At 35.4% G+C, this 142,291-nt stretch overlaps 6 protein-coding genes, 1 non-coding gene and 1 pseudogene across 10 annotated transcripts; 4 read left to right on the forward strand and 4 right to left on the reverse strand.

Annotated features, from left to right (window-relative positions):
• Positions 1-11,408: 11,408 nt before the first annotated feature.
• On the forward strand, positions 11,409-11,481 carry TRNAM-CAU (transfer RNA methionine (anticodon CAU)). Its single transcript has one exon. It is a non-coding gene; the product is annotated as a tRNA-Met (tRNA).
• Positions 11,482-14,921: 3,440 nt separating this feature from the next.
• LOC135153320 (macrophage mannose receptor 1-like) lies at positions 14,922-22,353 on the forward strand. The gene is made up of 5 exons (XM_064095865.1): positions 14,922-16,581; positions 18,097-18,498; positions 18,664-18,828; positions 21,198-21,431; positions 21,914-22,353. The coding sequence occupies exons 1-5, from the start codon at positions 16,533-16,535 to the stop codon at positions 22,165-22,167; spliced, it is 1,104 nt and encodes a 367-aa protein (XP_063951935.1). The 5' UTR covers positions 14,922-16,532; the 3' UTR covers positions 22,168-22,353.
• Positions 22,354-31,252: 8,899 nt separating this feature from the next.
• LOC129253933 (uncharacterized) lies at positions 31,253-49,344 on the reverse strand. 3 transcript variants are annotated; one of them, XM_064095222.1, is made up of 10 exons: positions 49,330-49,344; positions 41,201-41,393; positions 40,642-40,691; positions 39,629-39,690; positions 38,978-39,202; positions 37,427-37,549; positions 36,211-36,249; positions 34,266-34,371; positions 32,763-33,508; positions 31,253-32,375 (listed from the first exon to the last, which is right to left on the reverse strand). In XM_064095222.1, exons 2-9 carry the CDS (start codon positions 41,356-41,358, stop codon positions 33,099-33,101), a joined length of 1,173 nt encoding a protein of 390 aa, XP_063951292.1. In that variant the 5' UTR covers positions 41,359-41,393; positions 49,330-49,344; the 3' UTR covers positions 31,253-32,375; positions 32,763-33,098. The 3 variants fall into 3 exon arrangements, with proteins under 3 accessions (XP_063951292.1, XP_063951291.1, XP_063951290.1); XM_064095221.1 differs by lacking the exon at positions 49,330-49,344 and adding an exon at positions 45,831-46,019 and having other exon boundaries at positions 41,201-41,383; XM_064095220.1 differs by lacking the exon at positions 49,330-49,344 and adding an exon at positions 45,831-45,990.
• LOC129253932 (ras-related protein Rab-6B-like) lies at positions 47,858-49,872 on the forward strand. The gene is made up of 2 exons (XM_054892371.2): positions 47,858-48,132; positions 49,283-49,872. The coding sequence occupies exons 1-2, from the start codon at positions 47,941-47,943 to the stop codon at positions 49,778-49,780; spliced, it is 690 nt and encodes a 229-aa protein (XP_054748346.2). The 5' UTR covers positions 47,858-47,940; the 3' UTR covers positions 49,781-49,872.
• A 6,797-nt stretch (positions 49,873-56,669) lies between these two features.
• On the forward strand, positions 56,670-82,269 carry LOC129277386 (uncharacterized; annotated as a pseudogene).
• A 1,260-nt stretch (positions 82,270-83,529) lies between these two features.
• LOC135153246 (wnt inhibitory factor 1-like) lies at positions 83,530-93,073 on the reverse strand. The gene is made up of 7 exons (XM_064095700.1): positions 92,980-93,073; positions 92,242-92,331; positions 91,847-91,876; positions 90,540-90,629; positions 88,409-88,525; positions 86,490-86,517; positions 83,530-85,600 (listed from the first exon to the last, which is right to left on the reverse strand). The coding sequence occupies exons 1-6, from the start codon at positions 93,071-93,073 to the stop codon at positions 86,498-86,500; spliced, it is 441 nt and encodes a 146-aa protein (XP_063951770.1). The 3' UTR covers positions 83,530-85,600; positions 86,490-86,497.
• A 15,292-nt stretch (positions 93,074-108,365) lies between these two features.
• LOC135153321 (peptidase inhibitor 16-like) lies at positions 108,366-113,441 on the reverse strand. The gene is made up of 3 exons (XM_064095866.1): positions 113,025-113,441; positions 109,733-109,981; positions 108,366-109,298 (listed from the first exon to the last, which is right to left on the reverse strand). The coding sequence occupies exons 1-3, from the start codon at positions 113,250-113,252 to the stop codon at positions 109,176-109,178; spliced, it is 600 nt and encodes a 199-aa protein (XP_063951936.1). The 5' UTR covers positions 113,253-113,441; the 3' UTR covers positions 108,366-109,175.
• Positions 113,442-123,149: 9,708 nt separating this feature from the next.
• LOC129253930 (uncharacterized) lies at positions 123,150-141,580 on the reverse strand. Of its 2 annotated transcripts, XM_054892370.2 has the most exons (16): positions 140,607-141,580; positions 137,439-137,669; positions 136,108-136,214; positions 135,481-135,572; positions 134,892-134,921; positions 134,508-134,597; positions 134,067-134,183; positions 133,440-133,466; positions 132,948-133,163; positions 132,279-132,337; positions 131,366-131,475; positions 130,905-131,131; positions 130,144-130,369; positions 129,502-129,560; positions 129,025-129,062; positions 123,150-125,457 (listed from the first exon to the last, which is right to left on the reverse strand). In XM_054892370.2, exons 1-15 carry the CDS (start codon positions 140,967-140,969, stop codon positions 129,037-129,039), a joined length of 1,980 nt encoding a protein of 659 aa, XP_054748345.2. In that variant the 5' UTR covers positions 140,970-141,580; the 3' UTR covers positions 123,150-125,457; positions 129,025-129,036. The 2 variants fall into 2 exon arrangements, with proteins under 2 accessions (XP_054748345.2, XP_054748344.2); XM_054892369.2 differs by lacking the exon at positions 129,025-129,062 and having other exon boundaries at positions 125,097-125,457; positions 140,607-141,356.
• Positions 141,581-142,291: the final 711 nt, after the last annotated feature.

Below are 142,291 nucleotides of genomic sequence, written 5' to 3' on the forward strand. Positions count from 1 at the left end.
TTTATCAATGACATGTTAGGTGTACTGCCTAAACGTGGCTCTTCAAGCCTCGATTCAATTTCATCGAACTTTCAAAGAACATTCAATCAACTTTCTTTTAGTTTGATGAGGACAAACAAGTTACGGTCGACTCTGAGTTCAATTATTTCCACGCTGCCATGAAAAGTGTCAAGAGAGTGCATTTATCCTGGGCTGTTTTACTGGAGTGATTTAGTCGTATCCATGGCAATATAATGTAAACATTGGAGGTGGTGTAATGCATGTCTAGTTATTAAGGAAGCATCGATATCTCAGACGGGATGGATAATAGTTGGCACTAGAAATATCGTTAGAATGAAAATGTTAGCTTAGTCCAGGATAGGCCCCATAGAAAATTGACTAAATCTTGTTTTTTTTTCATATATACAATATTTTTGATGGTTTCTTGTCAATTCGAGGTGCTGATTACAAATCTGAATGATGACACTCGTGTAACCTTCAGCATTTTCCGGAAATTGGCAAAATCCAATATGGCCGCCAAAATATGAAAATTACCCATGAAAATCATACAATTCCCCGCAAATTGGCTATAAAATGCATTAAATTGTGTGGCAGGAGTGAAATACTCTTTGAAAAAATATTTTTTGACAAAATGTTTATTTTCTTGATGGCCGCCATATAGGCTCCTGTACACTTTATTATGTACAATATGATAGGGGAAAACTAATTCTCACAAAAATCAGCCTTTATGTTAGCTGCAGAGCATTGAGACGTGACATTCAACCACCCACGACAATTTTTCACTCAATACCGGTGCCCTTAGTTGCCTATTTATTTTTTATTTACTGTTCTTTCTTTTTTGTTGCCATGTGCACTACCATGACTCAAGTCCAAATTTCAGGGGCAGATTTAGCCTTTTTTTCCAAGGGTGGGGTTTGACTAAGAAATCTGACGAGCAAAAAAATAGAGAAAAAAAAGGTTTTACTACCAACTGAAGCTAATTTGGGTCCCGAAAAAATGAAAAGTACAAAAAGGGATTGGCTAAAAAATGTAGGTCATTCTTTTACCCCCCCCCGTAGATCCGCCACTGAATTTACATTTGTTCTGATTATCTTTGCAAGGTCGAATGGAGTTAAACCTTTATCGCGTACTGATTTTATTTTAATCTATCTTTTTGTGTGTATTTGCAATTTAATTAATTTTTATATGAATCATTGTACAAGCATAATGTTCTTCAACCTTTGGCTGCTAGGAATGTTCTAAAGTATCAATAAAGACCATTATTATTATCATCAATATATCAAAATTAAGGATTTCATAGATAATTGTCAGAGCTGATAGCTAAACTGAAATGCCCCTTCCCCTTGAAGTGAGAAATGTATTTTGACAATTACATGGGCAATTTTCACACGAGGGTTCCTCACATACACTCACAAAGTTTTAAAGCCAAGAAAAAAAATTAATGTGAAGGGAAAATGGGGAAATATGATATTGTTTTTCAGGATATTATGTTGAAGAAACGATCACAAAATACAATTTTTTATTAAAAGGTCAAGATTTTGCACGCTCGATTTGCTCATTCACAGTTTTCAAGAAAAACAAATGATTAATTTGATTTGATTTGATTTGATTTTATTTCAGCATTTTTCCAACAGAAATAATTAACAAACATAATGTACAACATAAAGAAAAAAATAGTCATACATTTCTTTTTACAAAAAAAAATACAAATAATCATTCATTTGCAAAAATGTATATAGATAGTATTAGTTTGCAATATTATAAGTTGTACTTTGTTGAGTAGACAAAAAAAAATGCTGGAGACCGCTACCATAAGCAGTGCTTGACTAGGGTAGCGGCCTCAAAACGTATTAGCGAAATAGACAAAAAAGAACGAAGTACAAATCAAGCATTGACTTAAATTAATTATAAACAGATATTATTAATACGATATTTACATGCAAGAACCTTGTATGCCTGATATTATGTGCACATTTGACGTATTTGCATGTGTTTGTGCATGTGCAAACGTGTGCGCGTGTGCAAATGTATATTTAAAATTGTATGTGTATGTATAAGTATGTGTGTGTGTTGAGAGTGGGGTGCGTGTATGTGTGTCGGTATATGAGGGTGTGGGGTAGTATTAATTAGGAATTATTGAATGGTTCCAGGATACAGCTTGAAATGATAGAAAAGTTTGATACTATGACTTAACTTTTTTCATTTTCTGATGTAACAGTTTATGAGATCAGATAGAAATTAAAAATTTACCAAGAAAATTGAAAATTGACCAAGACCCGTAGAACTCTTTTTATATATATGCATAAATTATTCAGAATTGTATTTGCGTGTCATAAATGTTTTAAAGGATGATTTGAATGAGTTAAGAGAGGGACATTGTTTTAAGTATTGTGGTAAGGAATTCCAGGTATCTGGTCCATGATGGCGAACTGATTTTTGAGCAAGAATAAGTTTGGGGTTGTGTAGATGATAATCAGAAGAGTGGCGAGTTGGATATGCATGTATATTTGAATTTAAATTGAATAGATTTTGGAATAATGATGGAAGATTATTGTAAGTGTATCTAAACATAAATATACCTGTTTGTAGAGTGTGAATATCCTGTATTTTAAGTGCATTTAAACGCTGAAATAGAGGTTCTGTGTGGGAAATATAATGCGAATGAGTAACGTTACGAATTGCTCGTTTTTGGAGAAGTAGAAGAGAGTTTATTTTCGTTATACTACAGTTACCCCATACAATATTGCAATACATCATATGTGAAAGTACTAGGGAGTTGTATAGAACCAATAATGATTTTTCAGAAAGAAAGTCTTTTAATTTGTAAATTATTCCTATGTTTCTTGATAAAGATGTATGTACATTGTGTATGTGTTCATTCCACGTTAGATTGGAGTCAATTGTTACTCCCAAGAATTTGGTAGAGTGCTTTTCAGTAAGAGGTAAACCGTCAATTGATAAATTGGGAGCTGGTAAGTGTGGATTAGCGTCTCGAAAGTGTATAAAATTGGTTTTGCTTATGTTAAGTGAAAGTTTGTTTGTTTTAAACCATTGGGATATTTTAGAGAGTTCTGAATTAAGAATATGAGTTAGAGTATCTAAATTAGCATGGGAATAGAAAATACTGGTATCGTCGGCAAAAATTATGAAATTTAGAATTGGGGATGAATTTATTAATGTGAATATCCACCGAAGTTTTTTCATTCTTTTTGGATACTTCTTGGTAGAATACATTCATATCGGCCTACTCAATTGCATCATAGTGTTGGGTGGATGAAATAAATAAAATAAATAGTTGAAAGACATCCATCCCGATCTCAAAGTTATTTGAATAGATTAAACTTTAAAAAGAAATAATATGAAAAATTCATCAAATTTAGATGTAAATTACATTTTTTTGTCATTTTTAAACCTTACTTGCTTTAGGAAACAGTGCTATGCATACCATGACCAGTTTGCGAGTGAGTAAGCAAAATGATGTAGTCATGCAATGGATATAGTCAATGAAATGTGGACATAGGGGTAATCCAGTATCATTGCCCATCTTGCACAAGTCTTAGGTCACTTGATCAAGGCTTAAATGCCATTTAGGGTCAATGAACGTAAAATTATATTAATAGTGTTTTGTATGAATAATCATTTAGAGTCATTTTCAAAGTCAGCACTGCTGCTTTATCAAGTTTATATCAGTGTGTGCCCAAACCCGCCATCTGCCTCCTCACCGCCAGTATGACGTCATCACTGGTACCCCGATACCAGACTGAAATGAATAAACTAATCTGAAATACAACTATTCAATCTATTCAATAAAAGTTCTGTTTAACATTATGTAGTACTGAAAAGTCATCAGTCAGGAAACAGAAATATATTCAGTCATACAGAGTATAAAATAGTATACAAATGAGCTTTTCGAAAGGCCATATCCAGTTACTTACACAACAGAGTGGGAGAAACGAAAGTTTCATATCAGCCATATTTGAAAAAAAAAATTAAAATTGGGATTGGTTAGCATTGCCTTAATCATATTAATCGCGACTCGGTTGAGAAATGCATGGTATAAGGGGTACGAAAAGGTCTCATTTAAGCTCAGGAGCATGTTCTTTCATTTTATTCAACAATCTGTTAATATTAGCCAACAAAATTCAGATTAATTTTTTGTACAATACTGTACACACTAAGAAAATTAGGTTCAACTTTGTATCTTTATAGGTGCAGACCAGATGTCACACTGGGCGCACCTTTAAGGAGCAGTTTTGTACCTTTTTGGAAAGGTGCAACTTTGCACCTCTCTGAAAGGTGCAAATTAAGGAAAGAGTTCCATATGTACCCCACAAAAATAACAAAAGATTGTCGAGACTTACCGTTTGTTCACTTCAAAATTTTCTATGGATTTTTAAGTGTTGCTTATCTTGCTTGGGACTCGAACTCACCTCGTTGTAATTGTAGTCAAGACAGTCAAGACCTCTTCCCGCTATGCTATAGGAAGAAACGCTGTACTATGAGGCGCCGAATGTACCAATATTATATAGAACAATTATTTGTTATATAATCATTATTTATTAAATAATAACTATTATTTATATATAATTTACATTTTATTTGTAAATAACTACTATTATATAAAATATCATTTCTAATTATTTATATATAATTCCAAGTAATACTTCATTATTTGTAAATAATAATAGTTCGACATTCCATTATTTATAAATAATGATTATTTGTTTTTCATTATTTATAAATAATGATTATTTGTTTTTCATTATTTATAAATAATGATTAAATAATGATTATTTGTTTTTCATTATTTACAAATAATGATTATTTGTTTTTCATTATTTATAAATAATGATTATTTGTTTTTCATTATTTATAAATAATGATTATTTGTTTTTCATTATTTACAAATAATGATTATTTGTTTTTCATTATTTATAAATAAGGATTATTTGTTTTTCATTATTTATAAATAATGATAATTGGTTTTTCATTATTTATAAATAATGATTATTTGTTTTTCATTATTTACAAATAATGATTATTTGTTTTTCATTATTTATAAATAATGATTATTTGTTTTTCATTATTTATAAATAATTTGTTGAGTTTTCCATTATTTATAAATAATGATTATTTGTTAAATAATGAAAACGTCTACTTCATTATTTATAAATAATTTTTTCGAGTGCACCATTATTCTCATTATTTATAAATAATCATTATTTAATGTTCGAGTTTTCCATTATTTATAAATAAAGATTATTTGTTAAATAATGAAATATCTACTTCATTATTTATAAATAATAATTTTGTTTCAATATCCCATTAATCATTATTTATAAACAATTTTTACAGTTTGCCATTATATACAAATAATCATTATTTATATACAAATAACCATTATTTATTAAATAATGCCATTATTTATTAAATAATGATATTATTTATTAAATAATGCCATTATTTATTAAATAATGGAAAACTCGCTATAACATGCAAATGTGGGACCGCCCATGATATGAATATTCATGATGCGATTTCCTTTTTCGTGATTTTTCTTCACAAATTTTTGTCCATTTCCTCTTCATAATGACATTTCTTGAAGCAATTTTCTAGGGATATGGTCTGATTGTAATATTCTTCATTTTCTATATAACTTCGTCTTCGTAGAAATATCAAAAAGTGTAATTTTATACGATTTTTCCTACAGTTCACAATCCCCATAGGCGCGCGTGTACGGTAGGGACAACCGGTGAATCGACGGAGTGCTCTTCATCGAAATACTACGTTGGTTGGTCCCCGGAAGTGGCGGGCGGAATTTAGCCCGAATCCTCGATGGAAGTCGATCAAGTGCATATGAGCTGAGAGAGTGAAATATCAGTGTACTTGTACAGGCCCTTCTACTTTTTATAAATATTTCTTGTTGCTTTTTTTGTTAAGTTAATTTTTCCTGGTGTAGAGATAAGTTTCAGTTCTAATAATGCACTTCAAATACATTTTGGAGTGTCTGTTTGAGGCGTTTGGCCGGGGGCGATTTCACCCTGGCCCCAAAATGCTCGCAACGACAATACGGGGGCATGATGACCCCTAAATTTTTAAAAACTTATTTTTCTATTGAAAATTATCACAAAATTCACCAAAAGTGTGCACGAAAGCCTTCGTATTTCACTTTTAAAACTCCAAAAAGTGCCCAAATGACAAGCTTGGTCGCTTCGCTGTGTCGTTTTCAACTTGAGAACCCAGGACCAAAATCCAATTGAAACCAGTTGGATTTCCAACTGGTTTCAATTGGTTTCAATTGGTTTCAACTGGTTTCAATTGGTTTTAAATGGAATATAACAATTTCCAGTTGAAACCAATTGAAACCAGTTGGGCAACTGGAAATCCTAACTGGAACCAGTTGGGTAACTGGAAATGACTTCCAACTGGAAATGATTTCTAACTGGAACCAGTTGGGTAACTGGAAATCCTAACTGGAACCAGTTGGGTAGCTGGAAATGACTTCTAACTGGAAATTATTTCTAACTGGAACCAGTTGGGTAACTGGAAATGACTTCCAACTGGAAATGATTTCTAACTGGAACCAGTTGGGTAACTGGAAATGACTTCTAACTGGAAATGATTTCTAACTGGAACCATGCAGTTGGGTAACTGGAATCCTAACTGGAACCAGTTGGGTAACTGGAAATGACTTCCAACTGGAAAGGATTTCTAACTGGAACCAGTTGGGTAACTGGAAATCCTAACTGGAACCAGTTGGGTAACTGGAAATGACTCCTAACTGGAAATGACTTCTAACTGGAAATGATTTCTAACTGGAACCAGTTGGGTAACTGGAAATCCTAACTGGAACCAATTGGGTAACTGGAAATGACTTCCAACTGGAAAGGATTTCTAACTGGAACCAGTTGGGTAACTGGAAATCCTAACTGGAACCAGTTGGGTAACTGGAAATGACTTCTAACTGGAAATGATTTCTAACTGGAACCAGTTGGGTAACTGGAAATCCTAACTGGAACCAATTGGGTAACTGGAAATGACTTCCAACTGGAAATGATTTCTAATTGGAACCAGTTGGGTAACTGGAAATCCTAACTGGAACCAATTGGGTAACTGGAGATGACTTCTAACTGGAAAGGTGATTAACTGGAAATTAATTCTAATTGGAACATGTTGGGTAACTGGAAATCCTAACTGGATCCAGTTGGGTAACTGGAAATGACTTCCAATTGGTTTCCAATTGGAAATTTTCCAGTTACCCAACTGGTTCCAATTGAAACCAGTTAATTTGCATATTATCTGACAGTGTGCACAGATTAATGTTTTATGTGATTCATCATCATTTAAAATGTATCTATTTAATTATTTTCTAATTCAAGTACCATACTTGTTTCAGATAAGTGTTTAGAATGCTTAGCAGTGAAAACCATGTTCATAAATGTTATAGATTATAATTAAAACAGATTACAAGATAATTAGTACACCACAAACTGTTACCAAATTACATCAAATACAAATACATATATTTGAAGATCTTTCATATAAATATATATACATGAAGAAAGTCTATTTTATCAATGCCCTTTACATTGGTATTAATAAACACATAGCACTGCTTCTTTGTTGGCATGAGCAATAATTAGTGCAAATTCTAATTAATTTGTCATTAATTAAGTCATTCCAACTGGAATTTCCAATTGGATCCAGTTGGAAACCAATTAGTTTCAACTGGATCCAGTTGAAACCAGTTGCCTCCAATTGGTTTCAACTGGAACCAATTGAAACCAGTTGCCTCCAATTGGATTCAACTGGTTTTAATAGGGAAATTGGAACAACTGGAACCAATTGAAACCAGTTGCCAACTGGTTGCTTACACATGGTTTCAACTGGAACCAATTGAAACCAATTGCCAACTGGTTCCAGTTGCCCAATTGGTTTTAACTGGAACCAGTTGGCAACTGGTTTCAATTGGTTCCAGTTGTTCCAATTTCCCTATTGAAACCAGTTGGCCAACTGGTTTCAATTGGTTTTGCTCTAATTGGTTTCAACTGGATTTTGGTCCTGGGAAAGTTTACGCGTCTGCTTCCCCCCCCCCCCTCCTCCGAAAGAAATTATGTATACGGCCATGCTCTAAAGAGCCTGGCACATTGATTTATGTATACTTCATTTTCATTATTTTTATCTCATTATCATCATGGCCTTACGCATAATTTTTTCCGGGGGGGGGGGGGGGGGTGGGGGGAGCAGGACGCGCGTAAACTTTCTCATAAAAATCTTGAAAAAGCGAAGCGACCAAGCTTGTCATTTGAGCTTGGTCGCGTCGCTGTCTCGCTTTCAAGATTTTTTTGAGAAACTTTACGCGCGTCCTAGCTGCTCCCCCCCCCCCCGGTAAAAATTCTGTGTAAGGCCATGATGATAATGTGATAAAAATAATGAAAATGAAAAGTACATATGAATCAATGTGCCATATGCTCTTTTGAGCAAGGCCGTTCACAGAATTTATTTCGGGGGGTGGGGGCAGACGCGCGTAAACGTTCTCAAGTTGAAAGCGAGACAGCGAAGCGACCAAGCTTGTCATTTGGGCTTGGTCCCGTGGCTGTCTTGCTTTCAAGATTTTTTTGAGAAAGTTTACGCGCGTCATGCTCCGGCCCCGGCCCCCCTGGAAAAAATTCTGCGTAAGGCCATGTTGATAATGAGATAAAAATAATGAAAATGAAAGTATACATAAATCAATGTGCCAGGCTCTTTAGAGCATGGCCGTATACATAATTTCTTTCGGAGGAGGGGGGGGGGAAGCAGACGCGTAAACTTTCTCAAGTTGAAAGCGACACAGCGAAGCGACCAAGCTTGTCATTTGGGCACTTTTTGGAGTTTTAAAAGTGAAATACGAAGGCTTTCGTGCACACTTTTGGTGAATTTTGTGATAATTTTCAATAGAAAAATAAGTTTTTAAAAATTTAGGGGTCATCATGCCCCCGTATTGTCGTTGCGAGCATTTTGGGGCCAGGGTGAAATCGCCCCAAACGCCTCAAACAGACACTCCAAAATGTATTTGAAGTGCATTATTAGAACTGAAACTTATCTCTACACCAGGAAAAATTAACTTAACAAAAAAAGCAACAAGAAATATTTATAAAAAGTAGAAGGGCCTGTACAAGTACACTGATATTTCACTCTCTCAGCTCATATGCACTTGATCGACTTCCATCGAGGATTCGGGCTAAATTCCGCCCGCCACTTCCGGGGACCAACCAACGTAGTATTTCGATGAAGAGCACTCCGTCGATTCACCGGTTGTCCCTACCGTACACGCGCGCCTATGGGGATTGTGAACTGTAGGAAAAATCGTATAAAATTACACTTTTTGATATTTCTACGAAGACGAAGTTATATAGAAAATGAAGAATATTACAATCAGACCATATCCCTAGAAAATTGCTTCAAGAAATGTCATTATGAAGAGGAAATGGACAAAAATTTGTGAAGAAAAATCACGAAAAAGGAAATCGCATCATGAATATTCATATCATGGGCGGTCCCACATTTGCATGTTATAGCGAGTTTTCCATTATTTAATAAATAATGGCATTATTTAATAAATAATGGCATTATTTAATAAATAATGGCATTATTTAATAAATAATGGTTATTTGTATATAAATAATGATTATTTGTATATAATGGCAAACTGTAAAAATTGTTTATAAATAATGATTAATGGGATATTGAAACAAAATTATTATTTATGAATAATGAAGTAGATATTTCATTATTTAACAAATAATCTTTATTTATAAATAATGGAAAACTCGAACATTAAATAATGATTATTTATAAATAATGAGAATAATGGTGCACTCGAAAAAATTATTTATAAATAATGAAGTAGACGTTTTCATTATTTAACAAATAATCATTATTTATAAATAATGGAAAACTCAACAAATTATTTATAAATAATGAAAAACAAATAATCATTATTTATAAATAATGAAAAACAAATAATCATTATTTGTAAATAATGAAAAACAAATAATCATTATTTATAAATAATGAAAAACCAATTATCATTATTTATAAATAATGAAAAACAAATAATCATTATTTATAAATAATGAAAAACAAATAATCATTATTTGTAAATAATGAAAAACAAATAATCATTATTTATAAATAATGAAAAACAAATAATCATTATTTATAAATAATGAAAAACAAATAATCATTATTTGTAAATAATGAAAAACAAATAATCATTATTTATAAATAATGAAAAACCAATTATCATTATTTATAAATAATGAAAAACAAATAATCATTATTTATAAATAATGGAATGTCGAACTATTATTATTTACAAATAATGAAGTATTACTTGGAATTATATATAAATAATTAGAAATGATATTTTATATAATAGTAGTTATTTACAAATAAAATGTAAATTATATATAAATAATAGTTATTATTTAATAAATAATGATTATATAACAAATAATTGTTCTATATAATATTGGTACATTCGGCGCCTCATACTGTACTACAATTTTTTTTGCGATTATGTGCTAGTCTAGACTTTCAGACCCTTAACTGACTAAATAAAACGATGTCTAAGGACAATTACACGCACTCGATCCTGCTCGAGAAATTTGACGGAATACAGCCATATTTTGGTATGTATTCCAATTCTTCCATTATGTATACGTTCTATTTCAGGGCTAGATATATTATTTGAACATTCTCCACATTTTTATTTTCAATTTTAGTGGGGGGGGGGGGTACATCTCAAACTCGTCCCCAAATGAGCACCTATAAGGTTCTCCATATTTTTAAGGATTTCTAAAAAGTTTGATAAAACAGTTACCGAATTATAATCTTTGCCAACAACCCGATTTAAACAATTTTTTGCAATTAATTTCCCCCAAACAATCATGACAACCATAACATGTTCATAAAACAGGCAAATTGTGCTTTTTTTAAATTCACTAGCCCCTGAACACTTACGATTTCTACGTATTCTATGTTCCCAGACCCTAAAGGTCTCTGCGACATTATTTAGGCTCAATTTTGCAATACAATTGAAAATACAATTTTACTGTCATTACACGTATACAAGATGCACATTGGTACGCACACGCAAACAATTTTTTTGTCTTTTCCACTGCCGGGCAGGTTGAACTTTGCGATCATGTTGATGAGGATGAAGTCAAACTTGCACCCTGCCGCCAGCCGCGGTGGCGTAAGTTGCAACAGTGCTCGATTAGTTGCTCTGCAACTTTTCCCCGCAAAGTTGCACCTTTCCTCCACCCATATTTCTTATAGTGTGTATGGATTTCATAGTAAAATATGACGAGTGAAGATAAATTTATTTATTTCCAAATGACTGAAAGTTTTTACTACATTCAGCGGCCTCGTTAGCGCAGTAGGCAGCGCGTCAGTCTCATAATCTGAAGGTCGTGAGTTCGATCCTCACACGGGGCAGGCTGCTTACATTTTTATAAATTATTTTTGGTCAGTCACCCTGGTAGAGTACCAAGATTCGGTGCAGAGGTGATTGAATTATGTATTCACAGACATGGACCTGGGAAGCGGGGGTGCTGGGGGTGCCAAAGCACCCCCAGAAATTATTATGGGGGTGTTGCGTGTATTATTTTCCATAGGCAGCACCCCCACGAAATCAGGTTCCCCCTGTATTTTTTAAAATATGTTATATTGTACATAATTATCACAAATCCGACAATCGCAAATCATTTACATATTTTTTTCACATATTCCAATAACATCCCTCCTATAACGCAACTCAATCAAGCTCCAGCGGGGCAGCACTCCAATACAGACGTGGTCGCGCGCAGTACGTGATAACCATACACACTCTTCGATAGCAGGGAGGATTTGAAACTTCCAGGTTTTATGTCGAACCAAGTGAGCGCGCGCCCGACCGCCCGTGTATTGTATACAAAAATTACAAGTCAGACAATAGAAATCAAATTTCACTGACTTTTTCGCCCTGCCCCATGGCCCTGGGAAGCGGGGTGCTGGGGTGAAGCGTGTTATTTCCATAGGCAGCGCACCTCCTGGAAATCTAGTGGTAGGTATGATAAATGACAGAAATGTAATGAATATGAACAACGTTTTGTTGACCCCCCCCCCCCACTTCAGAATTTTCCGACACATTACTTGAAATAGTGTTTAAATTCACCCTCTTTCAGATCGGAATATCAAATATTTTCTGCTCGCGCTCGCATTATTGATTTTTATAATTAAAAAATGTATTTAGAATGCCCAGATACTATGTCTAACTCTAAATACGCACACGCATGTTTATTCAGCTCCGCAGCTTGATTTTGGGGGGTGGTACTCCGGGCTGAAAATATTTATATCAAATATATTTTATCAAAATGAATAAATTTTATCAAAATCTGATAACGATTGGTTAAGTTATTTAATTCTAAAAATTAGCAATATTTTATGAAAATGGTGATATGCATGTCGTCATGAATATTTAATAGGTGGGCTGATGCTGTCACATCCCCACTATCCTGTTTCTTGTATTACTACATGGAATCAAAATTGTTTGATTTTTTTTCATACCAGAGTGAATGATATGTCTCCCTTATAATGAAATAAGTTGCAGCAAAGAATATCTAATGAACTAAATCAGTTGTCAATTCAACTGTTTTGGTTCTTGAAAGGAAAATATTGAATAAACCTAATTTTATATAATAAAATACAAAAGAACAAGTGGGGATATGACATCATCAGTTTGCTCATTGAATATTAATGAAGACATGCCTAAAACTGTTTCACTTGAATAATGCTAATCTTTAAAATGCAATAACTGTGATATTCCTTGTCTGATTTTGATCAAATCTTTATTCTAATGTTCGTCTGAGTTTAACGTTTACATTCAGTGTGGAGTTTCAGATCAGAATATCAAAAAAAATTTGCTCGCGCTTCGCGCTCACATTATTAATTTAAGAATATATCCAATTACCCATCATTTTCTTGATTTACAAAACATCAATAGAATGTCCCGTTTTCAGGTCTGAAATCTCAATTTTGTTTCCGCTCGCGCTTTGCGCTCGCATCAATTGTATAGTTTTAAACCTATCCTCATCATGATTAGAAAAGTGCTTAGAATCTCTCGTTTTTTGGTCTGAAACCTCAATTTTGTTTCCGCTCGCGCTTCGCGCTCGCATCAATTGTATAGTTATAAACATGTACCTATCCTGTTCATAATTACAATAAAGGCTTAGAATGTCCAGACAGGGTAGCAGCAACTCCCATATTTTTTACGTCTTTTGGTTTGACGCGGCCGGGATTTGAACCCCCGTCCTCCCGGTTGCGAGACGGACGCTCTATATCCTGAGCCAACTGTACACTGGTGTTAGGTCCAATAATATTTCTAGATCGCTGAATTAATAATTTTTCTTCCCCCAATAAAAAAAAATCATTATTAATCGTAGCAATAATTTTAAGGACTTGACCTTTTACTTCTAATGTATTGCTTTGTACATAACTTTGATATATCACATATGTCTGCATTATAGACCTAGTACTTACCCCCCCCCCCCCCTTTCCCGTTCCCTTCTGTCTTTCTTGCTGTAATTCATAATTACTTTGAACAACATTATTTTATTCACTTTCGAACATTGAAGATACAGGTCATGTGTTGTCAAGTATGGCAATGGAGCAAAATCATCGTCAACTTGAAGAACTTTGAAAGATGGAAATATGCTTTTGATTTGAAAAAGAAAATATATGTGGAGGCCATCAGAGTCGCGGCAAGGCTTGAAAGTTGCTTCATGTGAGAGAAGACGCAATGGGGAGAAGGAAAAAGAGGAATATAATTATAAAACGCTGTTCATATAAAAAAAAATGCAAGTAAACTCCAATTACTCTAATTTTATGGAACTTTTTGTTGGGGGACTATACTAAGAGAGGCATTACATACCCTACAATAGTGCATGACTCCTTTGGAACATATTCACATAATTATGACTGATGCTTTTGCATTCATGCTTATCATACAAATTGGTTAAGAAGTCCCAAGGACTTCTTATTCACATCTGATTATAGTAATGCCCATTTCAATGTCATGCTGATCGCTTCGAATTTCACTTTGAAACCTGGTACATTATTGCAACTCATTATTAATCAGTTAATTTGCAATTTATGTCTCACTTTATAGATATACATTAGAAATTTAACTACAGTATTCATGAGGCAAAATGAAGTTTAAAATGGGATTGCACTGAAACCAGAATTACTCAGTTAATAATACAATTAATGAATTAATTTATAGAATTACATTAAAAATTAAACTACAGTATTAATGCGGCAAATGGAGTTAAAAATGAGGATTGTACTCAAGCCATTAACTTTATTAGAATTTACCGTGGAGTACCAATCAATAGACAAATGTTCGACACCATACATTCTCTCGCGATAAATGATATTACCATTTAAATGGACGCATGGATGATTTTATGTTGAAGAATTAGCTCCACACACCTGGAAACCTATAATTGCCGAATCATCTGCCAATTATGCGAAATGTCGTGAAATAAATTCACGGCCTTGTATCAGAAAGTTTATTGTATTCAATAATTGAAATGGGTCAGACATTAATTCGATGAAAAATCAGATCATTTATGCTTATATACTGTATCCATGTCTATAGGCCTACTTATATTAGATGGGGGAGGGGAGTCGGAGGAAGTCCTGGAGAGCGTTTTCACCCGCTAGTTTCCATAGGAACTGTGCTCTGTAGCCAATCAAAATCAAGGAAAGACGGCAAATATTCAAGAAATTAATGCACTCGAGGTTCACGCCTCATTTTCGCCAAATCTTGAAGCTTTTCTCCCTAGGACATTATATATCAGAGTGATCCGGATTAACACGACGCTTTAATGAATATACAGATAACACATTATATCATTTTGTCATGTTAGAAGACTAGAGTGATAATCTTAGACTTGCTGGTGTTGACAAGCTCTCAGGAACTGTCAACTTGTGATGACGTCTCCTTCAAATATTTATGTTTTATAGGCCTTACGCCAATATGCGTTTAAAATCCCGCGACGGGGAGAGTATTTTATTAGCAACGACATAAATATCATTGGTGATCAATAAACCTACATCGCTTTTAATCATTTTCATGGAAGTGTGATATTCATACTCAATTTAATTCTCTCGGGGTGCTGTTATGCGTTTCGCTGGAAGATCGCGTTATCATAAATTTCGATGACCCGTAACTATATGAATCACAGAGACAGACATTATACATATTTTCTTCTTTGAACTATTGGATTTAAACCGAAAGATGCTTGTTACTTGGGTGACATATGTAAGTATATTAATTTAATCCTATTTATAGCTCTTTTTCAATATAAAGTTGGGCCTACATGATTAGTTTTTGTTTATCACCATCGATTTGGTAATAATTTCTACCAGATACATGAATTCAAATTCTTAGTTTTTAAGAAGTGTTTGCGATTAAAAAAAGAGAAAATTAATCCTGTTTCTATAACCCCATCATTTTTTATATAGGCTAATCAATTTGTAATCAATAAGGTTCATAAAAATGATCAAGCGCATCGTTATATGCTTTTATGGAGATTTATCTGCAGAAGGCCCTTATAATTTAACAATATACATGTATTTAATTTATGCTTTATCATGTTCAAATGTGTTAAATTGTGCATGGAGAAAAATCTAAACCCTAAAACCAATCTTCTCAGATTTTAACTAAATACTTTAGTAGATGAAAATTCTATTTCAAAATGAAATAAAATTGTAAAAAAATACCAATTGACATTTAAACGAATACATTCGCATTTTGGAAGCGTCTTGGTGTAGCGGTTCTGACTCTCGCCTTGCAATCAGAGGGTCGCGTGTTCGAATCCCACCATGGCCTAGCGTCCTTTTACAAGGCGCTAATCCACACTTTGTCACTCTCCACCCAGGTGTTAAATGGGTACCCGGTATGATGCGAAAGCCTATGTATAGTATGCCTAGCAATTGAGTCTTGGAACTCTTATTGGAATGTCCACCAGGGAGTGGAGAAAGTGCATACATTGTGTGCGGGCATGTCAGGGCATATTTTTCCATAGATTATTTGTAGAGTATGCTATTTGACTTACGAAAGCAATCCTTTTGAAAACAACCAAACAAAATATAGGCCAACACATATTTTAGTGAACCTTGGTTTTTTTTTCGTTTTCTTGTTGGTTAGTGCAGTCCACTGACTGGTGTCATCTCATTCTAATTTAGATAGACAGGTGCAAACTAAATTTATGTATGGTTGCACCCCCTCCCCTTCCCTATATACCAAAATATAATTGTCTGTATCTCCTGCGAGCAAATTCGGATCTTGATATTTTATCTAATTTGCCCTCCTTCATGAGATCGAGAATCAACATTATCATTACAAACAGGCATGAAAATATATTATATGCGGAATTCTGCATCATTACTGTTATCTATTAAAAATATGATTTTCCCTTTTTCTTAAGGGAGGTATCTTGCTTATGTTTTCGGCATTTGCTGCAGGTCAGACCAATCGAAATCCAAGCAAGAGTAAGTACATATCATCATCATGTCAAGCTTGTTTATCGTTACCATAAGTTCATTTATTGATGTTAACACAAATAAAAAGGAAAACTTAAAAGACCCAGAATGGAGCTAAAAGTGAAAATTCTCAGCCGGTACCTAATGAATACGCACAAACCTTTGCATTGCTGTGTTTAGTAGCTTATAAGTTTTCAATTGGTATATGATTTGTCAAATTTACTTATTTGGTCCAGGCTGTGTCTTTAAAATCAATAGAACTTTTATTGTTTGGAAGAGAATACGTTGTAAGAGTCTAATAGGAGGCATTACATACACGTAGACCTACAGACGAACATGTCCAAATTGGAAGTACACTGATCACCGCGTTAAATCATTTCAATAGTTATCAGGGGGTGCATGCTCCTTTTAGCTTATAAATAAGTTGTTTTTGGCATCTCTGCCATCAATAGTGGACGGTTAAGACATGTTGTTAACGAATCAAGCTTAAATTTGATATACAAATCCGCCATTTTGCCACATTTTGATTACGCTAACGTCATTTGGTATTCCGCTCCACAAGGTTCTCTGTCAGCCCTTCAAAAACACCAGAATAGAGCTGGCCGTATAATTATGAAAATAAATCCCTACTCTTTTGTCTCCAATCAACATATTCATGAGACTTTAAATTGGGAATTTTTTGAATGCCGCTATAAAAAGCATATGTGTACAATGATTTATAAAATATTGCACAATCTTTTTCCAAACTATATGTCTGATAACATTTCTAGAAGAACTTTAAATTATTCGCTTCGTTCGAACCAAAACCTTAATTTACCCAAACCAAATTCTAACAATTGTAAAAAGACATTTTTCTATAGGGGCATATCAATTTATAATCAATTGCCCAATGAAATTCGTAATGCACCAACTTTAAGTTCCGTTCATACTCTATTATATGATTATTTAGATTGAGCATTTGTATTTCTTTTTTCTTTTTGTCTTAGTAATTTTTTTTTTTTTTCTGTCAATGTATTTTACTCTGAAATGTTTTTTTTTTTTTTTAAGTATTTTTATGGTGTATATTACTTTGTATGGTAAATGTAGGACCCCAAGGAAGAACAGCAGTATTTTGAAAATACAGCTGAATTGGGTGATCCTCCGTTATTGTATGTATCTCTCTTGTATATTGTGTATTTTTTATCTGATTCGGAAATAAAAACAAACAAACAAACAATAGTAATTACCATGTTTACATTGCTCGGTTGACAATTGAATTTAAGGTTTGCCTGCAAGCTATCTCAGTTAGGCCCAATGCGGATAATTGAGTGCTATATTGCGTTGACCACAATGACCAGAAGCTATCCACTATAATCCTAAAGTGTAATGAGCATGAATCAAACGCTAGGAAAATGGATATGGATCTTTAGAAAATAGTTATTAAAATGAATGATGATTTTCAAATATGAACATCCTTATTTCTCCTTTCTCTTTTCCTAATTGTTGTTCCAATCATATCCTTTTTATTGATATCTTAATCTTTAGAACTGTGCCCTTCTGGTTTCCAGCACTGGAACTCATCATGTTATCACATAGAATCATCATATCTGAAAACGCGTGATGATGCTCAGATCATGTGTTCAAATCTCGATTCCCAATTGGTCGAAATCACATCAATCGAAGAAGGTGAATTCATCAGTTCACTCTCGCTCGCTGAGAATCCAACTACTAGTATCCCTTATTGGATTGGCTTGGAAGATAAGAATAAGGTCTGGCATTGGATGGACGGATCACCCTTGACGTTTACCAATTGGGATTCCGTCGAAAATGGCGTCCATGATTATGGTGCAGACTGTATTCTATTGAGACCTAGAGGATCAGGGTATCGCTGGGAAGATAACAAATGCGATAGTGATTATTTGGCTCTGTGTGAAGGAAGAGAAACAGGTAACTATGGGCGTGTCCCTTCCCATTTTCTGTTTTGAACCTTTCCTCCTCTTTTACAGCCAATCAAAGTAAGACTCATTGGGCAATTTTGGGGTAAGAAGCACCAATTATAATGTAAAATGAATTAATCTCGTATAAATTACCACGTTTTATCTTTATCTACAGATAGTGTCTGCTCCGATCTTGATTTGTTTAACTCTTCTTGTTATTATGTGAGTGATATCGAGCATCATCGAGACCAAGCCCAGGATTATTGCCAAAAAGATGGAGCACATCTGGTTTATATAGAGACAGGAGACGAGAATGATTTTATTTTCGATTTTATCATGAGTGAGTTAATATATAATGGCTTAATGAGAGACGAGCGACAACGATTTATAAATAAGTTAGATCACGATATTACCTGCATATTATATAATATATTCCAACTGAAGTTATTCAGACGCGTTGTGTAGGCCAAAAAAGGGGTCGAACCTTTTTTCATAAAATAGTTAAAATTCAATAGCTACCAAGCAGGGGCGTCGGAAGGTATTTTCGTTTGGGGGCAAAGCCAAAAAAGGGCACTTATTTATCAAAATGGGAATTTTGATGCAAACGGATATTTTAACCATGAGATTATCATCTGCGTTAAGTAGCTGTGTGTTGTGTAGTAATAAAGTTGAGCAAAATCCTTTTGGAAAAGATTTCTGATTGATTAAAAATATATATTTAGGCTTTGGGAGTGAGCAGTTTGGAAATCTGAAGTTGTGAAACTTTTTTTTTGGTCAATTATCGCGCAAATTAGCTGTTAAAAAGGCATCCTTGCGAGCGCAAATCGCAAGCTCAAACTTTTGTGGACATTTTATGGTACTAATAAGACTGAAAATCAAACATTCTGAGCAGTTTTTGTTATCATGAAAAAGATGTGTATCTAACTAAAGAATTGACGCGAGCGCGAAGCGCGAGCTGAAATTTTTATTAAACTGACCAGGAAAGGGAGCTAGTAAGGACTGCAGTAACTGATGAAGAGGACATATATCTCACCAATCGAATTATTCGAGCGTGAAGCGCGAGCTGAAAATTTTTGATATTCAAACATGAAAACTGGACATTCTAATTTTGATTTTGTATCACTTTATTTCAATATTCATAAAGGATCAGATGACATATGAAATGAAATAATTACATAGTAGTATACAAACACAATTAACAAAGGAACTAAAAGTAGCCCAGGTCCTGGCTTATTACTGCCGAGGCAGGACATGCAGTATAGAACATCATACAAGATAGAAGATAGATCATATACAGCAAAGATCTTGGTTGCGATTAATCTCGTAATAAATTCTTATATTCTATAGTCAAAATAAATAAATCATGTAAACAGGTAAACATATGAACAAGCGAGTTACTCTATATAGTTATTAATTTTATTGGTATTATACATGCATTTGGTCTTTATCATCGTCGTCATTGATATTGTTTATTTGTACAACTGCTTTTATTGATATTTTTACTACATCATTATTATTGTTATTATTGTTTTATTTTTTATTTTGTTATTATCATATTTTTGTCATTATTATTATATTTATTATAAATGTTATCATCATTGTCACATATATTATTACTATTAATAACAGTACTTTATATGTAACAAGAACATAATGAATACCTTACTAAACAATGATCATGGTGATTGATGCGAGCGCGAGCTGAAAATTTGTGATATCCCAACCTGAAAACTGGACATTCTAAGCAATTTTTGTAACCAAAAACAGAAACAATAATTGATGCGAGCGTGAAGCGCGAGTCCCCCCACAAAAAAAATTGTAATTTTCTAAGCTGAAATGTATTATGTTATACTTCAAAAAAAGGTATTTTATTCTGTAAAAGGGCACATATCATTTTGAAAAAAGGGCACATATCATTTTGAAAAAAGGGCACTTTTCATTTTGAAAAAAAAGGGTATTTATTCCTATTAGGATTTTTTTTTTGGGGGGGGGGGCAAATGCCCCCTGCCCCCCCCCCCCCGGTTCCGCCGCCCCTGTTACCAGGTTTTCTCATTAGATATGGTGAGTTCCTTTCAGTCCTAAAAAAGGTGCCTCTGCTGATACATACGGATTCCTTTTTTTCATAGATTGAATAAGTTTTGAAAGGCAGATATTTTATCAGTTGTGCTCAAAATTGAGTGAAACCCTTCACAAAATGCTCTCCTTCATGCTAAGTGCTGAATGTAAACGACAACACTACTATCACTATAGACTTCACGATTAAATATCTTAAACCTGACAGAAATTGAATACAATAAATATGTTCATTTTCTGGTGGGATTCATTAACTTTTGAGCACCACTGTAAAAGCCTATTGCATTTTCGATAGATGTATAAATATTACATTTCTATGATTGCTGGAGAGTTTATGAGCATAATGAAGAAAAAAAGAGTCAGGGATTTTTTGTAATGATTATACCTTGATTGTGATTTACAGCTTAGCATTGTTACCATGGTAAATAGTAATACCATTATGTTGCCATTATGCTTTATGCATATAAAAATGAATAATAAAATCAGAGATAATTAAGTAGAGAGAACTTTATCAAAGTAGACCTGCGTAAAATTAAATGACAAATAGACCACATATGACGTACAAACGACCCTTTAAAATGTTTTTCTTTTTTAATAAAAAAATGATTTCAATTATATGAAATATTTTCGCTGCAGACCGTACAGCAATTTACGGGTTCAAACAATTCTTCTGGATCGGTTTGACGCGACGTCTTGCCGGCAGCGCCCAAGATAATTTCGCCTGGATGAGTGGAGAGCCACTGATATATTATAGCTTTGGTGATCTAAGCTCCGGTAGTGGATGCCTTCAGATAAAGAAGTATAGTGAGTACAACAACTGGATTGATGGAAGGTGCCAAAATGACAAAGGATATATATGCGAAAGGAAAGGTATAGTGCAGAAAACTCCTCATATCATATATATCAATGTGATCACAAAGTATTTAAATATTTCGAACAGAAAAATTTCAAATTGTGACATTCTGTTTAATTGACCAAATTCACTTGCTTTTATAAAAAGCCAAGTGGACTTTTCAATTTCAAAGAAAGGAGAATAGATAGATAGCTAATTATCAATGGGAAACTTATTAGATGTCTTTAAAAAGAAACGACAGATTCTGTTTAATAATTGAAATATAAAAAATATAATTTTTTTTTTCAAATTTGAAAAAACAAAACAATAAATACAACTACTTCTAGGCCTACTACTACTACTACTACTACTACTACTACTACTACTACCTCTTACTACTGCTGCTACTACTACTATTACTACTACTACTTACTGCTCCTACAGATATTGAAAATAATAATCCTGGTAATGATGGATGCTAAAAATAATATGAATCTAACCCAATTTTACATATTTGCAGAGCTTTCGAGACATCGGCACCAAAAACTTGAAAAACGGTTCACGATAAAACGAGGAAACAGCGTACCAATTCCGGAATCTATCATCGCTGACGTCACAACAGCAAGTACCATAGGATGTGCATCTCTATGTACATATCATCAAGAGTGTGTATCATTTGCCTACAATCATATGAATAGGAGATGCATCGTATCTAATAAAGCAACTGGGACTAGTTCTGGAGGGCAAGAATTTTACCAGTACACCTCTGTTTGAACATGCACTTGGTTCTCATTGCCGAACTGATCCCACCCAGACCCGATCAAACCCGATCAATATATTTTCGACCAGATCGCTCAGCAAGGATATCGGGAATGCACTTTAGTTTGCCTTGATCCCTTTGTTTGATCCACATCGCTCAGGTGAGCGTTTCATTAAAGGACTTATAAGAAAAAAAGTTACAAAAAAGAGAACCGAAAAAAATACAAAGTAAGCGTACAATTCATCCGAGAGTTACCATACCTGTAAGAATTTGTGTTTCTCTGGCAATTAAAAGTAAGGAAGATCTGGCATCTCGTCGGATGAAAAATGTTCATAAGTTCAATTTTTGTAGTCCATGTTCATTATTAACATAAATAATGTTGATGAACATGTCTAACAGGTTATACCTTCTCGAATATTTTTAGAAATGTCTGATGTATTGGAGTGGCGAGCCAGAACGTGGTTATCGATCACCCCGATCAAGTTATAATATTATATAGATCAACATGCTGAGTGAGCGAGGACAAACTGGCCGATCGGATAATTTCTGGACCGGGTTTGATGGAGCTGTTCAGTTCGGCAGTTGCAAACCTAGCAATTGGCTGCACAGTCATACCGACAAAACCTTCTCCAAACCGAGCCGGTCCGACCGACAGTCTAGCTGTCATTAGTAGTATATCGTAGTAGATTTTGTCGGTCTCGAGTCGGTTTCGTCTGTGTGACATGAGCGTTAAACGTATTCTTAAATGGATGGTCCGGGCTGATATTATATATCTAAATAAACAGAGTAAAATTCACAAAGCAAAATGCTGAAAATTTCATCAAAATCGGATAGTTATTGAATTTTAAAGTTTATTAATATGTTTTTGAAAACAGTTACATGCACATCATCATGAATATTCATTAGATGGGCTGATTATGTCACATCCCAACTTTCTTTTTTCTTATGTTATTACATAAAATCATAAATGTTTCATTTTTTTTTATACATGTGTAAATGATTTGTCTCCATTATGATAACTCCAATAAATAACTAATGCACTTAATCAGTTGTCAATCCAATTGTTTTAGTTCTTGGTAGAAAAATTTGAATAAACCTAATTTCATGCAATAAAATACAAAAGAACAAATGGGGATATGACATCATAAACCAACCCAATGAAAAATTATGAAGACATGCCTAAAACTGTTTCACCGGAATAATTCAACTTTTTTTAAATTCAATAACTTGTTATTTGTCATCCGATTTTGATAAAATTTTCAGCATTTTGCTCTGTGAAGCCTTACTCTATTTATTGAGATATAAATATTTTCAGCCTGGACCATCCCTTTAAGCCAGGTTTAACTTAGACCACGGTCTAACTCTATGCTAAAATTATGGGGAGCCAAAAATTCAAAAATTATGTTTATGTTTAATATGTTTACTTTTTTTATTCCTTTTGCTTTCATTATAACAAAAAATCCTTCAAAATACTTAAGTTATCATTCCTAGACAACTATGAACAATTTGGGTGTCAAATGAGTTAATGAATTGAATGTCTACTGTTGGGGATTTGCCCCCTAATTGGCTCTCCATAGTTAAACTACAACTGGAAACCAAGGTTTAATTTAAATCCGAGTTCAGAAAACGGGACATAAAGTTGACAACCTCGGTTGTTGATTGGGTTTATAACAATAAACTAAAAAAAACCTGATTTGCAATCTGTTGCTAATCAAAACATTTAAAAACTTGATACTGTTTGTATAAAAGGCTTATGGTGATTCGCACAATAATTGAATCCCAAGAAACAGTCAATAAGAACACATCTACATCTTAAAAGATCGGCGCGACCAAAGGAGTAACTCCGAATGTCAAAATGATGTTTATAAAGACAAAAAAAAAATGAGTGGCGAAATCCACAATAGAGTTATGAATTCATAAGTGGTAACTTCGCCACGCGTAAGCAGAGCAATAACATTATTTATGTTAACCTTTTAATGTAAACTTCTTAATAATCAGGTATACACTTTCTTGCCGGTCTCCTTCTTTCTTATTGCTTGTAATTTTTAGAATGTGCTTTCCTTTGTTATGTTAAAAACCCAAATGTACGGAGCCTTTAAAGTGCCATCGACTTGATGACTTGGCGAGATACTTTATCTTGCCATGTCGACAACCTTATTATGTCGACTTGGCGAGATACGTTATCTTGCCAATTCGACTTATAAAAAGTGATATGTCAACATAGCGATATATTTTATATTGCCAAGTTGACTTATAAAACGTTATATGTCAACATAGCGAGATATTTTATCTTGCCAAGTCGACTTATAAAACATTATATGTCGACATGGCAAGATATGAAGTGTCCAAGGCCCGGCGAGAGTCCACATATCTCGCCAAGTTGACATGCAACTTTTTATAAGTCGACTTGGCAAGATAAAATATCTCGCCATGTTGACATATAACTTTTTATAAGTCAACTTGGCAAGATAACGTATCTCGCCATGTCGACATATGACCTTTTATAAGTCGATTTGGCGAGATAACGTATCTCGCCATGTCGACATAATAAGGTTATTATGTCGTCGACATGGCAAGAAAAAGTATCTCACCAAATCGTCAAGTCGATGGCACTTTAAAGGCTCCGTACAAATGCATTTGCAATTCGTAATAACTATATGGTCATTTATGTATTTCCTTTGAATCTATACCATTCCGTTGATTTCTTTTTAATATAACACCTTACAGCCACACTCATTAATTAGTAATGAATCATCTAATACTTGATCTATGATTAGATTTATTATGACCTCCTGAATATATTTTTTGTTGTTTTGCCAGTTGATTTGATTATGCATTCTTGCTATCTATCTATGCAATATTTGATTAATGCGATTTATAATTCACTTACACTCAGAACTCCTTTATGTAATTTGATCCGTTATAATGAAAATATTTTTGTAATCTGATCTATTTTAATGAATTTCTTTGTGTAATCCTTTTGTGTAATTTATGTATTGATTGCTTATCATTTTTTTTTTATTTATCTACTCATTTCCCAGACATACAATTTACTTTCAGTTAGTATTCCTTTCTAGAATTCCACAACACAAGTAGTTTCAATACCATACTTTATCCGTTTTATTTATTTTGTAATTATCTTTGGTATTTTTTGAACATTTTTGTGTCGTTATTACCTTGTTAATTACATCAAAATTCGGCCTTAGCCGCGATCAAATGTCTTGATTTTTATCAATAAACCATTTATCTATCTATCTACTTATTGTATAATATCTTTGTATGTTCTTACATATTAAATACATCGCAATTCGGCCTTGATTTTTATTAATAAACCATTTATCTATCTATCTAATAATTGTATAATATCTGTGTATGTTCTTATCACGTCACGTTATATTTCAGTCCGCACTGGCTGCCAATCATGTATTGCCAATAAACCATTATTATACAACTCCCAAGAATGTTCTGTAATCTGATTGGTCCAAATCGGATCACATGATATTCAGCGAATTGCACTTTTGCATCCAAAATGCACTATCCTGCACTCTGACGTCATACCAAAAGTACTATCCTGCACTCTGACGTCAGAGTGCAGGATAGTGCGAGGTCTGGAATTATCAAGAATTATCTAGAATTTAGATCAAATGTAGCATTCGGGGCAACTCAGTAACAGGGGGAGGAGGGGGTTGTATAAAACAAACAATGCACGTAAGCGCGTGCATGCAGGGCCAGGCCAAATAATGAACGATGTGCGAGAAGAGCCAATGGATATACAGCACCGAGGTCCGGAAGACCGAGTGCGGTATATCCATCCCGGATATCCATTTGGCGAGTCGAGCACAGAGTTCATTATTTAGGTCCTCTGTGCAAAATAAACCATTACTAATAAACCATAACTATTCTACCATTCTATTTTGTATATAATAATGAATACATTAAGGCGACCGCACACCTTACGACTAGTCTGCGACCCGATTTAGGAACAAATCGCATTTTGCTCATTTTCTAAAGATGTGAATGGAACATATCATTTTATTTGAGGTTGAAATTAATTGAAATAATAATATTATAACAATTTTGAAAGATTGCAAGCCCTTATTTTGGAGTAAAGTCCAAATAAGGTTCAAATCGTAGCCAATCGTAAGACTATTATGACGTCATTACGACTAGATATTAAATTCGCTTTTATTCTAAGAAGGATGATAGCATAGTCACAAATTTGAACATAGGTATTCGTACGATGATTTCGAACATTACACAGTAAGATATTCCAAGTCTCAATATTAGCATCAAATTATATTACTCTGAAATTATATTATTCTGAAATCGGGTCGCAGACCAGTCGTAAGGTGTGCGGTGGCCTTTATCTGCACAGTAGCAGATATACGTAATTATACTCATATAAAAGTAAGGTTATCATTATAGGGTATCATCTATCTATTGTAGTATAGGAAGTCGATATGTTTTCTTTTATAACTCTTCCTTCGAATGTTTGTATCATTTCCCCACTCACACTAATAAGTGAACTAATAAACCAGCAATAGAAAGGTTAGAGGAGCTAATGATAACCTTTTCCAAATGTTCCATCCAATTAAAACTGAATCCGACAATTCACGTTTTGGGTTGAACCATGCATTTCAAGTGGTAAATGCAACAATGAGCAAGGGTTGACACTCCTCTAACCTTTCAATCGCTGATTTAACATTTTAGTTTTTAGAAAGCTTTTAAATACATGCACGTTGTTGTCACCAAGAATAAAAAGTGAAATTTGAGAAATATGAATAGAATGAGAACTTAATGCATCATGTATTTCATATGCATCATTCAAGTTTATTAATGGCATGTTAGGTGTATACAGCCTAGACGTGGCTCTTCAAAAGCCTCGATTCAATTTCATCAAACTTTCAAAGAACATTCAATCAACTTTCTTTTAGTTTGATGAGGACAAACAGTCACGATCGACTCTGAGTCCAATTATTTCCAAGCTGCATGGGAAGTGTCAACAGTGTATTTATCCTGGGCTATTATACTCGAGTGATTTAGTCGTATCCATGGCAACATATTGTAAACATTGGAGGTGGTGTAATGCATGTCTAGTTATTAAGGAAACATCGATATCTCAGACGGGATGGATAATAGTTGGCACAAGAAATATTGTTAGAATGAAAATGTTAACTGCCTCGATTGGCGGCGCGACGGTAATTAAGCACGGAATACGACGTCCCATATATGCAAACTATAGATTATTTTACATGCCCAACTCTCATTTCGTTCCGCTCTTTTCCTTCTGCATTCATTCTATCTGGAAATAAAAAATAATAATAGGGAGGAGGTTGTCGCGACTTTTCACTCAATACACGTGCCCTTAGTTGCCTATTTTTTAAAATAATTTACTGTTCATCCTTTTGTGTTGCTATGTGTCACTACCATGACTCACATATTCAAAATATCAGGGGCAGATCTAGCTTTTTCCAAGAATGTGGTTTGACTGAGAAATTTGACAAGCAAAAAATAAGAAGAAAAAAATAGGTTTCACTACCAATTGAAGGTAACTTGGGTCCCGAAAAAATGAAAAGCACAAAATGGATTGGCTCCAAAATGTAGGTATTTTTTTTTTACTAAGTAGCCCAAGAGGAGGTGGGTTAAACCCCTTAACCCTCCCGTAGATCCGCAACTGAATTTACATTTTTTTCCCCCGATTATCTTTGCAAGGTCGAATGGAGTTACACCTTCATCGCGTTCTGATTTTCTTTTTTATCTACTTTTTGTGTGTATTTGCAATTTAATCAATTTTTATGTGAATCATTGTACAAGCATAATGTTCTTCAACCTTTGGCTACAAGGAATGTTCTAAAGTATCGATAAAGACCATTATTATTATCATCAATATATCAAAATTAAGGACTTCTCAGAAATTGTCAGAGCTGATAGCTTAACTTAAATGCCCGGTTACACTTCGTTATTCCGAAGGTTCGTTAATCCGAAAACGAAAAAGGTTTCGTTAATTCGAACATTTGTGGCGTTATTCCGAAAGTCCGTCAGTCCGAAAACGAAATAAGGTTCGTTATTCCTCATTTTGTTTTTGGACTAACAAACCTTCGGAATTACGAACCTCATTTCGTTTTCGGACTAACGAACCTTCGGAATTACGAACTTTATTTCGTTTTCGGACTAACAAACCTTCGGAAAATTCGAACCTTCGGAATAACGAAGCGTTGGAAGTACGAATGTATACGAATTTCGAAATGCCCCTCCCCCTTGAAGTGAGAAATGTATTTTGACTATTACATGAGCAATTTTCACACTAGGTATCTCATATACACTGGCGTACATATTGGGGGGGGGGGGGGAGTCCCCCCACCCCAACAAGAAAAAAAAAAGAAAAACTAGATATGAAAGGAAAATGGGGAAATATGATATTACTTTTCAGGATATGAAGAAACTATCCCAAAATACAATTTTTGTATTTAAAAGGTCGAGATTTTGCATGCTCGATTTGCTGATTCACAGATTTCAAGAAATTTCGTCCCCCAAATTATATCTGACCCCTTAAACTTCTTGATCATCACATAATGATTGCATATTAGAGAGAGGGTGAACGATTTGTTTTGACAAAGATGGAAGAATGCAAAGCCTTATGTGCTGACTGTAAACAGTTAGTTTGCCTATGGCAGACTGAGTGCATTATAATTGAGTCCATGTATATAAATAATAAGAATAACTCAAGTCCATGATTTATTTTTTTGAGTACATCAAGAAAAACAAATGATTATTGTGAATATCCACCGAAGATTTTAGTAAGTTTTTCGTTCTTTTTGACATTTCTTGGTATAATACATTCATACACTAAATTAAAGTGTTGGGTGGATTAAAACATATCTAAAAGATAAAGAAAAAATATAAAGTTTGGAAATCTGACTTTGAACGATAATCCCTCCTTGGTTTTAGTAAATATCAATGTGTAATCAATAGCAATAGATAGATCATTACTTTAATTCTCTTTAAAATGATACCCTGTACATGATATGATTATGGTTCACATGGAGGTGCAGTGCCTTGAAATGTGAGGCAAATCAAAATTCAAAAGTTGCAAAATGACACAATATTGAAAGTCACTGTCCTTTTTTCCGTGGTGATGAGTTTCTCAGCGGTTTCTTTTGTTTTCATGCACCTTAACATCAACATTAACATTGAATCAAACACATCTCTGCACAAGCAAACACATTACAAACAAACATGCATGGGTATTTCAACCACGACTCAAACCATGTTATCTCACAGAACCATCACTACATAAACCACAACATAAAACATGAAGAAGCAGGGGCTTGATTTGAATGGATTTTCATCTCTATTGACACAGACAAAATGACCCTTCATGGCTATTTCTGCTCGTTTTGCAGCTTTTCAATTCAGACCTCATCCAAAACTTTTGAATCCTGCTCTTTCCGTGATGGCATGCTCATAACAAGCATGGCATCATTTTAAAGAGAATTTAATGATCTTTTGAATATCAAATATGCATTGTGTAAAATTGGAAGTTGGGAGAAATTAATGGCCAAACTCAGATTTCCAAACTTTTTTTTGCTCGTTTTGCAGCTTTTCAATTCAGACCTCATCCAAAACTTTTGAATCCTGCTCTTTCCGTAATGGCATGATCATAACAAGCACGGTATAATTTTAAAGAGAATTAAATGATCTTTTGAATGTCAAATATGCATTGTGTAACATTGGGAGTTGGGAGAAATTAATGGCCAAACTCAGATTTCCAAACTTTTTTTGAGGGGTTTATATAGTTGAAAGACGTCCACCCTGATCTCAAAGTAATTTGAATAGACTTTTTAAAAATTAACATGAAAATTTCATCCAATTCAGATGTACATGTAAATGAAAAAGTTTTGGCATTTTTAAGCTTTACTTGCTTAAAAAAAAACAGTACTATGCCTACCATGACCAGTATGCAAGTGAGTAAGCAAAATGATGTCAAACACCAAGAGTCAGATATTTATAAATTTATACCCATGTTCTGTGATAATAACAAAGCTACCCTCTTCCTTATGATATTAAATGTTTCAACGACATTTAAACATCTCGAGCTGACCCTCCTCTCTGTTCTTCTGTGGGAGCCTCTACATGGAAAGACAAAGAGGTGGAGACCAAGGAGAACATATATTGACTCTCTGCGTACACATATTAAGTGGAAGCGTCGTGGTGTAGCGGTTCTGACTCTCGCCTTGTAATCAGAGGGTCGTGTGATCGAATCCCACCATGACCTAGCGTCCTTTGGCAAGGCGTTAATCCACACTTTGCCACTCTCCACCCAGGTGTTAAATGGATACCCGGTAGGATGTGAAAGCCTATTATGTAGTATGCCTAGCAATTGAGTCTTGGAACTCTTGTTGGAATGCTCCCCAGGGAGTGGAGAAGGTGCATACATTTGTATGCGGGCATGCAAGGATCCGATGACCGGGGTAATAATGTCTGTAAAGCGCTTAGAGACGTCGTTCCGATGTATTAAGCGCTATATAAATGCGGAATATTATTATTATATTGATCCTTATGTGATCTTTGTGGGGATGGATGTGGGTGTGCGTGTGGGAGGGTGCATATATGAGTGTTTGTAAATAGTTTTCCATTCTAGTTAAGCATCTTAACCTTAATATATATATTTTTTCTCTCTTTTTTTTGTATTTTGTAGATTAGTATATTCTATATTTTATATTATTAATCATGTTAAGTATTCCAGGGCCCCGCTCACAAGCCTTGCTTTTAAAGGGGTCCTAAACCAATTCGTCTATGCTATAATCTAATTAATACGTTTGTACTCATCTGCAATGTATGTATATTTATTTTGATGATGTGATATTTTTGGTTTTAAATAAATAAACTTGAATTTGAACTTCATGAAATACAAGAAATAATTAATTAATGAAGGAATGTTGTACAATAAAAAAATTAAGTTCATTAATTTTTTCATGAATTTTTATGAATGAAGATGAAACCTAGCATTCCATAGAGGTGTGCATGATAAAATACCATCAAATATGTTTGATAATACAAATAAATAATGTATACATACTATTAAAGTGGCTTGAAATCTGAAGGATTAAAGCTTATACATTTATTTTAGTATCATACACCTGGAAAAACAATTGTTGGAGTAAAGAATATCAAAATTGCACAAAATTTCCAACATCATTCAAAATATCAGCAAATAAACTGCATTTGATAAACACCTATAATTGGTTCAAAACCCAATGCATCATGAACATGCTGCATATATATATACATGTACATTTAGTCAAAGTAGACTGTACAAAGTCAAAAAGAGAAACGCATAAGCATTTTTTTGTCACTAAAATGATTCATCTCATTCTATTTTACTAAACTTTCTGACTAGAGCTAGGAAAAAACAGGTACATTTCTGCATAAATATGAAGGCAATTTTCAATAAATGAAGGAAGATACAGCAACAGGCTTCACATAAGTATAATGCTTTTCAAATATAAATATCAAATTAATTTTAACAGTTAAGCCTATGACTTCGAAGGTAAATTAGACAAACCCACAAATGGTAAATTTTTCCCTGAAAAATATGAATTTAAATGCTTAAGTTTCCTTATGAAAATTTGTTAAAATTAATGTGAATGGTATTATGAAAGCACTTTAAAAAAAATATGACTTCCTCTTTGAAGGAAAGAAAGTCTTCAATGTTTTAATTACAACCATTATACCATCTATATGACTGCTTTCATTAGATCATTAGCAGGTCAATTAAAGAAATAAAATATCAACTTTTCCAGATTTCTAAGAAAACACATTCAAATAATCATGCTTGAAAAATTTAATCAATAAATAAAGGCTGTACTTCATACACTCAGATTGACATATGGCTTGCAGAACTCTGATCAAAGGATGAGCTTAATTTGCTATGTGAATAAAGTCCAGCAAGGCCCGACTTACAAAGAGTTTCAATAGACTCTCATCAAACTCAAATTGCAATTGATTTAAAATTCATATCACTTAGGGTGTGTTCAATGTCAATTTCCAAATTTAAACAACATAGATCATGATCAAAAACACAGAATGCAAACACGATCATGGGTGCACTGTTCAGTGTAAAATATATAAAGCTGATGATACGTCGATCATCTTTAAATTTCCCGCTCTCATTTAGCGCAGCTTACTGCGCAGTTTGACCCATTCACAAGAAAGGTCAATTCTGACATGTGCTTTTGCAGGTTTCCACGGCGAGAACAAATATAAAGACATTTCACAACTCAATGTGTTCAATGTTGCATTCAAAATGCTGAAGGCTGTAAAATCTGAGCTGATCGCATTTCGAAACGCAGCTTTTGCGGCAAATAAATTTTCCTCCAAATCACCATCTGAAAGATGTTTACTCTTACGAGCGGGAATGGAGAACATTGAACAAACTATTTGTTTCTCATTATATCCGTATTTTGTAACAGCATTTTCCATCAAGATTCATGCTGAGTAGAAGAAATAACCAGTTGTCTCACGATGTATCAAACGTAGTTCTACGTTTGATACATTGTGAGACAACTGGTTATTTAGAAATAACCAGTTGTCTCACGATATATCAAACGTAGTTCTACGTTTGATACATTGTGAGACAACTGGTTATTTCTTCTACTCAATCCTTCACCACGATGAACCACTTCCACATCATAAACCGACATTGAACACACCCTTAGCTACACAAACTTTAGCTCTTGAAATCAAACTTTGAGTTTGATTTGAATCCATCACATCTCTTTGTAAGACAAACCCCAAGATATAAAAGACATAAACTCACATGAATTTGTTCAAAAAGTTGAATACTTAAACAGATCTGTCAAAAGAAATATAACACAATTTCTTCAGGATAAAATGAGAAGCCCTTATTCCTCAGCATTCAATAGCAATCAAACACAATTAATCTTCACACAACTCCATTTGAAATACCAAGCCTCTGCTGCAACATGGTAGCTGTCTTTCTAAAGTCTTCCTCCATGAGTTCAATCTTCTTAAGATCATTGGTCACTCCATCCCTGAAAGGACTCACATGACCCATGTCTTCAGCATGCTCACGGTTGTCATAGTAACCATCTTCCTGTCCGGTGGGTGTGGGGGCGGGGTACCTGCGCTCATTGTTGTGGAGGGCTCTTGAGTTGAGACCAATGTATGCCTTGGCACTCTTGGCACGAGGCTTTCTGGCTAGACTGTTGTTCATGTTTGAGGATGGGTTGGAGGAGATGTCAGTCAGGAAAGTTGTGCTTGTGGTCTTGGCAGATACTGGACGAGTTGTCTCGTACTTGAGTGGCCTGTCTCCTTTAACAGTTACAGTTTTAACTGAAAAAAAATATCATTTTTATCAAATAGATGAAATATATTCAGCATGTAAAAGTTTGAAGTCTACATGTCCACAAACCAGCAATAAATGATTAAGATGAGAAATATGAAGATTAATTTACATCATTATGCTTCAGTGCATATCACTTTCAAGGTTAATAGTTTCCCATATGTTTAGCCATTAATGTACATGTACTTTGCTAAAGATAATATCAAAGGATCGAAGCAAGAATTTTATTAGTGAGAGCCCAGAAAAAGGGATGTTTTTGGTACCAAACTGGTTTTTTTTTAAGGCAACAATCCAGTCAATCTGCCTTTTGTGGGGAAAACTCACAGATGCACATATTTCTATTGTTCTTATCCTGGGGAGTCTTTCATCAACATTTTCATTCAACAAGTTGTCAGATCTGAAATCTTTCTCTGATGTTGATTGGCTGAGAGGTACTGTTACTATGGTAACTGTCGGATAAAATGTGACTTGTCGGATAAAACGTCCGACAAGTCCTTTCATGTAACGCTCCCCTGATCACATTTACAGGCAAATTGGTTACTGAATTTTTGTACAATAACTTTTTTCATAACTTTCCTTACAAATTTACTTCTGTTTGACAAGGTACAAGTTTTTACATATCCAGATCGACTAAGCGTATTTCAAAGAAACACATCATCTTTTGGCAGATATTATTACTGATTTTAAATATGATTTTAATCTCGATGAATTGGGAATGTAATAATAATTGCTTCCATGGCTCCTCACCTGCACTCCGAGCCTTTGCCCTCTGAGAATCAGTCTTACGTTGATGAATAGCACTAACTGGACGCTTAGGTTTCTCTACCACACCACTGCTATCATATAGACCAGGCTATCGATGGACAAGGATCAGAGATATTCAAAGTTAATTATGACAGTTGTTGAAGTGATGGTGATGATGGTTGTAGTGATGGTAATGATGATAATGATGATGATGAGGATGATGATAATGATGATGATGATGATAATGATGATGATGATGAAGATGATGATGATGGTGATTACGATGATGATAATGATGATGATTATGATGATTGCTGTGAGGGTTATCATAGTGGTGGACACTGGAAATGATGATGATAATGATGATGCTTGTTGTGGAGGTGGTAGTCATGGTAGCGATGTTGATGATAATAATACGTGTGATGGCGGAGAGGCATTGATTGTAAATGGCAGTGATGATAATGGCAATGATGATGAAGATAACGATGATGATAATGATTACAATAATACTGATGATGATGGTGATAATGATGACAATACTGATGATGATGACGACGACAATGGTGATTATGATGAAAATACTGATGATGATGAGATGATGAGGATGATAACAACATTCATGGATGTATTGCACAATTTAAATGACAATTGGATAATGTTCTTGGTAACAACATGACATACTACAGTATAATGCACACAAACCTCAAAGAAAAAAGTTTTTATTACTTGAATGAGCATATAAACATGGACCATATTTCCAGTCAGCATCATCATATCCATTCCTTATCGTTTCTCTACAGTGCGTATCAAAAAAAAGTTTACACTTAAACAAAATCCTGTAAAATTATATATTTGTAATATCCTGAACATTTTTCCACATTTTAATATTGGTACAAATCTATTTAAGCAAATGACGATATAACTGTCGAAAAATATTTCCGCTTGAGTGAGCACCACTTACTTTTGAAAATGTAGTGAAAGATGATTTGCGCAGAACTTTGAAATAGTTATGCGAATAAAAGTAGATCTTAATCATGAAGAAAACGTGGAATTTAGCTGGTAAAATTGATTTTAAGATATCTTCTACCTTTTTTAACCTGTTTCCTTGCCAAAAACAATTCGAAGAGTGCATTGCGCCCCACCCCACTCCCCCACACACCGAGGCCATCATGACGATATTTGTTATACACTGAGCTGTGATTTACATGAAATGGCTTAGGCTTGACTTTCATTTTGTTAATCATTGTCAAGCTTGGGAAAAGTGTGGAGAAACAAGTATTAATGAAAAATGAAATGTAAACCCATTTTAAATGATAAAAAATGCTGGAGATATCTGATATAAACTTTTGTTCAGATTCAGTTTATGTCCTCAGATCCAGCTGGCACAAAAAGGGTAAATTTTGTACTTACTAAGTGTTGAAATTTCAATTTGAGTGACAAAATTGTTACAAAATGCTTGGATGTATCTGTTTTATTTCAATTGACCAAAAGTGCAAGGGAAATGTATGAGAAATGTTTCTCAGGGTAAGTTTGATTTCGCCCTTTCCCCTTCACACAGTGTGAAAACGAGCATTTCTGCACAAACAGATTTCTGCGAGCTTTACAAAAATGGACAGTGCTCACTCAAGTGTAACATTATGTCAAAACTTTTACTTTCAATGGATAGATGAGACCCAAACCCAAGGTTATATGTGAAAAAATTACCTACATGTTGTATATTTTTTTATTCCCAGGGCTTTTTCAAAGTGTAAACTTTTTTTTTGATATGCACTGTATAAATTCTTTGATTTGGTCATTCTGTATCATTTTATATTTTTAGACATTTATCTTTAAAAAAGTATTGAATATGTAATTATTTTTGCGTTCTAGAATGCCCCAACCATTGGATCAACATCTAAGTATAAAGAAAGAAGAAAGGACACAGCACTTATTTTGGAATTCAGCTTACCTGTGAATATCTCCTTTGAGTCAATCTATTCTGTTTAGGCTTTTAGTGTAAAGGAAAAGAAAAGAAAAGAAAAAATTGGGAGTAGAAAGATGGATTAGAGAATGAGAGTGAGATGCATTTAATATCCAAATATTCAACTTGATGCTAAATAAATAAAATATAGCTACATATACAGGTGATTTTGCCTAGGTCAAATCTCTTCAGACTTCAGACCAAAAAGCTCTGGATAAATTCAGCTAAGAAGAGGTGGATTCTGGAATGAATAATAATCACTTCAATTTAGGCAATTATTTGAAATTAAAAAAAATCTTGTAATCTCATCAGTAAAAAAAGTTGTTCAGTGTTTGAACCATTTCTGCTGATCAGCAAAATGTATTTGGAATATAATGGTATTTATTTACTTTACAGTTAGGGCTTAGTGTTAAAGAGCCTAGTTGCAATATTCTAACCACCAGATGGGAGCAGAAGTTATTTCTAGTTCCACAAAGCAGACAATCATGGCAGCATACAATCTTAACCTTGGGCTGGTCACAAAACAAGGTTGTAACTGATGCTGCCGAATCACAGAACATGATGAACGAAATCCAACATTCCATGAAACATTTAAGTGACTTTGCAGAATCCAGGAATACAACCTTAGCACCTTGGCACTATGTGATTCAACACTCTCAGAAATAAATTGACACTAATCTAAAGTGCAACAGGAAGTAGTAAAGTGTAAAAAAGCAACTGTGTTTAAGGCTGACTATTTGTGTTTTGTTGTGAGATGATGCATAAATCAAATTTGTATAATGAATTTTGTGGCCGTTGCTGGCTTTCCATAGTTGTGGTTGATAGTTGTGGAATAGCCCTGGAATGTATGAATAAAGTTATTCCTTTACTCTTTATTAAAATCCTCAACTTGACCTATACATGTATATTTGCCAGGGTTTGATTAGGCCTCAGAAATGAAATGAACATGGGTTATATGGAAAAAATAATAAAAGTTTGAATTTGTGCAATGGCATGAATATTTTTATTAAAATTTGAAATGCTCAAACGAGGCATTGGCTGCATTGAATTGAATATTTCATCTTTCATCACATGAAAATATGCCTACCATTACTTTTATAAACATTCATTATTTGTTTAATATAATGGAATATACGACAAGTTACTTTATGTTATATTTGGCAGTTTTGGCAATTTGTTAGGTCTCTTCTTTAACTACTCTTACCTGTTTATCAATCTTTTGTCCTGGGTATAAGAACTCTACCAATGTCCCAGGGTGAGCCGTTATCTCCGTGTTTCCTCTGTGACTATCATCTCGATGTACTCTACTGTTTGCTGGGTGAAACACCTACCAGTAATTTAAAATGGCAGGAAGAATGTTTTAATTCAATTTCTAACATTGTCGCATCTTTGAGTGATTTATCAAAACATACATCAATAAATCGATTGAGGGATTTCTCCAAGGCTCCTCTTACTCCTTCTATCCTCTTAAAATTTGATTCCACATGGCCCATTGCTTGATCAAACCATTTAATTCAAATTAGACACAATCATATCCTGTATTTATACCATTATTGATTCTCAAGACAGCATGGCAATTGCTAAAGAATAAGACAAATTAGCATGTATGTGAGTTGCGAATGACATTTCTTGTCTTGAAATGGCTAGTTCACAATTCCCCCCCCCCCCCCCATTAAGATAATGTATGAGCTATTATCATCAATTCATCTTTTTGACACACGGAATCATGAACATAACCACAATGTATGTACTCGTGTATGATAAAAAAAAAAGATGATTGCACCAAGCGTCTTTAGCAGCTGGAACAACATTGAATAGGCAACTAGATAATAAGTGCCTCATAAAAGCTACATATCATTATTATTAGAAATAGGTGATAAGGTGATTAATACTCCCACCCAATCTTCAATACATTTGGAAAATTAATCTTGCATGTCCTTAACATAGATGAATGTTTGTGCCAAATTTCATGAGCAATGGCATAAAACCGAGGAAGAAATTCCATCAGCAATGAGTTTTCCTGAGATTTTGGCAATAACACGCTGTTACCATGGCAACATAATTTCCAACACATTTGGAAAAAGGATTTTTTTGCATAGTTTACCCGAGACCAACATTGGTGCCATGCATGTCCTTAACAAAGATGAATGTTTGTGCCAAATTTCATGAGCACTGGCCAAAAACTGGGGAAGTAGTTTGATCCGTAATGACTTTTCCTGGATTTTGGCCATAATATGGCAACACAATTTCTGACAAATGCGAAAAAATGTGTCTTGCATATTTTTAACTCAAGACTTTTGTGTGTGCCAAATTTCATGAACACAGATCATAAAATGAAGAAGTAGTTCAATCCGCAAGATGTTCACACATTTATTGTTGTAATATGCCAGTACCATGACAACGCAGATTCCACATGGAAAAATATGTATTGCCCATCTTTACCTCAAAACAAATGTGTGAGCCAATTTTCATAAGAATTGGTTAAAAACTAAGAAAGTATTTGGGACCATATGAATATTTACACTTTTATCAACCTTTAGTCTACTCCTGTGAACTTTCTTAAGCAAAATCATTAGTAGAAGTGAAACATGCCGCTGATCACCTGACTTGAGAAAGTCCACAGGAGTAAATAAAAAGCTTACCAAGGAAACTTCAGCTTGGTAGAAGCTTCGACAGTTTGTTATTGTTTTGAGTGTTATGCAAAATTATGTTGAGATGCACTGTATATTAATTGAATAACGACCTATCATCCCACCTGTTCAGGGAACCTTGGCTTGGTATTGGCAGACATGATTCTTTTCTTCAACAATCTCTTCTCCCTCATTAATGTCTCTCTATGCACCTGAAGTTGTTCATCTAAGTACTCCTGTCTGTGCTGTAGTCTAGCCTTGGCATAAGCCAGGCCTTCTGCTTCTAGCTGCTGGTAATGTCTATTCAGCAGACCAATCGACAGCACGGCCCAGTGGTGGATGGCAGCATTCTAGGTAGGGTGGTTACAATAGTGATTAGTGCTTTGGACAATATATAAGTTTCAAAAGATGTATTACACCTCAACTACTTTAAATCAAAGTGATTTTACTTTATATTACGGGCTATGAAAGTTAATATGATTTCTTTCTAAGACTGAATTTCATTGAATTACTTGTATGTCATATTCTAATTCGTTTGATACACCTCTGTTCCGATGCTGCCTTAGAATTGTAGGCCTACACAACTTTTGTTAATGTTAAACATCACAATACCACATTATTGTTTATTATCAGAGCACCAAATGATATCTCTCCTGATATATTAAGTTTTCCTTCATTTTTCTTCACAAATGCACATAAGAAATCTATCATAATAAATATTCAAAACATCAAAAATGGTGATTCACTATTGAAATAATTAACAACCAGTCTCTTACCTTATACTCTCCTTCTCCTTCATCATCGTCCATCCTCCTCAGGAATGAAGGTATTGGGGAACCTTAAATTTCATGAGAAAAGAACACTTGACTTAGTATTACAAGTCAAGCCTGAGGCCGTAATTTTCAATATTTTCAAGAAAAGACCAATTTCCATAGAATATGTATATTTTAATAAATCTGGAACAAAATTAAGAGGGTACAAAAAATGTCCAAGGCCAATCAGAAGGCCATCCAAGGCAAAAGCATTTGACAGCCTTTGATTGTTTTGCAAGTTACGTTCAAAGTTAAGTAATGTACATGTACATGTAAGTGAATAAGCTTATTAAGATTATGAAAACTGAGAACTAAAATTTAGTAAATATTTTCTCCATTATAACTTTTCCAATAAACTTAGAACGAAATAAACAAAGTGGTTCACGACCCACAAGTGTCGCCTGATTTCGCAATCAATAAAATATACAATATGATCTTTTGACTCCTAGATATCCTTTGACCTTATCATCCTCATGAACACACATGTGGTATTACCCAATGATTATTTGTACCAAGTGTAAACACAATTGATGCATAAATAAAGAAATGAGAGTAAATTGAACAAAAGCTTGAAAAAAGGATGAACATGACCTCATACCATTTGGTCCCTAGATGACCATTGACCCCATCATCCTCATGAATACACATGTGGTATTACCCAAGGATCATTCGTACCAAGTGTGAACATAATTGATGCAGAAATGAGAGCAAGTTGAACAAAAACTTCAAGTAGGATGGACATGACCTCATATCATTTGACCTTTAACCCCAAGTTGACATTTGACCCCATCATTCTCATGGGCTCACATGTGGTATTACCCCCCAAGGATCATATGTACCAAGTATAAACATAAATGATGAAAAAAATAAAGAAATGAGAGCAGGTTCTTTCACGTTTTTGTAACAGACTCTTAAACAGACCTACAGGAAAAGTGATTACTAGGTCTCACCCGAGACAAAAATGAAAATAGACTTACCAACAATGTTAGAAACATGGACGACTGCTGCTTGATCACCTGTCCAAGCCCTGCGAAATGATATCAAACCATAATTCTTTTAGTTTTGTATTATTATCTTTAAAAATCTATAATTAAACAATGAAAATTCGTGTGCATTCTTCTACAAAGACAAAAAAATTAATAAAAGGGGGTGTATAGTCTTGTAGAATGAAATAATTATTGCTCACAAGCATCCAAATATAATTGTTTTTTGTGGAAATATATTACATAAAATTAAGTCATAATCTGTCAATTTAACAACCTGAACATTTTGTGCATTTAATTATTAGAAACACTCAAGAATATGTTCCTGTTATCTTTGATGTCATGTGTAATACAAACATGTACATGCAGCATTAACAACTCCTCAGACCGACTCTGGGAAGGTGATGAGATCCAGAAGACAATACAGAATCTTGATAGGACCAAAATCCTGTCTTCTCATCTGCTTGATTTATGTTCTTGTATTCCTGTACTGGATTATCTTATCATCTTGTTGCACCGTTAACAAGTATCCATGGGAACTACAGAAACATACCTCCTGACAAGCATAACAAGACAGTTGAGCTGATCTCGTACTCTCTGCGTCTCAGCCTTACTCTCCAGGACATCATTCCTCATCTTACAGATGGCCTCTCTGAAAGCCTTGTTGTCAATGTTAGCACTAGACAGTGACCTCTGATGCTGAGGATTCATTCTGATTCTCTCTCTCTCTCTCTCTCTCTCTTCCTCTGTAAGATGTAAGACACAAGAAAAATGCATTAAAGATTCCCCAAGACAAGTAATTTGTTTGGTAACTTTGGATGTACAAGATGTTTTTTTTCTTTCGTTTATTTTTTTTCTCAATATAATTGCACATTTTGAGGGTGATCACAATGATGAAAAAAGCAACAAAAAATTTAGTAGTACATGTATTGGAAACAATCAAAAAATTACACGGGGGCGGCGGGCGAAATGGCCTGGAAAGTCCAAAAAGAGCCACGGAAAAGGGCTAAAAACATTCACACGAGGGCGACTGCAAAACTCATAATCGCCCCCGTCAACACTGTATATTTATGTAGCATTTCATGCATACATACGTGATTGCATTTAAATTATACATTATACATTATATTGCATTTAAATGTGTACTTGTTTGCATTTGCGTGTGACCGCTTATATTACAATCTTGAGCCGTTTCCTACACGCACACCAATTGTGCTACAAAATCCCAAACTCATTGCCCGACTGCAGTTGCGAACATCACGTATATATGTACGTAAATCACCGGGGAGCTGCCCGCAGAGTCACACAAGCAAATACAAGATACAGTGGCACAATAACATTGCTCATTTCAGCGCACGCGAGTCCATCATAGGATCGTGTCAGCTAAGAGAACTTACCTGTGAATCTCTGTTTACGGGCGTGAATAGTGCATGTGGTACATGTGCCTATGAATTCGAGATGGTACCGGTACGTACTTCTCGCTAGCTCGCGCCGCGCTGCTTCGAAGCTTCGTCGCGATCGCATGTACAGTACACGCGTATGATTACAACGTATATGCTAGCTACCGTGTATATATATACACACACACACATACACACACACAGACACACACACACACAAACGCAAAAAAGCCGCGAAATAGCTCCAGAAATTGTAAAAAGAGCCCTGGAAAATGAAAAAGTAGCCCTGGAAAATTTTTAAGTTTCTCCAAAAAGAGCCCTGGAAAGAAAAAAAGTAATTTTTTGGTTGATTGGAAATTATCAGGTTCATTGCTCATTATTGTTCTCTACATATCACTCCTAAACATTGTAAAAGTTACAGCAGGAATCCGAGAAATACATATTTATTTTTAATTAGAATATTGTTCAATGGCATGAAAAAATTTGGGTTGAAATGGTCAAAACAAAGATTAAAAAAATGTGTTTTATCATGGTATTGAACAGACCAAAGTTTGTTTTTATCTCTGTTCTCTGTTACTTGATCTCTTAGTCTTAAAATGCACATGGCAACAGAAACCAGTGTATTTAACTACTAGGTGAGCCTTGCCCTGAGTTATGCACTAACTCTGGTAGCCGGTAGCAACCGTTATAACCACAACTGAAACAGAGCTCAATTTTAAATGGAAATTAACTGTTGGAGAAGAAAATTTTTACAACATAAAAGTCAACTGTTTCATTTAAAATTTATAGCCTCTAATTGGCTAATGAATTTGACATTTCTAAATTTAAAATTTTATTAAAAAGGGGAAGTTTGAACACCTGGACTGGACAATAACTGTATAGGATCTAAGCTGATTTTAAAGGAGAATGAAACCCTTGAAACCAGCTGAATCCATATCAAAGAGAAAAATCAAAGAAACATATTGTTGAAAGTTTGAGGAAGATTGAATGAATAATAAGAAAGTTATGAGCATTTGAATGTCGAGATCACTAATGCCATGTAGATCCTCCCATTGGCAATGCGACCAAGATCTGTGATGTCACACACGTACAACTCCCTCATTACTTTAGTACTTATTTCACTTATATTCTCACTTTTATAGAGTCTATCACAAGGTGAAGTGTTCTCTTTATGAGAGGACAAGTACAGAGGTTTCACAACATTCTATCATTGATTAATCGTTTGTCATATGATTAGAATGAGCAAAAAGAGATGTTTTGGGGTATATTTTTAGTGTCCAAAAGGGGAGAGTTGTTCATCTGTGACATCATAGATCTTGGTTGCATTGCCAATGGGAGGATCTCCATAGCATTAGTGATCTCGACATTCAAATGCTCATAACTCTTCTATTGCTAGTCCTATTTTACTCAAACTTTTGTTGATCTCATTCTTTGATTTTTCTGCTTTCACAAAAGCTTACTTGCTCCAAGGCAAGAGTTTCATTCTCCTTTAATAAAAACAGAATTAGGCCCAACATTGTTAGGGAGAAATATCGGTGGAGGACGGAGGTTTGATGAAGATCTATCAGAGAATAAGAGGATTATGAATGTTTAAACTTCTAACATTACACTTGCGACGTCTTATAAAGTTACATTAATTAGGCCTAAATATTTTTCTAATGGACGTTTAAAATTAAATGGATAGGCCTAACTTAGTTAAAAAATATTAGATCTAAAAGTCTTAGACTTAAGTTAGGCCTACTTTTAAGTTAGATTTTATTTAATTATAATATAAAAGATGTGTTTCAAGATCTAACTTCTAAGTCTAGATCTAATATATAAAAAAGTCATTCACTCATTGTTTTAATTTTATTTTTTTGTGGAATAGATCTACTGTACTGACCGTACCGGTACCGGTAGTATGTCTAGAGTTGGCCCCGGGAACCTCGACACGACGTCTTTGCACAGTACGTGTTCGGGCTGCCGCAGTAAGTCTAGAGTCAGTTAGTCTTGAGGACGCAATGATGATGACTTTTTAAATAATGATATATACTTCTTCATCATTGACGTCTTGACACTCTCTCCATAGTCTCATAAGAGAAGGTCCAAAACAAAGATGGATTTCCCTAGGAAATCCATCTTTTAAAACATCAATGAATTTAAATGTATGAATTTTATTGATTTTCACTAGAAAAGTATAAAAAATTAAGGTTTCTTACCAGACTGATGTCGAGTAGACCCCTCGATCCACATGTAAACAACGCAAATACAATGGCGACGACCCTTGGACCGCTTATGTATTACGTACTTCCGATACGCAATGCCGTTTTGAATGACAATTTATAGATAAAAAATATTATTTTACAAATATTAAAATTTTTTACGTGATTTTAAAAAATTGAAATAATACTACCGTATGGGTACTAGTATTCAACCCGGCATAATTCAAAGATTTTGACATATTCCCCAAAATATTTAGAAATAGGGAATTTATCTTAATTTCATACCTTTGTTATTTCCAGGGTAATCTGTTGTCGATATTTTCTTTGTCAATCTGTCGACTGTATGCGCGGAGGATCGAATTATGCGGCGATGGCCTTTTGCACTGAATGGTACTAGTATTCAACCTAGTGAGGATTGATAGCAAATCTCAAAAGGGTTTAGATTGCTAAATTAGATCTAGATCTATGTAAGTCTCTGGCTTTGATTAATTCCCTGTTTGGTCTCATCTCAAATGGTCTAGTCCATAGTCGGATGGGACAAGGGCAGATTGAGAGACGGGGCCATCTTTCATCGCTAGGTTGAATACTAGTACCGCCGGGTTGAATACTAGTACCAAAATCTGTCGCCGTATAATTCGATCGCCCGCGCACACAGTCAACTGGTTGAAGAAAAAAATAACGGAAAAAGAATAACCAGCATTTGCTCTTGGAAATAAGACGGGTCTGAAATTCAGGTAAATTCTATATTTCTATATATTTGAGGAAACTCTCCAAACGGGTTGAATACTAGTGCCCTTACGGTACTACCGGTAATTATTTATAATCACGTAAAATTTTTAATATTTGTAAAATAATATTTTTTATCTATAAATTATTATTCAAAACGGCATTGCGTATCGGAAGTACGTAATGGTACGTAATACATACCGTAATACATAAGCGGTTCAAGGGTCGTCGCCATTGTATTTGCGTTGTTTACATGTGGATCGAGGGGTCTACTCGACATCAGTCTGGTAAGAAACCTTTATTTTTTATACTTTTCTAGTGAAAATTTTTACAACCTTCCTACGCATTAGGCGTAGGAAGGTGTAAAAATCAATAAAATTCATACATTTAAATTCATTGATGTTTTAAAAGATGGATTTCCTAGGGAAATCCATCTTTGTTTTGGACCTTCTCTTATGAGACTATGGAGAGAGTGTCAAGACGTCAATGATGAAGAAGTATACTGATTACTGTAGGCCTATATCATTATTTAAAAAGTCATCATAATTGCGTCCTCAAGACTAAGAGTCAGTAGAGAGTATGATGAAACAAATACTTCTCTTATCAGAGCAGACGAAAAAGGTTATGGGTCGGTGTCTCGGAGGTGTCATGACCCCATTCTTGGCATAGAACAGAACTTCAGAAGGCTTCTTGAACCGTGTCAAGAGAAACGGGCCTCATTACCTCGCGGGGAAAAACACTTTTCACAAGACGAAAATCCGAATATATGGGACCGAACCAAAGAAATATAATTTTTCACACTCACACGAAAGATACAACATTGTGGCAAATATTCAAAATACCGATATCTCATTACCTCACTTGTAGATCAATGCAGAATTCCTGAAAATTCTCAATTTCACTTTATTTTCTCAAACGCCCACATAAACGGATGCAATTTTCTTATCAAATAAGTCCGAAATTTACTCAATTGACATGACAAAGCTTCTCCGGTTGCTCGGCAATTCTTGTTAGTCGCAAGAGGGCGCGCGTCGTATCGGTATTCGATTTTCCTCAGAAAATAAAAGCGTTTGACATGACCAGCCGAGTTACAGTTCCTCGACTGCCTGGATCAAAATAATGGGGAATGAATCAGGGGAGCGTTTCATGACAGGACTTGCCAGACGTTTTATCCGACAGTTACCATAGTAACAAAGCTTCTCAGCCAATCGAAATTCAGGAAAGTTGTCAGATCTGACAAGTTTTCCGACAAAATTATTGATAAAACGCTCCCCAGCTGGGTTGAGCAATATTATTTATTTTCTTCTCTCTCTTTTTTAAAAGGGGGACAGTGGCCTACATAACATTGTCAATTCTGATATTAATTTTGGCATTGAGCTTCCATTGACGAGTGATATCAGGCGCGTCCATGAGGTTTCGAAATGCACCCTAAACAAGTATTTTCCAAGCATAAGTTCTGAAAATGCACCTCTCAGTATATTGGCATGTGAAACCTTACCCTTAGCCTAACAAATTTCGGAAACAAAACGGTACCCTTGACAAGTATTCCCTGAATTGACCCCCTAAACAAGTGCAGTGATATTGTGATTGTTATGTCACGGACGTCGGCTTAACCTTTACTTTCATTTGGGTCTACTATGCAGCCCGGTATACGGTGCCCCCGCCTCCCAAACCTTGCTCAAATCGGACCCTTTGCACGTAGTGTTGGGGCAAAAATCCCATCTTTCATAAAGCATTAGCCTTTTTTATACCCTCGCAAAAGTCCGTAAACACGTAGCTTTCCTAGCACCTTTTCAGTATTTTAGTGTTTTTGATACCCTTTATTATAACGTGCCCAATCTTGATAGAAGGATACTTTTTACGCGTTTCTCAGTGGACGCGCCTGGAATCCACAAGTGCCCCCCCCCCCCCGGCATTGAGCATTCGATCAAAATGAGGGGGCCGGGTTGTATTTTTCACTGAAGCAAAATGATAAACAGAAATAAACTGTTTTAACCGGAAAACTTTTTGCTTATAGCATTTTCAAATTTAACCAGACAACTAAAAAATATTAGTTACCTTCTCGGAAAGTATACTAGATAGTCATGTAGATGGAGGATGCATTTTTGGTGTTTAACTTATTTCAGCTAAGAGCGTTGCCTTATCGTTTATGATTGTGATCTGATCCTCATAGTGGATCCCGTACCCTTCCTTGCTGAAGGTCCAATGCAATATTAACATTTCCGTAAAAATTATAAACAAGATTATGCCCTTATGCATATAGGGCTTTATCACAAAAAGTACTAGTTAAAATGATTATTGTTTGCAACTGATAATATAGCGGGAGCAAAACACATAAAAAACAAAACATTTCCAATCAATTTGATTCGCAACCACAATTTCTTTTGCTGCATGGATACTATGTCAAACATTTTCTAGTAGTATGACTATTGCCAATCAGCCATCAATCTCTATCAATGACGCATAATTGCTAATAAGACGAAAGAAGTGACAAATTGAGAGGTTTGCCGTAGTTTCCCGTTCACTAATTTGCCAGCGGTGCTCGCAGCGGGATCAATGTAGACCGAGTTAATACGGACCGGAAGTGATCTTATCCCACAAACGCGCATCTACGCAACAAAGCACCTTGAAAGATTTTTATATCTCGGAAATTTGAAATTTCGATCGATGCCAAGGAAATCAGTTTATAAACACATAAAGTCATTGCGACAACTAGAGCAGAGAAGAACATACGAAGATTGCACAACATAATTCTTTCGATTGCTTTGGATCTGTTTGTGATGTATTCCGGGGATGTATTACAGCTGAGATGAGGATCGAAGTCATGGCAGTCAACAGTTTATGTTAATCGTCTTCAGAATATTCTACTAACAAAGGGCAGTTACAACTTGTGACCATGTAAAGGGCGAAATCACTAATTGACCCTAATAGACTATAACTGAAAGAAAGGAAAAAACTCCGTCAGTATGCAGTTCAGTACTCACAGACCTCCTATATTCAAAGTGATTCTCTTGGGGGAGTCGGGTGTCGGCAAGACTTCACTTTACCAACGGTTTAGAGCAAGGGATATACCCCTTACACAAAGCACGGCGCTAACACTGGACAGCTATCAGTACAACCGGCAGTTTCCAGTGGGACCACAGAGCAAACCTATACAGGTAACCAAAATAAAAATTTATGAATTGATGCAAAATGTTACATTTTTGTTTGTCGTTTAAAAACAAAGCTATATAGATTATAAAGGACATATTCACATCAGGCTCCGGATTCTAGAACATTGTGTATTCAGTTGATGAAACTGATACGTGGATCTATGGAGGGGTAACTGTTGTGGATCTTATAATTGCCTGAAATTGAAGAAAAAAAATAGAAATACGAAAATTTGTATTTTATTTATTTTCGCTTGTAGGCCTATAATTAGTTTACTCTGATTATAATGCGGATACCTTCAAAGAAAGAACAGCATAACCTGAAGATTCATTATAACATCGCGACTTACACAAGACAAACAAATTAAATCTCATTAATTTTCAGTTTTGATTTTGAACTTTCGAAATGTTCTTATAATAAGTAAGTAATTTATTTTGAATCGTGATTAGTAAACTAGATGTATTAAAGCGAAAGTAAAACGAAATAGAAAATTAAATCATAGGCCTAGGCGACACGTAATTATAAAATAATAAGTTTTATAGTGACTTTTTTTCGAATGATTTGTCAGAGAACTATAAGTGTTGGAGAGATTTTTTTCGCAGTTTTAATCTTAATAACTCGAATCATAGGAGTTTGGGTATCTAAAAAAAAACAAGTATGGTAAAAATGTAGTAAATTGGGAGACTTTAAAAGAAGTGATCGATAGTCAGGATGAAAAGCTTTAAGCTTTTTTTTTACTCGAATATCTCATTTTCAGCTTTAAAAGGCATGAAGAGTATGCCAAATAATGAAAGACAAAAAAGGTTCATAAAATATATATTTTAAGTTTATTGAAATTATTAGAATATTTGACAATCAAAGTGAAATAAGATTTCGTGTGATGTTCTGATTTGAAACTGATTCAGAAGAACAATCTCAAGTACATAATAATTGTAAACGACTCTTGAATTTGATATGGGATAGTGGGCAATATAACGATGAAAGAAGGTATTGATGTTTGGGCCTTTATAAATTTAAACGTGCAAGCATGATAATATTTATGGAAATACAGGATAATGAAAATGGTATATCAAAATGTATATCGATGAAATATTGAGTATTAAACAATTCTTCTCCAATCGTTTTACAAAAGTATTTTGACTGTTTCACCCTGCTCAGATTGAACTCTGGGACACTGCAAACATGGAGAGGATGCATTCACTCACCGATAATTATTTCCGAGAGACAACAGCAGCTATCCTCGTCTACGACATCGCAGATAGTCAATCCCTTCAAAGATTGTCATATTGGAGGAATGATTTCAGATACCATTCGGAAAGAACTTTAATGTTCCTTGTCGGAAACAAGGTGGATTTACCGCCAGACAAATACGACGAGGATCAGACGACAATCGAACACGCGCGAAAAGTAATGGCGACCAATTTTGAGGATGTTCTCGGCGCGTACGAGGTATCAGCAAAAGAAGATTACAAAGTGGAAGAAATGTTCCATAAGATCGGACAGGTTCTGTGGGAGAACTATAAAGATGAACGGGAAAGTACAGGAACTAGAAGCTTGCCAGAGATACCAGAGGGAATGGGGACTATCAAGTTGGGAAAACATGATAAAGGAACGAGATTGAGGTTTTCATTCAAGAAGGAAAAATGTTGCTATTGACGTTGACATTTTCGTCACGATTTTTTTATAAAAAAACACACAGTATTTGGAACGTCTTTTTTTCTAAAGACCAAACACACCTTCGTGTAAATCATGTGTATAATAGGTATGCATTAAGACTGAAAAAATGTGAATGGGCCTATCTTGAAATAAATTTGGCCACCAAGTCAAAGAGGAAGAGAGAGTTACGTCACTCACAACAAAGAGGACATAATAAAAGAAGCAACTACAAGTAACTCATGTTTGACTAACCAGTACTCAAGTTCAAGTTGTGCTGGTAGTGGTATAATTCCTTTTTGGAGGATTTTCTTTTCAGCTTTCCTATAAAGAAACTGAGAAGAATTCTAATCTAAGATTAAGTTTTCCTCGAGTGTCAAACTGGTGCATACACAGCAAAAGCTGTTGTGTTAACCGGTGCTTTATGTACATATAGGACCACGCCAGTTATTTTACATCGGTATTACATTGACAGTGTTAGTTGAACACCTATAGGTGTTATTACAACGCATTTGGTTGATGCATTTACACTCTTTGGTGTTATGTTCAATATATAGGGTGTAATGTTAACACCTCAGGATGTGGTCCTCTATTAACACCAATTGATGTCAATTTTAACACCACAGTTTTCACAGTGTACGAACCTCCTATAGTCAAATTTGACATACAGGAAGTTCTCGCTTCCACGACATATTCGACGAATTCAAGAACACAGTAGATATATTGAAATGCCCGTCAGTTGACAATGAACAGCTGGGAGGTCTTTGTAGAAAATCGGTAAACCAGAACAGCAGTTTCGTCCTAAGTTGACATTTATGTCGTCCGACATGTATGTCGTTTGTCCAGAGTCCAGGGGACCGTTTCATGAAAGTTGTCAGCACTGACAAGTTGTCTTTCTCCGACAGTTACCATAGTAACAGTCAGAGCCAGTGCCTTCCCGCCAATCAAAACCAAGGATTTCACTGAAATTGTCAGCACTGAAAATTTAGTCAGTGCTGAAAACTTTCATTAAAAACCAACCAGGACGAAATTATTGTTTTGATTCATCAATATTTCGACATAGACTTTTTGGTTTTTCATTATCATGAAGGGCATTTGACAGATATAGTTTCTATGTTCCTGAATTTATGGAAGGGAACATTATTGAGCTGGTCTCCTATAAGACATAAATAATGTCTAATTTCTGTAATAAGAAATGAGTTTATTTTGTTCTTGTGCCCCCAGAATGTGTTTACTCAATAATCATACACTAAAGATGTTTATTCAACATTGGTTAAAGAAGAAATAGGCATGGTTGTTTGGGTTTTATATCGTGATCCAATAACTAATAGTGTTAATGCTTGATGCTATAAATTATAAAACAAATGTATACATGTGTTTCATTTTTATCAGAGTAAAAAAACTTTCTTTAAGTGTGCATTTGCATGATCATATTCATTATATGCATTACATAGAATTAAAGAGTATATACACCCTAAAACAATATTCGGTAAAAATGCTCCATGAAGGTAATTATGTGTCCAACCAACATTGGGTATTTCTTTTGGGCATTTTTATTTACTCAGTGTGAAGAAAATTTTGCCCATTCTAAAGTAACTGCTGCTTATTTTTAAATCTTACTGGACAATGTGCTTCCCGCAGTGGGTAAAGTACTGCCCCAAATTATATGCATTACATAGAATTAAAGAGTATATATACCCTAAAACAATATTCGGTAAAAATGCTCCATGAAGGTAATTATGTGTCCAACCAACATTGGGTATTTCTTTTGGGCATTTTTATTTACTCAGTGTGAAGAAAATTTTGCCCATTCTAAAGTAACTGCTGCTTATTTTTAAATCTTACTGGACAATGTGCTTCCCGCAGTGGGTAAAGTACTGCCCCAAATTGGTTTGACATAATCATAATTACACTCGTACTGGTTAAAATTTTACCCAATATTTCAATCTAATGATGTGCATTTATGATAATAATAATGATGAGAAGTAAGGATGGTGATATTGATAATAACAACATTATTTTCAATGCACACTTTCTAATTAATTATCATACAAATTGCTACATAATGTACAAGAAACAAAACAAAGTGACACGTAGACATACGTAAAATAATAATATGAAAGATACGAATGAAATAAGAATAAAAACAGAATATTCCAGATTTTTTATTATTTACAATAGAACATGAAACCAGACAGACATTCGACAATATAATATCATATAGGTAATCACACTGAATTAAGAATAGAAGGGCTTATCCTGTCATTTATACAACTGTGCACGCATTATTGTCTTCTTCCTGCTATATTATTACGGGCATAATTATGCAGTGTGTCAAATCAAGATACAAGACCCTACTAATAAGGATGGTCGAAAGCAATTATCGCAATTGATAATAATTAGTGTTTCAATTCGACCCTCATTTTACCCTGAACAGCTTTTCTATTCTCTTATATATACATAAATTATGAACGCACAAACAATGCACAAAATAAGTGTTATATTACTATCGTATCCATTATTATACGATTTGGAAGCTTTTGTTAAAAGCTGATGATATTATTATTAGCAATAGCAACCCCACCCACATAACCCATCATCACCTGTTTTGATATTTCTTCTTCTTCTTCTTTTTCTTCTCCTTCTTCTTCTTCATCTTCTTCATCTTCTTCTTCTCCTTCTTCTTCTCCTTCTTCTTCTTCTTCTTCATCTTCTTCATCTTCTTCTTCTTCTTCTTCATCTTCTTCTTCTTCTTCTCCTTCTCCTTCTTCTTCTTCATCTTCTTCTTCTTCTTATCCTTCTTCTTCTTCTTCTCCTTCTTCTTCTTCTTCTTCTTCTCCTTCTTATTCTTCTTCTTCTTCTCCTCCTGTTTCTTCTTCTTTCCTCTTCCTTATTTTGTCCTTAATCTTCTGATCTTATCATTTTTCCCGTTTTCATTTTCCCCTTCCCATACTTTGTTCTCTGCTTTCTCTTTTCGCGTGACATTCCAAATGAAACCAGAGCACGCATAATCAAATTAAAAGAATAGAGTGATATTTATCATAACAATTATATTATTGGATTATTGATCATCTGCATTTAGAGTATAGTATCATCGAAGCTATATTGCACTGCATGTTGTTTCGATTGCACTTGAAAGAAAATTTATACTTTCCTTGACATTGATCACAACTTCAAAATCCAGTTGACAGATTGTGTTTAATTTAACCTCATATAAAATGGCGACTTTACGACCCATCATAAACCTAAGCTGGACGCGAAAATATTGTAAAGTTACGAGATATTGATTCTGAAGTTTGAACAGTTTGTTTTAACCAGTAAGAACTATGTCGTTTAAAAAGATACCATCTTATCGTTTGACATTATTGTGTATTATAACTCTTTTTTCCCCACAAATTTATCAGCACTTCCGATTGGTTGCAATGTAATTTAGAAAATAAAATGCAACATTTAGTCATTGCCGATTCTTCGCTAAACTGGATTAAAGTGACATTATTATTTTTTTAATAATTGGATACAGGCGCGCCGGAACACTTTCAGTTTTTTTTTTTTTTTTTTTGGGGGGGGGCAAAATCCCGAATGGGGCACAATATTTTTGACAGCGTGAGATACCGAAGCGATCGAGCGGGAGAGGGTGTGGGACCCCACACGGTAAGGACTTTGTGTAAAAATGGAGTATAAAAGTTGCGTTTCTAAGAGCATTCAAAAATAAATTTCTTGAGAATTATACATAGAATTCACTACGAAAGACTATACTCATAATTTATGAGAACCTATGAAATCTACGCGCAAAACGATCGCGTCGGAATGTGGTTTTCATGTCTGATCAATTAACTTACGTATTACGCTTATATTGACTCAAAATACCAGAAATTACATTTTTCATGCAATATCCTTTCAGAAACATTTATTTATGTACATTTACATACACGGACGACGCGAGAGAGCACAATCATCATAGGTTTCAAGTAATTCTTGTCAGAACAAGGAGTAAGCAGAAGAAGCGTATTATAACAACAGAAACAAAAGAAATTCTAATGAATGTCTTTTCAAATTCAAAATGTCATACTGTTCTGACGTGGCAGACGTCGATAAGCACTTAAATCCCCATTCTATGCAAATCATTTCTGACATCAGCATTGGAGATAGTCCCTGATTATCCATGCATGGGCAATACGTTTCATATTTTGTAACTTGAGGAAAAAGAAATATGACAAGCTTAATTGTCTATTTAAAACTTTTCTGAAAATCATTAAAGTTTAAAACATTACTCGATTTATGTGTTTCCTTTTGCATGTTTTGTATGGCTGGGAAGCACTTTGGATGACTCCTTCAAAATCTTCTTTTTTCTTTACATATTTTCTGGGGAAAATGTGACCATAACTAGTTTTGTTTCCTCCCTATTGACCCAGACTGGTGTTTCTTCATGATCAGGGTCGCAGTTCCAGCAAATTACGAGCCTGGCAAACGAAATTGTTTCAAACCAAAGTAATATAGGCCTTTTAAAGACTTTGAGATGGCAAACATGATCGTACGCAGCCGGGGGCCGCCGATCGAGAGAGCAAAAATTCACAAAATTCACCAAAAGTGTGCACGAAATCCTTTAATTTTATTCTAGAAAATGCAAAAGCTCCCCCATCACAAACCCCTCGCTCTTAAGTATCTTCGAAAATTTAGGTCTTGCAGCCCCACCCACTCCCGGATTTTTTTAGATTTTTGCATACATCCATGAATAACAAAAGCTGGGATAAACCAGAGAACATAGCTGCCTCTCGATCTGATTAGTAGCAGGTAATGGGAAGGAGTCTTGGAATCTAAAATACAAAAGTGCTATATCATATGAGCTGAAATAGTATCGGACAAAACGCCTGCCAATCATGCCAATGAAAAGGAATCGAGGAAAATACGGGGCTATGAAAATAGTAGAGCAGTACTGTAACGCTTATTTTTCTTTTATATTCTTTATTTACATTTTTACTCATATCTCGGATAATATGATTCGGATCAAGGAAGAAATACTTTCACAGATGATTTTATTAAACATTATCTCTAAGTTGCTTTCGAGTGGGATTCACCATTTTCACAAATTATAAATTATAATCCTCTACACATAATTACTCTGTGTGTAATTTTCTGATAACATGTCTATATTGAGTTGAAATGACCTTTGTAATTTCTTTAGGGCACTGACTTGTTATCATTGTATTAACTCAATTTATATTTAGTTGAAAATGAAATAATTGAAATAAGTTTGCCCCGTAAGGGGCGAAATTTTTTCATTTTGACAATGGAAATGACAATTTTTAGGCAGAAAACTGCCTTAATCGTTTACTTTTGTCCTTAAATAATTTATCAGTTTTCTACTTTTGGGGGGCACATGGGGGGGGGGGCAAAATCTCGTTTTGCCCCCCCAAAATTTTTATTTTTTTGGGGGGGGGGGCAAGTGCCCCCCTGCCCCCCCCCCCCCCCCCGCTTCCGACGCCCTTGATTGGATACATTGTAGTGTCTTAATGGTTCGCAAATACGGTGACGAAGTTGGTATAGGTCAAAGATTTGCTTTAATATAAGGAGACCCAATCGAGATTAATGTATATTCTATTTTATTGTGATTCACTTTACAGAGGTTATCATAGATGAAAAACAAATAAAATCATGATTATTTCATATAAAACTGAAGCGTCATTTTCTTTTATCATGGGGCATGTTACTCTAGAAAAAAACACAAACACTCACATAAATTATTAATATCATTAGAAATCATATATTTGTTTCTGTTTCTTTAGTTTTGATAGTTATAGGCCTATCGATTTTGAATTCGATTGGGCATACACTGTAAAAAATGATGTGCTTAATTAGCACTCGTAGTGCAGTCACTATACAAGCACTGTAAGTGCTAAATTAGCACTTCATGTTTTACAGTGTATGAGCTGGTAAATATGTAATACGTAGATTCTTGATTTTCTTACGAACTGATTATCTATCTAAAGTTGATTTAAAAAGTCGATAAAATATAACTTAATTAATCAACATAAGGCATACTGTGCAAGGCGATTCTCAAACTCCTATACTAAATTGGAAAAATGATTGCTTGAGATTTTCACAAAACTTCTAGAAATGATAGTGATAAATTGAGTCAGTCACATCTTTTAACGACGGCTTAATTGAAAGATCGTGAGGGCATTATGAGATTTAAAGTTACCATATCAGCACAAAAAATACTTTTGAATAAATTACTGAAGTTTCATCACTTCATTTCCGCCCAATTTCAAGTATTTATCCTGACAAGGCGTCGGTCTATAGGATAATCTTTTAAAAAGAAAGGATATTGTAAACAAAATAACGCACAATAAATAATGATATTTTGTATATATATATTATTCCCACTTTTTATAGAACAACTTACGCGCGTCCTGACACTAAGCTTTTAACCCTCATTAAAAAAACCCGCTTTTTATTCCCTTTTCGGAAGCAGAGACGGGATGAGTGAGAGAAAATGATGGGCTGCTGATGGGTGGTGACGTTATGTAGCATGTCGTCACTTAAACTTAAGAGAAATAAGCAGAGAGACAGTGAAAGAGTTTTAAATTGACTTACTAATTTGAACTTGAGGTAAAGTAAAAAGGAAGGAGACGTACGGTAAGCTAAGAGAGTGCAGTGATCGACCTGCCCCGACGTCGGCTTTTACGTCATAATGGACGCGCAGTACAAAGTTATTTTCTGCGCGTCCATTATCCGCGCATGCGTAGATACCTAGATACCAACTTAAGGATTTTTCTGCAATACAAACACAAATAATATTGCAAAGGGATCCTCAAAAGAAAAAGGAGAGGTTGTGTTTGGAAACTTGAAACATTTTCCTTTCTATTTATTCTTCTTAAAAGAATGAATAGAAATGGAAAAGGACAGTAGTGAAATAGTTCCAAGGGGTATGTACTATATTATGTACTAGTCTTTATCTAATTTGGGAATTTTTTAAAAGGAAAACATCCAAAACCGATTTTTTTTTTTCAATAATGGTAGCTCAGTGAATTTATCATATCTTTATTAAAATTTGATTTGATAAATTGAGAAAAACAATTAGTGACGCGTTGAACTATTATGATGAAAGAAATATGCATTACATTAATTTTAGCGAAAATATAGGATGGAGTTGGGGTGTCCGGACACTTTACAATTTTGAAGCCTTACTTTTTTGTCTTTGGATTGCAAAAAAAAACAAGAATTCAATAGATTTAATCTTCTTCAAATTTGTTCTCTAAAATATTGCCTAACATTTTGTATTAAAAATTTATGAGACTTTGCTTGATAACTTTTCCAAATGGCTGTTTAAAATCGATTGTCCGGATACACATGCTGTCCGGACACAATTCGTTCGGCATCTTCAAAATCATTGCCCGACATTGTTGCAATATGATTTTGCATGCCTTTTTTCGCTTCAACAGGGGATATCCCCTCCGAATCAGAGTTTGCCCGTCTTCTATGCGACAAGACTTTCGTAGATTACTTCAACGTCTTTCTCTCTCTACCGGTAAGTTTACGAATTATCAATTATCATTCCCTTAATCCATCGAAATGATATAATCTCTAACTATGATTATATATTATAACCAATAACTATAATTTTGTACTTTGCATCAACCAACCCATTTTAATTGTAATTTGTAGCAGGTCCTTTATGGCTGTTGTGTAAAATATCAGCAAAAGATTCTTAACTTCAGAGTGAATTAAGCAAAAAGCAAAAGATTCTTAAAATAAGAGTGAATTACCTATTTTTGATAAACAAGAAATAGAAATACAATAGAAAGTATAATGACAATATATGAATGACTTTAATAATATTTTGAATAACTTGATGGACAAATGTTAATCAGCATTCAGCACACGAATGGCAAGTTGTTTAATCAAAAGAGAAGAAGGAACAAAAATCTGAGAAGCAGAAAATTAAAGATTATACAAAATCACTTAATCGGACAAAACCTTACATGACTGTATTATGGCTTTATAAACCCGATGGGATGTTCAAATTAATCGTATAGGAAATGATATTGGCATATATAGGGTAGGAACGTTTATGCACGATTTCACAAAATGACTTCATTATACTCGGAACGATTAATATTTTGGATCTTTGTAAGATGTGTACATGCACTATAGGGCCTTGTCCAGCTGTGAACTTGGTGTTTATGGAGGAAAACACAACTCAATGATGATGGAATGGAAGTGTTTTCCCTCTCATTATTTTGTTGGTGTTTCTATCTGTTTGTTTTCTACTCACCGATTTATCAATCAAGGATTCCTATTCATTATTTCTTCATTTTTCAATAATGCGATTCTTTCAAGATTTCACCATCTTATTTTTAGTAACCTTATTCCTGATTTCACGCAAATTATATTATTACCATTTTTAAGTCATTATTTTACTTCAATAATTGGAAAACTGAAATGCAAACTACATGTATATTCATGACAAGGTTTCTCGATTAATATTATCCTCGGTATTTATTTTATTTTGCTCTAAAAACATTTCCCATTTCTGTTTAATTTTTCTAGGTGTTTTCTCAGAAACTACTATTTAAATTTTCAGACCAAAGCTTTGAACTTGATCCACCCTTAAAAAGAAACCAATATGTAAGTATGGTTCTTCAGCTGCATGAGGCCTACTACTTCTTGTATTATTTTTCAAATAGTTTGATATTTCTGTGTAAACACAATTCTGAAAGAAATATTTTTTCATATATAGGCATACACTCAGAACGCAAAGTGTATGTAGTAGTAGTTTTTATTTCCGTATTAAAAGCATAATTATATACAAATAAATACGGTTGATAGCCCACATTCAGCGTGACTGGCACAGTCACGCTGGTCTTCCGTGGGGTCCAAAACATTTAACATATAAGTTAGACACAATAAAACCAGATTAAAATAATAGATGATGTACAGAAGATAAATGAAATCAGTGATGAACATAAATGATTAAAAATACAAATATCAACAGGAAACATATTTAGATAAAACACCGCAAATATAAAAACAAAAACAAAAATGAAGGGGCGCAAACCTAACAGGGGATGTTGGCTATAGAGAGAATGACATCATTAAACGTCACACAAAGAAGATTAAATATAAACCTACACAACATATTGGAGAATATTAGTCAGAAATCGTCTGTGGTAATGTAATTCATAAAGAGACTATCAACAGTTGGAACGGAATCAAACTCGTATTACCTGCATGTCAGTAATTGTCGGTTTGGAGTTGAATTTGACGCAAGTTAAATTGTACTCTTTCATCATAATCGTATCTTTATACTCTTATTTTTCACGTTTGAAATAAAGTACAATGTTATTTTCACCAAAATTTGCACACGGAGGAAACACAGAGCATTGTTCTTTGTGAACAATCATCCTCACATTTTATTTTCATTCATATGTGAAGCGTGTAGATCGAATCAAATTGATGAGATGGGTACGAACAAAACGAGCCCCGTTTTTCTTCAAAAGTGATCTCTACCTTGAATATGGTACGTGTGCAGACCAGATAATGGTTAAAAGAGATAAATGATTATGTGCTTGGGTCATCCTTTTTATGGACAAATTCGGGTGACAATATCAAGATATTCGCGCCCCTCTTCGACCTCACGGGATCACAGCGCTGAGTTTAAATCCACATTTCTCCGTCAAACCTAATAAAAGTGCCTCCCTAAAAAGATCCCAGTGCATTCAAAGTTCAAGTCATGTTCATTACCATTGCGGAGAATTGTATGTAGGAACACTATATAATAACCGCTAATAATTTATGGCTTTTAGTGTAACATTCGGCGCAGGCCACAGAAATATCAGCTGTTATATATGCAGCTGATAGATTATCTGTGCATGCTGTCATTATGACTTCAATCTGCAATGCGAAAGTTATCCTCAGATAGGGTGCACATAAACATATAATTCATAGAAGTTCCTTTATTCATAATCCCGACTTCAGATTAAATACTGCCACTCAAGAGTGGGACTGTAATCTAGAGCAAATAGTGCCACGCCATCGTCTTTCGATACAAACGGATGCCTAATGTTGACTTTTAGAGTTCTTTGTGAACAATCATCCTCACATTTTATTTTCACTCATATGTGAAGCGTGTAGATCGAATCAAATTGATGAGATGGGTACGAACAAAGCGAGCCCCGTTTTTCTTCAAAAGTGATCTCTACCTTGAATATCTACTATGCAAGCAGCTTCAAAAAAGTCAACTTCATCTCGTATTCAATTATGGACTCGATTCAACAAGTAAGTAACAGAGAATATAACATTGAATAACTTGTTAAAAGCAAGACCCCTGAGCAGTTCAAATAAGTCTGGCTTCAGAGAATTAAAGGTTATTAATTGTTTTGGCGTTCATCGTGCCAAACAGAACAATAAATTTGGAACTTTTTTTCAGTTTAATGAGATTTATGAATCTTACCCCCCCCCCCCAAAAAAAAAAAAAAAAATTATAATAATAAAGAGAGATTTAGAAAGAAAGAAAGAAAGAAAGAAAGGAAGCAAGAAAGATAGAAAGAAAGAAATAAAGAGAGGGAGAGAGAGGGAGAAAGCGTGCGAGGGAGAGACGGACATACAGACAGATAATTGGAAGGTGTCAGTTGATTGTTCATTTCTTTGTAATATTCTTTCAGGTATGTCATTATCAATTTTCCTTGTCCATTATCATCTGCTTACAGGCGCCAAGGAGAAAATGATGGATCACTGTTTGATGACACGCTGGTTGAAGAAAGCATCGGGCATGCGCAGATTTCGCTGCTTCATCTCATCAACTGTCGGAGAGAACTCTGTACAGTTTTGGTTGGATACGGAAAGGTTCCGCAGAGCAGCGAACCAAGGGGAAGAGAAATGGGCACTATTCTATCGTAGGATGGAAACCAAGTATTTTAAGAGTCGCAACGTCAAGGTACCTCCAGCTGCACAAATGACCCCTCTTCAGTTATACCGTAAGTCTTTGAATAAATTTAAAGCAAGACCTGCTTTAAATTGTAATAAAACTCTTGATTGAATTATCTAGTTCAAAAGTCATCTTCATGAAACGTTTACATGATAATTATAGGCCTAATTCCAATAGCATTTTACCAAAAAGTTGTTCTTACCCATGTTGGAAAGGAGTTATGCTTCTTAATTTATTGCTTGTTTATTTATTCATGCATATTTAAATTAAACAGGATCACAAGGTCAAAATAAAATCATTACCGTTTTGCTTCTTGTTCCTGGTATATAAAAAAAATCATAGTAAAAAGTATAATCAATAAAGAGTTAGACATTAAGATTGTAAGACATCAAAGTAAGATTAAAGTACGACAAAACATTATGCTGAAAGGCCGTAAGAAGAGGGAGGGGAGAAGTCTTTCAAGGTCAAGAGATTTTGTCCCTTTAGGGGAAAAATAGATCTTCTTCTGAATACTATATATTACTATGCCTATGCGGCCCACTATCCGCAGTCCGTTTAAATTCAAAATGTACGTGCTCATTTTGATTAGACCGAAGGAAATATGGTAACCTCTAGGTGACTCGATATCTGCTCCTGCGATAGCTTCTCCAGTCGAAATATCTCAGAGGACATAGGGTTAGAGTTAGGATGCAATAGAGTTTTTGGTTCAGAATAATGTAAAGTTAAGGATTAGGGTTTATTTAGTTTTGGAGGTTAGGTTTTAGGTTTAGCTTAACGTGCAGATAATGATATAATCTCGTAGTATGAATGTGATTGTAACTTCCAGATTCAAGTCTAAGTAGTTCTACGGATACAGAAATGACTGATGAAAGCGCAACACTACAGAAGGTGACTCGGGATACCTGCCTTGCTATTCAGGGTTTCATTCTCAAATCTCTACAGGTGTGTGTAATCTTTGCTTTATTTTGACACATTCTTTGTGATTTTCTTTTTTTTAATTATTATATCGGTACGTAGCCACTAAAATAAATAAGTATATGTAGGTTTTTTTTCTCCTTTTGATAATAACCTATTCCAATACATGGAATGGGCTGAAAATCTCAGGATTTAATCGTTTTCTGTAGCATTCTGATATCCATTCTCTAGATATATCAGATAATTGCTCAAAAAGCTCTTTTTGAAGACACAAAAGCTGTGCCTAGAGAGGGCGCTAGATATGAACCAACTTCAAATTTGAACTTCCAACGGTTGAAAATAGATGCAATGACCAAATTACACACATGTACATACATGTATAATTTGAATGTTAGATGATACTCGATTTATAATCCACATTCCTACCCTTTTCCAAACCTTGAGCATGGCTTTAGGTCTTTTAGTGCTATCGGATTCAATACGTCTACATTTCAGTCAAGGAATCTGCAAGTTGACCTTATAATTAGTCTGGTAGGGAGGTAGGGTTCCCATGCACCCGAATGATATATTTTTTTAACCTACATTTTTGTAATCCTTAAGATGTTTATTGAATGAATTTTGATGTTCCCAAAACGAAATATTGTCCCATGGGGTTCAAATTCAAGATGGCGTCCAAAATGGCCGCCATATTCATGGGATTTGGATTTTCGTACATAGATTCCGACACAAACATTCATTTGCCACAAAATTAGTGTCATATGAAAGATAAATAAATTTTCTACAAGTTGATACTATTCATGGGTGATGAAATGGTAATTCGGCTGAGATTTTAATAAGAAAAGTACAATTTTGAGAATTTTTTCCAAAAAATTGAAAATTTGTGAAATACATGATTTACCATAAATCTAAAGAAAATAAAGAAATCGCCTCGAAAATTTCTAGAAAACTTTCCTAATGTACAATTATTAAGTGGACGAAATTCCAAATTGATATCATTATTAGTCACAAACTTATTATGTCTCAAACTTGAAAATTCAATTTTCAGAAATTTAGCTTTTTTTACTGCATATCGGAGACTTGGATATATTAATGTATATTGTCACATTTTCAACCCAGAAAATGGAAATAGGCCTTAATAAAATGCGAAATTATCTATTATTTTGTTGGTAGAATTTACTACAATCCCTTTATTCTTCGATTTCAAGTCGGTTGATATAGTTTTTAAAAGAATTAAGACTTTTGGCCAAAATTTGTGTTTTTTGGTAAAAAAAATTGCACATGCACTGTTATTGATCAGATTTATTATGAATATCAGTAATAAATGCACAATCTCAACATTCGATATGAAAGATGATGTATCAACGAGAATATTGGCAGGCTTCATGCCACCATGAGTATCTTCATTTGCTTCAGATAGAAGGAAAAGATGCTGAATGTATTAAGCGATTTTGCGCTAAAGTGAGGCCAAAAAGCAACGTCGGTGTGGCAGTCACACCTATGAAAACGATTGCAAAGTGATGAATGGTATGCCATTCAATATAATACAATAGCTCTGATCAGCCTTTCGCATCGATTGTGTTGGTATGACTAACAAACCGTAATGTACAGTATAGAATGTACATGGTAATAGAAATGTATCTGATTCAGAAGGATGTAAAGGGAAAAAAGGTGTTTCTGTTACATCATAAAGAAATTTATTTATTGAAGTCTTTTGGAAACATTTATAAGATACACTAGCACTGCAGGTAATAGAGATGAAGTTCTGACATATCAATACATAACTGAAAGGAACATGTCAAAGCTACCCCCACCTTATCTGTATTTTGAATCTATGGCCTGTATTCCAAAATCAGGTTTATTTTCCAACACGTTCTAACTCTTTTCTAAATTTATGAAGAGCCAATATTCTGTTTATTGTATATCTCTTATGTTTACAACTCTGTTCCGTTTGCTTTCATAATGAAGGAAAAATCCTCAATTATCATTCTCAGACAACTATGAACCATTTGGGGGTCAATATTAATGGAATTTGCTCTCCACGGTAAAAATCATTGGGGGTAATTCTGTCGACAGTCAAAAAGTAATCATTGTTAAAAACCATAACGTAGTTCAGAGGACCGAAGATCTGACATGGTATGTGATGGTCGTTTACCAAAACAAAAGAAATCACGATCAAAATCAAAACGTCGAAAGAACTAACCAATCAGCGAAATGGACACAGCACACGATACTATCACAGATCCTGATCATTATCAGTCTAAAGGCAGTCTATCCAACTTTGCATAATTTGACATAATACATACCAATGGACCAAACACAGTTGTAAATTCAGAAGGCACAGTAGCATTTGCTAACATTTACATATGCCCACAGAGCCGGTCAACATAAGCTCTACCTAAGAGTTGACTCAAGTGCAAGTACTAACACTATCATAGTCCGTACGCCAAGGAAATATAAAGTTCAAAGTGGGAATCATTAGTGAAACAAACACCAGTAAAACTTGAAGCTTATGGTGAGATTCCAATTAAATGTAAAGGTACACTAATTTGACATAAAATGTTACAGTCCAAAATGGTCAACATAGACATTCTATGTACCAGATGTCAAGGTTTCAGCTATCATTGGGTTGTTAGGTTGCACTGACCTTGGAATTATCACAATGTACAATTATGACACACCAACACCTAACCCTAAACCTGAACAATTACTTATCACAAGTGATGAGGATCTCGAACAAGCATTTCCAGAGCAGTTCGATGCTATTGGTAGTTTCAAAGGAAAAAACGATGTTTCATGTCAAGGACATCGCTAAACCTACCATAGACGCACCACGCAAGTGCAGCACATTAATTGAAGGACAAGATCAACGTGGAGGAACACGACAAGAATCGGTACTTGTTCATGGAGACGGCAAAGCAAGAAGGCTCAGTGTTCAACAGCTCCAAGTGCACAATCAAGAAAGAAGCTATCAACTTCTTTGGCTCCAAGTGCACTAGATCAGATATCTACTCAGATCCTAGCAAGGTAGAAGCCAACACATTACCCAAGTACTATTACCCAAGGACGAAGAGGATGATGTTCAGAAAGGCCTAACATTGTTCAAATACCTAGCAGCATATATTCCTAATTTGTGGGAAATGTCAGCACCACTTCGATAACTTCTCCACAAGGAAGTACCGTTCATCTGGGACGATGATCATGAACATTCCTTGAACAGCCTGAAATGTGCAGTATCATCAGGTGCATGCCTATAGTTCTATGACCCAGAGAGAGAGGCCTGTCGAGATGGATACATCAATGAAAGATCTAGGAGCATGCCTTGCTTCAGGATGGTTACCTGCTGCGTTTGCATCCAAAGTCTTTCCACTGCACAGTCCAACTACTCAAACATAGAGGGAAATCTTAGTCCTAATGTCTGGTATCAAACGCTTCTATAATATCAGTTCGAGAAGGAATTCACAGTCATAATCAATTACAGACCACTGGAAATTGTATGGAAAAAATTCTTACAAGTGCACTGCCGCATCTACAGCGATCGCTTTTAATCAAAGTCCAAGGATACAGGTTTCAAGTCCATTACCGACCTGGAAACAACATGATTCTTTCCGATTCATTGAGTTGACTTTGTTATCCCAAGGAAGCATGCGATGTACCGTTAGGTGTCAGAGTTAAATCCATCTGCTCTTAGGAAAAAGATTTGCATATGCGATCGACTTATTACTCTTCGGAAAACACAAGAGGACAGAACTTCAGAGAGAAACAGCTAATGATCCAATACCTAGATCATTATGGCAGATAGTTACTAAGAGTTGGCCTGAAACAATCCAAGAGTTATTGAAATCCCTTATGCAGTATTGGTCGTATAGAGATAACATCGGATTATCACATGGAATACTCTTGACGGGAAGTCAAGTCATCGTACCGAAGTCACTGAGGAATGATATCCTTGGACAGCTTCACATAGGACACATGGGAATCGAAAGTACCAGCTGACTTGCTCGTGAGACAGTGTTCTTGTCAAACATCAACGAGGACATCGACCAGTTGATAAAGCAGAGTGAAACATGCCAGAAACATCAAGCAAGGCAGCAGAAAAAAAAGGAGTGGAATATCAAGCACATTACTTCTTCTCCACACTATCCAAGATCAAACGGATTAGCTCAGAGGATGGGTCGTACAGTCAAGAATCTGTTGACAAAATGTTCTCAGACTGGCCAAGACAGTCAACTAGCAATAATGAACCTGAGAGCAACACCAGTCGAAAGTTACTTTAGATCACCAGCAGAAATGTTATTTGGTAGACCCATCAGAACCACATTATCAAGTCACTATTTCTCGAGAGATTCTACTGCCACTGATTTTCTCTTGAATAGGCAAGGCAAGGTGAAGGAAGTGCATTATCGACATGCAAGTTCTGATCTACCACCTCTGCATGTAGGACAGCCAGTGAGAGTTATACATCCAAGATAACACACTTGGATACTAGCTAAAGCATCCAAAGTCTGTGAGGAACCTATGTCTTACGAAGTATCAAAGCCAAACGGAGGAATCTTGAGAAGGAACGTATCACACGTGAGGGAAATTCCATCCACCATCCCCACTCCAAAGCAGGAATCGAAATTAGCGGTCGCCCGGGTGACGTTGGCAACCAAAACTGCCATCATGGTTGCCAGGATGGCAACCAAGAAAATTCCATTTTTTTTTTCTCAAAGAGAATAAAATTCTCTTGAATTTTGCAGCAAGCAAAATTGCTTTTCCAGTCCAAAGTTTACAACTTCTGGATCAGGAATATATCTTTCAAGATCACATTGGCACAAAGTTTTAGCTAAAAAAGATCGCCCAAATGTAGCACATGAGCCTGCCAATGACTTCTAAGATTGACTGTCTGTTTGTCAAAGTCCTCCCTAAGAACCATAAAGCTTGCATTTTGACATGATATAAGTTAATTGTTGGAAGTTGTAAAATGCAATTTACAGGAGGCCTTTTCCGTGGTACAGATTCGTCACCACATTTTCTACTTTTGAAAATATTAAATAGATTAATAACACAGCCATACACATCTCAATGTTCCAAAAATGCCTTCCCTTCTTTACATTGGTCAACAGAAAGAGGTTTTTGTCATTTTTGGCACTTTAATGTATCAGAATTGTTTGATTTAAATTGTAAGAATAAAGATAACCCACTCAATTAATTTCTCATACTAGGAATACCCTCAAAATATTTGTAAGAGTTCTTTTGTCAGAATCCAAGATGGCCGTCAAAGTGGCGGCCAAGGGACAATATTCAAGTTTTCAGAACATCAAAATAAGTTCATTTAGTATACGACTCCAGGATTGAAAAGGTGAAGGTTAGAAAAACTTATCAATGTGGTGAAAAGGGGTGGTAAAGATAATGACAATATAGTAATTTAAGTCTGTAAAATGCAGTAAAAAAATCAATTTCTTAATAATTGTATATTAGGAAAGTTTTCTAGAAAGTTTCAAGGCAATTCCTTTATTTTTCTTAGATATATGGTAAATCAAGTATTTTGCAAATTTTTTTTTTGGGGGAAAACAATTTCAAAATGCACTTTTCTTATTAAGATCAGCCGAATTACCTTTTCATCACCTATAATTAATACCAACTTGTAGAAAATTTATTCATATTTCATATGACACTAATTTTGTGTTCGAAGACAGACCTGATTTAGGAATACAGGCCATAGATTCAAAATACAGATGAAGTGGGGGTAGCTTTGACATGTTCCTTTCAGTTATGTATTGATATGTCAGAACTTCATCTCTATTACCTGCAGTGCTAGTGTGTCTTATAAATGTTTCCAAAAGACTTCAATAAATAAATTTCTTTATGATGTAACAGAAACACCTTTTTTCCCTTTACATCCTTCTGAATCAGATACATTTCTATTACCATGCACATTATATACTGTACATTACGGTGTGTTAGTCATACCAACACAATCGATGCGAAAGGCTGATCAGAGCTATTGTATTATTTGAATGGCATACCATTCATCACTTTGCAATCGTTTTCATAGGTGTGACTGCCACACCGACGTTGCTTTTTGGCTTCACTTTAGCGCAAAATCGCTTAATACATTCAGCATCTTTTCCTTCTATCTGAAGCAAATGAAGATACTCATGGTGGCATGAAGCCTGCCAATATTCTCGTTGATACATCATCTTTCATATCGAATGTTGAGATTGTGCATTTATTACTGATATTCATAATAAATCTGATCAATAACAGTGCATGTGCAATTTTTTTAACCAAAAACATACACATTTTGGCCAAAAGTCTTAATTCTTTTAAAAACTATATCAACCGACTTGAAATCGAAGAATAAAGGGATTGTAGTAAATTCTACCAACAAAATAATAGATAATTTCGAATGTTATTAAGGCCTATTTCCATTTTCTGGGTTGAAAATGTGACAATATACATTAATATATCCAAGTCTCCGATATGCAGTAAAAAAAAGCTGAATTTCTGAAAATTGAATTTTCAAGTTTGAGACATAATAAGTTTGTGACTAAAAACGACATCGATTTGGAATTTCGTCCACTTAATAATTGTATATTAGGAAAGTTTTCTACAAATTTTTGAGGCGATTTCTTAATTTTCTTTAGATTTATGGTAAATCATGTATTTCGCAATTTTTTAATTTTTGGGAAAAAAATCTCAAAATTGCACTTTTCTTACTAAAATCTCAGCCGAATTACCATTTCATCACCCATGAATAGTATCAACTTGTAGAAAATTTATTTATCTTTTATATGACACTAATTTTGTGGCAAATGAATGTTTGTGTCGGAATCTATGTACGAAAATCCAAATCCCATGAATATGGCGGCCATTTTGGACGCCATCTTGAATTTGAACCCCATGGGACAATATTTCGTTTTGGGAACATCAAAATTCATTCACTACACATCTTACGGATTACAAAAATGTAGGTTAAAAAAATATATCATTCGGGTGCATGGGAACCCTATCTCTCTCCCCTACTAAATGGACCGATATCTACTTCCCTCAACACGTAGGCCTATAGCGTGACTGAAAGATAGAAAAGGAAATGCTGATATAAAATAACTAAATCAAAAGTAATTATAACACGCCTTGACAATTAATGATGCAACAGGATGTACTTACTTGTTTCCTTTTGAATGCAAACTCAAGAAACTGGTTTTTCCTCAATAACGTGATTTCCACGACTAAAATCACACTTCTTGTTTTTTTTTCTCGAAGTGTTTAACCCCGTTCTCTGTTGATTATTACTCAACTATTTTTTTTTTCATTGGAAATTATATACAAGCTTGCTTTTATGAAGGTCACATCATATTCCTTTCGCTGAAAAATATGCTATAACTATGTTACTCGACTGACTATATATGAATATGGTTCAGTTGTTTGTAATTCAAATAATGCATGCATTGTTGTTTTTGTTCTATGTGAAACAAAATGTCAAATGAAAAATATGAAAATAAATGAAATAAACTCTTAACATGAAATAATTTTATGAGTCAGTTATACTATAAAGTAATAAAATAATGATAACGATGATGAAAGTAACGTTTATAATAATAATAGCAATAAAATTTATCATCATGATGATGATAATAATGATAATAATAACAATGAAATAATGATAATAAGACCTGAAGTAGTATAGTCCTACATGTACGTGTAGGTAAATAAAAATTATCATTATTGTTATAAAGGCGATAATTGTCATTATTAGCCTGGCTTTAGCCTGGCCGCCATCCCGGCTCACAGCTTTTTATGGAATGAATATAACTTTATTACGTGTATTTCACAGAACTATTGGGTTCCAAGGTACCTCATCCACTGCAAACAACATTTTGCAAAGTTCTCTCAGACAACTGCATTCCAGGTTTACCGACCAAACTGCTATGCTATACGAGTTCGTAGCTTATCTGAGATCACAAGCGATGATGAAGGCGATGTGAAAGGAGGGATACCATCCGACGTTCGCTCCCATCACAGCATCCGTAAACTCCAGCTCCTGAAACAGAGTCTCGGCAACCTCATGTCCATGTTCAGCTCCCACCAAGTCAGAAGGCCAAAGTTTCTGAACATAGAGGACACCGGCGAGATGGTACGTTCGGGAACTGCTGGAATTTCAGGCGACAGAGAGGAGGAGGAGGAGGAGAGCGGAGACGTGACGTTTAAAGGACATGACTGGTTAACCGACGAATTCCCACTGCCAGCTATATCGGAAGAAAGTGCTAGTTACGGACGAGGTCGCAGTGCATCACCAACTAAAGCCACTCCGAGTATATCGGTATCAATCATTTCAAGTTCTTCTACCATTGATAGTATGGGAAGTGATTCCGGTGAAAAGCAGGGTAAGCCGTCAAAATAGCCTTGATCCCTAATTGATTCAACTGAAGTTGGTCATTTCTATTTCAGATTGCTCGTTTAACTCTAACATCATGAACATTCGTGATCCTATTCCTAGTTCTCCAGTTATCATAATCACATCGAATAGGTTTCCAGTTTTCTTTTTTGTCTTTGATTAGGTCTTTGACTCTTTAGTAGACAAAAAAGAACAAAATGCGTTGTTTTTTCATACAATGTCACTAATATAAATGCCTTAAATTTGTCAATGTTGGCATAATTCCTGTCATTATGAACCCTTTTGAATACGATTCGGTCATATGATCTGAATCATCTCAAACTAAGCTATGACACCAAAGTCGTGCTCTTTTCATGATATTTTGACATCCAATCATATAGGCTGCTCATAATCATTTTTTTCTGTAATAATTATCTTTCAATTTTAAAGAAACATCGCCCCTCTCTAGTGAGAAAGCATCCAAAATGTCCAAGCATTCCTCCCGTCGATCTTCAGCATGTCTCAGTGCATCTCCTCGAAGAAGTGCTGTGGCCAGTGATGACATGGATTTTCAAAGACCACTATCCCACAGGAGATCATCATCTGGTAGGTCAAGAAGGGGATCAGCCAGGAGAGGGTCCTCAAGACGTGGATCATCAAGGCTTAGATCCGCAAGAGAAGAAGAAAGCAAACACGACTCTTCGGATGAGCTAGGGTCATCTTCTAGCAGTAGTGAAGAGTCGGATGAAGGTCAAACAAAGACCCCCGAATCAAAGACTCCCGAATCAAAGACTCCAGGTACAATGGACAAAGCATTTAAACTAACCATTTCATCAACAGGATCAGAGACTGACGTAACTGATTCAACCGAAGTTACCGATCCTGGCAGAACGACACAGTCAGGTGAAATGCCGTCAGTCAAGAATGAACATAAACCAGATAAAGAAGAAGTTAAACATCGTGGTACCATTGCTGATCTAAATAAGTATCGAAGAAACTCCGATACATCAAAATCATCTAGCAGAGACTCTAGCTCAACCTCTGTTGGACAGGCTTCTGTATCATCGGGTTCAATGATTTCTCTTTCAAAACGTCGCATGTCAGTGCAAGCCACAGGTACAGTTCCACGTCCACCTGGAATGCCAAAGCATCCAGGTGCCCGTCGACCGAGATCTCAATCCGTCGAATTCCGTCTCGGAGACTTTTCACTGTTCATCGACAAAGCTGAAAAGGGTTCTTCTAAGAAGAAAGAGACTAAAATAGGCTCAGATAAAGATATCAAGCTTGAAGCTGATCTGAATGCTTTGAAAGCTCTACAGAAAGAACGAGAGAAGAGGAAGAGACAACGTTTACGGCAACTGAAAGCTTTAAAGAGAAAAAAGGCAAAACAAAAGCAAGAAAGCTCAAGTGAAAGTGAAGTTCCCGATCTTGATTCTTTACAGGATCGCAATGATGACCTAGTCAGCACTCTCAAAAGACTGGCGATGAGAAGAAGAGGAGCAGTGGCACCACTTGCGAACATCAATAAAACAGCTCTCAAGAAGCTTGAGCAGATGCACTCAATATCTCTGAGTGAAAATGAAAGGCACGAGGAATTCACTAAAAAGGAACGAATGGTCAATAGACAAATAAAGCGAATTGAGTATGCTCTTCTTCCATTTGAAGAAAAACTTCTTGAAGATGACAGGAGGTTGATGCTTGTTTCAAATCTTCCAGAGGCACTGGAGGTAATGGAAGAAGGAGTCGATAGTATGGGGTCCCTGGTTCCAAGACGGACAGATACGCTTCCAGCTATAAAAAGTCAACAGACAAATGCTGTAAATATTACCAAACCTCGGTTTTCTAGTTATAACTTGGGAGAAGCCAATTTCCGCTCGAAGAATAGGCAACTGATGTGTGCTGTCCTATCTGACCGGTTTGCTGGCTGGCCGTGGATGAAATTTTTGGTCCGATACAGCTATTCGAAGGAGCAGTGGTATCTGAAGTTCTTTCACGCTGTTCAAGAATATTTAGACGCTGGCCATCGCATCGCTGGAGTACAACAAGACTCGAGGCGGCAGAGACTGGCCAGTAACCTCATCACTAACTTTCTCCATTCAACATGTGAGTCATATAACGTTTGGTCGCAGGGGTTCTGGATGGTGTTTTACTTCGCACATTAAATTTAAGCCTAGATTTAAATTTGAATTTGTGTCCTTATCTCTGCTTATCACTCGTTCATTTTACAAGAAATGAAGGCTCTTACGGATTCATTGATGTATAATTTGCATTAAAAGCACTTTTCCTCAAACCTTCTACAGCCCTTCTGTCATAACACGTGCACTTGGCACCAATTGAGAACAATTAATTTGGTAATGTTTTGTGAATGTGGGTCCCAATCGTTTACAATATACTGTTCTAAAATATATGTTTTGATAGTCGGGTATGCTAGCCTTATCTTTAAGGTCATTGTAAATTCGGGTTTTATATTGCAAACCAAAGACAAAATGCCTAATATTGTGCACAACTATTCACAGGTGATGGCAAAGTAAACATTGGTCGTCTGCTAACGGCGGAACTGAAAAGTCAACTTGGCGCCAATAACGGTGAAGAACTCTTGATCCATGCGCAGGATCTTGCGTGCGATGCTCTGCGGGAGGTATGGGCAGTATTCCAAAAACACGACCTGAACAGTTTCATCAGTAGGACGGTGAGTGAAAAAAAAAGAATAAGGATGAGAGGGAAAGAGATAGAGAGAGCAGGACACAGACAGAGCGAGGGAGTTAAAGACGAAGATAGGTAAGGAGAGAGGGAGGGGGAAATGAGATCAGAGGGTCGCGTGGTCATTGAGGTAACGAGAATGACGGATCTATCAGGGAAAAAAACAGAGATAAAGGAAGAAAAAAGAAAATTGCAGATTTATTTCATCTAAAGTGAAGGAGTGTGATTTTATGAGCGTATCAGGATTCTAGTTCTATACAATTTCACAAGGACAAGTCATGTCAGGAAATGGTATCTGTTTATCTACAGCAACGTTAAACGACCTTTTACCAACCGATTGTTCATATTCACACTCACAGACTTTACCATGAGAGTAGATAAGAAATGGAATCATATATCTTGTGACCCAGTAATGAAATTAAATTCCCATTTTACAGAGTGAGCGGAAGAATGCACAACAGCGTGCCTTTCCACTCTATACCAGCCCGACTCTTAACCTGATGACCAATCGCACGGTAAAGGCAACCCCTCAGGACACCCCCGGGAACGCTGCCCCCAAGACCCTATCACAGGTACTCGCCGATGCTCGCAAGACCAGCTCAAAGGAGAACATCGATGATGCGGCATCATCTACCAAGGTACAGGAAAGCGGTGATCAGATCAATTCGGTAGCCCCATACAGAATGATGAGAGCAGTAAAGGTCTGTTTAGAGTTCCCTTTTGCAGGTTAGTCCATTCGATCTGGATCATTTAAACGGGGGTAAGGTGGGGGGGGGGGTGATAAAGTTGTTCGTTCATTCCCATATACATGATATACTAAAGCTGACATCGACCTCTAGAGAGTAAAATTCTTGTTGTTAAGCAGTTAGAGGTGTATGAATAAAAAATTCGCTATTAGTCTATTAGGGTTGTTGGATGTTCAATCTTTTCTGAAACTCATTGAAAATGTTGGTGTCTTGTAAGAACGAGGAAGGGTCACCTGCCGTTCATAGAGTCGTGGGTAATTTCCAATAGCTTTATGAAACACCAATATTATTTAATAAGTAAACACACATGGCTGCTCTATATATAATAATCATGAATAAATTATTTTGCCAAGCATTCGTAACAACGCATTAGTAAGGTATGTGAGGAAAAGGGTCAAGTTTTTTTCCTGATGTATCGAGAAGTATTAGAAGACATTATTAAGTAGAATAAAGGTAGACTAATATTTGAAATGTGATATTTAAATACACTGCAGTCATAAGATAATGCCATTGAAAGGAACCATGAGAATGTGTTCATTGTCATTTGGCAGCAACAATGAACAAATGAATCAATCAATCAGTGAGATAACAATAATAATAATAACGTTTTATTTACCCAGGGTAGCCACTTCAGTTAGGAAACTGCTCTACCAGCGAGCCCTGCATAACATAATATGTTATTAAGAAAAGAAAACGAGCCGTTCCATATAAGAATCCGTTCCCGAATTGAGATTTGATGCAATTTTCCTTTGATTACATAGGTTTGACAGATGCTGACGTCAGTGACCCTAGTGACCCAGATGAAGAGTCTGACGATGAAGGGAGTGTACACAGAAAGACCATGATAATCCTGAGAAAACGTTAGTATTACCTAAATCTATACTTTCTTTATAAACATTGACCTATATACATACACAATGAACAAAATAATCGAAAAAGGGTCGAAGAACATTTTCTTGGACTTTATTTTGTTTTCATTATTTTCTTTCCTTGACAGAGAACATATTTCATTATTCCGTGTATATATACATGTACCAACATACATATACAGATATACAGAATATATACATATAGTATAGCACACTATAATTATAAACAAAATCAAAATATTGTGTATTTATCTCAACCTCAAATCAGGCTTAGAGATGATTATATATTGTACTATTGCAATAAATTATAGTAGTAAATTTTACAAATTATTTTAAAATTGAGATCCATACTTGAATGGTGTATTGCTATTATAAATTTGCTTTAAGAAAATGATAACAAGACTGCATTAAAATGCTAAAATTTCTATCCAATGTATTTATTTTATGAAAGATCGCATAAACGAATAGTTGAACTTGTCTTTTTGTGCTTATAATCGTATTACTTATTCAGGTTTTAAATACCAATGCTAAAGGTCTTTTCTTGTGATCTGTAATATAAAGCACAGGAAACTGATGTATGTTTTAGTTCATCCATGAATAAAGTCAAATTACGAAGTAGAAAATAAATATATTTATATAGGACTTACTATTATTGAACGGAGAACAGTTTCACGTCCAATCAGGGACGCTTCTTCAGCTCGTCTGAATTGGCGGGAAATCGTCGTTTTGCGACTATTGGCGCCCACGTACAATCGATGTTATTGTCTCTGAGACAAAAACGCTTTTATTCAGATGAGCTGAAGAAACGTCACGGATTGGACGTGAAACTGTTCTCCGTGTCAATAATAGTAAGTCTATCCAATTTCTCTTTCGTAATAAAGATTAGAAATTGAACCTTATTCTGATTTATACGATTGACTGCACTGATTATTATGCGTCTATCGTAAAAAAATTACCCCAAGATCGATCTTTACTGGGCCCTGATGAACTTTACTTTTGTGTGTTAACATCTAGGTAAGATCAAGAGTCCACCGCCGAGTGAGCGGTTCAAGGCAGGCAAGGCTGACACCCGCAAACAGACTGGTGCTCAATCACGAGCTATGAAAAGTAGTCAAGGTTACGAATCGCCTCGCACAGCAGAAAGAGATCAAGAAACGGCAAAGACTGGTGTTTGTCGAGCCATTAGAAAAGGCGGCAAAACAATTCATAGACCTTCAAGACCAAGGTAAAGTGAATCGATCAGTAAAACCGATCTCTCTTTACAAAAAAAAACATCAGGAATTATTTGAAAGTTATTATTTTGTTTATCTAATAACGAATAATATGATTTTAACCTCATCAAATCCCAAGGGTTTATTGCTGTAGGTACTAGCAGTATACTTACATTTGGTTCTTTGTCATTTTCGAAGAGAGAAAGGGTGCAAAATAGCGTTTCAAAAGGATATAAATACATACATCTTGAACCCTTCCAAAAAAGGGAAAAACCTAAAGACAGTACTTTGTCAAGGATGTTTAGCATGTGACCATGATTCAGTATGATAACTCTTGGCAAGCCTCACCTGGCATGCCTGGTGGAAAAAATCAAATAGTAAGCCTACATACCCATGATAACTGCCGCGTGTAATATCAATTGTCCTGTTTTATTGATTTCTTAAGTAAATGTTTAAATTGATATTGTGCAGGAGCTTCATGGAGGTACTCCACGATCAGAGCCACTTTGAGTTCTTCCGTCGCTTCCTCCAGGTGGAGGTCGGTAACGAACTCCCTCTCTCCTTCTGGCAAGCGGTTGAGCAGATCCGTATGGGCAATGTCCGTGATCCGAAAGTTCGTCAGGCCAAGGCTCAAGCAGTTGTCAAGAAGTATTTCAATAAATCTACGAACTTTGGTAAGAAACGTAATTGTGTAGAGTGGATAATGAGCTGGGAAACCGTGGGAGCATTTTATGAACATTTTGTCCCTTGTCAGATCTGACAACTTTCCTTGATTTTGATTGGCTTAGAAGCGCTGTTACTATGGAAACTGTCGGATAGCACAGGACTTATCGGATTAAACGTCCGACAAGTTATTTCATGAAACGCTCGTAGACCACTCTTTCTGGAGCCCTAAGTTGCCTTGTCTATTTGAATTTAAAATTGGTTCGCAATGAGTCACATCAACATGGTCTGCAGAATGATATATACCCAAACCAGTTTGGAATATGCTATGTTTTTTCCAAGTGAATACTGTCTAACGAATCATGTATTAAAATTGTACGTTTTACTGTTAAAAAAAGCAATCATAAATTTCCAACACGCACTCAACCAATGCCCCCATCCCCCAAAATATATATGCCAGTAGTTAGTGCTCTATATATTCTCCTTTTTTTCTCTAGAAATCGTTCCTAGTTGTCCTAATTCACTTTATCTGTCTCTTTCCAGGTGCTGATCTTAATACAGATGCTGATATAATCGCTGATATACCAAACATGGAGAAAGTCACGCCACAAATGCTGATGTCAGCACAGACCTGCGTGGCAAAGAGCATGGAAATGAAATGGTATATCAACACTCATATCCCATATAGAAATTGCAATTACTTATTTTACTGGACATGACACATTTAAAAATAGACTACGAGAAAGCGAATGAAAACGAGAAGTATATATATATATATATAGATAGATAGATATAGATAGATAGATAGATAGATAGATGGATGGATGGATGGATGGAGATGGTGGAAGTGAGGTGAGTCAAGAACAGTATTGGTCTAGTAATTAAATGTAAAATAATGTGATTTCCACGATAAACACCTGCATGTATTATGGTTTGGACTTCATGTTCTGCGAACGTTATAACGAATACCTTTCTGCTATAGTAGTAACACTGACGAAACCTAATCCGAACCAACGGATAGTATGTTATTGGAATAACGTTGGAGTCGGTCATGTCGGTGACCGTAGCATTACACCCCAATCTCAATATTGTAATTAAAAAAGCAAATCAATTCACTGTGACTCTTTTCAAAACAAATACTGTTTAAGCTAATGGTATTACACAAAAATAATGTTTGCTGAAATGCATTGTTGTGCCATTTTATTCAGGTATGGCGAATATAAGGAATCGTATGCCGATGAGTCGAGCGATGTTGCCAGTGAAGCCCCTGCACAAGTACAGTTTGGTCAAGAAGGGAGAACGGTAAGTTAAAAACCATTGTTAGGTCGTGACGATAAATTATGATTGTTACAATATGCAGAGCGAACGTATATAAGGACATAAACCAATAATAGGTTAAATGACGATTGATTTTTAACATAATGATGATAATATTGCTTGCTGGTGATGATGTTGAAATTTTATGGCATAAGATAATGACAGTGATATTGTACGCACTAATGATAATAATGGTCGTGATGATAATGAAAGATGAGATCGAGAATGAGAAGAAAGAAAGAAGGGGATGTTGATGAAAAGTTGATGAATGCATAAACTAATGAGGAAATGTTCTGCCAGAATTTGCAGTCATGTAATTTGAATTTTCAACGAGAAGCGCGCATTTGAAACTTTTGCTTGATTCTTTGAGTCGCATTTAATAACACTTTTTTTTACAACGGGCGTCATTATGGAAGTAATTATGGGGAATTATATCGTTTGTCATTACTATTATTACTGTGGAGGTGCCATAGCCGAGTGGTCTAAGGCCCGTACAATACATGAAGTCCGGGATTCGATCTCCGGCCACGACACTTTCGCCCGTGAGCAAAGTATAATAAACAATGCTCTTTTATCTTACATTCAAATAAATGACAATTACATACGCATTCTTGGTAACTATGTTTGCACTATAGTTTGAAAAAATATGGTCAACAATTTGTTAATTGTTATCAAACTTAATATTATGATGACATTAACTTTGTTCCCCTCTCCAGAGATACCTGTGGAACATATTCATTTCTAATGTGTGTCAATTCAGACGAGGCCTCATGACACCTTGGCTTTTATCACTCTTTAAAGATTACCTTGGTAAAGAGGTCCAGAGAGAAGTTGAAAGTGAGTTTAAGACGTGACATATAAACCATGTATCGTCGACATTTCGTGTGGCCGCCAACTGAATTTTACCTTTGTTTGAATCAACGTTTCATCTTTCGAACATTAAAACCTTTTTTTAAGTGGAGTGATTTCAATAGTCATCAGTAAGATCAAGGTGACAATCCTATAGAGTTATATCACGACTAACATTAATTGACGATGAAACGAATTACTTCTGGGCATACTTGCCTTTCCTGCAATTTCGCTTACATTTTATTACGAGCTTCTTTTCTGATCATTCGTTTGGCTCTTAATATAACGCAAACTTTTGATAATTTTTCAAATAAAATATTTGTCCTTGCAGAACGAATTTTATGTCATCATTTGCTATTTTCATAGATATGCGTTGTAAAAATAAAGGCGAATACTTTGGGAAAACATCATTTCAGAGACAAGGATAGAGATTTGTGTTTGACATACAGATAAATGTGTGTTGTTAATTAAATTCAATATTACAGAACAGATAGTCAATGGTGTAGTCAGCAAGAGGATTATTGGCGGGAGGATTGTCATCGTCGACAAACTTCAAAATGATCTCTGCTTCTGGGCTGAAGTAGAAAGGTACATGAGTTCTCTCAACATCCATGTGATCCCCATACAATTTTAAACGAATCATTTAAACACTTATTTTGACTAAACTTATTAGAAGTTTGAAAACATTCAAATACAGATAATGAACCCTTTGACTGCTATACAACTCGGAATGTCAACTTATCTAAGTTTAAAAGATCAATGTGGCTTATTATTATGTTACTTTGGACTGGTATAAAGATAGATCTCAAATAATGTCGATACCGTTAGCCAAATTTACAATGCATGACATATTTCGTAGTCCGTTTTCTTCTTCGTAATTTGTTCCTGGCGTGTGCGGGTTTGAGGTGCCTGTATTCCTTTTTGCGTGAAAACTTTTTATAATTTTATAAAACACCGTTTTCTCATTGTTTATGCTAGATTCAAGCAACTAGCCGATAATGCTGCCCGTGCTGCGGCAGCCGGTACCTATACCATCGAGGATGAAGAATACGTACAGAAGAAAGCTAATGCTATCATTGACGTCTTCCTTGACTCGTTCGTACCACCGAGGGTGCAGGTAAGACGATCGTGTTCACTCCTCGAATGGCGGTGACCATGATGTGACGATGATGAGGGTGATGACCGACTTACGATTTGCCATTCCTAACGTTCATTGGTATTGATTTAAGCCTTGCGGATAGGAACTTAAAGCTAAAAGATTCGAATTCTTATCTTTTGAGATTTAAAGAGTCCTTAGGATAAAAAAATTAAAAATGTTCGGCTGGCCACTATTCACCGGTTTATGTTTATTCCTTAGACTTTGGAGTGTAGCGATGACCATGATGATGGCGTTTTGGTTAAAAAGTTAGACGTGATATGACTTAACATGAACAATACTATGAAGTAGAACATTTAACGAATATTTCGACTGCGCATTCTTAATGATGATGCTTATGATGAGGATAATGGTGGTGATGATGTGATGGTGATGATGAAGATGCAATGGAGATGACACTGAAGATTATGTCGTTGCGACGAAAATGATGAAGAATTTTGCAACAATATAAAGGTGATGATTATGATGTCACGAGCGGATGGCCACATTTAGCGCAAAAATTCGGAAATTGAATTGCTGAATGATCGTGCTGTCTTCAGCAATGCTGACTTTTTTTCTATAGAAGGTTACGACGCCGATGATAATGATGGTGACTATAATATATAAGCAGTCAAAGAAATACATTTAGTAATAATACTACATGTATTTAAACTGATAGCGCTATCATGATAAGATTTTGATCATGATAAGATTTTGAGAAAAGTTTAAAGCTTTCCATAGTTGAAAGATATTGTTCACAGTACTGAATTTCGATTGAAACTACATGTAATATAATTCGTTTTACATGAATAAGCAAATTTATTTCTTGATTTGACGACTTTATTTTTTTAGAACAATTTGAATTGAATGACAATTGAATTTTCTGCAGATTAACGTCCCCCAAGAGATTGCTGATGACATCATTGATATTAGTCAACATGGAATAGTTGAACGTGGTTTGTTTCACGATGCCGCTATTCATACATTCACAGTACTCCTCTACTGTTGGAAAAAGTAAGTATATATCTGTCATCAAATTTTATTCTCACTTTCCCTGCATTATGTCTTCATTCCATTTGTCTTCTTTCTATTCATCTCTCACTTTCATCTCTAATCCCCCTCTCAATCCAGGCATATAAGAAAAGACAAACCAGAATCCACATTATTCATTTTCCGTTTTACGCCGATTGAGGTTTCATTCATTTTATTAATTGATTTATCATACTTTATCAGTTAATCTTTGAGTTAATTAAACCAACTAATAATTTGAGGTTTTTTTTACATGATGTGTTGTTTATCTATTTGTCGCTTTGTCTAAACTTTTCTCTTTTTTTTTGTTATTCATTTAGCGGTTATTCTTTCATTCGTTTATAAACAAACTCTCTTTGAACAAAATGAACGTTTCGTGTATTGGTATGCTCAGATTTACCAAGGAAAGATTGGCTTACAAGTCTTCCCCTTCGTCGGTTGTGGAGGCCACTATCTCAGTACCCGCTCAACCCAAGATCCATGAATACCTCGCCCCAGGAGAATTCGGCCCTCCCAGAGTAGCACTTCCACCAAAGAAGAAACTCAAGAAGAAGAAGAAATCCTCCACGCCTAAAGTTTGTGGTGTCAAGATCAAGACAATCATGGGAACTTCCAGTAAGTAGTCCAGATAGAACGATAACACAATTTGAATATAGTTGGACATGAAAGAGATTACAAAATAATTCAAAAAGTCAATTATGGTGAACGCCGTATAGGGTCTGTATTGAATTATTGTACCTGGTCTTAACCCAATATAGCCAGGGCTATTTTGAAATTGCATATAGCCTAAGGATGTCTTTTTGCGCCCCCCCCCCCCCGATCTTCGGGTGTCGATATAGCGCGATCGCGACGAAAATTGGCACCGTCACCCATGACGTAATCTCCAAAATTGGATAGTTAATTAACCAATTTTCTAATCTTCAAATTCAACGGCCAGTGAATGATCTACTTAAAAGATGTTTAAAAAAATCGTTGTAACGTTGAAAATGGACCAAAAATGTCACATTAAAAAACAAACACATATAACTTTGACACCGCGCGAAAAAAATCCAAAATCGGCAATCATGATTTTCTCTTCTCATCCATGTGCAGGTGAAGATAATCCCCGGATGTATTACACCATCGAGCATGGGGTACAGCTTATCCTTCCTCCTAAACCTCAACCAGAACATGAATCTAAGGACCGGTATCGTAATCTCATGCAGACCCTCATCAATTCTGGTCATGAAGAGAGTCTCTTACAGCTCTTCCAGCAACCCGCTGCTCTCGGCCTAGGACTGGCGCAACAAAGGAGGCTAAGTCGTACACTCGCCATGCAGTTTCCAGCTTTGCTAAAACAAAACGCCCAGTGAAGTTTGGTTCTAGATTTATATAGGCAAATGCTGTTTGAATTACGTTCTAGTCCACTATTGAAAAAAAATGATTAGCTCTACAGAAAACAATTTATTAGAGGAAGAGATCACAACATTTTACTAGTAAAATGGCAGGAACATGGGAAGAAGCCAAATTATTCCTGTAGGCCTCTAATGATTAATGATAGCTGTTTCGAAATTTAATTTCTAATGTCATTGATTAGCTTGATAATTGATAATGATTAATTTTGTATTATGTACGGCATGCAGTAGGCGCAACAAATGTTCTTTTTTTCTCAAATTAATTATATCAACACTTGATGTCATGGTAGTAAGGCCTACTTCTAATACATCATTACATTGAAAATGAGAAGTTTTTTTTAAATAGAGTAGTGTGGAGTAAGATTGGCCTAGGAAGCAAAAGCCCAAAATCATTTTCGCCAATTCATGTTCAGACCGCTATTTCCATATATACTCCTAAAACTGTATCAAGTATCAGGTCCGAGAGAAAATTAATTAAAGTAAATTACTTTTCGATTACTACCGTGATCTTTGTTTTCGATTGGTTTGTTGACTCACTTTTAAATAAATTTTACTCATGAAACACGCCCCTTTTTGCCCTATTTAAAGATTTGTGATTGCTAATGTCAATCTTATTCGTTACCAACATTTAGAAGGATATACATTGGCTGTTATAAGACAAGACAATATACGTGTACAGTACACTATTACAGTGAGTGAGCTTTTTGTGAGAAAACAGAATTATTGTCAAATTTACTGACCATGTTTTCATTGACAATAATGAATAAACCAAAAAATAATAATGATAATGCATTGGATCTTGAAAATTTGATACATTGGGCCATTCCATTCACATATGTGTCTTATAATTATATATACTCTGTTTTCAAACTTCAATTAATTCATAAGATTTACACGGTCGCCCTGTGGTAACTATTCTTATTTTGTGTGTTTGAGTTGTTTTTATTTATTTCAATTTAATTGTTAATTTGTTTTTTCATCCTGTATATTTTCACGGGGTCTCATGATAAATCGCATACATTCGTAATTCCGAAGCTTCGTTATTCCGAAGGTTCGGATATTCCGAAGGTTCGTTATTCCGAAGGTTCGTATTTCCGAAGGTTCGTGAATCCAAAGGTTCGTTAGTCCGAAAACGAAATGAGGTTCGTAATTCCGAAGGTTCGTTAGTCCGAAAACGAAGTGAGGTTCGTAATTCCGAAGGTTCGTTAATCCGAAAACGAAATGAGGTTCGTAATTCCGAAGGTTCGTTAGTCCGAAAACGAAATGATTAACGAACCTTATTTTGCTTTCGGACTAACGAACCTTCGGAACAACGAACCTTCTTTCGTTTTCGGATTAACGAACCTTCGGAACATTGAACCTTATTTCGTTTTCGGATTATCGAACCTTCGGAATAACGAACCTTCGGAATAACGCCACAAATGTTCGGATTAACGAACTTCTTCTGATTTTCAATATTGAAATAAGTAAATAGATAGATAATGTGAATGTAATATACATGTATATATATATATATATATATATATATATATATATATATATATATATTAATAAATATATATTAATGATGAATTAATAAAAAGAGGACAACTTTTCAAAGATGACAATTAAAAAAGAACAAATTTTCACGGAAACAACTCCCATTATACCTTGATAATTTATTTAAACAGAAATCAATATTAGTATTCAAAGAATGTTAACCTCCACCCTTTGAACTGGATATCCATACAATGAACCAATGAAATCTGAATATAAATCGAATGATTGTGAAACATTTCACACATATTATTGTCTAAAATAAAGATTCACCTAAACGACTATTAGTTTTACAAGAAAACTGTCAGTAAAGTTACTCCTGACCTGAAATCGATTAAAATGTGGAACACCTTATTGATAATTTTTGCATGAACTAAAATTTATTCATAAAATATTAATGGATATTTTCAGAGTTAATACAAATTTTCGTTCGAGGCATGTCTTAAAATTTGAAATAGAAAAATTCTTTGTAAAGAAAATGTGGAAATATTTTGACTGAGATTTTGGCGCTACATAATTCCAGTCATTAGTAAGTTAGTACATAGAATATACTAATAACGCAAATCAGTAATATATATCTATGGCCACTTGCCACTCAATATAATCTGGCAATAACGGTGTCGGCCTATATATCAGGGGCTCTTGCAGGAACAGTAAAAATCAAATGCAAGATGGTATTAAAAAAAGGTAGATTACAGGACTAGATTCAATTGCAACCCATGAATGAATAGGTTTATCGACTGACGGGGATTCTCATTGGAGAGATTTGCGAGGTTAATATTCATTTTTAAGCAACGATTTAAAAAAATCACCCATTCTCCACTTGATTCTACTATGAATCACTGCTGGTATTGATAAGTTGATGTACTATACGGGCATTCCAGTAAAAAAAAACAATTTGGCATTGTAAAATAGCTTATCCTAAGAAACAGAAATTCGTTCAGTACTCGTGATTTGAATCCACAAATCATGTCGAATTCCTAAACAAGACTTCATCTAAATAGCTTCTTAATTCTATGTGAATCTTATATACTGTCTTCTTGTTATCTGATGTATTTTGACTCTTCCTCTCTTCGATAACCCATTACGTGTTTTTTTAAATAAGACAACTATGCAGAATTAATACAATTTAACTTGTTTTTTTTTTTTTTTTTTTTTTGGGTGTGTTCGTGGATACCGTGACGGTCTTAACGCGGTATATACTGCCAAGGTATTTAACTAGATATCTCAATCTAACAAAAAAAAAATCACAAAAGCAAAAACAAATTAATAGACGATTGTCGATGAACCTCACCCGAGTCATTATTTACCCTTATTCCAATTGTAGACTCTATATGTTTTCCACACTATTAGTATTATTAAGAGTGATACATATATACATATATATATATATATATATATATATATATATATATATATATAAGGCGATTTAATGATAGTTTTGAAAGATGCGATAGTAGTTTTCATAATCAAGAAAATAAACAAAAAATTTTATAAACGTGTAGCAGATTCTGTGTGAATTCTAGCGTTGTTGAAAACAAAAGGAAACTTGTCAAAGTAATTCCAATACACTACCGATTCGGACTATAGAGTACATTCTCTGAATTACCAGGAAAATTATTTTTATAATGTAATAGTACAGTGCTATAGCGTAATGTTGGAGCCGTGATATGGATGTAAACAACATTCTGCAATCTAACATCTAAATTATGTTCGGGTACCATATGGTATTCCCAATTAAATATTGGACGAACTTGTTCCAACCACGAATCACAATTTATTGCTCGTATTCTACATAAACAATGGAATACATCAATATACCAGTAGGCAAAATCACCTCATACAACGAATGCGAAGTACCTTTACACCAAATAATTTCATGATCATAGTCTTGCGATAATTGATATTAAAGAAATATTTTGAAATGAGAAGTTTACTTCCAATTGCACTCAAAGATAATTTAGTCATTATGATAAATAAAGCTAACACGAAAAAATGCTCAGATGCAGGTTAAATGCAAAAGAAAAGAAAAAAAAGGCAATATCATCCATTATGAAGTTCACGAACTCTCTGACGTCTAAGTCTGGCTTTATTGGACATCAAGTTGATGTGGAAGACTGTCCACCTTTCTAGCTGACTTTTCGAAGCAGAGCGTCCTAGTCAAGATTGTTCTCTGCCATGGAAAAAAAATTAACAACAAAAACTAATTATTCTCTTATTACTATCGGTATTATTATTTTTTGGAATAGAAAAAAATCCCATAAAATACTGTATGTCCAGGGGTTTTCTTATGTTTACGAATCCGTACAGTGTTTGAATTGGTCTTATAATGGTAGATTTAAAAATGACTGGATGTACAGAGCGTATGACGGTGAGGAATGTCAAATGACATTTTTAGTTTTAACTGACAACACATTGAAATCAAGTTACCTACCGGGAGTACAATATATGCATCATGAATGGGTCATCAGAAAGCAACCAGAAACTCTTGGTCAGGGAAGAGGGACCCAAGTGCACTAATAATATTACTACCACAGGCATGACAGGATGACATCATTCTTATTGCGTCTGCCGCCTTTAGAAAGAATCTACAGAGTTCGCCCACTCGTGCCACCAGTTAAAAGTAATCAAGACCAATTCATCCGGCAATGCACCGATTGAATGATCGTGACATTATAATATAGGTTTCCGTAAAAAAAGCTAAAATTTATGGCCGGGCCAATGTCATTTCAAAGTAGACACTTCGATCTCTAAATCACTTAACAAGTACTTTGTTATTGTGTTTTCCCAAAATAATTAAAGCCTTAGTATTTAATCATCATCATGATAGTGTGAAATATACCAATAATATGTATTCGACTGTTGAAAAGTAGTTCCATTTTCCCGATTTTGATAATTTTGATACCTATAATCAATGTACGTGTATTGCCCGGCCGTGAAAAACAACCCTTTTTTATGATATCGTGTGTCACGCGATTCATGTCAATCTTGTAATGATATGAACCCCGGACAGCTAGGTTTATTAGACTTTCGAAAATTAAAAATATTTTGTTCTTTCTTACCACAGATCTCATTTGGATTTTGGTGCTTCTGCAAAAAGTTAAATAGAAAGAAATAAGACATGAATATATATATATATTATTCCTCGTTCCCTCTGCCATGCGATCCGTTACGAATTCCATGATTTACCTTCCGTAACTAATCGCGAGAATGTTTGAACCATTCATATTATTTCTGCGATCAGTACGATTGCCACGACTGATTTGATACGATCTGATACGATCTGACACGATCACAATGATTATTACACGATTAAGATCTACGTTTCAATCGTGGGGCGAATCGTGACAGTGCATGGGAACTGGGTATTACATGAAAGTTCAATTTCTCCATTATGGGCGATTCCATGCTAGAAAAATCAGCTATTTTCACAACATTTTTCAACCTATTGTCCAAACAAATGAAGAACTTCAATTTGATTTGTGGTAACTATAGATTACTACTGGGTAGACATATGAAAAAATGACAACCAACAAAAATGCTGTCCATGGGTGAATTAGAGGTGAAGATGTTGCGTGTCGTACGGGACATTTCTGAGTCCCGTACGACACAACATTTTCGCCCTTAATTCTGCCATAATCAAACATTTTTTGTTGGTAATCAGTTTTTCACATGACTACCCACTATAACTTTATTATTGACCAAAAATAATTTTTCATTGCTCAAGCAATCAGCTAAGAGACTAGAAATTGTTTACAGAATGTCCCGTACGACACGTATGGAATCGCCCACATTTTTTTTTTTTTTTTTTTTTTTTTTTGAATCGCCCACATGATGACGTATAATTGCAAACATTTTCTTTCTTTGTTGATTCTATGCACTCTAAACATACCTTCTTTATTTAATTTACTCATTCTATTGTCTCGCCTGCATAGCAGAGCGACGGCAACAACATTGAAATCTTAACCTAAGGTTAAGATTTTTAAATGTCATCGTAACTTAGAAAGTATAGGCCTATAGATCGTGACACTACCTTGGTCACATTTGTTCTACGGCGGCCGTACGGCGAGTCGAAAACAGTCGTTATATTCATTTTTATTCAAACCACCTATATGTAGCTGGTACCAAAAAAATGTTAAAACGGCTGTTTTCGACTCGCCGTACGGCCGCCGTAGAACAAATGTGACCAAGGTATTAGACATAAGGGTACTCAAGTATTACTGAACATACTGCCTGAGTTTCAAGTCACATGACCGAGTTCTAAAGGTCATTTATAGTCAGTGAACTTTGGCCATGTTGGGGTATTTGTTGAATTGCCATCAAAACTTTGAAAGTTTATGGATCTGATTCATGCAACTTGGACATAAGAGTAATCAAGTATCACTGAACATCCTGTGCAAGTTTCAGGTCACATGACCAAGGTCAGAGGTCATTTAAGGTCAATGAACTTACATTATGCTGGGGATTTCAAAACATTATGATTTAATGTTAAAACTTTAAAAGTATATAGATTTAGGTCATGAAGCTTTGACATAAGTGTAATCACGCATCGGTGAATATCCTGCATGAGTTTCAGCTCACATGACCAAGGTCAAAGGTAATTTAATGTCAATGAATTTTGGCCATCAGTATTTGAAAGTTTATGGATATAGTACACGTATCTTTGATATAGTTCATGAAATGTGGACATAGAGGGGTAATCAAGTGTCACTGAAGTCTTAGGTCACATGATCAAGGTCAAATGTTATTTAGGGTCAATGAGCGCAGTATTTTATTAACATATATTATGAATGGTGTTTTTATGAATAGTCGTTTTCAAAGTCAGTACTGCTGTTACATTGAATCGCGTAATGCACGCGAGATTGCCAGAGGCGCTCCACTTTTTTATTTATTTACCACTCGTGGGATGAAGCACTTTATCAGCAAATTATGTTCCTCATATAAGAGAAAATACGATCGATTGATCGAACGTTATACTTACTGCACTTTCCACACATAAGGGGACAATTTTGGAGTACAAATGGATATTTGTCACGGCACCAAGACTTTGGCCAGCCAGGATTGGCGCCACAGTACTTATTAGTATTCGCACAAACGGCTGTGAAAGAAAATAATTATTGTTTAATTATTATGAATAAAATATGCTAATTTATTCATGAAAAACACTATTTGCATATTTAACACCCTACTTCACTTCAAATTTTCTTCTTATTTTTTTGCAGATGTCATCTTTGTAATCTAATTTAAAGGTTTCCACAAAGAAAAATTGCGAAGGCCAATTTTTTTCTTACGTATTTTTTTTTTTTTCTTATGTATTTCTTTGTTTTTAGAATTTCTTATGTATTTTTTTGTTTTTTCATCTTTTGTTTTTCATGGGTTTTTTGTCAATGGAAATTATTACAGACCATTTAACAACTAAATTAAACCCTAAATTATTTAAGCAGATCAATTAGAACGAAAAATAATCACCCTTTTATGAATTTTATCTCCCATAGACTTTGTACACAAAGTATAAAAGTTAAGAATTTTCGGCATGACAATATTGGGCCGTATGCATAAAATCAAGCAATTGCTTGTGCTAGCCTTTTGCTTGAATCGGTATGCACACAAACAAGCAATTGCTTATAAGCAAAACCTTTTGCTTACAAGCACAAACAATTGCTTACTACTCGTAAGCAAATGCTTACCAAACAAGCAATTGCTTAAAACCGTATGCATAAAACAAACCTTTTACTTGTCTTGATAAGCAATTGCTTGAGTTTTTTCAAGCACCTCCGGACCAGCTTGAGCTCTTGCTTACTCAGGGCATTCTCGTTTAAGGATTAAATTTTCATACCGTTTCAAGCTCCATATTCCAGAGGTTATGTTGTGATTTCACATCTAATCAAATTCCTGTTATTTTAGACTTTTTACGGCAATTTTTGTCCATCGATCTACACAGAAACCCCCCTCATGCTCTGCGCTGTTTTCCCCCTATTTGCGTAATAAAAAAATACTGCTGCCAGGTCGGGCACGAAGCGTCGTTGTCCTACTGTGCGATGTTCGCACAACCGTAACGATCCTTTGTCCAACACATAAGCAATTGCTTAGGCAGTGCAAGCAAAAGGTTTCAGCACAAGCAATAGCTTGTGCATACGAATTTAAGCAATTGATTGAACTTGCCCTTTTGCTTGACCAGCTCTTGCTTTTGCTTAAAGCATTTGCTTATAAGCAATTGCTTGTCTTTATGCATACGGCCCATTGCCTCGTAAAAAAAGTCACGTGAAGTCGCGATGATATATCCGTATGGTATGTCCACTGAACTAGAAATAATACAATTGCTAAGGCTTGGTCTATTGTTTGGTAAGCAATTGATTGTGATTAAAAAGCAATTGCTTACAAGGCATTTGCTGCTTTTTATGCATCTAAGCCCATTGTCGCAGAGGGGAAGAATCGGAAATCGATAATATGTCAGGTCACTTGCTCAAATTTTTGCTGATGATTGAGACCATGCATATCTTATTCATGATCAATGACGCTTATTGAAAATATTATGTTGTCAATGTACTAAATATATTTCAGCTGGCATACTGAGCTTTCATTATTTGGTTTAAGTTCACTCATCAGTTCACGAATAAAAAAAAGCCTAGTAAAATGTCCCGTTTCCAGGCCCGAATATGAAATTTTACAGCACGCACTTCGCGTTCGCACTGTTAATTCAAAAGGCCTTATCTTATTGTTTGTAAAAATGAGGCTAATATATATTTCATCCCCCAGCAAACGAGAAAATTGCTCTTCGAGTGGCCGATCAGAGAAATCATACATAATTGATGGCAAAAACTAGATCTTCCCCTGAAATTGAACCCTGTTGAATGTTAAAATTTAGGTGGGTATATGGTTATTGCAGGTGCCGTTCTGTGTACATGATAAAGGAGGGTACGTCGAGACCCCACCCCAGCAAGTAAAAAAAATATACCGGTACAAAAATAAATATCGAATAATGCAGTTTCCCTTCAGTGCTCTGAAATCAAGAAAAACAGGGTATATTCAGAGTAAAAAATTATTTGAATTTCGAATACTGGAAAAAATCAGAAAATAAACCAGAATAATGTTGAAATAATTGTTAGACTTACAGGAACAGTCGCTACCATAATACCCGTCTGGACAATCACACGTACAATCATCTTTCACTGTTCCGCCGTTCTTACACGACGCCTTGCACTCTAGAAGAAAAAACATATCAAGGTAATCAAAAGGATGTTTATTTTATTATATCGATGTCAAAGGTGTATACCTTTTACACCAACTGGTAGATTTACATCGTGTTTGCAATTTCTATTTCCTCAAAGAGGAAAAACGATTTCAAAAGAATATTTTACTCTCATTTGATACTTCTTTATTAAATGAAAATTAAAACGAAAACACAAAACGGGAAAAGTCAATGAATGTGAAGAAATATATGAAGGAATCATGATCGACAGATATGTGCGCTATGTAAAACTTAAAGTATTATTATCATTACAAGTATTATTATATTATTATTATCATTATGTTAAAATGTTCATTAGGGAGTTAATGTTCGGATACGCTACAGAAACATCAGGTAACCTTTAAGATGATTTTTGTTTTCTCTGAGTGTTATCTTTCAAGTAAGATTGATACTGAAAAATATATCAATAATACATAAGAGCAAACGACATACATACACAGTATATCTGGAATACATTGAAATTGTAAGTCAACTGATGGAACTGTTCTGACAATTGAATGTTTCATGAGTTATACTCTTCTATTTTTTAATTAGGGTGCCGACCCCAATGACCAGATCTCCCATCTTATCACCTCACTAGTAAATACTAGTCTCCCTTTCTCTGTTTTTAACTCACCAAATCCTTTCCAATTAAACACAACAATTCCGATCTGTTCACTACCCCTTCTTTTGGGTATTTTTTTAAGTTTATGTTACTTGTTTGTTATCATGTCCTTATTCGCATGTGTTTGTTCTCTTTGGCATGATGGATGCACGATGAACGACCGAAAGCTTGCAAAATAAAATCTATGAAAAGCTTCGTCTTACGTCATTGTCTCCTCATTATATATTTAGTGTTTTAAAAAAATCCGAAATCTAATGTTTTTTTAAACCAAATGATTATTCCAAGTAACTATCTCTTAATTATTGACATGTGCTCAATAAAGATTACTGGAGCTAGCCTGTGTTAATTTTTTTTTTCATTTTGACTGAGTGGAATTTGTGTAGTGCGCTTGTGAATTTTGATAAGTTTCTTTTGGAATCCAGTTATAATTATGTCAGTGAGAATCAAGTTTGATTTAAGCTACGCCTACTATTGTTCTCTTCATTATTTTCTTTCACAATATATATATATGTATGTACTTGTCTTCAAAGTAGAAGAACGGTTTCAGTTTTCTTTCAATAACTTACCACAGCCTGTAGTGCTTGTAGAGCACGAACCTAGAAAATAATAATAAAAATTACATTATTCAGTGCTTTTTTAAGTGTCCCAAACGTTGAAAATGCCGTGATAGATTGAGAATGTTGTATCTCTTCTTTTGAACCTTATGAGGAAGCATTATATCATCAGCTTGAGCTCAACACCATCACGGGGACAAAATCTCATACATTATATCTATTCGTACTTCATCGCTCTTCACAGCGTATGTAGTGTTTGTGTTTATATTTCAAACATTTCGAATGTGATTTTTTTTAAGTTATACTAAGACTCGGTGCCTTCAATGCCGCTTCAATGTCTTAAAAGCAAATGCAATAGTTTAATATCTTTGTTTCTTGGCCCTTATTATAGTAAAATGTTTACTTACTGCATTTATTATCATAACACCTGCTCATGTCTGCCGGGCACTGTGTACAGCTGGTACCAGTCAGGTATGGGCGAGCATAGTACACGTTTCCTCTGGTGATAAAATAGAGATAATTATATATATTAGGTCTCGATTTTTAAAAGCTTGTGTTACACACCAAAAACCGAATTCTCCCGAATTCGTACACATTCTGATGGTTTCGGTTGATTCGAATGTTCTCGAATCCTTCCTGAATTTTCTCGCATTGGTGGAGGGAGAACTGAATACTCCGGAAACTACCATAATTGAATCGCAGCTGATTCGGTTCTGGTGTAACTAGGTCTTAACACAGGAACCGAATCAGCTGCGAATCCATCCAAATACACCTATTCGAGTGGAATCGGGATTATTCTGTTCTCCCTCCCCGAATACGAAAAAATTTGGGAGGGATTCGGGAACATTCGTGAAAGGATTCGGCTCGTTTTAAAATGTTAAAAACGAGCCAAATAAAACGAGCCAAATATACCCTCTGAATAGCAGGCGCGGTTCTTTAGACAAAAAAAATTGATGGACCTTCTGGGGGCTTGAGAAATTTTGGACGTTTATTCAATACAATGGAAATGGCCCGCGATGGGCAGCATATGTGTACTTTGGAGACGTTCAATAATACACAGATGGCCTACATAATACCTTATTATTTTAACGATTTTGTTGAACTTTGGTTCACAACACAAAAAACAGAAAATAACGAAGAGTTACCTCGAAATTTTCGGCTGCTAACTGCAACCTTCGTCAGCGATGTGACCCGATTTGACCTTAGTGACGTAATGGTCGATGATCGGGTCGTAGACATTCGGAAGCTTGTATCGCCCCCCGTACTTATTATTTTGTTCTTTATGGTTGATTTTTTTTCTTTTAGGGAAAGGGGAATTCAGTTCCCAAAGCTCCCCCTAGAACAGCGCGTGCCGAATAGCAGCTGAATAAGTCTATTTAGGCCCTATTCGTATCCTTCTGGTGGCACAATCGGCGCATTTAGGCAAATTTATTACTATTCAGATCGTCATTGTTTTGTTATAATCGGAGCATTCGGGTGACATTCGGCTCGAATCTGGGCACCTTTGGCTAGATTCTTGCCACTATTCGGGTTGGCATTCGGTTTTATTAGGGATGCCGGATGGTAAAAACTTATTCGGGTCAATTCTTGGCGATTCTGCTCAGATTCTGGACCTATTCCGAAAATGTTCGTCTCTGAATCGGGGAGCCTCACGAATCAAAGACAAACATGTTACGCAGCGGCGTAACAGGGGTGGGTGGCCAGGGGGGGGCAAGAGCCAAAAGTTTCCTGGTCATATCATGGTATGAACAGGCGTAATAGTGTAATGAGGCGACTATTTTGAGAAGGCCAGATATTGCGTATCGGGCAGAACTTATCTTTAAAAAAAAAGTTGCGAGCGAGCGAAGCGAGCGAGCAAAATTTTTGACCTTTTTAATACAAAAATCAAATTTTGTGATAAATTTTGACATGATATCCAGAAAATAATATATTTCACTCTTCTCTCTTTAGATTCCTTTTCTGTGGTCTGTACGCCACTGTGAACAGGATTCTTTGTGGCAGTATCGTGAAGAGTAAAAAAAGAAAAAAAAACAGGGGCGCAGTATAGCACATGTGCTAAAAAGCTGCTTTATATAAGTCCCGAGCGAGCGAAGCGAGCGAGAAAACACCTTTTCATGAGAATCTAACTTTGAGCTATTTTTTGACATTATATTCAGTAAATAAAATCATATCCTATACACTTTTCCTTTGCTTTTCTTTCCTCCTTTTTTGTTCTTGTTTGTAGAACTTTTTGGGGCCATGGCCCAACCCTTCCATACGCGGCAGTGCTGTGCGGTTGGGGTCCGGGGCAGAGCCCCCGGAACTTCTTGATATCAAAGCCATTTAAACCTCGCAGATTGCCGCTATTTTAATCAAATCGCGGGCATATACAGAATACAGAATATAGTTTTTACACAACACATTTATTCAACCCAGTTGCGTAATGAACCAAATATTTTGAGGGGGCAAAAACATAGCAATGTGGGAAAAATTTGTAAAAAAGTCGCCAGCGTGCAAAGCGAGCTGGAAAAAAAATTGCCTATAGAAATTAAATTATAATTATGTGATAGATTTTTCCATTATATCAAGTAAATAACACATTTCATTGTTTCCATTCATTTCATTATACGTTGTCTCCTATAATTTCTTTTATTTTCTCTTGGGTGTTGAACCAAGACCCCCCCCCCCCGCCTGTATGCCAGTGATTGAACGTGATTGAACGGGGGGCGTTATAGAGTCATTTGATGGTTATAAATGAAGAGCCCCTTCTGCATGGGGTCTGGGGCAAAGCCCCGGTAGCTTATTTGCATAAAATTTAGCAAGCTTATAGCACAATGTTGTATGCAGTCCATCTTTCTTCCCGCTCTTTAATTTCAATCATCGGCAGCCCGGTCGTGTTATAATTTTTTTTTCTTGTCCCTTTTCTTTGTTTTCCAATTTAGCTTTTGACTAATTACTCTCTATACCTATTCGTTTCCCGCTATTGTTTGCCATTTTGTCATCTTTTATTTATTTCCCACCGTGCTATTGCATTACATAGGCCTATTTCGGAATGATTTGTTCTTTCTCAAATGTTCTTCTTTGGTACAATTTTCCGCTTTCCTTCCTTTTCCATTAAAAAAAAAGTTTTTTGTTCGTTTTCTTTTCACTTTCCCTTTCCTTTTCCTCCTTTCCTTTTCCCCTTTCCCTTTCTTTCTCCCTCCTTTTTTTCTTTTTCCCGTTTTTCTTTTATTTTCCCGGTGAAATCCGCCAGGGGGGGGCAACTTGCCCCCCCCCTGCCCCCCGCCTGTTACGCCACTGATGTTACGAATCCACTGAATTCATTCAAAATCAGGCCATATTCGGCAGAATCGGTCGGAATTTATTGCGGAGAATTCTGTTTTTATGTAACCTGGCTTAAAGCCTGAGTATTACACCCGGGCACCAAATCAGCTGGGAATCTATCCGAATACACGTATTTGGTTGCATTATGTTCTCTCTCTGCAAATGCGAGAAAATTCGGGAAGGATTCGAGAACATTCGTGGAGGAATTCGGCTCGTTTTTAAAAATGTTAAAAACCAGCTGAATATCTTCCAAAATACTCCCAAATGTGGCCACAACAAATTTTTAAATCGGGCCACATTCGGAAAGCATTCAGATGACATTCGGTTGGATTAGGGGACGCTTTCGAAGTATTCTGGACAGATTCGGACTTCGTATAATTCGGGGAGTAACAGTCCGAACTCGGCGCATTCGGCCAGATTCGTTCCGATTCGGGCCAACATTCGGTACGTCGTTCGGTTGAAATCAGAGTAATCGGAGCCACATTCGGCTCGATTCTTGCCAATATTCGGGTGGCATTTGGCTTTATTCGAGATTGGCCAAAATTGATTCAGGTCAATCCTGGTGATTCTGCGCTCATTCGGGACCTCTTCTGGACCCATTCGTTTCTAATTCGGGGAGCTCCCCGAATCAGAGCTCCCCGAATCAGAGACGAATGGGTTCCGACACCACCGAATTCATCTGAATCAGGCCGTATGCGGGCAGAACTGGTCCGGAGAAATTGGTTCTGGTGTAACCCTGGCTTTAGGAAAAACTCTGGGTGTTAAGTTTAGGTTATCATTCTAAAACGAAATTAGCCAATTAATGTAGGTTAATAGCAAGATTGGTTTATTCATCCAATTTCATTATTTTTTTTATCAATAGTGCGCCTCTTTGTTTTCATTATCAAACAAATAAACTTTGGTTCTATGTAGCAACCTAAGAATATTTTGTGCACACGAACACGTGCACGATCGATATCGTTAAATGTACGAGGAATATGTAACAAATTAAAAAGAAAGAAAGTATTTTTATGGTTGAAACGTCAAAAAATGTGACATTGCATTTTTACAAGAAACTTTTTTGTCAAAAGATCTGGAAAATGTTATTTCAAATGAATGGAAAGGTTTAGAAATTTATGATCATGGAACGACACACTCTAAAAGTGTGGCTATTTTAATCAGAAAGGATCTTGATATTAATATTATTAATATATATTCCATAGGTGATGGTATGGCCATTGCACTAAGATTCATGAGTCATGATCTTGTTTATTTTTGCCTGAATAAAAATGCTCCTGCATAAAATACTCAGAAGAAGTCATTTTATGCGTCACTGTATAGTTGGGTGAACAGGTTAAAGAAACAGAATGATATTATGATTGCAGGAGGAGACTGGAATTGTGTGCCAGATAAAACGCTAGATACGAGTCATATACACATTTACCTAAAAAATGGTTTGTTAAACTTCAGAATTGTAATAACTTAATAGATGTATGGAGAAAAAGCTTCCCAAAGAGGAGACAATTTACTAGGAGGCAGTTATCACTCAATATATATTCACGGCTTGCTTATTGGCTAGCCTTTAAGGCATTTGTCCCGTATGTACATTCTATGGATATGAAACCAGTATTAAAGAGCGATGATAATGCCATTGCGATGAAACAACAAAAACGAGGGGAAAATGTTTTTGGAAATTGAACAATGCCTTGCTTAATATTCAAATTTATAAAAAAGGTATAAAAGAATGTTATTAAAAAGATTAAAATGGAATATAACAATTTTGATGATCAGCTGAAGTGGGAGATGTGTAAAATAAAAATGCTTCTGATGTGTCAAAGAAGAAAAGGGAACATATAATACACATTGAAAAAAAAAGATATAATCAACTTTGTCAAAAATTAAATAAAGATCAACGTAGCGAAGGTATAGACGAAATTAGTCGTTTAAAACATGAGATTAATAAATGCTATGAATATTAATGCAAAGGAGCGTATGTTCGATCAAGAGCAAGGTGGCTTGAGTTTGGAGCGAAATCGTCTAAATATTTTTCCAGCTTGACAAAGCAAAAGGCTAAAAGAAAGAAATAGACTGTATTGATATTAGTGGAAAGATTTTTAAGGAAGATGAGAAAATTTTGTAAAATAGACATGAACTCTATATTAAACTGTATCAAAAATATGATGTAAGGGCTGATTTTAAAGACTATATAGGTAACTTAAAGTTCAATGTTTTGAATGATAAAGAAGCAAATATATGTGAGGGAAAAGCTTACAGAAAATGAATGCTGGCTCGCACTTAAGTCTATGAATCTTAATAAGTCTCCAGGTAGTGACGGCCTATAAGTGTTCAAATTTACAAATGTTTTTGGGAGGACGTGAAACAGATGGCAGTTGCCAGCCTAAATCAGGTATATGACGAAACACAATTGCCCTCAACTCAAGCCATCCTCACTTTTTTGTATAAAAGGGGCAACAAAATTTTTCTAGATAATTAGCGGCCCATATCACTCCTTAATATAGACTATAAATTAGCAGCTCGTGTTTTTACTGTTGGATTGAAGAAAATTATTAATTGCATTGTATCTGAAGATCAGTTTTGTTTTTTGAAAAATCGTTCTGCACCTGAATGCATTAGACTCGTAGTACTGAGACAACTGGTATCATCATGTCATTAGCTTTTGACACCATAAATCATAATTTTTGTTTACTTTATTAGAAGAACATGGTTTTAAAAATTCGTTCATTAAATGGATCAAGACCTTGTATAATAACGCCAGTGGTAAGGTAATGAATTACGGTTGGATATCTAAACAGTTTTTGATAATAATAGGGGTGTAAGACAAGGATGTCCATTGTCTACCTTTTTCTTTATTATTGTGGCAGAAATTTTAGCAGCAAAATTTAAATAAAATTCAAAAATCATAAATATTCAATTACCTAACCCTGAATCGGATTGTTCAGATTTCATAGATATTCGTATTGTTCAGTTTGCAGATGATACTACAATTTTGGCTGATTCTGTCAACTCTGTTAGAGAAATAATGAGAGAAGTAGAACACTTTGGTAAAAATGCCGGTCCCAAAAATAATTGGTCAAAATCTAAATTCATGAGATTAAATATTAATGTCCAAAACACTAATAGAGAATTATGATTTACAGAAAATGCTATAAAATGTTCCGGGGTTTATGTTGGAAAGTGTCATAGAGAAGTTGAAAATTTAAATTGGGAAGGTAAAGTGAAGAAAATAAAAAGTACTTTAGATTTATGGAAAGTGCGAAGATTAACATTGTATAGAAAGGTGACTGACATCAAGCATTTAGTCACCTCTCAATTAGTATAATACAGCCACGACAGTTCCAGTACCTTTGAATATAATTAAGTTGGTATACTCTTTTTTATGGAATTCCAAAGCTTAAAAGGTCTAACAAAATGCATGCTGTAATTCTGAAATAGAAGGAGGCCTTAGAATGGTCAATTTGCTTTACAAATGTTTTTTACTTCGTTTATCATGGATTCAAAAATATATCTTAGGTGAAAAAACATCATTTAATTTCTTTTTTCAATTACTGGACCAGTAAACTTTCTGACATTCCTATATGTTTGAGATTTAACTGCCAAAAAATGATTCAATAAGAATATGCAAAAACTAAATGGCCCGTATTCTGATAGTATGGTTTAACTTAACCCTAGTCTAAGTGTGGTAATAAACTGCCTTAAACCTAGGTTTAAGTTTCGTATTCCGATAGCAAGGTTTAAGTTAACCCTGGTCTAAGTGTGGTAATACATCCTCAAAAAGTTAAACTCGCGCAGGGGGTAGTTTAAGCCTGGTTTAAATCTAACAAATAATGGCCAACAATTTTTTTAGAATTTATGCCTATATTGCATTTCGAGCTACTTCCTCAGTTTTTAACCGAATCTCATGAAATTTGGAACACACGTTGGTCTCAAGGTAAAGAGGTGTAAGATTTTTTCTTTCTTTTTCGGAAAATTGTGTTACCATGGTAACAGTATATTATGGGAAAAATTTTGCCGTTTAAAATACTTCATCAGTTTTCTACCAATTCTCAAGAAAGTTGGCTCACACATTGGTTTTGAGGTACATGTAAAGATGTGCAAGAAACATTTTTGCATGTGTCGGAAATAGTGGTGCCATGGTAACGGTATATTATGGCAAAATTATGTATAAATCTTGCTGTTCCAACTACTTCCTCAGTTTTTAACCAATTCTCATGAAATGTGGCACATTGACTTTTTTACACTCTAAAAAATAAAGTGCTAATTTAGCACTTAATGTCCTTGTATAGTGACTGCACTTTGAGTACTGATTTTCTAGTGTAGATCGTGGTCTGAAATAAGGTACATACACATATTTAAGGTTTGCGATATAAACAAAGAAATTATTTGGTACAATAGCGATATAAAACATGAGAAAGAAACGTTATTTTTCAGAACTGGATCAAAGAGGGCATTTATACAGTTTGACAGATTATAGAAGATGGGAATTGGAAATATTTTTTTTTTCATGTATTAGCAACTATTTTAACCAAAGACAATTTCTTACTTCTATCGAAATGTCAATACTCGAAAAGTTATTCCCACATTTCTGGTTAGAGAAATTACGTAATAAAAAGAACCGCACAACGGTTACAAACAGAAGAAACCAATGTGGCCGAGTTAGCAACAGGTGACTCAACAAAATAATGTAGAGAAAATGTCAGATAAGCCTTATTATAGTTTGTTCGTGGATAAATATAAAGAAGAACCCGTTTGTTTGCATTTTTGGCAAGATCGTTTAGACTTATCAAATGAATTTTATTGGAGTGAAGTTTTTAAATTCAGATTTCAGCAAATTAATGACAGTAAAATAAAACAATTAATTTTAAACTTTTTCACAGAATACTGCCCAGTAAGTACAATTCATGCCTGCAAATGGGGAATTTCGAATGATAATTTATGTCATACTTGCAATTGCAAGGAACCTATATGTCATGTTTTATTGACATGCAAAAAAGTTAGGATATTTTGGAAAATAGTTTCGTGCCTTATTCGGAATATTTTTTACCTTGATATTGACATTAATGAAAAATGATTATTATAGGATATGACATAGGTAACCGAAAAACAAAACTTGTCAATTTCATCCTTAATTATGTCCAATTTACTGTATATAACAATTATGTCAAGAATGCAGTGATAAAAAGAAACATGTGCTAAATGGAAACTATTTATTGAAAGATTTGAAAACAGAAATAAGATTTTACATAAGTTTGAAGTATAATCAGAAAAGATTTAATGAAACTGAATTGCAGAAGATGCGTTATATACTTCGAGTGAATACACTACCGGTCACGTTTCTTTGGACCTGTTGGAGCGGAAGAACAATGGATTTGGTCAATTTTTTCAATTCAATTCGTTATTCCATTTCCATTCAAAACAAAATACAAAGTAATATAAAGTAATACAAATCAAATACAATTTTACAGACGAGCATTCTTACTTCGTAAAACAAAAAAGAGTATAATATTGAGCATAAATGGAAATGAGGGGGTCCACTAAAAAGCAAAGCTTGTAAAGTGTGGATCCCCCTCGGAAATGAAGAAAATATAATCGACTTATTCATATATGCGTTTATATACAGGAAAGAAAAAAGAGAAGGAACAAAAAGGTCGAAATCATATTGATGTAAGCATAATTACAAAACAAGGTCCACTGAATCTATCGTTCTCTGGTTTTCGACGGGTGATAACGGGTCGAGGAATTGTGACTATGGTACTGGTAGTGGTATACCTTGGTCACATTTGCTCTACGGCGGCTGTACGGCGAGTCGAAAACAGCCGTTTTATTACTTTTAATTCAAACCACCTATATGTAGTTGGTACAACACATGTTGAAACGGCTGTTTTCGACTCGCCGTACGGCCGCCGTAGAGCAAATATGACCATGGTATAATTAGCTTATGTTATTGTATTTGTTGTTATTTTTTGTAAAATATTGTTGTGCGATATAGTATGAATTTTGTTGATGTAAAAACTTGTAGGCCTATATTTTGATATCTTCATGGACAATAAAGTACCTCAATTGAGGATAAATAGAAAAAAAAGATATCGTAAAATTTAAAAGTCGTGTTCAAAGGAGCCTTTAAAAGCTTTTCAGAATTAAGTACCAGTCTTTGTTAGTGTTCTCTCTTTGCTTGTCACATTTAAAATGTATTCATTTGTATCTTTGTTATTATATGAAAATGTTAATCTATTATTCGATTTATGGATAAAATGCAGACAATCCTGCAAGAAAAAAAAAACGCCAAAGCAAAGAGATAGATGATGAGGAGAATTTCATTATTCATTTGTCTTTTTATTATCATCATCATCATTATTATTATTATCATTATTACTATTATTATTATGATTGTTATTATCATAATGATAATTATCATTATTATTATCATTATTATTATTATTATCATTATTATTATTATCATTGAGGAGCCCACAATATACAAGCTTTGCTTTTTAGTGGGATCCTCCATTTTTACAAATTATAAATCACAAGTCAAGATTCAAGAAGATTATTTCATTTCCATGACAAATATAAATCAAATACAGATACAAGTCAAAGAACGAGTACAAGATCAATTTTACCTTAGCATAATTATATAACAAAAGCTTGTATAAAATAGTATTAAGCGTGTATGGAAATGAGAGGATCCACTAAAAAGCATTGCTTGTAGAGCGTGGATCCCCTATAGCGAGTTGAAGAAATAATTTATAATAAGCAATTGAGAAAAGGCAAAGTAATACCAGTTAACTAAATGTGGAAATTCATTCGATTGTACAAAATTAATGTACAAGTATACAATATTATAAAATGAGAAAGTAAAATGTGATAAATACAATAGGAAAAATATTTTAAAGAAAAAAGAAAAGAAATGATGGCAAAAAATTGAAATAAGGTGACAGAAGTACGGGACGACATGCATTACCAAAGACACACACACGAAACAAAGAAAAAAATACAGTAGGAGAGAGTGAAGAAATAGGCTGACCGATAGATAGAGAGGGAGCAACCAGAGTGGGGAGATGGAGAGAGAAAGATAGAGAGACAGGGGGGAGACAGAGAGAGAACAAAGTTCGTACTAAAGGCCTGGTCACACCGCCCGAGCGTTGTTGGAGCGGTCGTGGAGCGGAGATAAAAAATCATCACCGCTCGCTACCGTTCACCACCGTTTAACCAAAGTTGGCCTCCGTTAAGGCAACGCCGAATACGCTCGGCCACCGCTGATGGTCCCTCCTACTGCTCCGAAAGTTTTGAGCTGCTCAAAATATTGCGAGCGGTGAGGAGCAGGCAATTTTCCGCTCCAGCAAAGTTGACTACCGTTGTAACAACGCCCAGTCAAAGTTTGGCACCGCTAGACGAAAGTTCGTGAACGCTTGGGTCCGCTAGGCCAACGCAGAAATCTTGAACGCTGGACAACCGCTGCTTCGCCAGCGTTGCCCGGCCGGTGATTAAACGGTTCACAAACTTTGGTGGAGCGGTTGTAAGCGTTTTCCGAGCGGACACGGGATTGCTGGAACGGTGCTGGGCGTTAAAGTAGCGATCCATTGCGGTGATGAACCTTGGTTTAGCGTTGGTATGGAGGTGTCGGAGCGGTACCAGAATTTGGTTATAAATACGGGGAGAAATGAACAAGGAGCTCATTTGGAATCAAGCTGCAGGTTAATATTTTTCAGATTTTAAAGTATTTTTTAAATCTAATGATCATTGTGATGCCATAAAATTATTTTCAGGATCTCATACACACTTTTTAGGCATGTGAGAAGCATAAACCAACATTCACTCTGATCAATCTTAAAGTAACACATAACACAAAGTTTATATACTTCACATTGTTTAGCGTGATTTTTCTTTTCACAGATAGGTTTTAAGCAGCCAATCAAAATTTGGTATCAAAGTGACGTCATATGGGCTTCAAATTATGTTCAGTCGAGTCTACGCCCAAAATTACCATTAATCTAAATGTTAAAGTAAAAATATAACACGGAAAATAATTTTGGCGCACTTTCAACTCATTCTGGCCCACTGTGCGACGCCCGCGTGCGCAGAACTCCGCTCTAGATCAACGCTCGAGTTACCGTTAAACCAACGCTAAAGCTATGATGGCTTCAGCGGTGCACCGCTATTAAAGGCAACGCCCATGTTTTCGATTTTTTCCCCAATTTTGTGAGCGGTGACGAGCGTTGTCGAAATTCGACCCTCTCTCCCTACCGCTCCACGACCGCTCCAACAACGCTCGGGCGGTGTGACCAGGCCTTAACATGGATCAACGAGAGCGCTACATACATAGTCATGAATGCACAGATTTGGGATTGATACCCGGGTGATAAGGACAATTTAGTGTGAGATGCAAGATATTCAGGACCTACAAACAAATCAACTTCGTTTGTAAGATAGTAACAAAAATGCTTTTAATTTTCTCCTGAAGGAGTTGATGGAGGGGGCCTGTTGAATATCTTTGTGGAGAGAGTTCCAAAATTTGGGGGCTGTAAAAATAAAAGTACTTTGAGCAAAAATAGTTCTTAGCATTGGCAGATGAAAGTGATCGCCATGTCTGGTAGGATATGTATGATAACTATTATTTTGAAGAAACATATCGTGGAATACGATGGGAACCATGTCGTTTTTATAGTTGTACATAAACTGTCCTAGTTGGAATAAGTACAATTCTTGGATTTTAAACAAATTATATTCGAGGAATAGCGGATCAGTGTGAGAACGGGGATGTGAAAATGAAATAATACGAAGGACTTTCTTCTGTAGTAGTAATATTCTGTTTAGTAAATTTTGGTGTGTATTACCCCAAACAAGGATTCCATATTTGAGATATGGTAATATAAGAGAAGTATATAGAGTTAGTAGAGAGGTAACAGGAATAAATGTTTTTAACCTATTTATGATGCCTATATTACGAGAGATGGTTTTGCAAATATTATCAAGGTGATATTTCCAGGAGAGTTTGTTATCTACATGGACACCCAAGAATTTTTATTGACGAGACACTTTCCAGCTGAATACATTCAATACAAATATCAAGAGGCAACGAATCTTTAGTATTACTGAATAACATGTATTTGGTTTTTTTAAGATTGATTGATAATTTGTTTGCTCTAATCCAACTCAAAACTTAAGTTAATTCACAGTTTATTATTTCAGCAAGGGTAAGCGGATTCTTGTGAGAAAAAATAGATTTGTGTCTGCTAAAGTCATTTATATACAAAATAAAGAGGAGTGGTCCCAGGATACTTCCTTGCGGCACACCACAGCTAATATTGCACATATTTAAGGGGTGATCATTAAAAGAAACAAATTGTTTTCTGTTGGAAAGGTAGTTCCTGAACCAATCCAAGGCCTTCCCACGTATATCATAATGCGAAAGTTTATGAAGTAGAATGTCGTGGTTTATTGTGTCGAAGGCCGTGGAGAAGTCCAGAAAAATACCAACCATATGTGAAGACGGATCGACTGCATGAGTAACTTTTTCAACAAAAGATAATAATGCATGAACTGTACTATGCTTTTCTCTAAAACCAAATTGGAAATTAGAGAAAATGTTATTATCACAACAAAATTTGATTGTTCTGCTATATATTTTTTTCCCCAAAATTTTTACCAAAACATGGTAAAGGGATATTGGCCGATAGTTGTTAATGTTTGATTTATCGCCTTTCTTAAAAATTGGAATAACTTTAGCAAATTTCAGGGAATTGGGGACTTGTCCGTGAATTAAAGACATATTGAAGATGTAAGCAAGTGGATCTGCAATATATGGAATGATAGTTTTAAGTATTAGATTATTGATGTCATCATAGCCAGAACTTCTTTTATCATCGGGGTTTGAGACAATATCAGTAATTTCATGAGGGGAGGTAGGGGATACAAATATTGAGTTCGGATTGGCTGGGGCAAGAAATTCGGCAAAATGTTTATTTAAGGGCGCTATATTCTTAGCGAGGTTATTTCCGATCGATGAATAATGGTCATTAAATATATTAGCAATGGTAACAGGCTGTTGAATGATCTCATCGTTAGATCTAATTTCCGTTATAATATCTTTATTTTCTGAGACATTCATAGCTTGCTTGAGAATTTTCCAAGTGTTTCGCATATCATGTTTATGTAATTGTAGTTTATTTTTAAAGTATTTTTTCTTTTCAATACGAATAATTTTAGTTAAAGTGTTTTTATAGGATGTGTATTTTGCTTTGTTTTTTTGCGTTCCTTTTGATTTATATTTATAACACAGATTATTTTTCCGATTTATTGATCGAAGTATGGATTTTGATATCCAAGGTAATCCAGGGGACTTTTTGTAATTCATCTTATTGTTTCTCTGTTTTGGAAGATAAATGTCAAGTTGGCCTGAAAGCAAATCACAGACTTTATCGTAACAAGAGTTAATGTCTTCAATATCATAAACACAGGACCAGTCCATATTTTCAAGACTAGCACTTAAACGGGTTAAATTATTTGTATTAATACTACGCCTTAAGGAACAGACATCTTGCCGAATGTTTGATTGTGATATTTTGTAAGATGTCATAATTCGATAATGATCAGTTATATCGGACAAGATTATAAATGAATCAGGATGGGGGATGGTATTAGAGAAAATGTTATCAATGAGTGTAGCAGATAAATTTGCGACACGAGTTGGTTTGGAGACAAGTGGTAGGAATGAGGCCGCTAAAAAAGTTTCAACAAGTTCGTGCGCAATATTATTGTTTGTAGTTTGAAGTATATTTATATTGAAATTTCCCATGAGATATAGAGCATCGCAACAAGTCCGACAAATGTGAAATATATTCATTTGCATTAGAATTTGGAGGTCAATAAACGACACCTGCAATTACATTCCTGGCGCCGGTGATTTCAATTTCTATAAAAAGAGATTCAATAAAGTCATTGACAATTGAAATATTTTCGTGGACAGAGTAGCAAAAACTATGATGAATGTAAAAAGCAACGCCTCCACCTGTCCTACCCTGTCTGTTTTTGTTAATGAAGTTATAGTTATTTAAAGAAAATGGAAGGTTGGTGTCCTGGGATAGCCACGTCTCTGTAAGACCTATAATAGACAAAGGTTTTGGTGATGGGTTATTCAATATCAATTGTAAGTCATCGAAGTGCTTGCTCAAGCTTCTTATATTCAAATGAAGTATAGGGAGAATGTATTGGAATAAAAATGCCGGGTCATTGTGATCAAAGTCAAATTGCAGCTCTTCAGCCTTTACACATGATTATTCTGTATGTAACTTTCTTATAACATGTCTTTTCAAGTTGATTTAATGACCTTGGTATATTTTTTATGATGTTGACTTGTTATGATTGTATTTATTTGATTTATTGTCTCGCCTGCATAGCAGAGCGAGACTATAGGCGCCGCTTTTCCGACGGCAGCGGCGGCGGCGGCGTCGTCAACATTGAAATCTTAACCAAGGTTAAGTTTTTGAAATGTCATCATAACTTAGAAAGTCAATAGACCTAGTTCATGAAACTTGTACATAAAGATAATCAAGTATTACTAAACATCCTGCCTGAATTTCAGGTCACATGATTAAGATCAAAGGTCAATTAGGGTCAATGAACTTAGACCATGTTGGGGGAATCAATATCAAAATTTTAACCAAGGTTAAGTTTTTGAAATGTTGTCAAACTTCAAAATTGAATGAATCTAGTTCATAAAACTTAGACATAAGGGTAATAGTGTATCACTAAAAATCCTGCCTGAGTTTCAGGTCACATGATTAAGGTCAAAGGTCACTTAGGGTCAACGAACTTGGGCTATGTTGGGGTTATTTGAGGAATTGTCATAACTTTAAAAGTTTATGAATCTAGGTCATGAAAATTGAACATAGGAGCAACCATGTATCCCTGAATATCATTTGCGAGTTTCAGGTCACATGAACAAGGTCAAAGGTCACTTAGGGTCAATGAACTTTGGCAATGTTGGGGTTAATTAAGGAATTGTCATCATAACTTTGAAATTTTATGGATCTAATTGATGAAACTTGAACAGAAGAGCAATCAAGTACCCTTAAACATCCTGTGCGAGTTTCAGGTCACATGACCAAGGTCAAAGGTCATTTAGGGTCAACAAACTTTGGTAATGCTGGGAGTATTTGTGGAACTGTCATCATAACTTTAGTTTATGGATCTAGTTGATGAAACTTGGACATAAGAGCAGCAATGTATCCCTGAATACCCTGTGCACATTTCAGGAACATGGCCAAGATGAAAGGTCATTTAAAGGTCAATGAACTCTGGCCGTGTTGGGAGTATGTTTTGAATTGGCATGGATCTAGCTCATGAAACATCAACATAAGGGTAATCAAGTATGAATGATTGTTTTGCGCATGTCTTAGGTCACATGATCAAAGGTCATTTTGGGTCAATGGACATAATATTTTATTATCATATTAGTGTTTTCGTCTGTGAATAATTATTCATTATCTGTTTTCAAAGGCAGCACTGCTGCTATATCGAATTGCGTAATGCAGGCGAGACTGCCAGAGGCGTTCCACTTGTATTTTGTTGAAAGTGAAATAAAATGAAATGAAATTATTATCATTATACCTCTTCATATAAATATTATTATTAGTGTCATCATCACTAGTAGCATTGTAGTAAAAGTGTAGTAGTAGTAGAGCAGTAGTAGTAATATAGGTTTTCCCATCCAATTTCGCACTTAGTGCATGCAAAAGTAAAGATAGGTCATTTAATTTCGCACATAGTGCATGACAAAGTATAAATAGGTCAATCAATTTATTAGACAGGGCAGCCAAAATCACCAGTCGGCATTCAAATTCGCTATAGTGCAACCAAAATGGCCATTTGGCATTCATAATCGCTTTAGAGCAACCAAATCCGCCATTCGGCATACGAATTTGTACATAGTGCAACCAAGTTCGCCCGTGAAACCCCCTCGAGCTATGTTAGAGCATTCAATTTCGCCATTGTGCATCCAATTATACAATTTGTGCATGCAATTTAGCACACGTAATTTTTTATTTGTTTTATAATTTTCTCATGTTTATATTTTCTTCCATTTTATGGGCTTATATGTCCATACTAAGTCACCGAAAAAAATATAAATATCGGATGGCTAAAGGCATATGAATTAACAGAGGGAAAATTTCCTGACATTTCCCTGTGTTAATTCATATGTCTTTTTTATCTTTGTAATTTTTTTGTTCTTAATGTATATTTTCTTGTCATTTGCACCATCTCTTCGATATATGCATTGACTAGAGACATAATCATAGCATGTATACAATATCATGATTTTCTTCTTTCATATTTACGTTTAATGTTCTTTTTATCATGGATCTGTTTTCATATGACTTTAATCATTTAAAACAATTATATTTTCATCAAAACTTAAGACATTGACTACGGTTTTCTTCCCTTATGTAATTCTTTTTTAACCTTTTATATTCTTTAAAAAACAATAACTAAATGTATATACTTAATATGATATCGTAATTGCAGATGGTATATAACTTCCTAAACAAGCAGGCCACTGCTTTTATGTAATTTACATGATTTTTACAAGCATCTGTAAAGAATAATGTAAATTGTCCAGTGCAGTTTTATGAATGGTCACTGGTGGCACACATACTGCAGGTTGGGAAAAACAAGCAAAGAATGTTTGAATATGTATTACAAGTCATGTAAATACAGTGCTAAATTGAATGCACTAGTTATGAACATGGATACCCAATAGCGAAATTGAACGCTCTGTCTTCAGTCACGTGACCTCCGGTGTTAACTATGGCGAATCTGAATGATTTTTTTACACTTTTGATTGCTCTATAGCCAAACTGAATGCCCATTATGAATTTTTGGCGGCCCTATGGCGATTTTGAATGACTAGTTTGAATTTTTGGTTGATCTTTAGCGAAATTGAATGAACTATTTAAAATTGAGCGGGAAAACCTATAGTAGAAGTAGTAGAATAACTGTTTTTGTTGTTGTCATATGGTTAAAATCAGCAATCATGTCAAACTTACGCGGGGCCATAATTGCAAGTGACGAAAGTAGCGTCTGTCATGCCCTCCTCTCCAGGAATAGTTAACTTTGAGCAAAATGATTTTCCACATCCAACAGCATGCGTAGAAGCCCATACAACCTAGTAGTAGATATTTAAGAAATAAACTTCATTTATAAAATAAAGAAGGCACAATATTGCAATAATAATGATGATTATAATAATAATTATCATTATTATAATGACATTAATAATAATAATGATGATAACGAGAAGAGGATGAATAAGAAGGAGAAGGAGGAAAAGAAGAAGAAATGATGATTATAATAATGACAAAATTAGCACTAGCATAATGGGTACGTCGTCATTATTATAATCATCATCATCACCACCACCATCACCCTAATTATCGCCATCATTGTCATCATCATCATCACCATCACCACCATCATCATCGTTACCATCATCGTCGTCTTAATTAATATCATTATCACTATCGTCATCATCCTCATCGTCATGGTCATCATTGTCATCATCATCACCAACATCACCGCCATCTAAACAACAACTATTACCTGAGTGTAATGACGGCACTCTTTTTTAGGAGTGCAAGTGTTAGCCTCATAGTCGTAATGAAAGGTCTCATTGTACCAATACACTGTCCCTCGGACACCAATATCAGCTGCAGATCCCGTCGCTGCGAAAAGGTTTTGTCCTACCCATGTGAATCCTGACCCAGCGGAGCGTCCTGTAAGGGAACTATGTTCGAAAACGCACCTGTCGGACCACTTCTGAGCAGTAGAAGCCAATACGTCATCCCATTCCTATAGAACATGTATAGAAAAACAAAACCATGTTGAAAGTAGGACTGACCAACATTATACAGTGCGTCCCAGAAAAAACGAAACCGAGATTAAGCGTTGATTTATCATAACTTAATCACAAATACAATAGACAAATGACCTACCATAATTGTAAAGCTTAGAATCTCTTATTTCATCTGATATTACTTAGATTATTCCTCATTCACGCATGAGTGAGCAAAAACAATTTGAAGAAAGGATACCAAAAACTCATTTGGCGGGGGGTATCTGAATTTCAAAACGAAAATCACATGCCTAAAAAGTTCAATATCTGCTCTTTTATTTGATACCTTAATCACAGAAAATGGTAAAGAAGTAAAAAAGTTATGTTCCCTGGAAACAATGCTTGTATTTCCATAATTTCATAAAATAAACGTGTTTTCACCGGTTACACCACAGAAGCTATCGCATGGTTAACAAAAGACTTAATGCATGGCTGATCGTCAACAAAACGGAGTGTCGAGTGAGTTTGAACGCTAGCCTGTAAAACCTCTTCATTTTATGAAATTATTGAAATTCAAGCCTTATTTCAAATAACCAGAACTTTGTTATTTCTTGACCATTTTCTGTAATTGAGGTATCAAATTAAAGAGCAGATATTGAACTTTTTAAAAATGTGGTTTTCTTTTTGAAACCCAGATACAGCCTGCCAAATGACTTTTTTGGTATCCTTTCTTCAATTTTTTTGCTCACTCATGCGTGAATGAGAAATAATCTTAGTAATATCAGATGAAAGAGGAGATTCTAAGCTTTACAATGGTAGGTCATTTGTCTATTGTATTTGTGATTAAGTTATGATAAATCATCGATAAATCTCGGTTTCGTTGTTTGTGGGACGCACTGTATAAAGCATTTCATGGTCGTTGCGCCACCTATTCGATCCTGTTATCATCAGTAGATACCAAGGCACACCCGTGGAATTTTAGTTCTCATCGAGCATTAAAAGAAAATCTTATTGAGGTATCTCAGATTCCCATTGTTCGTGCATACAACCGCACAACCTTTAAAAAAAATGAAATCTAAAACTTTTAAAGTCTGAAGCTTTCAAATTTCAAACCATTATTCACTGTGTATGCCATAGTCATTTTCTTTGTACTATGTTGTTAGCTATATATATATATATATATATATATATATATATAAATGTGTGAAGTTATACATGTACTACAGCTTTGGCAACTTTGCCTACCCAAATAGGGTAGATAGCTCTGGGGAACCTTGATTTAAGCTACGCCTACCATTGTTCTCTTCATCCATTTCTTTCACACAATATATATATATATATATATCATTTATTTATTTTAGTGTCTCAATTATGTCTAAAGCAATCATGTCGACACATTCAAATAATGTACATATTGAGTCGAGGAAACACACAAATCTATGAGAAGGACGAAAGTTTTTTTTTCCTACATGGATGTAAATTTAATGTTAAAGCTTCTTGTACAAGAGGTACTTCAATTTGGAAAGTATGTTTTTGTCGTTAGACATTTGCATGATATTTGTGCCTGCGACAATATATCACACTAAAAATCCACACATTAAGCCAAACACGAATAGGACCTTCAAACCTAAACCTAATTATGATCATAAATCCTGACATGATGCTGATTAAAAAAAACTATCACAAACCATACCATCACCTCAAATATTCAGATTTTTTTTTTTTTTTTTTTTTTTTTTGGGGGGGGATTTTAACTGTCGCATTACCCCCTCAGATAGCAAGAACGTACTTGCCGAAACGTTAGGTTTGGTTTGTCATTTTCTTTTCAGAACAGAGCATAATTATGCACACTATTAAAAAATATAGAACTGCCCCATGAGGGTAATTATATGTCCAACCAACATTTGGGCATTTTTTATTTATCCAGTGTGATGAAAAATTTTCCCACTCTAAAGTAATTGCTGCTTATTTTTTAACCTTACTGGACAAATGCTTCCCGCAGTGGGTAAAATACTGCCCCAAATTGGTTGGACACATAATTACCCTCGTGGTGGTAAAACAAAATTACCCAATATTTGTTACAGTGCATTCATTCTTTGCCATGGAAACCTTCAGAAGTTACTATATAAAGTCATAATGATTCGTTGTAACTGGATAATTGTCATTGAAATTAACGATTATCATGACCAGAATTATATCGAAATTATTTTTGAAAACAAAATCTTGATATCAAACTGTTAGATGTGTGAGGGTGTGTGATGGTGTGTGTGTGTGTGCGCGTGAATTCTGAACCCACTCTACATCCTCTTCTGTTATTGAGTTGTTTTTTTCCATCTCCCTAGTCTAAATTTATTTCATGATTAATAACCAGCCCCTTGTCATTGTTCAAAACCCACCTTCACCCGACGAAGGTATATAGTGTCGAAAATCTGTTTACCTGACGGTCAATCGGATCGGGGTCGCCCTAGCCACTAACCCGTCTCTGTGGTCTAGTGGTTAAGGCAACGGCGTTCAAAGCTGGGGGCCCGGGTTCGATTCCCGGCAGATACATTTTTTCGGCATCACCAACTTTTCCAAAGGGTAGATAGCTCTGGGGAACCTTTATTTAAGCTACGCCTACCGTTGTTCTCTTCATCCATTTCTTTCACACAATATTTAAATAAAAGAGTTGCCAAAGCTCTTGTACATGTATAACTTCATATATATATATATATATATACACTCTAAAAATCAAGGATGGATAGTGACCAGCCAAATGTTGGATTTATTTTAAATCTTTAGGATTAACCTTCAAATCTCAAAATATTTAAATTCAAATCTTTTAGATTTATATGTAAATGTACAGTGTTTAAAACTAAATCTAATATTCAGCTGGTTACTTTTTACAGCCGATCTGGATTTATTTCAAATCGTTGATTTGTAGGGTGTATATACATGTATATAAACATGCAGCTTTTGCATTACAGTTGCATATTTTTAACGAAAGTATTAAATAAATGAATTCAATTACACTATTCCAGTCTTGCAGATGGTACATTTACAGAATGTCTTTTGACTTACCATGACTAGCATATTGGAGGCCTCTGGTGAAACCAATCCCCTAAGACGATTGTGTTCTTCAAGAATAGCCTCTGCCTCCTCCGCCGAGAAGGAACTTGATACAGTCTCGAGCGTAACCTCGTCATCATTATCGACTTCTTGATCACTCTCAGACTCGCTGCTTTGGCCATCGACCGAGCTTAAGCAAAGAACAGCCAATAAAAGGAAGACCCCTTTCCACGCTTTCATAATTTCGATTTTGTAGGCAATTCAAAACAAGAAGAGATTGAAAATCAAGAATTGTGATTGGTTTTGTTTTTATTAGTTAGAATTCTTTACCAACAGAGTTTTACGCGTGGTAAGATAAGGGATTGTGCAGTACGTTTCACGCTTTTGATGAGGCTATCGGATTGTTTCTCTTCAGCAGAAGAAATGATTGTATATGTTGTCAGGCACAGAGCTTATATCACATTTTCGAGAGGAAGAAACTTGTACATTTTGGCTTAGTAGTGTGAAGGACACTAATAAGCGCGATTTAATTTTCCGACCTTCTATACCTACCTTTACATTTGCGACACCTCCCAGACATTATGTTTAATCAATTATCCCAAAATTGATTACATTTTGAATTACAAGTTGAATATTCATGTATTTCTACCAGTAAAATTCATATTCAATTAGCCTTTGAAAGCGGTTTTCATGGAGAACATAAGATGACTGTACTTTGGCTTTATCATGTATAAAACAAGTTTTATTATTTTCCCTGATAATCAAGGTTCTGTTATTCAGCCATCTGTTTTTCAGTACACAGGTTGAAGGCTATACGTTATATCATACCATATATCTTCATTTTATTTATTTTCTATGTTTTCTTGATTTTGTATTTTTTCATTTTAACACACCCTAACCTTTTAATGAATATCATTAATTGCGGAGAAAATAACTGAAAGCAAACATTTTGTTTTAATCTTGCTTCAATGCAGGCTCATTTTTAATCGTATATTGTCGTGAAGAGGTTTGATTTTCTAGCGTATATATTGCGTATGCCGAGGTGCTGTGGTCGACTGGTCCGGGCCGCCTTACTATAGATATCCGATCCATTATAAAACGTAAACTACATTAACGGTAGATGGTCTTATCTGGGACAAGGTTAAAAAACAACTGTCATCTTTTTCCAGTGTGTGCGAACGAAACTAGTATGCGTTTGAGGAAAGATATGAGTTGGATAATATCCAAGTATTCTAGTGGATCATCATTCCTGATGACGACTAGAATACGCTGGTCGAAACGTCGATAACACTTCTTCTAAGAGCTACCAAACCATCAAGAAAGATAACTAGCAGTCCTTTTCAGGACTACATACATGGGCCCGTATTCTGATAGCAGGTTTAACTTAAACTCAGGTTTAAAGTTGTGGTTTAAGTATGGATAGCCAATTGTTACATAAAACACTAACGATAGAGATATCATATTTCAGCTCATTTGGCTCTTAAATCATTCATAATTGTCTAGGAAGTATGAATAAATTATTGTCTTCACCATCGATGAATCAGGAAAGAGCACAGTAAACATAAGAAACGTTCAACTTAATAAAAAAAAATGATATTTTTGGCTTCCCATACTTAAACCACAACTTTAAACCTGAGTTTAAGTTAAACCTGACTTCAGAATACGTGCCATGGTGTTTACCGCAAAAAATTCCATTATTCTCTCCACCATGAAAACCTTTAAAGATCATAATATTGTGACAATTTATCGCTCTCTTTTCTCCAAATATATGCGGGTAATGTAAAACACATTGTTAACTATTCTCTGGGACTGGTAATAAGCTGACAATATAACATGCCGACAAGCAAACCTCTGGAAGGATTGTATCGATTAAAGTCTTGCAATGACAGTGAACACGGAAAGTGCATCACAATACAGTTAAAACATAATAACAAATTGGTTTATCTACCAAACCAATAGAACATTGTTTGCCGGTCTCTGTTTAGTGGCACAAGTGAATCGTTCAATGAACTAGACGATCATACAAACATTTGTTGAAAAAAATGTTTAATCGTGTATTTTGTTGGAATAATCGTTGTTAGACTCCTTAATGTGGTATATATATATAGTCGATTTGTCAGTCCCAGAGGCTCAATACACCAACCTAGAATTGTTCTTTCCGATAAAGTTTTTTTCTTGAATCGTGTTCCTATCGGGTCCTAGAACAAATTCAGCTTGGTTGCCCAAAGTTGCTGTTTGGACAATTTTGCTAATTTGCATAAATCCAAAATGGCCGCCAGATGCCATCTTAAATACTTAACTTTTGAACCCCTTGCCCCAAAATGATGAATAATGACTCGTTTTAGGGGTGTAGAATCGATTTTTAAAATCATTTTTGCAATATAAGGTATCTTCAGGTCAATTCCAAGATGGCCGCCAGATGCCATCTTGAAAATTGACTTTTGATCCCCTTGCCCCAGAATGACGAGTAATACCTCTGTTTAGGGGTTTTGAGGTATGGAATCTCTTTCTGCTATCTATTTTGCAATATAATGTCATCTTCAGGTCAAATCCAAGATGGCCGCCAGATGACGCCATTTTGAAAAAAATTACTTCTGAACCCTTTGTCCAAGAATCATGAATAATACCTCTTTTCGTGAGTTATTTGATATGTTGTATTCATTTCTGGTTATAATTTTGCAATATTGGATCATTCAGAAAAAAAAAAAGATCGCCGCTAAACGCCATATTAAAAAACTACTTCCCGAGACTATTAAACCTTGAACCTTGAAGAAGTAATCTCCCCAAAAAGTACACGCTGTCCTAAAGAGGGTTACTATTATGTGTAGGAGCTCATGTAAGGGTATTTCAGTAAGAATGATTCATTTCTTTTAATTTCTCCAGTTTTAGTGGTCAAGTCAGGTCTCAGATGGTCAGATGGTTGATATATTTCGGCATTAACCGCTCACCTTAGAATGGAACCATTCAAGGTTTGGGCTATGACCTATTTTTGGTGTTCTCATCATTTTTTTATGTCCAGCCATATTTTCTATTGAAAGGACTTCAAAGTATTTTTTAATTAAAAAGTGATTTCTCCGTATTTTTCAGAAAATTTGTTAACTGATTACCTTCCTTTATAATAATCATTGGACTTTTCGTCCTGACAAAAGCCTTTGACTTGGTCAGCACGAGTGCACTTTTTAGCCTCGGCCCCAAGACTGATCCATGGTCTCATCATTCCATGAGCACAGTTTGCTACAATGCTGGAACATCTGGTAGCTTCCCTTAGTTCCTGTGAGCAGTGGCGTGAAGCAATTATGCTGCGCCTGGCCCTGACACTCATCTTCTCCATGCTTCCTCAGTATGCATTTGGCGGATGCACAGAAGGCATCTACATGTATATCCGTACCAGAGCAGATGTGAAACTCTTCAGCATCGACCGACTTCGTGCTAAAACAATGGTCACGATGGTTCTCATTCGTGAGATGTTGTACGGCAACGACGTCGCCCCTGCCTTTCATAAAGAAGTGGGAGCAGGCCTACAAGACCTAGTAATACAGCCACCTCTCCTGTGCATGTAAGGAGTTTGGATCACCCATCAGCCTGTAAGACAGAAATCCTGATAGTCTTAAGACACTGACTGTCCTCCAGATATCTCTATCAACAGTTCGCACTCGTCTGGTTGTGTTGGACTCCTCACTTACCTTGGATTGACTATCTGTCTCTACCTCCCTTTCACTGGACAAGGAGATAAGCACCAAGATGGGAATATCTGTCACAGCCATGGCCAACCTCCTGAACGGAAATAAGTATCGAAAACGTATGCCGATCAAGAAAAGCGGCTAAACACCTTCCATGTCAGCTGCCTCGGACGTATCCTGCACATGAAATGGCAGGACAGAGTGAAAAATATAAGGCCCTTCAGCGTACGCGCATAAATAAACGTGCAAAAATAAATAATAGAAACACACACCTAAACCCATAAAAGGAGTTCTTCCGCATCATGTTAGGGCAAGGGGTTCAAAAGTTAGTTTTTTAAGATGGCATGTGGCGGCCATTTTGGATTTATGCAAATTAGCAAAATTGCCCAAACGGCAACTTTGGGCAACCAAGCTGAATTTGTTCTAGGACCCCATATGAACACGAATCAAGAAAAAAACTTCATCGGAAAAACATTTCTAGGTTCGGAAAATGTCAAATCGACTAATACGCCCGTTTTTCATATCAAAGGTCCGTTAATTAGAGGTTCATTATTCCGAGGGTATGTTATTAAAAACAAGTAAATTGCATATACCAAGATGTTCCTTATAGTTGGAAATGAAAAAAGGGTTCGTCAGTCCGATCAGCTGTGTATACCCGAGGTTTCTTAGTCCAAAGAGACAAAAGGGTTTGATATTCCGGAGGTTCGATAGTCCAAAGAGTGAAATTCAGTGCGTTAGTAATAAAATTGCAATAACATATACATAAACCTTACTTCATTTTCTGAACATCGAACTTTCTGAATAACGAACATTACTTCTTATTCGGACTTGCGAACATTTGCAATAATCAAACTTACTTCGCTTTTGAAATATTGAACCTTGTTTTCATTTTCGGAATCACAAACCACTGTCTTAACCAGCGGTGTACGACTAAGGAAAAACAAAGAGAAAGGAGAAAAGGGAAGAATGAAATAATTGTGCTATTTCTATTTGTATACTCAACTGCGCATTACAATAATAAAAGGTGAAACGGTTAAAAAGATAAATACACGAAAGTACGAAGTTCTGTTTACTAGAAAAGGGAAGCCTACTATCTTTACGAATTATATAACAAAAAGTGGCTTATTCATTGATACTCTCTTGAAACTGAAACAGGGCGAAATGTATTTTTTTAGCAAAACAACTATTTCCTTGATACTAAAAATGAATGTCATAGACCCCTGTATTCTCTATTATATTATGAACATGCAAACAAAATAATTTTCACGAGAGTGAGCACTTTTGTAATTGTGATCTATGAGTGAAGTACGGTCTGAAAACACGATTGCTAACGAAACATATCGTTACTTATTTCATGTATGTGATAAATGCTATAATTGATATTCCAAATGGCTGCCATTCAGCCCTAACTATTGTGAACAATTTGAAACCATTTACCTTGGAGGTGGGGGGGGGGGGGGCTCTCTGTACCTCTTGTCTTCCAAATTAATTAATTCTGTCATAAGTGGTGTCAGTAATGTTGTATACAGGGAAGAGGAGTTGCTCTGAATTTTTAATTTCAGGTAAATCTCAATAGTAATAGTTTGGCTTCTTCAGGTTCGAAGTCTTATCTCTGGAAGCACGGAGATCGCCATTTTCATGGGGTAAGTTCCAAATTGTGACGTCAGCGACGAACTACATCTCTAAGTAGATATCTACGTTTGCCAATTGAAGATTCTATTATACTAGTAATAAATCAAATACACACATGTAAAACTCAAACCAATTTTTTCAATATAACCATACATCACTTTTATTTAATAAATCTAAGGTACAGACGAATTAGTCTGTCCTTTTATACACATTATACATTCAATTTCTTATCCTTTAACTCACATTTTAAAAACTTCAAATTAGCATTTGGAATTGTCGAAAACCATTGACATTGCTACGGTAAAATGATTCTTTTTTACTACCTCTTGTTGAAAACAGACCTATATATACTATCACGTTAAGCACTTTTAACATACATTGTATCTTAGCGAATACCGGTCATTAAAACACTTCCTTAACACTGTTTAATTAAGTTACTCAATTAAATTTTGTTTTAAGCAGTTGCCTCATTTTCTAAATGGTATTTTTAACTTATGGCGGTTTTAGGTAAATAATATTTTTTTTTATAGTCCCATCCATTACTCAATCAAATTAAGTTACCTCAACTTCATCAACTGAATGAATTATCAGTGTAGTTTTTTTAACAAATAAAATAAGGAGAGATTTTTTAAAGCACGAAAGTCTAGATATGCTTAAACCCATTTCACAGTAAACATGTACACTATACACACACACACATACACACAAACAAAAATATATATATATGTATATATATATATATATATATATATATATATATATATATATATATATATATATATATGTGTGTGTGTGTGTATATATATATATATATATATATATATATATATTGTGTGAAAGAAATGGATGAAGAGAACAATGGTAGGCGTAGCTTAAATCAAGGTTCCCCAGAGCTATCTACCCTTTTATATATATATATATATATATATATATATATATATTTATATATATATATATATATATATATATATATATATATATAGGCGAAAAAATTACAAGACGATTTGACGTTGCTTGGAAGACCACAATTTAATCAAGCTTTCGGCCTTAGGCCTTCTTCATGGGTTCTATAAACAAAAGCGAACGATATTCCAATATTCCACATAAAGAAGGTATACTAGCGTGTAAGGAAGCCCTTGACAAAAGGAAAGAACAACATCCCCCAACAAACCAACTCATTAGACTGCTCGAGCTAATACTTACCCTTAATAATTTCAAATTCAATGACACACACTACATTCAAATAGAAGGGACGGCAATGGGCACACCTGTTGCCCCTACATACGCCAATATCTTCATGGGCAAACTTGAACAACAAATAATATCAAACTCACACAGCACTACACTTAAAACATCCTGGAAACGATACATAGATGATATTTTCTTCCTCTGGTCAGGATCACCAAGAACTCTCAATAAACTACAAACCACAATGAACACTCTCCACCCGACGATCAAATTCACATTTGAATCCTCAAACCACAATGCACACTTCCTGGATGTCTCCTTACAACTCTCTGATGCACAAATACACACCGAACTATTCACAAAACCCACTGACACCCACACATATCTGCTCCCATCATCATGCCACCCAAAACACACATTCAAAGGCATCACATACAGCCAGGCTTTACGCGTAAGAAGAATATGTTCGGACAACACAAGGACAGAACACCACATGCAACAACTGGAACATCACTTCATGGATAGAAATTATGATAAACACATGGTAAGACAACAAATTGAACGGGCCGCTGACAAACCCAGGTCGGATCTACTTCAATACAGACCCCCCAACACATCTGACCCAACCAAGATCTTCTTCCCAATTACATACTCCCCACCTACTGCCTCCATCCCCCGAAATCTACACAAACACCTTCCCATTCTACACCAGTCAAACAAGATGAAAGATATATTCCCTCAACCCCCTACAACATCCTTCCGTCGAGGACGCACTCTTAAAGTTGAATTAAGAAGACGATTCCAAATATTGAGATATTTACATTAATAGCAACCTTACAACCCCCCAAACACTAATAGGTGATTCGACCCCCCATTTTCTTTTTTCAAAATAGTGAATTTGAACGATTTATCCGTACCCATTTTCCCTGAGTTCGCTCCTGCAATGCCTACCGAGACGGGTGTTCTTTGAGTGTGACGTCACCGGGGGGTATTCGGTCCCGGTTTAGTAAACAAGGCAGTGCCGTTTTGTGTACTATGCACGTACTCCTTCATATGGAATAACTGCAGTTGAAGTTGTATCTGCGAGCCATAGAACTTGCAAAGAGGAAATGATTAAAATATTTGTGGCCGTACTATTATTCCAAATATTTATCCGCGTGTGACGCGGCTCTTGCAAAAAAACACAGTTGGTTGCGGAATTGCTTTGTGCCGACCGGCCGCCCGCTCCGGCGCAGCTAGCTGTCGAGCTACCGTACCGTTCTTGTTGTCTTCAACCATAGAGATGTATACTAATTACTATATATCTTTCTGTCTTCAACTCACTTCCGAATTGCGTTTGTATGTGTGACGGTGACCCCTAGCGTAATTAAATATAGAAAACAACTCAGAAGGCCGAGAAAGAATACTATACGTTTGGTTCAAGATTGTTCTGTGGAATGAGCTATGAGTGGAAATGATCCAGAGGATATAAAAGTGGAGTCAAAGACAAAAGAAAAGAAGAAAAAAACGCCAGGGGATCGCTGCACGGCCATGAACTAAGTCGACATACCAGACCATAACAGTACACTCAATGCCTGGGTGTTGTGTGTACTAGTATTATGCGTTCAGCGCGCGCTGAGCTAGCCGCCGGAATTACTTTCCAGCTACTCACTTGATTGAACATCGTGATAAAATAAATGAGAAATAGTGAAAATATCATTCAATAACTCACTGTTTGCTATCTTACATCATGATTGAAGAGTTCATGGTGGTTATTCATACTGTTTTTTATACAGGGAAAGTAAAGATTTGTACATATCAGTCCTATTTGTTTGATTTGAGTTGCTTTGAAAAAAAATTGTAAAATATCTTTCTCTCTCTGCATAGCATTTCTGTATGACATTCAGGCACCTCTTATACTAAATTCCCCCGGTGACGTCACACTCCGAGTGACTTTTCTGTACACTCGTCTCTCGGGCTCTGACAGGTGGCTAATTTCATAGACTTTCAAAGCAAAATATCGAGAAGGCAGAGGATTATTGTGACATGCTATGTGTTTGAACAACTTATATATAATATATATTGTATGTAGAACCTATATTTATGGAAACTCACCCCCTTCTTAATTCAACTTTAAAGATTTACTAGTACGGGCACGAGACCCATCCCAGCTCACCCAACAAGCCCATGAAACCTCTACTGTCGGGTTTTTCAAATGCCCATCGCCCAGATGTGTTCTCCACAAACATATCATAGAGACAAAACAATTCAGGAGCACAGTCACAGGACAAGAATATACCATAAGATCCAACATAAACTGCAAATCCCGCTGGGCAATATACCTAATCACATGTTCACAGTGTGGTAAACAATATGTAGGAAAAACAGAAACAACAATATACACACGCTTCAATAACACTCGATCAGAAATAAGAAACTACCACACCCCACAACACAAAACATTGCCGTACACAACACATTTCAATCTCCCAAACCACTCAGTAGAAAATGCAATGATAACAGGTATCGAACTCATCAACAACGAATCACACAACACTATCCTCCATAGAGAATCATTCTGGATACATAAACTCAAAACGCTTCACCCGCACGGTATAAATGTTGAGGAATAGAGAAGTCCAGTCCCAATTTACGACTCATACTATTTACGATACTTATTTATACTTTGATATCAAACCTATTTGTTATTCGATAATGACAAGAGATTGTTATCATCGACATATATATTTCTTTTTTGTGAACATATATATATATATATTATGAACATATATATTTTATGAACATATATATACATTTTTTGTGAACATCTATAATCGTATCTGGTCTTTTACCTGTATAAATTATAAGTCTTTATAATGTAACCTCTCGAATTTACCGGCGTAACAACAATGCAGCGTTTAATGACCTATACCTTCACCGTTTCACTTGAATGAACATAAGTCACGCAAATTATATATCACACCAGAAACCGAACGCACGACACTACACACCTCCGAGTCAGCCCGAAAGACCCCAAAGACCCAGGTAAAATTACCCCACATTAGATTCGTCATGTTTGTACATCATATGTGTATGTATGTGTATATTTACATATGTATGTATATATATATGTAGATGTTTATGTGCATGTATTCTGTATATGTATGTATTTGCATATATTGTATACGTACGACGTCATTGTTACATATGCTATTACACCTGCATTATATGTCCATATGTTCATCTGTTCCTCCCTCTGTACCATTGATTATGTTACATATGTTATTATATCAGTATTATATGTCCATATGTCCATCTGTTCCTCCCTTTGTAGTATTGATTATGTTTCGTTCGCTTTTGTTTATAGAACCCATGAAGAAGGCCTAAGGCCGAATTAAAGCTTGATTAAATTGTGGTCTTCCAAGCAACGTCAAATCGTCTTGTAATTTTTTCGCCTAAGTATTTGGTACAAGACACAGTAGTCATGTTAAAGAGTGGATGCCTGTTTACATTTATATATATATATATATATATATATATAATGGGTATGCGAGGTTAAAATGAGTTAAAATGGTTATAATTTCGTTTTATTATAATTCTTTATATCGGACAAAGTAGATTGAATATAAACAAATAACTTATTTTGGAATGCAGAACTACACAAAACGTCATTTCGCCTTTTATTTCTGCACTTTGTGAAATCATTTAAAGTATTTGGGTGGTATATTTACATGAGAGAAATAATTCATTTTAATAAGTGGTCTATTTACAAGAGGTTCGCACCTACTGCCTCTGCGAAGATGAATAAATGCGATAATAGATGGACTGGTTTTTAGAAAGAGAGAGAGAGAGGGGGAGTGCATGCATGGGAAAATTTGATTGTCGAAATTTATTCAATGAGGCAGAGAGAGATTGGTTATGACTGTAAAAAAATGCACAATAAGAGAAAGCGAGGGAAGTAGAAAGAGGGGGTGGGTATTCAAGAAGTGTGAGAGAGGGAGATATGTTGAGAGCTAATATAACTCCATTATATACATTGATAATACAGAGGTGGAGAATGAAAGCATAAGGTTGGAAGAAGAGGGAGGAAGACGGGGGTGAAGTGCACCTAGAATTGCATGACGGGTAAGGTGTGGGGCACTGGCGTAAATCCCGGGGGATGGGGGGATATATCCCCCCACTTTTCGAGGAGGGGGAGATGGCCTGTACAAACATCCCCCCCCCCCTTTTTTACGAAAGAAATGAAGAAAAAAAATCACAAGAGATAATTGTTTTATTGGTGAAAATTCTTCCTAAAATACCGCTTAACAAATAAAACAATATTATTGAATCATAAAATGCAAATAAAGAGCCAGTTCACCATTTCCAAACGAAATAATTATATCCTTATTATAACATTGAAGAGAAACCCCCGTTTCTTCCAATTCATCAATGTTGGGGTCTTTGGGAAGGGATTAAGATGGAATGTCAAAATTTTTTTAATGTAATCTCTAATAAAACCATTAAACCATCATGGGGTAAAAAAGATAATAATATTGGAGGGGTATTTGCCATATGGACATACAGTGGCGTAACTACGGGGGGCATGGGGGGCACATCCCCCCCCATCGGCTGACCCAAAAAAGGGAGAAAAGAGGGAGAAAGGAAGAGAAACGTAGTGGGAAAGAAGAAAATATTATTCATTATAATGTTATATTATATTATAATTATGTTATGTTACATTACATAAGAAACATATTTATCATAACTTTATTAAACATTATTTGCCCAGGGCCTACGTCTTCATTGTTCCTGGTGCTCGCATTGTCTGTTTAACGTGATATATAATCCTGTTGTACTAAAACATCCCGTTTTCAAGTCAATATAAACCAAATATATTTCCTAGCACTTGAGTTATCATTGTTTATGTAGTGACATATGCTTCTTTTTCACGACTCAAAAAGCGATTGCCCCATGTTAAGGTCTTCGTATATATGAACAATTTTCTGTCCGTGATTACGTTCGCATTAGTGGATTGGTGAGATATGTCTGCTTTTCATAAATTCCTAAAATCAGTCCTTAAAATGTTCCTTCTGATCTGAATATCAAAATACGTATGGTCCTAGTTAATTCTTACAAAAAAAACCTTAGAATGCCCCACTTCAGGTCTGAATTATCTAAATTTTCAGCTCACGCTTCGCGCTTGCATTGTTTAGCGAGACAGGTATCTATCATGATTACACAAATTTGATTATAATGTCCCTTTTTAGGTGTGAAAATTAAAAAAATTTCGGCTCGCGCTTCGCGCTCGCATTATTTGATCAGTGAGATACATATCAGTTCGATGACATTGTCCTTAAAATGTCTCTATTAGGTCAGTATAACTGGCAACTGAGCGCGCTCACTAGCGCACTCACTCAGTGATTCAAAAATTTTGCTGGTGCCCCCCCCCCCCCAATGCCGTGACCCACGGTACGCCACTGTGGACATATCAATGGCAATTCCTTGCATATCTAAAAACATGATTGCAAAAAAAATGCTAAAATATATCAGTCATCCCCCCACCCATCAACACGGATTTACGCCAGTGGTGTGGGGGTATGAAGTGGGGACATATAAGAGAGGGGAGGGGAACGTGGGGATAGAGAGTGATGGAGAGAGTTGGTGACTTCAGAGGGATACCTCGAATGAAGAGGAAGAGAGGACCAAAGCAAACATATCTAATCATTTCTTCTTTCCCTTCCGTTTTGGTGGCGCCTGTGAACGTTTCACCGGGGGAAGGGAGTTATTTTTTTTGATGTCAGGAGCCTTTTCGCTGGATTTCGACTTGATTGGAGTAAGCTTTACAGGTTTCCCTCTGGATGATGTACTACTCAAGACTTGTCCTCCTCTGTTCTTTTGTGGAGGATGTTTATCTTCATCTGACTCTCTTCGATTGGTGTCTTCGGAGGCATTGATGGGGTCGGCTGCTTTAGCACCTCCAGTTTCTATAAGGAGAAATGTTAAGAGAAATGCTAAGCTTGGATTGGTTCTCATGGAAAAATGATAATCCTTATCATTACATTTCATTTTGTAAGATATAAATTTTGCTCTCTTAAGAACTGAGGTATTTTACATATGAATACAAAATAAATGGTGAGTATGTGATATCATCAGCTTACTCTTTTGCATACTATTGTTGGTGAAATAAGCGAAAATTTAAAAACTCGTAACTTTCTTATTTCACGTCACACTTTGATGAAATTTCGAGTGGCGTGCTTGTCTGTTTATTCCTTTTTCAAGTAATTAGTTGTCGAGTTGAATTTGCATTCAATGGATATAATCAATGGCGTAACCACGGGAGCACATGCCCATCACACATAGCCTGGCAAAAAATGAAGGGAAAATGAGAAAAAAGGGAGGAGATTATTAGTGAGCAAATGAAATTGGTCTCTTTTCCCTTCATCCAAAATAGTGTACCTCCACTTGAAGTTGGAGTCTTCATTATGACATGAATGTTTCTTGTGAGCACGTAACTTGCTGTAAATAATTATTTTCCCTCACTCTTAGTCTTAGCTCTCTCTCTTTCTAATGGTATTGAGATATGACTTAAGCAAACTGATATGACAAAAAATGAATTATGACAATATGAATAGTATAGGCCCATGCTGTATCTACATGATGGCATAAACAAGATGGCTTCGGAAGAAAATGACTTCTGAAAGTTAGGTGACCAATAGGCATAGGATGTTGGTTGCCAAAATGAATGACCAGTGGTGTAACTCTGTCATCATGAAAATTTCGCATGTTCTTCTGCGTTCGCTTCTTTAGACGGTATATAATGCTAGGAGTCCACTGGGCCGTCGCCAGTTCGTGAGCGGCTGTGGCGCCTAGTGTCGCCAAAAAGGTGCCTAGTGGCGTGCATTGGCTCAAAGTGCTTCCCAACTGGCGCGTGGTGGCGCTTAAAGGTGCCAAAATTGAATTTGGCGCGACAAAAATTTCAAAACTTGGGAGATAGTTTGAGCCACTAGGCACCTTTTTGTCGACACTAGGCGCCACAACCGCTTTATATTTGCGCAAACTGGAGCGAACTGGCGCAAACTGGCGACTCCTAGCATAAGATAAGTTTTTTTTCAGGATTTGGATCCACAATGTCTACATCAGCATATTGTCTAATTATCAGATCGTTGATCCAAACTTTGTATTATACCAGTTTGGTTCAACCGTCTTGGTCTAATTAGTCTATTGCTCAGGTGGTCTATGGGCATGCACTTTGTCTACTTATTATTTTACACAAGTGAAATCAATATGATATCTTGTCATAAGTAGTATGAGACCAAAAGGGTATTAGACGGAATGGGTATAGCTTATATACAGTGTGGTAAATTTACATTGGACCAAATTGTTAGTATACTAACACCAGACCATATGAGATGAGACCAAACAGAGAGAAGAAAAAGCTGTTGTAGACCAATTGGCAATTTACCCATTTTCCAGAAACAAGCAATCACCGATATACAGGTGCAAAAAAGTCACGTTTTACGCTTGGTATATCTTTCCCCTCCCTTCCCTACTGCAAAAACACCGGTGTTAATCTAACACCAGCCTGGTATCTATATCGGTTCACACCAGAGAGGTATTGAAACAACATCGGCTTGGCGTTAGGCTAACACCAATTTGGCATTTTAGCAACACCAATTAGTGTTAAACCAATATCGGTTTGATTTTTAACTGGTGTTGTTTCGACGCTTCTCTGGTGTGTGCTGATATACCAGGCTGGTGTTAAATTAACACCGGCGTTTTTGCAGTGGCCCCACTTCCAATGGTCGATCGATTCTCTTTCTGCATCGTAAAGCTCCCCAGATATGTTCAAGACTGGCTCCAGTAGCTGATATAGAATTTGATGTTTTAAAGGAGCTATCGTGTTTACGAGACATTTGGGGGGGGGGGTTCCTCTTTCTTTCAACATCTGAAGAAAGACCACAGCTCAAAGATACTGATTCGAAATGTTGCTATGCCCCCCCCCCCCTCGGTTGAACCAATCGGTACGCCACGGGAAAAGTTTATAGACACAGGTATAAATACTTGTAGATAAATATGATCCACAATGGCCGATAGCAGTTTATTATAAAGCAAACTACACTGAACAATTCTGCAAGATCATTACACTAAAGTCTACCTATCATGCCAATAGAAATATCAACATGCATGTGATTTCAGGGATGGGCGGGCAAGGAACTCAATCTATATTTATTATATTGTGTGTCTGAAATAGTTGATAAATCAATTCAAAGAAATTATGTAATATGAGGTAGATCAGTAATCATAATGATAATAAACAATTGAGCAACCCACATCATGGCATGAACTATACAACGAACAATCAGCAGATTAAGAAAGAAACATCCACAGCATCACACATCCACGATCACCGCCACTTTTTATTAAATTCGGAAATGTTTCCTTAAAACAGAAAAAGTAACGACATTCTCAGAAAATGCAATCACATAAAAGATGATTTACGATGTCCATTAACCACTTATAGTGCTTGTCATTTTAATTTCCTATTTTGTCGACCTAATCATTCCTGCATGTTTTATTTCATTATTAGAAAGCGTCAGTTGATTCTGATGAACATGGGAATCTTACAGCAAAATTGTAATTATAGTTCAAAGCTATACTGAAATCATTCAATTTACTTGGCAGATACTTAACTTGTTATAATTTAAAAATTGTGTATTTGTTATTTCAACCAGTCTTAATGAAATTGAATCGTATTTAACTTTTAGCTTGTATAACTTATATACTTGAGTTGTTATTGCTCATATTAGAACGTTCTTATAATGGATATAGACCGAAGCTGTTTAAATTTACACAGGTCACAGTCTTGTCTTCGAGTAGCTATTTCAGGGTACTTCTTGCAAACCATGATTATACGATTATCAGATATAGCGATTACATATCTTCCACATCGTTACTAAGCCAATCCATTAAAACAGTGTAATGAGCCACACATTTTGACGAGAGTGCAGAACACATGCATGGCGCATATAGCAAAACATCTTTAAATTCGCGAAGAGCTATTAAAGTGACTGAGCGAAAATATTCTTAACATTTAAAAGAGAAAATCTAATTTTGTTATATATGTTCATATTCAGAAAATTATACATTTCACCATTTTCCCTTTTTTATTTCGTCATTATTTTCTTGTTCTTGGTAGTGACTTTATTTTTTATGTATTTTTTTTTGGGGGGGGGGGGCAAGTTAACTCAAAGTCCCACGTGTAAGCCAGGGGATTAAAACATAAACCCTAGAAATTAATATTAGTTTGATGAGGTACTGATGTGTTAGAAAAACGCTGATATTGACCAATGAGCCAGTATTATGAAATGGAAGTGAGATCGTGTGATGGAAATGATATGAAAATGTAGTTGAGCCTGCAAGAATTAAACATGCAGGAAAAAAATAAGTGAGGGAAAAAATTGAATGATTCTCTTTTTACGCAAAAACAACATGAATACAAGACCACACCCATGGCATGCTATCAACTAACAAAACGAGTACGTTGTACATACTAAATATCTCTGTTAATGCGATGATGACGATGACTTTCCTGTGGATATAAAATGGCAATACATTTGAACCCATATGGTATACAAGGCCATATTTTATAGATCTAAAAACAAAGTAATTAAAATGGCTAGATTAATAGTCAGTTGAGTGTAATCGATTATATCAACAACTAATCAAATTTCAATTACTATATTCTAGTCAGAAATTGCTGTGCTCTATAACATGTATAGCTGGAAAAAAAAATGTTCAAAGCCGACCCTTAGTTTCATCAAATATTTTGTTTTTAAAATCTAAGTCTTAACAATTGTTATTTTTAATTATTCTCTTCATTTAACACTCTTATTTTTTTATTAATTGAAAGTTTAAATTGGCTAAACTAGATTTGCACCGAACGGATTTCTTTGAAATAAACAATGTCATATCGCAAACGGCTGGTTATCTACGTGGATTACCATAAACATTTCAAGCGTGATACAAACCTTCATCATTCTTGTCCTTGCTAGCATTCTTTTCAGGAGACACTGATTGGTCCTTTTTTCTGAAAAAATAACAAAATTTAATTAGTTATCCAATCGTTTGCATTCATCGATAGTCTTTTGGGAGGGAGGGCTTTCAACATATCTGAGAAGTTAGACCTTGGGCTCGGAAAGTTTAACTTACAACGATTAGCGATAGGTTAATAACATTGATCTCAATGGCGGCACCATAAAGGGGGGCGACCTAAAGATGCATGATATCTTTTTTATTTTTTTTTGGCGAGATAAATGATTCAAAATATTTCATTGATTTTATGTTCTGATTTCTCCTCTCTTCCCAAGGGGGTAGGCAGGTTTGAACATGGAGAGGTGCACATCCTGGGGATGTGGAACTAAAGTGGTATGGGGGTGCACATCTAGGGGAAGTGGAACTAAAGTTTGGAAAATCAGCTATTGAAAGCAGAAGATAGGGACAATTTTTTTTTTTTGCTTGCCAGTGTTGGAAATCCTCTGCCTCAGCGGGAGGGTGCACCCCCTAGCCTACGCCCTTGCTTCCTTTTCCCCTTTTTTCTTATTGTTTCACTACCAACCGCCCCCCTCGACCAGCCCTACCCCTCTGGATCCCGCGTGCCTGCATGCACCTACCCTTTCATCGTCATGTATACAGCAACCCCGAGTACTGCGACGACAACCAGAAGGACGAGCACGACGATGAGAGCAATAGCCCAGGCTGCCAGTCCTCCGCCGTTTCCTGGATCAGGTTCGACTTCGCCTTTGACCACCTCGCCGACCGTGACGTTGAGTTCGTCTTCCAGAGTGTCAATGTTCTCACTGACGGCCTGGTACAGCGCGTCCTGATCCAGGTAATTTTCTGTTATGCACAAAAAGTATGCACATCCCTTCTGATTAGTAATCGACGTCACTATGCCTTTATCTCAAAGAAACATTCCTACATTGAAAACCAATATTCGGTCAAGCATTGTAACAATGTGCAGGCATATACACCATATACGTGTGATTCAGAAGTCAGTGCCTGTGAAATCTGATTCTAAAAGAGAAATTAATCGACACCTCTCACACGGATTACTGACGATGGATCTAAAGCCTTATTCAATGAATTTAAAATTTGTGAAATAAAAATGGATCTAAAAAATATAAGCCATAGGTATGACGGCGTAACACAATACAGGCTCCGAAGTACGGTCGACTACACACATGACACACGACTTAAGTCGTGAAGTTCGAGACTTTCGTGGCAAACTTTGCGATTTTAAATCACAAATTTCACGACTGAAATGGCAAAGTTTGCAACGAAAATCGCGAACTTCACGAGTGAAGTCGTATGTGATCGACCGTACGTCAGAGCCACCATACGTATAACATGTATGATATGTAAGTAAAATTACCTGATGCGTCAACATTTCTCTTCGAAATCCCATTGCCTTGATCAATCCATCTTCTTCTCCTGGTTGCAGAGTTAGAATCAGATCCTGCCGAGCAAAGCTCTGTTATCTCTGGTGGTGTCACCAAGAGCATGACACGAAAAGCATCAAAGGAAAGCCCTGTTTCTTCGCTGGGAAACCCGTCACCAACAGTCACATGGGTTTCATCGACGTAGCTCAGAGTTGTGGATCTGTGTGACCAAGATTTCCAAAAATAAGAAGATGAATTTAATAAAAGAGAACAATATTTTATATTGGACCATCGCTCCCTACCCTATTTCTTCTCCTGCGAAGGATGAACGCCCCCCCCCCCCTCACCAAAAAGAAACACAGGAGAGTGAATACGTGAATGATTCAAACTGAAAAAAAAAACTTGTGTAACAATCACTGCAAGCCACTCAAAGTAAATTTAGAAAAGTACTTACGATTCTGAAAGTGTTCCCTGGTTTGAGCAGCAGATATCAAAATTGTCATTGCACCATAACGTCACGATTTCTCCAATTATTCGCAGGAGAATATCTTCAAGATCGGGCCACTGTTGTGGGTAGAGACATCATGAAAAACTGAGAAAACAATGCACTTAATCTAGTAAGGTAGAACTGGCTGCTGATTTACCAAACACGACGAAAAACATTTCAGTCTCAGCATATAGTGTTTAGACCTATTGTTTACTTTACATGGTTGATATGAAAATGTTTTATCACTTGTATTGCAGGTACTGTTATTGTTATTATCATCATCATCATCGCCATCATCATCATTATTTGTTTGGCGTCACCCGTGCTTCGAAAAGTCGAAAAGCGAACTGAATCACTGTGACCCGCAGGTCTTTTCTAACCATATACAGTAGCTGATTTGGGGAGTGCAGGTGGATCACTACATCTGTGTTTCCTCATATTCTTATACGAACAGTGCAGTGGGTTCTGAACGTGCAGAGGTGGTGACTCTTCTCTACGCTGGTCCTACATTTTAAGTCCTATCAGAGGGACGGAGTGTTTTCCACTGTAACATAAGCTGTATCTATCAAACAGGGGAGGGACACGTTTATACACACAACGCGGGCTACAGTCTTCCGCCTGGGGTTGGACTTGAAACTACGACTTTGGTTCGACAGGCAGACTGAAAATAATCGCTCCCTCATTTAGAAAATACCTTCGATATTAACGAATGATTCGGGCTTTCTTATGTCTACTCACCGTGATAATGCTATTCTCTATTGTTATGAAACGATATAATTTTGCCTTAAAAAGTCATGACCAAATTAAGCTTTTAACTGAATGCGAATGTTAATTAGATATAGGATACACGAACCTCTCATAAGATATATAGTATACTTACTCTGTTTATGCTCGTATAAACCAGTACTACTACGCCAAACCGAACCTGGGCTTTTTGTTCTGTCGGATGCAAAATATGAAATAATATGCCAAATTCTGAATATTGAACATTATGAACATTTGATATCATAGAAGGCTGTCGGATGCAAAATATGAAATAATGATAATATGCCATATTTTAAACATCATGAACATTTGATATTATATAAGGCTGTTGGATGCAAAATATGAAATAATGATAAAATACCAAATTCTAAACATCATGAACATTATGAACATTATTTTGATATCATAGAAGGCTACCGTAAGGAACACGGAATGAGGTATAAATTATGAACACATTACTAGAATCGTTCTGTTGAACATCTAGCCATCGAACCTACTGTCACTCTATGTTAATAGATTACCAAAACTGTAGAAGATGTGTAGGCCATAATTTAACAGTCATGCTGGTGCTCCTAGCTTCGAAGAAAATCATTCATTTCACCTTGCGGGTAAAATTATGTAAAAAGAAAAAATGCTTCAATGATGTCATATGGCTTATGTTCCGATTTAAGGTCTGGGAGAAAATCGAAAAAAGTTCCAATTGAATTATATTCGTTCATTAGAAAAATTGCCATCAATCTGTATTTCTAGAGGAATTTAAAATTTGTCTCGAATTTATTATTACGTTCACATTGTTCTCCTTGGTAGTCACTTGGACAGTTGCATTCACACGATGTCTCGTCAACACTGCCGTCATTCTGACATGTGGTATCACATGTTTGTTCAGTCGTCGTTGACTCAGTCGTGGTTGACTCGGTCGTGGTCGTGACAGGGGTTGTTACATCGCCTCCACCGCCCGAAGTCGATGTCGCGGCCGGAGATGAAGTGGATGTGGAACTATCTGCAAGGATTGGGTAACAGACATTTTAGTGTAGGCCTATTCCAAGCATATTTCTTAACTAAATATCACTATCGAAATATAGCCCAATTCGTTCAGCATATATAGTTACAGCAATGATTTTGTATTATTATTTCAAGCAAGTCTTACTAATTCCAGAAAGTAAGGTAATCCAAAACATATAATATCTTCGTTTACCATATAAACTTCATCTTTATTATAAAAAAAAAACGCGATTTATTCCTTTGAATTAAAATTCACAAATTTTATCATTCTTACCACAGGTCTGACTTGGGTCGGCTTCATCTGCAAACAGAAAAATATGTGGATATAATTTTAGGTTAAAAAACGATTCCGTTTCTCTTTCTCTTGGGACTCTAGCAAATGACACGTACGAGATAAGTTCATAACATGCGTTATGTTCTTACCATAGGCATATTTGGCAAAATTTCTAAGTAGCTAAGCGATTAAGCAATTTTTAACGTTCATATACGCAAATCTAATTTTGTAATAGATTTTGACATAATGTTAAAAAAATTATGTTTCAACTTTAGTTAAAATTCATTTTATTTATTTTTCCTTTACTTTATTTTCTTTACTCTCTTTTTTTCTTGGTCGTAATTTTTTGGGGTCCATGGTTCCTAAGCCCCTACATCTGTACACCAGTGTCTGTTACATCATAGTAGAAAGTACTTGAGAAAGAGCAAAGAAAATAAAATATTATAGTTTCAATGTATCCTATGGGTTTATTGCAACAAGTAAATCCATGATGGCTTGATGCAGAGTGCCATTATAACAAATTAAATATCTATTCGTATAAAATCAAAATGATCGGGTTTAAATCGCTTATACGCTGTTTGTAAAACAAGCAGCATGATATAAAAATATTGGAAAAATTCCACTTACTGCACAATCCGCAGAAGAGAGGACAATTGGTGAGCACGTACGACCTGTCCTCGGTACACCAGGAGAGAGGCCAGCCAGGATTACCGCCACAGTATTCATGTGTGTCCTCACAAACAGCTGAAGAAGAAACACACACACAGAGAAGGGGGGGGCATTAATGTGGTTTCTAATCATTGCTTTGAAGCATAAACTGAAGTGAAAGAAATCGAATTAATCACAAAATCTTTCTGTAAATTAGATTTACATGAAAAATTACATCATATAGAAAATATAGGCCTATATTAATCTTTTTTTATACGGGGATGCATGCATTTGATAAATGAGTATATGATTTTTACTTGACGTCCAACATTCTTTTAATTTTTAAATTTTTGTTTAATTTCTGAAATGAACCCAAATTTTAAGCTCTAAATCTATCATGAAATTCATGAATAGGCTTACTTGAACAGTCGCTGCCGTAATGCCCGTCTCGACATGTACACGTACAATCATTGTTCAATGTTCCGCAGTTCTGGCATACAGCTTGGCAGTCTATCAAACAAAATTTGTAATGGTTATAATGTTAATTTATGTTCGAATCTGGGACTGACCAGAAGTATAACAAAAATTATCTTTCAAGCAAGAAAGGGAAGAAGAAGAAGAAAAAAGAGATTAAATGTCACCACCATAGAAACACAACAACGGGCAAAAGAAATTGACAAGCAAAAACATAATAAATAATTGTAGGGGGCGGGCAAGGACTCTTCACTTCCCCGAATGAAGGAATGGGCTGGGCGTATTAATATATACATTAGTAGAATGAGGTTAAAAAAAAAAACGACTTACCACAGGCTTCGTTGTGCTCAGAACACAATCCTGAATTTTAAAACAGAAGAGAAGTATAGAAAGAAATCGTTTTATCATGTTTATTCAGTTATTGTTATAAGGTAATCCACTGATTAAATCAAAGAGCTTGATGTTTCGATCTGAAATACAATAAATAAATAAATGTAGCAAATGATAAAAAGACAATATAGGAAAAATACACAAATTCTACTCTTAAATATTAAAATTACATGAGGACACTTTTGCAATGTTTTCATTAAATCTATACGCTACTATGCCTGTTACTGTAACATATTATTATATTATTTTAACTCTATTTTGTAAAAATGTGAAACGAAACTTGATAAAATCGAAATCTTAATCTGACGTATACTTGCAATTCTTTCTCAAACTTCCATTTTATATCATAAAGATATGCCTATCTTTCTTTGTGCGTAACTCCATCTATATCTAGCTATTGCTATTTCAATTTCAGGAAATCGTTAGTTTCAGTTTTCAAAAGAGTAACATCTAGATTATTGAAAAGTTATATTGATTTTCATTTATTTATTTTATGGGGATTCTTGATTCATTTGGAATGTTCACTTACTACATTTATTTTCATAACATTCTCCAATGCCTGAATCGCACTGTGTGCAGCTGCTGCCAGATAAATAGGGGCGCACACCGTTGTAGTTTCCACTAGTAATACAAACAAAAAACAAAGTTATTTCAAACTATATTCGCATAATCTAGAAACAAATTCAGGTAGACCTTAACTTTTGGAAAATTTAAAGAATGACACAATCCATAGGGTTGATTTAGGAGGGTTTTGGTGATTATTGTATGAAGTGGATCCCCTCATACGTCAAATTAAATCCAAAAGAAATGTTACAGGTTTGATTATTCACTTAAAATTCTCTTAAAATACTTTCAAGATATTCACATATGTCAAAAAAACAAGTAAGTTATTTGATAAAATACAGAGCTTTAAACCTGGTACTTGAAATATGGTTGCGTTCTCAGATCAAGTATGATTATATTCTCGAATATAAAAGAATAATGTAAAGATGACGTGGAACGGTCATAACTCAATATTAATATGGCCTAAACGATCACTTGTTATAAAAACGTTATTTACTTTTTTATTCACACTTTGAAAAAAATATATTTGAATAATATTTATAAATATATTCCAAAAATAAAAAAAAAATCATTAAAATGAAGTCAAACTTACGCAGGTCCATAATTACAGGTGACGATATAGGCGTTCGACCAGCCGTTAGAAACTGAAGAGCAAAAGGTTCGACCACATCCAACAGCGTAGGTAGAAGCCCATACAACCTGTAAATAAATTTAAAAAATAAACAATATTCAGAGAATGAAAATGTGAAACATTTCTTTTGCTAAGATTCAAGTTTTTCGGTCATCTCCAGAATGATGAGTAGGATGTTTAAATGATTTGTTTTAAAAACTAGAATCAGTTCCAAGACAACAAAAAATTGAAGATTTTGATAGCTTCTTAAAAATATTGAAATATACCATTTTTTGTTATTTGAGTCGAGTTTCCATAATGTGTGTGCAATGGATACCGAGGGATTTAGATCATCTCCGAGGGACTTGATAGTGAGGATTATTGCACTACCAACAGTGGCATAATGAGCCAAATTTTTTTAGGGGGCGAGATATGGCGTATCGGGCAAAATATATAAAAATGTTGCGAACGAGCGAGCAAAAAATCGACATTCTCATTCCAAAAATCCAATTTCGTGAAAGATTTTTGACATAATATTCAGAAAATAATATGTTTCACCCTTGTCTATTTCCTTTTCTTTTCTTTTTTTTTTCTTTTCATTTCTCTTTTTTTTTCTTGGTCGTGAAAAATTGGGGGGGGGGGGAGGGGGCAAGCACCCCACCCCCATCTGTACGCCACTGACTACCAAAGGTCACGACAGCGATTCGATTTTATGTTGATTCCTGAAGACTGTTTCATCAACATTGCCTTTTCCTTTACTTTGATTGGCACGGAATCACAGTTCCTATGGTAACTGTCAAATAAAAATCTCTTCATAAAACGCTTCCCCGGATTTCAGATTACGTTACCACCGCTTTACCGCCTGGTAATTTGCATTTGCTTTTGGGATTCATTTTTTTTTCATGGAGATTTCAATAATTAATAGCAGAGGCCAATGCCGCAGCTTCGTTAAGTTTAACTGGCGTGCAACGTTTTTAAATTTCATCATCATCAAAATCATTATACTTATTTACGACCATCACATCACTACCACTTTCTTCATCATCATCACCACCATCATCATCACCGTGGTCTTCACCATCATCATCATCACCACCTCCATCGTCGTCGTCGTCGTCATCATCATCATCACAATCATCACCACCTCAACACCATCATCATCATCGTCGCAATCATCATCATCGTCGTTGTAATCATCAACATTATCATCATCGTCATCATTATCATCATCATCACCGTCATCACCATTTTCGCATCATCGTCGTTGTTATTATCATCGTTATCATCATCATCATCACCACAATCATCATCACCTGTGTGTAATGGCCACAGACATCAGAGCAACTGTGGTCATCATAGTCGTAGTACTGGTCCTCGTCGTACCAAGCCTGAGTTGGTCCAACACCATCGGGCTGTGATCCCGTTCCAAGCCATAGATTCTGGCCCACTGATGAGAATGGTGAGATGTTTGTAGGGTTACCATGCTCCCATAGACACTCATCAGACCAATCCTGGGCCATGGAGGCTAAGTCGTCATCCCATATCTATTCAGTTTGGAAGAAAAGAGAGAGAACAAAAATACTGCCGATGATATAGGCCTACCCCGCATTGTTCGCGTACATTTAATTTTAAAACCGGTTTTTGGTGTGATCTAATTGGTTAAAGCCCTTCATTGTTTCTCAAAAACTCTGATGATGTATAGGGCAGGGTCGGATCCAAGATTTACCAGTGGACACCACTTTCTAAAAAAAAGTTTACAAATCCAAACAAATAAGAAAACGGAGAGCATCTTCCCCTAGCAAAGATTAAACAAGCAAAGAAAAAGCATTTATCAAAATTGGGTCGAGGTCACTCGAGGAGGGGCAAGGCACGTTCGCCCCTCCCTGATCCACGTCATAGTAGGGATTAAAAGACCGCAGTTAAAGTAAAATGGCCGTTTGTGTTATTGTTTCAAGATAGAAAATAATTTAGGGATAAATATGCCGAATTTACTTTTCTAGCGATCGGTCCTTTTTTTTTTAAGTCACTATCACTATCACGGTTCACGTGGATGTAGCCTGTTTCCAGCAATTGTCACTACAGTTATCATGACCAGGATTTTTCAAAAAATGTTGTAATTTTCCATTTTTTCAAATCCTTTTTAGTTGGTTAATACACATTGTTGCCTACATGAAATATGATTATATACATGAGACACAATCTACTCTAGTAAATGGTGATACATGTATAAGAAATGATTGAAATAAAACGAAATTGGTTGAGAACATATTTCAACGACCTTTTATTTTCTTCTTTGTTGGTAGCGGCTCATGATTCAAGTTTTAGGCTCAACACGAGACCTATATAAATATGTCTATTAAAAATAAGACATGTTGAATACGCATGGTTAATTTTGTTTCGATTTTCGAATGACATAGCAAGAAGATCACTATAAAAGTTTATAAAAAGAAGAAGCGACTGAGTGACACCATATAGTTTCATCCATTCGTCCTCGAGTTTTAGTAAGAAACATTTAAAAAATAATTCATGCAATCATGCGCCAACACTTGAATATCTGAATATCACCGGTTGGGTTTATACTCAATGACTTGCGTTTGAAAATAAAGCAAGTGTTGCTAAGAAGTGGTAAGTCCATGCAAAGAGCGACTATAAAGGCATTGAGAAAATGGAGAAAACAAACTCATCCATGCATAAAAAAACAATTGGAGACTTTTCCAATAATTTACGCCTTCGTCAAGGATTCTAGTATATTACGTCAAGAATGGAATGTGTAATCAAATATATTGATTATATTTTGATTGGGTTTTCTTTTTAACAAAGAATTCAAATTATTCTTTACATTTTTCCAAGCCTTTCGAGCGTGTTTAATTGTCAGGGTTCTGAGTGAATGCCAACAATTATTCAAATTATGCATCCATTATGTGAAAAGTGTCGGTATATAAGAAGTAATGTTTTAGCAATCTACACCAGAATTAATACACTACACGAGAATTAATAGATAGATAAAACATAAAACGATGAAGAAAGTAAAGTATTTTGCAATATTTTTGATACATCAACTATCAAAACGATGAGAATGACATGACCTGAATAATTCAAAATGCATGTATAACTCGACCACTTTCAACTTTCAAACATGATGATTTAATTTATAATGACATTTGTTCGAAGTACAAACAAAGAATTTCCAGAAATTGACAATAATACATTACATTGTTTTTGTAAATGTATTTGTTTCGATTTTCTTAATATAATATAGACGGCCTTAGTTATTATTTAAGGGAAGTTACTTTTGTCATGGACCCTTGTACTCTATTTGTTTTATATACTGTATATATAATATGCCTAAATTAGAATATAATACATTAATATTATTATTTATTTTAATGTGCAACCAGGACTATCATTCTCTTGACTTTCAATGCAAAAATTATTAATACATAAAGTATGTTTAAAACAATTAATACTAAAACAATTATTTCCGCAAGCTTTTCATTATGGTTAAAACAACAAATTGCAGTAAATGCGCTCATTTTAGGTCTGACATTAAACCCACTTTATACACAAGACAAATATCTAGCAAGCATTGTATGGTTCAATGTACACAATTCTAGATCGAACATATCGTATGTACATGTAAATTGATGCATAAACAATAGCTTAAAAGGAAAACGTCGTTAACATTATACACAATAGATCCTCTTTTGATTCGTACTGCTTTTAGTACTTGGTTTTAGTCCTCCTGTCCTAATTTGCAGGTTCAATTTTCTGCCAAAATGGTATTTGTATATTTGCAGGTTATAATGCTCATTCCGGAGGTTGATTTTGCAAGCATATATGTACAACTGTTACTGTTTTTGTCATGGCAACTCCCGTAGGAACTCGGACAGATTTTTGTTGGAATATAACAAATAACATAGGAAACATTTTACGTCTAAGTTAATCAGGCAGACTGTCTGACCTTATAGACGAGATTATACTCTAAGATCTTTTTATCAAAGAGCAGACAATTGGAGAGCGGTGATTCGAACTCACAACCTTACGATCACGAGTCCAACGCTCTAACCACCAGACCACACAAATCTTAATTTATACATTTGATTACTATTTTAGATTGAGTTATAATCGAACGAGTTTTGTAAGCGTAAAATAATTTGTTACTTTACTTGTGTGAAGCTCTAATCAAATAAAGCATGAATTCGGTACATATGTTTTGTTTATAATGTTTGTTGAAACAGAGAATATGAAATATGGTTTGTGTTGTGATAAATACTTTTCTTATTTAAAGCATAGTAACTACAAAAATACAATTCATAGAAATTGATTCTAGAAAAAATAACGGTGACTTTGTTCATGGAAAACTTCATTATTTGTTGTAAAAAAATTATTTTACAAGTAATGCTTCAAAACATATCTCCAAATTCTTATACATTGTGGAGTCATTAGGCCAAAAGGGGCCTACAGTTACGATCAAGGCTTACCATGAATTCCATATTGGAGGCTTCAGGTGAAACCTGTCCTCTAAGAAGATTATGCCTGTCCAGGATTCCTTGGATCTCGTCTGCAGAAAACGACGTCGATCTCTTTCTGCGATGTTGACTCTCGTCATCACCATCGGCATCGTCTCTTGACTCCCCTGAATGCCAATCTTTTCTATCCAAGACGCGCGAACTAAATCCATCATATATTTTATAACTCGTATTCAAGGCAAAAACAAGTGGTGTGCCGACAATATACTTCCCAATGTTCTGATCATTCCTATTCCTAGTGATTTCACCATCCACCAAACTTACGAATAAAACTGCTAATAGTCCTATGGAGTAAATCCCAGTCATTTTATCCATGTTTTGAGACGATTGGTGATAAAAAGTCACAGAAATGGAAAGTAGTTTGTTCCGAGTTGGACGTTACTAAGAGTTCTCCATGTATTTATTGATACAGAGAAAGAATAGCTAGCACAACAAATTTTAGACATTGATAATCCTTCATTTACAGCAATCCAATGCTAATTTGTAATGTTTCACCGTTATATGCTAAGTCAGCATGGAACGTTTCAACACGAACATGTCGAAGTTTCCCCCAAGTGTACCAAATACGCGTCTACCTTTCCTTTTAATCCAAATTTAATAGCTCTTCGTTAGTCACCGTTGTCGATACTTTAGACAAGTCAAGAGCCTGTCCTCCAAACACCTACAATGAAGTCACTTTCTTTCTGTCTCATCCCATTGTCTGGTAGATAAACCATTCGTTTCTCTTCAGTATGCACAGACAATAGCAGAAAATATTGACTGGATCAAAAAGTTACATAACACCTGTGTGTTTTGTAAAGGAGATAGCGGATTTAAAATCTGGCTACTAGTTCTCGAGTACACAGTCGGACACCCGAGTAACTTTCGAAGAGGACGCCTTAGCCCTCTAGATACATTTATGTGGGCCATATAATGGCAATAATTATGATGTATAAGTACAAAGATCAATAACGCAAGCATTAATGTACAAATGAATTTTAATTGATTAAAAATTGAAAAAAAGATAATCTTTGACATACACGATGGGACGTTGAAAGAAAATGTTCTTTCCCAATTGAGTTGATCTTTATATTGGTGTTCTCCATCACTTGAAATAGGATCAAACGCCCCTGATGAGCTCAGTATTTTAATAACTGCTTGGAAATATATACATAATATCATAAACGTATATATAAAAGCATATTTACCACTAAAGGTGGATATTAAAAACCCTAATCATCATCATACTGATACCATAGCCATCAACAGCAGTTATCATTCATACCACAATTAATCACTTCAGACCTCACCACCATCACAATCATAATTACTATCATTAACAATATCACCACAACCTGCATGATCATTACTACCACAACCACGACCAACACCATCAGATCATCACAATCATCATCATCACCATCATCACTACCATCACCAACACCATCATATCATCACAATCATATCATCTTAATCATTGATTGCATGTATTTCATCATCATCACTGCCACCACAACCACCATCATATCATCACAATCATATCATCTTAATCATTGATTGCATGTATTTCATCATCATCACTGCCACCACAACCACCATCATATCATCACAATCATATCATCTTAATCATTGATTGCATGTATTTCACCATCATCACT

This window comes from Lytechinus pictus, chromosome 2 (genome assembly GCF_037042905.1).
Source record: "Lytechinus pictus isolate F3 Inbred chromosome 2, Lp3.0, whole genome shotgun sequence".
NCBI classification, from domain to species: Eukaryota; Metazoa; Echinodermata; class Echinoidea; order Temnopleuroida; family Toxopneustidae; genus Lytechinus; species Lytechinus pictus.

Bases quoted from the DNA above. Each gene is read 5' to 3' on its own strand.
- LOC135153320 (XM_064095865.1), top strand. From the start codon at position 16,533: ATGTTTTCGGCATTTGCTGCAGGTCAGACCAATCGAAATCCAAGCAAG. The intron at 16,582-18,096 runs GTAAGTACATAT...CTTAATCTTTAG, and splicing joins CAATCGAAATCCAAGCAAGA to AACTGTGCCCTTCTGGTTTC. The intron at 21,432-21,913 runs GTATAGTGCAGA...ACATATTTGCAG, and splicing joins ATATATATGCGAAAGGAAAG to AGCTTTCGAGACATCGGCAC.
- LOC129253933 (XM_064095222.1), bottom strand. From the start codon at position 41,358: ATGAATCCTCAGCATCAGAGGTCACTGTCTAGTGCTAACATTGACAAC. The intron at 39,691-40,641 runs GTAAGTCTATTT...ATGAAATTTAAG, and splicing joins CCATGTTTCTAACATTGTTG to GTTCCCCAATACCTTCATTC. The intron at 37,550-38,977 runs GTGGGATGATAG...AATTACTGGTAG, and splicing joins AGCCAAGGTTCCCTGAACAG to GTGTTTCACCCAGCAAACAG.
- LOC129253932 (XM_054892371.2), top strand. From the start codon at position 47,941: ATGCAGTTCAGTACTCACAGACCTCCTATATTCAAAGTGATTCTCTTG. The intron at 48,133-49,282 runs GTAACCAAAATA...CACCCTGCTCAG, and splicing joins CACAGAGCAAACCTATACAG to ATTGAACTCTGGGACACTGC.
- LOC135153246 (XM_064095700.1), bottom strand. From the start codon at position 93,073: ATGTCTACGACCCGATCATCGACCATTACGTCACTAAGGTCAAATCGG. The intron at 92,332-92,979 runs GTAACTCTTCGT...TTATCACCAGAG, and splicing joins TAGCAGCCGAAAATTTCGAG to GAAACGTGTACTATGCTCGC. The intron at 90,630-91,846 runs GTAAGTTATTGA...TTTTTCTTCTAG, and splicing joins TACAAGCACTACAGGCTGTG to AGTGCAAGGCGTCGTGTAAG.
- LOC135153321 (XM_064095866.1), bottom strand. From the start codon at position 113,252: ATGAAAGCGTGGAAAGGGGTCTTCCTTTTATTGGCTGTTCTTTGCTTA. The intron at 109,982-113,024 runs GTAAGTCAAAAG...CATGTTCTATAG, and splicing joins CCTCCAATATGCTAGTCATG to GAATGGGATGACGTATTGGC. The intron at 109,299-109,732 runs GTAATAGTTGTT...ATCTACTACTAG, and splicing joins AGTGCCGTCATTACACTCAG to GTTGTATGGGCTTCTACGCA.
- LOC129253930 (XM_054892369.2), bottom strand. From the start codon at position 140,969: ATGGATAAAATGACTGGGATTTACTCCATAGGACTATTAGCAGTTTTA. The intron at 134,598-134,891 runs GTAAGTCGTTTT...TTTGTTTGATAG, and splicing joins TGAGCACAACGAAGCCTGTG to ACTGCCAAGCTGTATGCCAG. The intron at 132,338-132,947 runs GTAATAATAAAT...TGCATCCGACAG, and splicing joins CCAAGGAGAACAATGTGAAC to AACAAAAAGCCCAGGTTCGG.